Source organism: Emydura macquarii, unplaced genomic scaffold, assembly GCF_026122565.2.
Source record: "Emydura macquarii macquarii isolate MOO-44397 ecotype Brisbane River unplaced genomic scaffold, CSIRO-AGI_Emac_v2 contig_2184, whole genome shotgun sequence".
Lineage (NCBI taxonomy): Eukaryota > Metazoa > Chordata > Testudines > Chelidae > Emydura > Emydura macquarii.
The window spans coordinates 1,546,377-1,668,272 of record NW_027132321.1 but is presented as its reverse complement, the minus strand read 5'-3'; the positions used below and the strand labels follow the sequence as shown (position 1 = coordinate 1,668,272).

At 50.7% G+C, this 121,896-nt stretch overlaps 1 protein-coding gene across 3 annotated transcripts; it reads left to right on the top strand.

The window, feature by feature from the left end:
* Positions 1 to 840: 840 nt before the first annotated feature.
* Positions 841 to 63,857, top strand: TAFA3 (TAFA chemokine like family member 3). Of its 3 annotated transcripts, XR_010921819.1 has the most exons (7): positions 841 to 1,201; positions 26,750 to 26,838; positions 27,863 to 27,978; positions 51,260 to 51,409; positions 57,463 to 57,587; positions 62,764 to 62,846; positions 62,995 to 63,009. XR_010921819.1 is itself a non-coding variant. In XM_067558707.1 (6 exons), the coding sequence occupies exons 3-6, from the start codon at positions 27,864 to 27,866 to the stop codon at positions 63,001 to 63,003; spliced, it is 399 nt and encodes a 132-aa protein (XP_067414808.1). In that variant the 5' UTR covers positions 841 to 1,201; positions 26,750 to 26,838; position 27,863; the 3' UTR covers positions 63,004 to 63,857. The 3 variants fall into 3 exon arrangements, 2 of the variants coding, with proteins under 2 accessions (XP_067414808.1, XP_067414806.1); XM_067558707.1 differs by lacking the exon at positions 62,764 to 62,846 and having other exon boundaries at positions 62,995 to 63,857; XM_067558705.1 differs by having other exon boundaries at positions 62,764 to 63,857.
* The last annotated feature ends 58,039 nt before the right edge of the window (positions 63,858 to 121,896 follow it).

Below are 121,896 nucleotides of genomic sequence, written 5' to 3'. Positions count from 1 at the left end.
CCTTCTCAGGAACACGCCATGGGGGTGAAGAACCTTCCCTCCATTTCTGTTCCTCTCCGGGCAGCCCTGCCCTACCCCTCATCCCCAGGGCTGCAGCACCTCCTGGCCTGCTGGAGAAAGGTGGGGAGCGATCAGCTCCCAGCTCTGGGGCCCTCTCCTTTGCATTACTTAGGCCCCCGTTCAGGAAAACACTTGAGCACAGGCTCATTTGTAAGGCTGGGCTTAAGTCCCGCTGAAGCCAAGTGCTGGAAGTGGAGTATGTGTCCTCTTGAGAGGGGGCGCCCGGCTGCACCCTCCGTGGGGCAGGGCTGGCTCTTCCTCAGAGGGGTGGGCACGGGCCGGCACAGTGGGGTCCCCATTAGACTGGGGCCTCTGCCTGCTCCTGCAGCGTGCCCTGGCAGAGCAGGGCGGCAGGCCTGGAGCCCCTGTGCCTGGCGCTGAAGCCCCCCAGGTGGACAGCCCTTGGGGGAAGTCGCAGGGGGCTAGCTCCGGCCTCCAGCAGGCCCTGCCGGCTCGGCTCGGCTCAGCTCAGCTCGGCTCGCCACACGCCCAGGGCAGCCGCTCTGGCCCGGAGTGCCTAGGGGCTGTGCCTAAGGGCTGTGCCGCAGGCTGCGAGCCAGGGGCGGGCTCAGCGCTTGGCAGCACCGAGCTGCGGGGGGGCTCCGCACGGCTCAGCCTGGGCTCCCCAGCGCGCGGTGGGGATCCCCCAGCTGGCGGGAGGGGAGGGGAGGCGAGGCGAGGGGAGGGGAGGCTCCCTGGGCAGGGGGACGCTGGGGCTGCCCTGTGCCCCGGCCAAGGCGGAGCCGCCCCCGGGAGGCAGGGAGCGGCTGCCGCCGGGGGGGCGCCGAGCGCGGCGGTCCCTGCGAGCACTAGGGGTCGCTGCGCCCCTTCGCAGGCGCCGGCCCCGGCTCCGGCTCCGGCTCTGCCCGGCGGCCCCCGAGGAGGGTGCGGCGCAGGGGCGAGAGGCAGCCTGGTGCCGTGCGAGCGGAGCCGCCAGACGCTGCGCGGCCGAGCCCAGCCCAGCCCAGCGCGAGCAGGCAGCGCCGGCCAGCCCTGCCCGGGGAGCCGCGCCCGGCCCCGCCAGCCGGCCCCTGCCGCAGAGCCGCGCCGCGCCGAGCCGAGCCGGGGCGCAGCCGGGGCGCAGCCGGGGCGCAGGGCGCAGCCGGGCAGCGGCGGGGACAGCGGTGACGGGGACGCACAGGTAGGTGCGCGGGGACCCCCGGCCGCCCTTCGCCGGGCGCTGCGGGGCGCGGGGCCAGAGGCGGAGCCGGCGCAGCCAGGGGCGGCCGCTTGGGGAAGTTCGCAGCCGCTCGCCCCTGCGGGACGCGGCCCGGCCGGAGCGGGACCCGGGGCGGCAGGGGGGCGCCGGCTCCCCGCTGCGGCCCCGGGTGCTGCGGCCCCGGGGGTTCGCTCCCTGCTGGGCCGGGCCGGCTCTAGCAGCGCGGCCCGGGGATCTCCCCGCCAGCCCCGGGATCTCCCCGCGCATCCTGCGCGCATCTGCCTTCCCGGCACTGAACTTCCCCGTGGCGGCGTTTGCCAGCCCTGCGCGCAAACTTCGCAGGAGCCGGGGGCGCGGAGAGACTCCTTGGGCCCGTCCGTCCGTCCGTCCGCCCGCCCGGAGCCCGGCTTTCCTGCGGCAGTGCTCGGACAAGTTCCCAGCGCTGCGCGCAGTGGCCCGGCCCGGCGGGGCTAGGCTGGGTCTGTCCCCGGACCGGCCGGGCTCGGGAGCTGCTGCGCGCCGCTGAGCGCTGGTTTCAGCACCGCCGCGCTGGGCAGAGGAGTGGGACCGGGACCGGGATCGGGACCGGGTCAGGGCCGGGCAGTAGCTCCGGCACTCGCGTCCCCTCCTCCCCGGCATGTGGAATCGCGGCTTCCCCAGAGCTGCTTTGCTCTCTGCAGCGATTTCAGCCCCTGGGAAGGGGGTCCGGGGGGGAAGAAAATGCGGAACATCAGAGAGCCGACCCCTCTGCCCCACGCCGGGGGAACTGACTGCAGCCAGCTCTGTGCCAACCCGCACCTGACTCCAGAATAGCTTTGGAAGCGGGTTCAGCTCAAGTGAGAAGAGGCACTTTTATTCTGCATTAAGAGCGTTCACACAGGACGATGGTCCCAAAGAGCTATTGTGCTTTTAAATTCACCATCTGCCTTAATCTGGAGTCATTTCCCCGCGGGGCAGACGTATCCTTAGGCAGGGCTCTTGGAACCTCTCCACAGCTGGGCCAGGAGTCTGTGGAGACAGGGTCTGGCAGGGAGGGGCAGCAGGAGACACATACTCCTCTGGCTGTTTGCGAGGGGGGGGTCCGGCACTAATGGGCTACTGGCTCAGGGCAGACTAGAGGGTGGCGGGGGAATGTTTATACAGACACAGATGCCTCCAGGCAGCCTTTTCCTGGCTCCCCCTTTGCTGTTTGGGTTTGAATAAGGGCATCTCCCCTCCCTTCCCGTGGGCTTCTCTTCCTGCCGTGAAGTCATAGCTCAGTGACATCACACTGATGGGCTGTGATGTCAGATTCAGCAGGAGAGCTTCCCAGCCGCCTGGGGGATAGCGGCTGGGGGCAGTGTGGGGAGTTGGAGGGCAGGAAACCTTCCTGAAGCACAAGTGTCCTGGGTGACCACCCAGCTGTGTGCATGTGTATACTGGAGCCTGGTCTCTCTTCCTTTCCCCAGGCAGGCAGGCAGGCAGGCAGGCAGGCTCTGTGGAGGCACCACCACCAGCGAGACACTTTCCTGCATAGGGTGCATAGCCGGTTAAATCAGGGAGACCTGGGTTCCGTGAGCTGCATTGACAGTGGGCGGGACGAAGGCTGAGGTGGCTCCTGCAGCTGCCTCACTTGGCAGGCTGGGCTATGTTGGGCCTGATTACGCCCTCTCCTGTAGCATCAGCTCTGTGTGTGCGCACGGCAGAGTCTAGGTGTTAGAGCACAGATGGGGCGGGGAGTGGTGGCTTGGATGTAAGGAGGGAGGTCTGTGGCTCCATGCCAGCCGGACTGGCTCTAAAGAAACCTTGAGCTCCTGCTGGGCTCAGGGGCTGAACCAACAATGAAAGGAACTAAATGATCTGCTTGCAGCATGCCTCTTAAAAACCAGCCCCAAACCTTGCCTTGCCTCCTCTGTAGGCAGAGAGAAGCTGAGTTAGGAGAGTGACTCATGGCAGAGGCGGGCCCTCCAGCTCTCCGTGGAAGTCACCTGGGACAGTGCAAGGCAGCAGCTAGCTGGCACTGTGCGGTTCGCAGAGTGACTTCCAGTTTGGCTGCTTTGGCCAGGGGATGCAGCTCCCAGCTTGCACCAACTCAGGCCAGCGCTGGCTGGCTCAGCGAGGCAAGGGCACCCCTGGCACTACTGCTGTCTACACACCCTGGGAAGTGCCAAGTCCTGCCCCTGCTGCAGGATGAACACACGGTAATGTCCAGCCCGCCAACGGGGATCTAAGGCAGCCCTGCCAGCATGTGAGAGATGTAACGTTTTCCTGCACTGTACCTGGGGCTGTTGTAAAATCTCCAGAAGTAGCACAAGAGCTCCTACTTCCTCTGTCCCCTCAATAGCTGAGCCTTCTGTTTTCATCAGCCTCAGAGGAACCGTGCAGCCTGGTGGGGAACATCTGGGCTGTTTCACTGCGCCAACACTTGCAAAATGATCGGCTAAAGCGATTGGCTCGGGACCAGAAAAGAAGCAAAGGTTTCCTGCTGCTATTGGTCCATCGCCCAAAAGTGGGAGGGAGGGCAGCCCAGTGGATAGGGAGCGGAGTTCAGGAGACCTATGCTCTGTTCCTGGCTTTGCCCCTGGCCTGCTGGTTGATGTTGGACATGCTTCTTCCCCTCTTGTGCCTCAATTTCCCCTCTGTAAAATGGTGTTAATTATACTGACCTCCTTTGGAAAGCAGCCTGTGAATGCAATGTGCTGTACCAAAACTGTTATTATCACGACTCTTGGTTTTCTTCCTTGGAAGGAAAATCCAGAAGCCACCAATGGCCCCGCTTGGCACAAATTGTCCCCTGTGGCGGAGGGTGCAGACAGCACTCTTAGTTTGAAGCACTAGACGGGTCTGATTCTGATGTCCCTCATTTCCCCTTCTGTAATTCCACTGGATTCGTGGAGCCACTCGTGATTTATGCCTGCTCAGAATCGGGCCCAAAGACTCTCCTTCCTGTCACACTGACTCGTAGAAGGAGGGAAGGGGCAGCCGGGGATGGAGCTGTCCTTCTGCATTGCACAAGCGCTGTCCTCTTCTCATTGGCCCATTAGCGGTCAGGGAAAGATTCCACACAGGGGCCTGTCATCTAGGAAGGAGGAAAAAGATGGAAAGGGAGGGGGATCCCGTGCCCTGGCACTGGCCTGGCAGAGGGAAGAGGAGGGATTAGTCTCTTCAATAATCCCTCGTACATGATTCGAGCTGACTGGCCATCACTGGTGACATGGTGCGAAGATATCCAAGAGACTCTCTTCTCCAGCGCTGCATGCGTGCTGCAGGAGAACTAACCTGTCCCAGGGACACTTGACAGACACTGGGACAACAACTTTAGCTGTCAAGTGTCCTACCTTCCTCGAATGACAAGCCTGATTTAGCTGCTGTTAACCTTGGGTTTCCAACCCCGTGCTGAGCCCCTTCTCTTCATCTGAGAGCAGCTCCTGGCACTGGATGGATCTGAGGATATTGCTGTCAATAGAGCTGACCTTCAAAATGCCAGCCGCACCAAAGAGACAGGATTCGCTGAGTGCGAGGGCAGGACTCAGTCCCAGCACTTGGGCTGAATTAAAATGAAAAACTCTCTTGCTCTCCCTTGGCTGCGAAGAAAATGCTGCAAACGCTGAAGGAACGGACAAGGAAGTGAAAGGAAATCAGAGGGGCAGAGAGAAGGAAAGAGACCATTTCATGGGCAGATGTGATCTTTGCAGGGCTCCCTGCTGCTGCTGTGTGATCCTGGACCGCGTGTTTCTCTCTGCTTCATTCAGGCTGGCCCTGCAGAATCCCAGCAGCTTCCACTGTTTCACACAGTGCGTAATTAGACTGTGGAACTCATTGCCACGGGATGTCATGGAGGCCACGAACTTGGCCAGATTCAAAGAGGGATTGGATACTTGCATAGGTAATAGGAATATCCAGAGCTATAACAGCGAATTCTAAAATGAAAAGGGGCATAAAACCTACTGCCTCAGGGCTTGTGCCAGAGCCTGACTACGGGGGTCAGGATGAGTGTCGTGTCAGGAACTGTACAGCCTTCATTTGCTTTCATCTGTGCGGTTGGTTTACACTTTGTATTTCACTCCTTTTGGAAAATTGACATGGACTCATCAGTTCCAGCACAGATTACAAAGTCAGGTCCAAATCCTGGTTCTCATGTATTCGCTCAGTGCTGTTATGGTTGAGCTGCAAACGTTGCAGGGTAATGTTTAAATTCAGCAAACAAACAAACAATACCTTGTATTGGCAGTTAGTCCCACAAGCATGAGACTGTGTTTCTCTCCAGATTAAGTTTCTCTCCCCCTCTCATCTATCCCACCCACCAAACGCACACATTTGGGTGACAAACTACCTGATGTTGTCCCTAGAGGGTGGTGGGCACTATTAGTCCTTTCTGATCAGCCAGAAACGCTGCAGACCCATTGACATGCTGAGATAGCTCAAGGATTAAAATAGGTTTCAGAACGCTGGCAAAGCCACCGGGCTGGATGTGCGCCGAGGGGTGTGAGGTGGCAGCACTTCAGAGAGTGCTGTATCATTCTGCACTGGAAGCCTTGTGTCTAATTCCTATTTCCACTCTCCGTCTCTCTTTCTTTGCCCAGGGAATATTGCTGAGTATAATTACCCTGCTCTCACAAACCTGTGCAAATAATGTGCCAGACTTCCAAAACTCTGAGCATAATTGATTGTGACAGGAAGTCTCTCATCAACACTGCTGGGCTTGGGACTGCATCCCAAGCGGTGTTACAGCGGGAGCAGCACCAACTGGAGGTTCCACATTTGAGATGCTGCTTTAACAACACCCCACCCCCCAAAGAGGGCTTTAGATTTCAGAGCATATCATTTTGTAAAAATGAAATCAGCCCCTCAGTGCTGAGATCATCATTTCCAGAGCTGCTGGTGATTAACCTCTGCTACCTCTCCTCAGCACTTCATCACTCACAGCTCTGTGCTGGACTTAATGAATGCATTCAACAATTAAACACAAGGGCTGGAATGACTAGCACCATAGGGGCTGACTAGGACGGGCTCAGAAATGGCCCGTATTAACAATGCTTTGTCCCATTTGGTTCGCCTGGCCGTGATTAGCTAGAGCTGCATGGGAGCCACTGGACACAGCATTGCCTTCAGCTTGGTCCCGTCCTCTCAGCAGTTCTAGATGGCCCATGTGGCAGCTCTTCTGGGGCATCCCTTTGTTGGCGGGATGAACCTGTGAAGTAGTGAAAGGGGGGACTGGGCCCCGGAGACGTGGCTCGCTTGTTCGTATTCCTGTCCGCCCGCCTTTTGGCAACGTGCTGAGAGGCACACGTTGCACCTTTTGTAGCCAGGGCTCCACCTCTGGCCACCTCGTTTGCAGATCATAAGGGAGTGTTTCTTCTGTGTAGGGCGGGGGAGGCTGGCCAGCCAGTTTCCATGCTGTTCGTTGTCCTTCCGCGGGGAGTGGGGGATAGGCGGGATGTGTCCTTGCCCCTGGGCACAGGAATCAAAGATGCCAAAAAACCCAAATCCAGATAGGGTAGTGAGCAGGTGACCCTGGCTCAGCCTCTCCCTGCTCTGAAAGTGCGCTTAGCTCTGGTGAAAGGGGTCAGCCTGTGCTGCGCGGGAGGAAGGCTGGTCTTGTGGTTAGGGAGTTGAGTGAGACTCGGGTGATCCTGGTTCAATTCCCAGCTCTGTCACAGACTCCCTGTGTGACCTTGGGTGGGTCACTTAGCCTCTCTGTGCCTGTCAGGGAGATTAGTTCCTTGCTGACACCTTTCTCTGTCTGCTCTGTTCCTGCTCTTTGGGGTGAGCCTGGGCTCCCTGTGGATCCCTAGTGCTCTCCAGTACAGCCTCTTGGTGCTATTGGAATGCAAGCAGCAGTGGAAGCTCGCCCTGGTGATATAGCTGCAGGGGCTGGCGCTTAGTTCCCGTGAGATTTGCATGCTCGAGCCCCTTGGAATAAAGCTCAGGGCTCCTGACTCCCAGCTTAGTGCCTTTGGCTCTGGAGCACATGGTTCTGTCTCCACTGAGATGCGCTGAAGTAGGGGAACTTTCTGGAGGACAGGAAAAAGAAAGGTATCTAGTCCTGGAGTGGGCACCTGTAACTGTATGTTGTTTGCAGAAGAAATCTCTGCTCCCTCCTATCTCCTCTCTGGCACAGTTGTGTCTTTGCTTTCCTGTCTGAGGCATTTGGTGAGTGCATTCCCACAGCCATCAGGGTGTCCTCAGATTTAGAGTGGGACGGGAAATGGCATTTTCACACCCTGGGAGATCCAGACATTTCCACATGACTTCCTGTTCTGAATCAGAACGAAAAGTCAAAATATCAAAAACAAAGCAACCAAAACCAAACCAAGAAAATCCAACCTTCCGATGAAAAGTTTCCAACTGGGAAGGCCAGAAGGGAAATATATTGATAGTTTCAAGCACAGAAAATGATTTGACATGTCAGAACAATGTTCTTTGTATCAGAACGACATTTCGGAATGAGAAATGTCGTTTTGTTTCAAAACGTTCAACTCAAACTGCTTAGGTTTGATTCTCCCCTTTGGGACAATCAGAATCTTGTGCTGAATTCAGTGTTTGCCCCTGGAAGATAGTCAATTCTGCAAAATCACGTTTTCCAGCAGGGTCGGCAAGGGTGGTCAGAGCAGGAGTGTGTGCTCAGGGGGTGTGTTCAACAGGGCTGGGTTGTACCACTGCTTTGCCTTTTGTAGCACACACATAGCACACCTCTGCATTTCTCTTAGCACCAGGGAGAGCGCTCGTCAGAGCTGTACGGTCCCCAGCACTGCTCTTCCAATACCACACAATAGCTTTCCCGCTCCCTATAGTATGACCAGCTGAGGATGCATTATTGATGATGCTGTAATTTATTTATACTTCCATAGCTATAACAAACAGCTCCGCCTTTCTTAACTAAATATAGATTGCACTGACAGTGGCTGCCGGCCAGCGGCACAGCTTTCAGAAGGTGGCCAGTCAGGGGACGTCTGGGGCAAAGGACCTTCTCAGGTGCAGACTCGATGTGCTGCAGCCGTGTGAGCCCGTCCCAGGCACCGATTTCCCCAGTAACCCCGGGTTATCTCATCTTGCTTGGTCAGTGCTGTGTGTATCAGAGCAGCACCCGGAGCTGTGCTGATGCTGCACAGGCAAGGAGTAAAAGACCACCCCTGCCCCGAAGAGCTCTCAGACTATGCAGACAAGACACGCAGAGAGCGGGTGGTTGAGGTGGTATTGCGCACAAGGGATGTCAACGACACCACTTAATACCCTGCTGGGCGGTGCTCCTCTGCTGCAATGGTGAGGGTAGAGGAAGAACCTGTGTGGAGTAGACTCATCCCCATTGCACTGATGTGAACTGGGGTCCAGGAGATTAAGTGACTTGGCAGGTGTCACTCAGGGAGTCTGTGGCAGAGCAGGGGATTGGAATCCCAGGCCAGCGCTGTGACCACAAAGCCGTACTTCCTCCGTTTGCCTAGGTAGCATCTGGAACCGACTGTGCAGTGCATCCGGGGACAATGCACCCCGTCTCTGACCCCAGCACCCCCTCTGCCTTGTGGCGGAGGGCTCACCCCCATCAGATCCAGCTTTCGTCCGGTCCCAAGGCATTTTCTGCCCACTCCGGGTAACTGGGCTCAGCTGGAGCGTGTCAGATGGTGCTCACCCCCTACCAGCCCCTTCGCACCAATGCTGCCTGCTGTGCTTCTGTGTCCGTGGAATGAGGTGGGATAGAGACCGAATGCTGGTTTTGGAGCTGTGACCGAGCGTTCCCAGCCCGTGTTGAGTCCTGGAAGCATTATATCCTTGATTTCCAAACAACTGAGATCTGTAGGGATGCCCTGGTTTCCCACCCAGTTGTACCCACAGCTCCCCAGCAGCCATGAGGAGGGCTTCGTGCGGCTCCCCATGAAAGCTCAAACACTCCTCTAAGTGCTGCTCCGAGAAGGTCACAGCTTCTCCACAGGAGCTGAGTCCCAGCCCTGCTGGCCCTAGAGAGCGTGGGTCACTGTGGGGTGTGATGCAGGAGCCTGACATCTGGAGAATCACCAGGCCTGACACTGCTGCATGGAGCAAAGACCAGACGACGCCCCGATATCTGCCTTATGTCTGTGAAGGTGCCTGTGCGCACTGGACAAACCAATGGGACAGATCAGCAGTGAGGCACTGGGGAGATCGATGCTGAGCAAAGCTCTCTTCCTCTCTCCCTCCCCATACACACACGCCTGTCTCTGTCTGTATGTCTGTCAGTCCTCTGTCACCAGGCACCGCTGTCTCAGCATTGCTGCATTATCTTCCTGCAGCTAATGTTGCTACGGGCCTGGATTTGATGGTCTGATGGTCCCTGCAGCGCCTTCTGCAAACTCCCCTCCATGCTGTAGCCTAGACCCTTGGAGCTTAGCAAAGCAATGTCTGAGCTCCGCTTGTAGTGGGGACGCGGATCTCCTGGGCGTCAGGTGCCTGGATCGGGGAAGCAGCGTGCTGGGTTTGGTTTCAGGACACATCCTATCACATGGAGATCCGTCAGCGGAGCTGGGGGACATGTCAGGACCCAGTTTCCACCTGCACAAAGATCCGGAGTCATTGAAGATTGAAGAGGAGGCTCGAGTGACATCAGTTAATGATGGAAAGTGCGTGTTCGCCAGGCCTCTTCGGGTCACGTGGAGGGCAGGACGCTGGCATCAGAGCTGCCAGGCAGGATGCTCGCTGCAGCCGGGCTCTTCCCCCATCCCAGCACTCGTCAGGGAGGCCAGCGACGCTGCTCTGTATGCAGACAATGGTGCTCCAGTAATTCATTCATTTTCAGCATTTCTCTGACTTCCACAAGGGGAGAGGCTGGCATTTCAATTGCCTTGGAGGATCTGAAAACATCTGGCTGTTATTGAGGGACCTTCAGCAGATGGATGGGGGACATGGATCAGAGGAGGTTCACAGGCTCCATGCAATGGGCTTGGCCCAGCTTCCTCTTCGGAGCAGTGCCTGCCAGCTTTGCCCAGCTCTGATGAGAGAGCGTTCCACGTGTCAACGTGCCGTGTTGCTACAGCTGCACGCGCGTCCCCCGGTGAGCATTTCGGGCAGTCCACCCTCCGTCACGGAGCAGGCAGCCAGGCCCAGGGCATTTGCAGGTTGGGTGCGTCCCCAGGAATCTGCTTCACCTCTCTCTTCCACGTGTGCAGTGACAGGCCTGGTCTCCTCATGACCATGGATGTCCTCTAGACAGCTTTTGGCAGGTCCCCTCCACCACGAGTCAGTGCACTGAGCACCTGTTCTCCCGTGGGAGTCTGTGGCTCGTGCAGCTGCAGATCCGGGCCTGAATCTTTCTGTGCCTCGGTTTATCCCACAAACCAAGGATAACAGCAGCTGCCTGGGAGGGGCAAAGTGTTCTGGCTACTGGGTCCAATCCTGCTCCTGGCCTGAATGGGGCTCAGCCGCTCGCAAGGACTGGCTCAATAAGAAGCTAATACTTACTGCTTGTAGGTTCCCGCCTGCACATCTCTGAGATGTGTTCCTTCATGGGCCCCCTTCCCGTGTGCCCCTCACCATCACTGGTAGCAAATCGCAGCTGCCCACAGCCCTCCGGACAGCAGAGCTCTGGCTTCCTTCGCATGTCCTTGCTACGGGAAAGATGCCTTAGTATGGTATGGGAAAGGCTTCTGCCTCCCACGCCCCGTAGCAGCAGGCGCCGGGAGATTGGGCTTCTCCAGCACCCGGTGATCAGAGGAAGGCCTGTGGAAGGAATGCCTTTCCCTGCTCTGTGCAGCTAGTGTGGCTGAGTCGGGAGCAGCCTGGCCCTGAGGGAAGGCTGATCAACACACTGTAACCTCCCTCGCTAACCCTGGACTCTCCCTGACCCTGCTGGGACCAGCCTGCTCCGGCAGCTGATGGCAGGTTGGTAAGCACCACTGACAAGGCGTTTAGCCCTACAGACGTGACAGGAGGGAGGTGACGCAGCATTGTCCTTCCTGCTCGGCAAAGGAGAGTTCCATGTTTTAAATTGTCCAGTGCTGCATCGCAATAAGATCAGAGCATGAGCCCCGGGAGCGACCCTCCTGCACCCTGATCTCCTTCCCCCTCCTCACCCCCTGGGGAGCAGGGTCTGCAGTATGACTTCACCAGGATGTTGCTGTTTGCCTCTGCTGTCAGGCTAATACAAAATAATTCCAGACCTCTTGGAGTGCTAGCAAACTGACAGGCACGCACGCCCAGTGGCGTTACTCTGCCTATTATGGAGAGGGGGAAACTGAGGCACAGAGAGTAGACGTGACTTGCCCAAGGACATAAGGTAAGTCAGTGGCAGAGCCAGGCATCTTGGCTCCCATGCCTGCATTCTCACCATGTGGTCACAGTAAGTGGTCTGACCTTATGTGGAACGGCTAAATCCTTCCATCCAAGGGGAAAGCCCCAGTGCCCGTCGGTGGGCAGGGGTCCCGCTGTGACCCTTGTCCATTCCCCTGCAGCAGGTCACTTTGCTCGAAGGGGCCCTGGCACTGCAAACAGCCCCCCTTGAGCCAGCCCCACTGACTGCCAGCCTTGGGGAGGGGCAGCCTGGGCTCCTGGCCTCCGGCTGCTTTTATAAAAAGTCATTTGGAATGGGGAGCAGAGAGTTGTTATCCGGCCCGGCTGGCTGTGTGCAGCGTGTTGGGATGTGGGCAGGCTGGGGGCGGTGGGTGGGGAGATGGGTGTTAGCGAGATGGAGACTCTTCCCTGTGAGAAATGTAGGGGGTGATGGAAGCCTCTTGTGTTGCTTTCATTCATCCGGTGGGTGTCCTACAACGGGCAGGCCAGGTGTGTGCTGCTGGGTGCGTGCCATTCCCAGTCCGGCATAGCTCACTCTGCAGCTCGGTCAGTTCAGGGCGGTGGGGTGGTGAGCTCCCGGAGCAGGGGGGCAGTACACTGCATCTTCTCCTCCCCTTCCTGTCATCCCTTCTCTTTCCTCTGCTCCTGGCTGTCACCCCTGTGCGGCCGTGGTGCTGCCTGAGCCTCTCTCGATGGGTCTGCACAAGGGCCAGAACGGCTCCGAGAGGATGGGTTCCTGTTCTTATTTAGGAAATAGTTCACGTTTTAAAAACAGCGTCAATATTTCTCTGTCTCCGGAGGGGCCGTGACAACGCAGGCCGTGGTGCCAAAATGCACTCCCAGAGAAAGCCTCCCGGGGTGCAGATTTAGCTGACAGCCCCTCACAGCCCCGCTGGAGCTTGTGAAATTGCCTAGTTGCGTCTTTGAAGGAGGGAGTCAGCCCAGGCGTGTCACATCAGCGCCTGCCCACTTCCAGCAGAGAGTGGTTGCTTGCATATGAATTCATTTAATCCAGCCAGCGGCCGAAGGGGGCAATCCCCTCTGAGTGATGGGGTCTACCCTGCCTCCGCGCTGGGTGTCGGCAGCGCTAGCTGTGGCGGTGGGGCACTGTCGGTCCTGACTGGGGTCCGTCCGCACAGCTCTGGAGGATGCTCTGCCCAGGACACAGTGGCATTTGCCAAGCTGCGTGGGGAGCACAGAATTGGCAGAATGTGGGGGGTGCTGCAGGTTGGGATTGAGGGGCACTGGCAGAACTCTGTGTGTGTGTGGGGGGGGAGATATCCCAGGGCGGTGGGCCGGGTTTGAGGGGCACCGGCAGAGCGGCAGGGCAGGGCTGGGAGAGAAGAAGGCGCTGTAAGTCCGGTTGAAAGGGCACTGGCAAAGCTGGGAGGGGAAGATATCCAGCACCGGCCACGTTGTGACTGACTCTCAGACCCTGGTGCATTCTGCAGATGCGCCCTAAGCCATGCACCCTGCTGCGATTGTTACGGGCGATCCTGTCCAGCCCCACATCGTGACGCTCCATCTCCTCGGTGCTTTTCCCGATCGTCTCTGTGCTGACACGCTTCCCCGTGAGCTACGTCTCCCTCCACCCCCTCTGCTTCTGTACTTTCCGCTGGTTGCTGCCACACGATGCCAGCTCTGTAATCCTCTTTGTACTGGTATTTTTGTAGCACGCAAATAGTCAGGTTAGGCCTGAGGGAAGGAGACAGAAGGGGCGGGGGGAAAAGCCACACAAGAATCCAGCCGAAGGGAGACAGGATCCCTGCAGAATCACCGACCTCTCCCAGCAGATGTCGGAGACACAGACCAGGCACCCCGTGGGGATGCACAGGCCCTGTGCCAAGCCAGAGCAAGGCTTTCCTGCGGGCTGGCACCACACACTGAGCCTGGCTCAGCCAAGTGGCAGTGACTGGGCTGGAGAGCTGGGGTGTGGGGCAGCTGCAGGCTGCGGGCGTGAACAGCCGCTGGGAGGAGGATGAAGTGCGCTGGTGTTGCTGACACGCAGCGATCACCAGCCAGGCAAAGGAGACGTGAAGGAAGATCAAATGGGTGGGAGGCCAGCACCGATGCGGGAGGGACAGGAGAGCTCTGGCCAGCGGGTGAGGGGGGCGACTCAGAGCCAGGCTCCTTATCTAATTGTGCAGCATTGGGTGGGATCTAATGCAGCTGCCAGCCACTGCGGTGGGAGAAATAGCAGGGGAAATGCAAATCATCCCGTGGAGAATGGGGACCAGCACCTAGCTACGGCGCTGTTTGCTTGTAGAGCAGCCAGGCCAGCGGGCCCGATCCCTGGCCGGGTCCTTAGGAACCGCTGCCATACAGCTACTAAATAATAGGAAGGGCCGGATGGGATCAGACCCAGGGCCTGTCTAACCCAGTCTCCTGCCTCTGATGTCAGCTGCAGCGGGCGGTGCAGGAACCCTCAGAATGCAGACAGTGCCGCCCCTGCCTGGGGGAGCGGGGTGTGTGTGTGTGTGTGTGTGTGTGTGTGGGAGGGGGCATTTCCCCTGGCCCTTGGCGACCAGAAGTTGACCTGTGCCGTGAAGCAGGGAGTCCTGGCCCACGCCAGCTCTGGTGGGGAGAGGAGCTGTGGCAGCGGGGCGGGGCCCTCGAGCGCCGAGGCAGCGGTGTCCAGGCTGCAGGCTGGGTGTGAAGCCAGCACACCGCACGGCTGGGATCCTCCCACGCTGCGCTGGGCAGGTGCCACCTGCAGCGAGAGTGTGGCTCAGGATGTCCCTGAGAGCCCGAGCGGGGTGGAGCTAGCCCAGCACGCGGCAAGTTTCCAGGGTGGAACCAGAGTTGCTTGACTTCCCGTGACCTGTGCATCCCTCCCTCCCCCCGGGCTGTCACTTCACTCCCTTTACAGAGGAAGCGGTTCTGCATCACCCTGAAGGGCAGGCGCTACGTCGTTTCCCCGTGGGTAGGGGCAGGCTGAGGACTGGCCCAGGCTGGCAGGGTCTGGCTCAGCGGTTCCCCTGTTTCGAGTCAGGCGGTGTCTCGCTCCCCTCTCACAGACGGCGCCTGTAGCTGTCCTCAGGCCTGTTAACACCCAGCAGGCTCCGCACCGGCGCAGTCAGTTAACAGTCAGTGCCCATCCAGGAGTACATGGGAAGGGTGAGGGGCGGGCTGTGACTGACGAGTTCCCAGAGAGCTGGCGGGGAGTGTGTGTGTGTGTGTGCTGGATCCGGGAAAGCAGAGGAATGCTGCTCGCCGGGCATGTCAGCACACTGGCGTCCCAGCAGCAGCGCTGTCACCTGTGCGGAGAGAGGCAGAGACTCGATGTGCGTGCCCAGCAGAGGCAAAGGAAAGAAGCCAGCCCCTTCCCCTGGGCCCCCACAGCCTGCTCGAACGGCTCCAAGTGCTCACCACTCCTGGATATCCATCTGTGCGCCGAGTCCTGCTCGTTAGCCAGCGTGGGAAGTGCCTGCCAGGCAGCCTGGAGGGAATCCCCGCAAGCTGGCGCAGACACAGGCAGCCGGGCAATCCCGTTTTGTGGGCGCGCTCTTCAAAGGAAGGTTCAAAAGGGCTGAGTCTGTTATGGCAACGCAAGGGACGGTGGTAACTGGAAGAGAATCGCCCCCTGGCCGCCTTGGCCCTCCCCCTCCCCGCTGTGCTGTGCTCTCCCAGGCCGTTCCGTTCCGTTCTGTGCTTTCCTATGCTGCGCAGTCCTGGGCCAGGTCATGCCGTCCCGTGCTGGGCCGTCCCGTGCAGTGCCGGTCACGCTCTCTTGCCCCATGTTACCCTGGGCTAGTCCAGGCTGGCCTCATCCTGTGGACGTGAGGCCAGAGGAGAGTATCTGAGCTGACCTCCTGCATAACCCAGGTCAGACTGTTCCACCCAATAACCCCTTCGTAGCGTCCAGTAGCTTCTGACCAAGCTGGAGCATGTCTGAGCTAGACCGAGAAATCTGGCCTCGATTTAAAAACTCCGAGCGGTGGAGAACCTACAGCATCCCTTGGGAAATTGCTCCCATGGTTATTAACCCTCCCTGCTCACAGTCCCACGTCCTGAGTTCTGCCCCGGGCCAGGCCTTGCAATCCCAGGCTGTCCCACGCTACACCAGACCCTCCTTGCTGGCTCGTCTTTTCTACTGGGGAACCCGGAGGTGCCAAGAGACGAGAGGCAGGAGGACAGACTAGTTGATCATAATTGTCCCACATGGCCTCCAAATCTCTATCTGTGCTCAGCCTGAGTTCATAAACCACACAGCTTGCTGGATCCCTGACCCCTGCTGCCCAGTCCCACTGCAGCCTCTCTGTGTGCAAATGCCTGTGAAAGTCTCATTTAACCCCATTCTTTTTCCAGTTTCTCGAGGTCGCTTTCCACCCCATGAATTATTCCCTGTGCATGATGTCCAGGCGTCTTTCATTTCCCCCGTTCCTGTGGCAGCTTTGGCCTCACTCATCAATATTTACTCTGGCTACGCGCACAGTGCTGTAATGCAATCATCGTAGGCAATGGCTGGCTTGCCGGTGCCGGGGGGGAGTGGTTTGAGGTGTACTTTACAGTCGCTACCTCACATTCCTGAGATAAACATTTAGCTCCAGCTGCATCATTTATTAAACAGTGGGCGCTTTGTACGAGTCGCAGTGCACAGCGGGAAGTGTCATAACCCGGGGCACTCTGCAGGGGAAGCAAAGACTGCAGATGGGCGCTGAAGTTTCTCTGCTTTTGGACAGGCAGGGGGTCAGTCCTGGCCTGTCTTGCAGTGCTAATCTGCTGATTAATTATTGGTATTATGGCCACTCCTGCAGGCCCCCCCCACGATTGAGCCGCCTTGTGCTAGGTCCCACACGTGCACCTGGTAGGAGGCAGCCCCTGGCCCAGAGAACTTACAGTCAGAAGGTGAGAGGGGAATAGATTTGCCCATGGTCACCCACGGCAGTGGCACAGCTGGAAGTAAACTGAGGTCTCCTGACTCCCAGTCCAGTGCACTATCCACTGGGCCACACTTTATCATCATGGGGTGTACTTGGTGTAAATGGCAGGGTTATCCTTAGGGCTGATTGGAATATTTTGCATTTCTCCTCTGAAAATGTGGTGCTTGTCGAAATCCAAATTGTCTGTGGGAAAACACTGGCTTTGATAAAGTGTTTCCGTTTTCTGAAGTGTTTCAGGAGAATCCAAACGAAAAATGTCATTTCGAGTCGACATTTTTAAATGAGGCATTTTAAGTTCTGCAAGGCTGATTTGGCACAAAACAATTCACGCTGGAAACAAGAAACGCCCTTTCGCCACATCAAATCATTCAGCGTTGATCCAGAATGGTGACATTTTCCGTGTTGACATTCCCATTTGAAACTTTTCAGAATTTTTGCTTGTGAAAATTCTCCGTACTTTAATCTTTCCTTCTGGTTTGCAACGGACGCTGACTTTGAAATTCCCCTCGAGGTAAAGACCTGTTTTTCGAACAGCTCTAGATCCCCTTCTGTTGGCTGGTGCTTCCCTGTGTGCGAGGCATTCCTGAATTCACTGGCCTGTTGAAAGGCACCTGGGCAGAACAAAACGCATTGACTGAAGGTATGTCTACACTGCAGATGAAGGTGGTTGGTAGCGTAGTCAGGCAGACCCATGCTAGCTTTCATCAGGCTAGCGTGGGGAGCAGTCACAGTAAAGCTGTGGCTGCATGGGCTAGCTACATGAGTACACGCCCGCTAGGGACCCTGGCTACGTGCTCCAGGAACTAGCCAGTGTGGAAACCTGTGCTGCCAGTCTACGCTGCTGTCGTTACCCGTGCTGGCTCGATGAACCCTAGCACCAGGATGCCTACCTGTGCTGCACTTCCACTTTCCCGTGTGGTGCAGATCGGCTCCAAGCGGAGACACGCAGAGTGCTCTCCTGCAAGAGAGCAGTGGTCCATCTAGCCCATTATCCTGTCTCCGACAGTGGCTGGTACCAGCTGCTTCTGAAGTTGGTTGAACCCTCGAATGGGTAACGATGCAGTACCAGGTCTAGTCCAGCTACGATTGTGTCCTATTTAGCATAACAGTGGATATTCCTATTAGCAAAAGAAAGGGCAAATCCTTTTAGAAACCTGCGTACATTCAGGAGCTCCGCAGGCGTCCTCCCCTTGGGTGCACAAGGCGGAGGAGGGAGACAATGGTCCAGCAACTGGAAGACTCAGTAATCAGCAGCAGGGCAGCTGTCATGTGTGTGTGTGTGTGCGTGCGGGGGATGTTCCGTGCTCAGGACAGTCGGCACGTTTCCACGTGGGAGGGGTTTGGCGACTGACACCTTCACATCCTGGCTGGAAGAGCAGCTCCTGCAGAAGGTCCTTGGCGGAGAGATTAAAATGCCAGGGCTGGGAGTAGGTGGTCTAATGAGGCCCTTCAGGCTCTGTTCTGAGGCGCACAAGGTGACAGGAGACCTGGCCAAGACAATGGTGTATTTCACCCAAAGAGAATGGTGGGTAGCAGTGCGGAATGGGGCGGGGCAGGCAGATACTCAGTGCCCAGAGGCTGTGTCGTGCTCTGAGGGGAGCCAAGGGAGGAGGCTGCAGAAGCCTGCAGCCCTGTGATCAGGATCACAAAGATGCGCTGCTCTGCTTCATCTCCACCCATGGCCCTAACCCCCCAGGAAATGCATTACCTGAATTCCAGACCTGCGCTGCCTGCATCTTACTCTGGCCGTGCTGGGGTCTAGGTGTCGATGGATTTTTCACAGGACAGAGAAAGCCTTTTGCAGCAGAGACAGTTTTTTCACTGCATTACTTATGTGGGGCCAGCTTCAGGTCTGGCCCCCAGCTGTCGGTTTCCTCCGAACCAGGATTCCAGAGAGGGAGGATGGTTTTGCACTTAGGGCACTCGGTGGGGATTCAGGAGATCTGTGTTCAGTTCCCTGCGTGACCCTGGGCAAGTCGCAGGAGGCCAGGTTGTCAGAAGAGCTCCCATTGCGACACGTACAGCCAGGTTTTCAAAGATGGCACCCACAGACCTGAGCTCCTTTGAAAATCTGCCCCCTTCTTTGGATGCCTACATCAGAGCGGAGCTCTTAGGAGGACATGGGCCTCAGTTTCCCACTTGTAAAATGGGGCTAATAGTTCTGCCTTTCCTCCCGCTCTGTGCATATCTTGTCCAATTAGACTGTAAACTCGCCAGGGCAGGGGCTGGCTGCAGCTCCGGGCAGCGTCCAGCCCGATGGGTCCCCAGTCTCCGCTGGGGCCTCGAAGAGCTACGGTAACACACATCATAATAACGCCTGAGATCTGCACATCGCAGTGATCGGAACAACCCAGAGCTGCAATGCGTGTCTCTCCAGACAGCGTTTTGCTCCCGGAGCGGGAGCCCATTCTGCACGGCTAGATTTAACTACGCCCTGGGTACGAAGCTGCTCTCCCTGTCCCAGTAGGAAGGGTCCTCTCAAGAACCCACAGTGTGAGCCCCATCAGGATGGAAACGGTTTGTGATAGGTGGAATGGGAGACCATTTTTTTCCCTTTCACCATGAAATTGAAAAGAGCAAGAGAGAGGAGTTGAGGGAATGTTTTTGTCAGGCCTGAGACGTTCCCCAGGATTTTCCATAACGTGATTAGAGAGCGCGGGGGGGGCAGCCCCCCTCCCTGCTGCGTGCGCGCCATAAATCTTTGAAGGGCTCTGTCTTGCAGTTAGACCATTTTTCCCCAGTGAGAAGTAAACAAGTCATCCTCTCTTTGCTGGGCAGAGAAGTTAGCTGTGGTGCTGAGTGCAAGCCGCGGCGGTCAGTGCCTGATGCCCGGCCCTTCCAAGGGGTTCAATGGCATGAGCTGTGCACAACCATGAGGTCCGACGAGAGCATGTTGGTGTCGTCGGCGCCAGCCAGCGTGTGACGTGCAAACAGTCACTGCTCCCCGGAAATCGGTGGCTCTGCTGCTGGAAGCAGTCCGTAAGGGTAACAGGCACACAGGCCTTGGTGGGGGTGGCATTGTCTCTTTCCCAGCTGTGTGTGACGTGCCGCTTCCTTCGATGCTGGTTACAGTGGGCGGGTGGGAGTGAGGACTCCCAGCTGCTAGTGTTGGCTCGATCGGTGACCTTGGGCACGTCCCTTAAACTTCCTGCCTCGTTTCCCCATCCTCAGTTTAATAATGCATTTCATTTGTTATCTCGGTAAGTGCCATTGCTGTGCGTGGTGCGGTACAGGCGCCGAGGAAGGCAAGGCCCGTTCCCTACAGGGCTTACAATCTAGGGCCGGATGCTGTCCTCCTACGCGCGCTGTAAGGTCCCGTGGAAGTCAGTGGGAAGGTTCAGCCAGAGCAAGGGCTGTGAACGGGGCTCATGGGGGAGGGATGACGCCATACCAAGAGGAGGGGACAGGAGTGGAGACTGCAGAAAGTGAGGGAGCTCTGAGCTGCCCACCATCTGCACCCTGAAAGGCCGGGGAGCGCGCGCTGCTCCTGTGCCGGATCGACGTGGGCCCATCTGCGAGTGTGAGCTCCCGCTGCTCGGCTCTGCCGGGGGGCTGCCCGTGCTGAGCGTCGCCCACCGTCTCACCTGCGAGAGGGGGCACCTCTGAGCTCTCTCCCTGCCCCAGCCCGGCTGCGCCTGTCTGGCCTGGCGCCAGACTCACGCCCAGCCACTGCGCTCTCCTTTCAGTGTGCTTCCTTTCTGCTCTTCGCTGAGGGCTCCCCTGGGAGATACTAGTTGCTGCGTGCAGTAACAGGTCGTAACAAAGCAAGGCATGCTGGAGGCGCTCACTGCCTGAGCCTCACCAGCCCCTCACAGGGAAACTGAGGCACGGAGCGCTTAAGGGACTCAGTGGCAGGGCTAGGAAGAGAACCCAGGCATGCTGACTCCCAGCCCCTACTCCAGCCCTTCCAAGGGCACGCCCATAAAAAGCAGCCAGGCAGGTGTTGGCCATGACAGTGGAGTGAACAGTTGCTCCAAAATGCTGCCCCCATAACCTGCACCAGCTGACACCTTCCCTCTGCCCCCTTTCTCGGGAAGGGTCATTGCTGTTCAGGGTGAGCTGTGGGGATGTTCGCCATGTGGGACGCGTCTCAACTGCAAACCAGCTGTGTCCCAGTTTCTGGAAAAGCTGGCTACCCAGCCACTGCCAGCTGGCCTGGTGGGATGAGCACGTGGCCTCAGAGAAACAGCTGCCGCGAGGCATCACATCTGCAGCCAGAGACGGAGGGAATAAAACGGGGGAGAATGGAGCAGCCGGGCCAGGCGCGGCGCTGTCTGAACGAGGACAGCTGTCTACTGCCGTGCCTGCTCGGATCCATCTCCAGCAAATTCCCTGCGTGGCGCTGGCGGGGCCGCCTGCCATTCTGGGCCCTGCAGTCTCCCCGGGCACAGCACGCCCAGCTGTTTGGGGCTGGGAGCAGGGCCCTGGCTGGGCAGTGCCGGTGTGTGAGACAGCTCGTACGGGGTCAGCGCATGCTTGATCTCCTGGCCTGGTTCTCCGAGGGGGGAAGGAGAATACATGACGGAGGGGAAGAAATATCCTGGGGCTTGGGATCTTGGGGGTGGGGTGGGTGGAAAAGGGACAGAAAGAAAGGTTGCTCTTTAGATCAACTTCCCAAAGCAATGGGGCGCTGTCACGGGGCCATGTCAGCTGGGGATGGTGCCATGCTGCTGCATGTTCCTGGGACGTCGCACCAGCACGTGGCATTCCAGTTGGGAAAACTCTCTGTAGGGACGGGCAGCTGAGCCTCACAAACCCCCACCTCCTCTGACAGCTGGGGAAACCGAGGCACGGCGCGCGTATGTGACTTGCCCAGCTCAGTGGCAGAGCCAGAGAATCCTGACTCCGAGCCCCGGCTCCAGTCACTAGCCAGCACTGCTCCCCCCCCTGCATTCACAGAAGTGTGTGCCGAGTGCCACTACAAATGTGTGAGTTACTAAAATGGTGGCAAAGGAGCAACACAGGCACCGTCCGGCAGGATTCCTCATGGGCGGGCAGGCGGTGAGCAGCCCAGAGCGCCCTGCCAGGGGCTGGTCCGCCAAGCGTGTCTCGTCAATTCCTTCCTCTCTAGTCTGGCTGTTTCCTTGGGCCCGCAGCAGCCCGGAGCAGCAGCTGCAGCAGATTTCCTTGTCTGTCCGCTGGCTCATCGTTGCCGTGTGCAGTGGTGCTTCATGCATCTCTGCGGGATTACAGCCACTGGATCTTGTGCCCATGCTTCTCTTTAAGACGGGGAAGTAATGGACATACCTTAGCAACCAGTAGTAATTTCAAGCTTATTAGGATGGCGTGGGATGGACCAGCGGTGTTTGCTCCCTTCCTACAGCCTGCAGACAGCAGCGCTAAAGTCAGGACGTGTATGTTCTTTTCTGGAGAGAGGCTCAGCTCCCCACACTCTCCTGGCAGCGGCAGAGTGCTGTATTTTCGGTGCAGAGCACTGCCAATATTTTCCCGAGGGGCTTCCTGAAGGATTTCCCCTCCTTAGGCTGTGCTATCCCTGCGACCCAGGGGCGCATGTGTTGGCAGACAGGCGGACAAGTGGTGGTGAAATCCTGCCAGCTGGCAAACAAACCTGCATTCGATGGTCCTGCTGGAAATGTTTAGACTTTGCTCCTGAAAAATACCTGGATGTGTGAACTGGCTTTGTGTGCAATCTAAAATAGGGGCTGGGGCAGCGGGGATGTAGCGGAGTGTTCCTAGGATAGTCTCTTCCTCTCCATCAGTGCTTCCCCCTGTACATTTTCTGCAGATACTTGACATTGGGGGCAATCCAGTCTGTTCCAGAGACCTCTGATTTCCCCTTCGGGGTATTGTACTGGGACACAGGGATTAGCCATCTCTGGCGGGGGTTGATGGAGTGAGAGCGACTCCCATCACGGGCAGGGATTACTCCAGTTTCCCTGCAGTGGGGTGGTGGGATTTTAACAAATCCCCACTGTCCTGTCACGGGGTCTTGCCTGAGCACATGTGGCTGGAATGCAGGGTGGGGTGTAGACGGGGCAGGGTCCTGCCTGGATAAGGAGAGGCTGGGCACAGCTTAGGGCCTGTCAGTTGTAGACGAATGAGAAAGTCTTTTAGGGCCGTTTAATTCATCTCCTGGTAACCAAGGCAAGCATCGTCCTTACAGCGTAGTGCCCCTTTCCAGGGCATTATTCAATCAGGATGTAAAAGCATCCAGCCTTGGGTGGTGCTGTGTCTGGGTGCCCCTACAGCTGGCACTGCTCTCCTTAGAGGCAGACGTCTCCTGGCAGGAGAGAGGCAGTAGCTGGTCTTGCGTTTAGGACACAGGACTGGGGCTTAGGAGACCTGGAGTCTCTTCCCAGCTGTGTTGGTGTCTTTGGGCAAGTCTCTTCCCGTCTGTGTCTGTCTGGTCTGTTTAGATTGTAAGCTCCTAGAGGCAGGGACTCTCTGGGTACAGCTCCCTGCGCAATGGGCCCTGATGTCACTAGGTGCTACTGACATTCAAGGAAGGGTGCAGCCTGAAGCTGCAGCTCCAGCGTCCCGCCATGCAGGAGAGGAAGGGGTGCTGCGGAGTGCGGGCTGGGCTGAGTGCACCCTGGGAAGTCCGGCCTCTCCCTTCGCTTTCTCCCCCATCTCAACCACTTCTGCCAAAGATGAAGGAATACAACAGTTGAAGGCAAATGACTGAACGCCACATGCCTCTTCTGACAGGGGCGGTTTGCCAGCTGGCCCTGCGACATGTCAGCCTGTTCTGAGGGGGAAGGGGGGGCAGGTTGTCGTGTGTCAGGTCAGCCGGGGCTGCTCACAAGCGTCTGCGTCAGCACAGGTTGTATTTACTGATTCTCCAGCTTGTCTTTAATAAATCACGGTTTGGCACTGAGGTTTTACAGGGGACATGGTTATTTGCCCTGGTCCCTGGTAGGTCCCAGCAGGCAATAAACAAGGCTGTGAAGTTGTCATTTTACCTTTGATGTGCAGAATGGTGTTTTTGCTACTGAGGCTCTTATCTTGATTGCTGCTTTCTCCTCGCTCTGGCAGAGTCCCTGAGCCGCCCCACCCGCTGGGCCCAGGGCCATAAATATCAAGAGGGATCTGTTTAAAAGCTGCGGAAAAGAAAATCTTGGCAAGGAGGTGAGGTGACCGCTCTGCTCCTGCCAGCCTGTCCGGCCCTGCTTGGGGTGCCAAGCCTGCGGCATGGAGAAGGAGCGCCACGCGCCAGCTCCATGCCAGTGGGGTGCAGTGAAGTTTGCACACCCCCCTGCATCTGCTGCACATTGGGTGGGGCTGGGCACCATCACAGTGGGGTTGGGGACTGGAAGGCAGTATGGCCCCCTAACTAGGGCTCTGGGCTGGGCGCCAGCAGGCGTGCATTCGGTTCCCAGCTCTGTGTGTGAGCTGCTGTAAGTGACCCGGGGGACGGCTGCCAGAAGTGGTGCAGCCCAGCGCTTTCCAGCGAGGCTTAGCGCTTGTCATGGCAGGCTCCCAGCTCGGTGCGTGAATGCTAGCGTGTGAGGGCCGGATCAGCCCCTGGGTGCATAGATAGCCGTGTGAGAGGGGTTACTTTTCCTCCACAAACCCCAGAACATCCCCCCAAAAGACCCTCCCCCCCCAGTTCAGATTCCACAAACATGAGATTGCTTGAAAACTCAGCACAGGCGTAGATGCGTGATGGGGGCTCTGGACCAGGGCCCAAGCATCATTTTTTCGGGCCCAGTACAGACTTGTAACACAGGCCCCCTCCCACACACACACCCATGGGGGTTGCAGCCTGGTAAAGTGTACCCTTCTCCCACCCCATCTGGGGGCCCTGCTCTGGACTGACACGCAGGAATCACAGGCTCCACGCGTGACCCTGGGCCAGTCCCTTTATCTCGGTGTCCCGGTTCCTTGTCTGTCTTGGCAAGATCTTTGGGGCTAGATGTCTGCACAGAGCCTGGCCCAACAGGCCAGTGACCTCAGTGGCGCTTCTGCCACAGAACAAATAATCACAGTAGTCTCTAGGGACCGGTGTCCCCGCAGGCACGCTGTTTGTCCCTGTGAGAGGCTGCCGCGGAGCTGCTGGGCCAGGCTGACCTCTCCTCGGCAGAGCTGGGCTCTGGTGGGCAGGGGGTGGTGGGGGTGGGAAGGCGGCCCAGCTGCTGCCTGGGAGGCAGCTGTTCTTGAGCCAGCTAGAGGAGGGGCTCTCCAGAGATGTCCACCCGGCACCAGCACCAGATTCGCTGGCAGAGGCACGATTTCAAGGGGACCCTGTGGGGAGGAGCAGCTCCAGGGCAGGTAGCTGACTGATGGAGGAGCCGAGTCACACTCAGGGAAACCCCCACCTGCCTGGCAGGTGGCCAAGGGGGGCCCCCCCATGAGCTGTGGCCTTTGCTTGGTCCCTCTGTTTTTGACACATGCTAAGGAGCAAAACAGCTGCATTTCCTTCCGCCCAGGCTGCTGCCCACAGGCAGACACAGCTTGCCTGGGCTGGGTACCGGAGGAGTACAACAGGGTGTCACCAGCAGGCTGAGGAGAGGAAAGGCCTTTGATGAGCGTGCCTGAGCCGGAGCGCACAGCTGCTGAGCGGAGAGGAGGCTCAGGGGGTCTCTTCCAAACCAGCATGCTCCTACAACAGGCCCAGTTCTGCTGTGGTCGGGCAGCTGGTGGCTCTGGGTGGCCAGGTCCTCAGTCGCGATGCAGCTGGACCTGGGGTTTGGGGATGGGAAACGGGACGTTGTCTGTCTTTGGGGTGGGGCAGGAATTTCATCCCTGGCCCAGCTCCTGAACCGATTGCTCTCCGCTGACTGCTGTGTGTATTGTTATGGGCATTTCTAGCAGGGTAGTGCTGTGATTCAGCCCCCATGCCGTAAGAAGCATGCACAATGCGCTGAATGGGTGCATTATTTTACATACTATAATGCGCCTGCCAGTATGTCATTTGACAGCAGTGTGTAAATTCAAGGGTTGAGCTGCTACTTGAGTCTGCCTGGGGGCTGCCAGCTGCCAGACAGACTGGGGCAGGTTGTGCACAGATATGAACAGAACTTGTGTGCCAACATCCAGGTGTGGTGTCTGTGCTTTGCAGGCTTGTCCTGGCTCTCGCGTTGCCAGGACGCTGCTTCGGTCACACTGCTGAGGCTCCCACGGGACCTGCCCATAATAGTTTCATCTCTGCCAGCAGCGTGTTTCTCCCGTTTCACGGTGTAATCCAGGCAATAAACAGGTGGTAACGAAGTGTTCCGTCTTACCATTGTGGGAAGCAGTGTAATTCTGTATGTGCTGTTTGTATTCTTTATTATTTGGGGTGGTCTTCTCAACTGAGTGCTGCAGCTGTCCCTAAGGAAGGTCCTGGGGCTGAGATGCTGGACTGGGACTTGGCAGATCTGAGTTCAGTTCCCAGCTCTTCCACATCTGCGGCTGTGACTTTGGACAAGACACCTCATTGCACTGTGCCTCAGTTTCCCCATCCGTAAAACAGGGAGAATGACAGACCCTTTTGCAAGCCTGTGTCTCTCTTTTCTATCTAGAATGCAAACTCTTTAGAGCAGCAACCGTCTACTGTATGTACAGCATCTGACACAGCAAGTCCCTGATTTACAGTGCAACCATAATGATAATTTGTGTTCAATCCCTGGCTGAAGAAGGCAGGTGTTCTGAAAATATCTCACTGCTAGTTTACTCACTCTTTACTTGTACTCTCAGTCTGTACTTAGTGTGTCTGCTCTCCATGCATAGTGTAGGTGTATAGTGTGTCTCTTCTGATATCATTTACACCAGTGAAAATCAAGAATAACCACTGAAATCAATGGAGTCACACTAGTTTAAAACTGGGACAAGTCAGTTCCGAATTAGGACCACTGGATTACTTAAGGGATTTTTAAGGCTCCCTTTGAATTAGTTAAAGGATTGTTTTCTCGACTGGGTGGCTGGTTTGGTTTTGGGCTGAAATTTGTTCAGCTTATGATGTCATGAGTACAGCTGGTCAGGAATTTTTCAGTGAAATTCTTTTTGCTGGAAAAAATGCCAATTTATCGAAAGCAAAACGTTTTGTATAAACATGAGTTTCAGCCGAACTTTCACTGGGAAAGCATCAGGTGCAGGGCAGAATTTCTGGTCAGTACCAGAGGGAGGGGGGGATGCGTGTGGCTGTGTGTGTGAATGGGTATGTGCACGGCCTCCTACGTGTCTGCTCTGCTCACGCACATCCCTGCTCCTCCCGCTGCGTGACCGAGTGGCCCTGCTGCATTCCCATGCTGACCAGGAAACCTGTGCTTGTTGAGCCAGAGGGCAGGAGAGCTGTGCTCTTGTGGTTGCACACAGGAGATGAGCTGATTGCAGTGCCTGGATAATTGCGGCTGTGGGTCATTCCAAGTCAGCTTACTCCCAGGGAGCTGTGAACCGTTCTGATTCTCTCAGGTGGAGGTCTCATAGGCGGTGTCATTATTCAAGGGGCTGTTTCTCTCTCTGCTTTCAGATGCACTGATGTTTGCCCATCTCTGTAAAGACCAGACCTGTCTGAGATTGGCGGAGGCACAAGAAGTGGCTGCGAAACCCCAGTAAGAGGTAAATGTCTCTGCCACTGCTACTTCTTGCTTTAACAGGCAGTATTGCTTTCAGAGGTCAGAATACATCTCTGCCAGAAGGGAGAATTCTTCAAGGTGCATGCTGCTGTGTGTACCGCTGTGGGTGTGTGTTCACTGCAGGGGTGCTAGCCTGAAATGACAAGATGCCTTTTTACCCTCCTTTTCCTACACATAAAAATAGTTGGGGCCAAATGGCAGTCCCAGTTCCCTGGTGTAAACCCAGAGTAGCTCCACTGGAATCACTGGGGGTTAAGCCTGTGTAATGACAAGCAGAATCTGTGCTGTTAAACACCAGCAAAGAAGTGGGATGAGTCTGTTTCACAAAATCAGTCAAAACTGTAGTTCAGAGATGGACCAAGCCCCGAGCTACTGAGGCCGTGACCCCCTCTCCATAGAGTAGAGCTGGGGCCTGGAGCACGGGGTGCTGGGCAGCTTTCGAGTTCAGGAGCCACTTGAGGTGGGCCACGCGTGGAAGGTAGGTTCCCTCTCTCCTCCGTTGCACTGCTGCTGCCTTAACACAGGGAGAGGGCCCACAGTCATGCAGGAGCTGGGAAAGCCAGAGAAGAGGCATCCACTTGGCCAGGAGACTGAGCCCCTTGTCTCACTGGGTAGGAGTGAAAAAGGAGCATGTGGGATTCACAGAAGAGATTCAGGCATCTCTCCCAAGTGACAAATTCCAGTCCCTAGCAAGGGGAGCTCCCAGAGAGGACGTGCCGAGGCCACGTTGCCGGCGGAGGGCACTCAAGTGGGTGAGACAGTTTAGTGACACATTCCAAGCGTTGGGTGTGGGCACGCGGGCGTGTGCATGCTGTGCACAGAGCGTGGGCAGGGCAGCCATTCCATCGTTCATCCTGTGTCCTGGGGCACCGCTCTGCAAAGGTGTCAGTGTATCCATGCGCTGCTGCCTCCAGCCCTCTTCTCCCTGCAGGCCCGTCCCCTGGCCTGCCGCACAGTCCCACAGTTCTCTCTTCTAGCATCTCTCTCTCTCTCTCTCTCTTTGGTAGAATGAGTGAAAGAGACACACAAAGTTGGAGCACATGGGTACTGGTGCTCACTCTCTGCCTTATCACGCTATGGGGAAGATTGTCACTGGCCTCATCACATCACAGAAGCCATTCAGGTAGGGCGAGCTGTTTTCTATTTCATTCACAACACTCCTGCACGCCAGCCCACGCCCATGGCATCTGAGTGTCTTGAAATGGGGAGAGTGGGGGGCGAGTGTTTCAAATGGACGGTTTGGGGATGGGACGAGGTGGTGACTTAAGGTCTTACTGGCTTCATTCTTGGCTATGAAGTTCCAAGCCACGTGTCTGTTGCACGGCCGCATCTTCTTAGCAGTGAGGGTGCTCCGCCACGCCACAGGAGAGAATCTGGTGCTCACGCAGGGACCGGCTGAAACCATGCTAGAGAGAATAACGTCTTGTCCAACACAGGGGTTGGATTCAGTGACTCAAGAGCTTCATGGACTCGCTGCGGAGATTTATTGGGCTTTCTCATAGCACCAAACGGAAGTCAATAAAAAGGGGGCAGTGGGGGTCAGTGTGTTCTCTCCAGGATAAGAGGCACCCTCATTAAGGCTGTGTTGAGGTTTTCCCGTAAAGCAGTGACTGCAGCTCTTTGTGTGAATGGTATTGTGTATCCTCAGAACACTTACAGCACTTAGCCTTGGGAAACAGGATGATTTTTCTGAGCAGTTTGCCAGTAAATCTGTTAACTGGGTTATGAGTTATAATGATTTTAAAATGGGCCCTTTAAGAATTATTTCTTGGTGAATCTAACCATTTTTTGGCTCTGATTTTTTGGATTTGAAAACTGATTCACTTCTTGACTGTAGCAAAATCTAAGGCATCTATGCTTCAAGTCTATTAATGTGTTAATTTTTGATTGCTGAATACTGTTAGTCATAACCATTTCTATCCAGGACATTATGATTGTCACGAAGCACATTTGTCATCAGATAGATGCTCTAGTCTGTAAGCTTTCATTAAAAAAATAAAATGTTATCCCTCCGGTTGTGAAGGGAATCTTGAAACATGAGCTGAGTGCAAACTGACGTAGAACCCAAATCACAGAGCCATACACCTTGCTCTGACATGTTAATTTGTGATGTCCTTATACAACCTATCCCGAATATACACACAAAACAGTCCCTCTCTGCGAACTTCAGTAACAGCTCTGGGTGTGTTTTATTTTCAGAGGACGTATTGTGTGTAGCTGATCAGGTTTTGTTGAGAGTGGCGATGTACGTACTCAGTAGATGTTTGTGTTTTGATAAGGTAAGAAGTTGTGAGAATGATCAATCTTCCATTCTTTTGCTGTCTGCTGTGTAGTATGTGAAGAAGTTAACAGTGTACTTTACAGATGAGGATAGTTATTCAGGTATTCACTAATGTCGGGTTGCAAGGCAGGGTTTCAAGTTGGTGTGTGATCTCAGGGAGATCATATTGTTGAACAGAAAGGTCCAGATCCTCAAAGGTATTCAGGCACCTGACACCCATTGAAATCACTGGGCATTAGATCCACATGGACCTTTTGGCGTCTGGCCAAAGTGACTTCACGGGAGAGTCAGTAAAGTGTTGGCAGGGTTCCGTAGCATGGCGGCAAAGGACTAATGATTGGAGACTGGTCCTGGGTTAGGTGCAAATGCTGCCTTAATTTATGACTTCCTTTCTTTCTAGTGTGTGTCTTGCTGGAAGGAAACGCACTGCAGCAGCCATGCATCTAAATTCTCACAGATTTCTGGGTGGGTGTGCATATGTATCTGTCTCTATAATTACACACACGCGCACACACATCAGAATCCTGAAGACACACTGCACCAGTCTGCCGGCAGAAAACTTAAGACCACTTTTGAGCTGCACGATATGCCATGCACGTGCACAGCAGCCTCAGGAAGAGCCAAGAAGGGAGTGATTGTTGCAAACGAAAGCGTCCCAGCATAGAGGTTCACAACAGAAATATAGACAGAACATTAACTCTGGCTAGAGGCAGTGCTGTTGCTGGAGCCCCGACACTCTCATGTGGTCTATGTTTGGGAGAGAAGACATTTAAGGGTTACACTGAATATGCTCTTGCGCTCATTTTTGCATGATCCTAACCCTAGCCCTTGTCCGATTTCCCTGATTTCCCCCGACAGTTAAACCAGTTCTAATCCCATAATCTTCACCCTTGTTGCTTAAAACCAACACATATCTCCCAATGTGACTATCTCCAGCTAGTCAGCACTTACCTGCTTTCCCCGCTTTGTAACCTCCATGATCATCTCTGGAATTATCTTGGGCAAGATCTCAGGGCTTCCCAGGACATTTGTGGTCTATTTGAGTGATGTCCCAGATGGGATCCTTGATTGCTCAGTGTGAAGTCTGAAATTGAAAATGCAGCCCTGGCTGGGGAAGCATTCCTATCAGACATACTGTGTGACGCTTGCTGAGAGATAAGTGCGGGATTTGCAGCGTTTGCAGATGTGTTTATTCAGCTAGAGAAATCCATAGAGGTTTTTATTTTAGCATAATGCTCTGTCTGTTATCACTGCCCATCCCCAGTGATAATCTGGTTGGAGACTGACAGATAGACTGCTGGTATCAAGCCTTCACGTTTGTCCAAGTCACATACCACAGAATTGAAAATCCTGACTGTCTTGAGAACCAGAGGTTAGCAGCTGGAGTGGTCAGGAACATTGCAGCAATCTAGGGGAGGACTGCATGTACTCGGGTGCCTATAATTAGTTGCTCATATTCTTTTGTAGGCATGGAAATAAGTGGTCCCATTTTCAAAGATTTGGTGAGCACCAACTGTTCCCATGAAAATCAGCTGGAACTGCGGATGCTTGGCGCCTCTGAAAAACAGGCCTGACATTAATAAGCCACAGATTCATCGTGATTGTAACAGAGCTAATCCTTAGCTATATTTGTGGGGTGTGGGTTCAGTCCAAATTTTACACTGCTTTATACATATTTATGTGAAGAAACCTGCTATGTGTTCACGTCTGTGGTGTGTACGTGTACACGTACGTGTGTGTTTTTGTGCCTGGGTATGTCACACCCAGATAAAGAGCTATGCGTAATGGGCTAAATCTCTTACTCAGGCAGAACTGCAGGTGCTGACAGTGGGAGTGCAGTCTGGCTGACAACTGAGCTAGAACTATTGGGCGTGGCCCAATCTGTGTCTCTGGATAAATGGTGTTTCTTTCCGTTCTCCCCGATTGTCATGATATTGAAAGAAGTTCTCACTTCTGGTGCTGTGTTGGTCTCATTTCTGTCAGACATGGCTTGAGCCTCGTTCAGCTTGTCTAATGAGTTTCAATCTGCTGAGGAGGCTGATGGGTGTTCTTCCCCAGCTGCCTCCCACATGATTCATTTGGGCAGGTTGTTAACAGAGGTTATCATTTCAAAAAGCAGAGCTCCCATTTCTTGGTGCAATTTGACCCTGAAAAATCTGCCCTCACATTTCTGCACCTGGAATTGAACTGGGCGCTTGCATCTCTAATCCTTGTTTGTGGGAGCGGATCAGAGAGTGAGAGGTGCAAGTGATCTGCCCACATGATTCATTTTGTAGTTGCAAATTTCACCTGAGACTCACTCCTTCTAAAAATGTTCCCCATTGCATTTATTCCTAGCTGGAACCAGGCCTGGTACCAGGGAACTGAGCATGGCAGAGCCCTGGGGAAGAGGTGGATTCATCAATGTAACAGTATGGCCAACCCCAGAGTTCAAAAATCATGAGTCAGACCCCACTCCCTGCCCCCGTCAGAAGATTGGCTTAAAAACCCTGTGACAGTTTTTAAAAGTAAGACATGCGCTCTGTTTATTTGCCTTCTGCTTTTTGAAATGTTTGGACTCATGTTTTCCAGCTTTCTCTCTGCAGCCAGGAGAGCTAGAAACTCTCTGTTTTTAAATGAAAGCTGAAATTCTTGTGTAATCATTTGACTCTTGGAGCTGAGGCTTTGCAAAAAGCGTCAATTGCCATGAGACTCGTGATAGCTGGCAACACGGTAACTCAGCCTCTCCTAGGGACCTCAGCCGAGATCAGGGGCTCATTGTACTGGGCGCTGTACAGACACCGACTGAGGGACAGTCCTTGGGCCACACAGCCTGCAGTCTAAGCCCATGTCTACACTGCAGCCTATGTCAGCATAATTGATGTCGCTCGGGTGTGAATAAACAGTCACTTGGACAGCCACACAGTAGGTGAGTGGCAGATCTGGGATGGAAATCCCACTAGACCACACTGCTTCTGAACAAGAGGAAGACAGGAATAAAACCCCTCAGTAACATCCCCCCCGACACACACACACACACACACACTCTCTCTCTCTCTCTCTAAATCATCACTAAATGTAGGATTGTGTGTGGGTTGCCATGATTTACCAGGAAATAATTCCTCTGTGGGTTGTGGAGGTGTCCTGAACCATAGTAGTGGTGGATTATGATGTCAAATGCCCAGGGGTGGAATTAATACATAGTTCTCACTCCAGCCTCTTGGGTTTGCAGATTCAAGAAAACAATTTTAAACACCTGGCCTTGGAAATAAGATCTAATCACTAATGTGCTAACGCGTCAGGATCTAGCACTGCTTCCTTGATTACGAGGTTGGATTTAAATAGCCACATAAATCAAGTGCTAAGATTAAGACATTTCTAAATGGAATAGGGAAGCACTTTGGTGAAGAATGGCTCACCGGGAAATTAATCCCCTGCATAGGTTGGTGCCTTCTAATTGGCAAACTGGGTTTGCTGGTCCATATAATGCTCTTAGTAAGACGTTATCAGCATTGTCAGTTCGAATTTGTTAGCGCTGATCATCAGAGTGCTGTCCTCATGTGGGTACAAATTCATCATGAAACTCCCAGTGTGGGCAAATGTATTTGGTCACCTGAGGTTCTGAGATCTTTGTGTGTGGGTATTCCCAGATTTGTGGTTCACTTGCTGAAAGAATTATTAGCAGGTGTATCATCGTGTGGAGTGACAGCAGCAGCTCAATATTTTCTGTTTTTATGTTGTTTATCAGTTGCTTCTTGCCTGGGGAGATGGTGCATTCTCCAGCACTTGAACTCTTTAAATCAAGATTGAATGTCTTTCTAAAAGATCTGCGCTAACTCATCAAAGTAATAGACATGATGCAGGAATCACTGGGTGAGGGTCTCTAGCCTGTGCTATGCAGGGGGTCAGACTAGGTGATCAGAGTGGTCTTTTCTGGCCTTCAGCTTTGTGACTTTCTTTATCCTGGTACCCAGTATGTCGGTGATTGCTCGTTTAAGAAGCCTGATGGTGGATAGCTGTTGCTGGATGGAAGTGGTAGGGCATCCACAGGATTAAGAATCCTGAACTCTAGCCTGCTTATTTTGCTAATTGCGCCACTATGCTACCATTAAACATCAAACAGTCCTCTGTAATTCAGGAGCTGCAGTTTAGCAAGAAACATCAAAGTTTGCATTCAAACAGGACAGAAGCAAAAGGCCTGAATGTCATTTGGAAAGGCTGGAACGCAGAGCCTGTGACTGCCCGGCCTGATGGGACAAGTACACCCTGCTAGTGAACTCAGAGAAGAGGAATAGAAACAATTCTCTTTGCTGATGAACTTGTGCACCTCTTCCAAGTCCTTCCACGCCATATACTGGTGAAATCCCTGCCTACGTGTGTTTGCACAGTTATATGTGGAGGAACTACCAAGCCAGATTCTCCAGTACCCTGCACCTTGGGCAGTCATTGGCACCAGGAGCAAAACAGATATGACGTGCTTCCATTCTGATTTAGTAGCATTTCACACCCAGTTAGACTGGTTCAAATGACAACCCCAGGGGCAGGACAGTGGAGAGTCACGCGCACGGCACCTAGCCAAGGGAAGGAGCTAGATGGTCATTGTATCCATCTCCCTGCCAGTGCAGGATCATTCCGCACTGTACATTTAGGAGGCAATTTGCAGATCTGCCTATGGGATTTTGATTCCTATTTAAATTAATGGGAATTGTCTGTCCTAATAATTAACTATAATAATACGAACACCTAGCCCGGATGTCACTGCTTTCAACAGTGGACCTCAAAGTGCTTTACAAAGAAAGGTGGGTATCATTATCCCCATTTTACACATGGGGAAACTGAGCACCGGGCAGGAAGTGACTTGGCCAAGTTAACCCTACAGGCTAATGGCAGAGGCGGGACTAGAATGCAAGTCTCCTGAAGCCCCCATTCAGTGCTCTGTCCCCTAGGCCACACTGTCTCCCCTTAAGTGGCTTTGAGAATCTCAGCTTTAATAGCATGTGTGTATGAGGCACTCAGTATTTCCGTGCAGATTTATCTCTGTACAAATGCAGACTAAGTAACCCTTCCACCGCTGTGTGTGTGTCTGTGCTTTTGTTTTCCTGTGTTGTGAGAGAGTGTCTGTATGTGCGCATTTGTGGGTGTGAACATGTTTGACTTGTGTGTGTGACTTTTAGCAAAGGATACACAGTTGTCTTGCTACGACAATGCAGTAAAAAACCCAACAGAGGTGCAGTGATAATGAGCAATAAAAGCAGGACTGGTTCTCTCCAAAGCCTTTTAATAATGTATGTGTAAAAGGCAGTAGTGAATTTAAAACTTTAATTATTTAGTGACTATCAGTAGTCGTGGTGTACCGGGCAGGGCACAGCATACAGGCTGCTTACATCACTGGCAGCGTCCGATAAATGGACCAGTCTTCAAATCTGTGCAAGTCAGAATTTCCTCTCTGGTTTGAGGCTAGCCAGGGCAGATTACAGCACACAGATGGTGCACATCCTGCGTCAAGCTACTGCTGGTGATGTTGTCAGGTGTCGGCCGCGTGTATGTTCTCACAGTGTGTGCGCTGTCCCGTCTTTGCGCAGATAGCCGATACAGCAAACCACGATTGGATTACCCAATAAGACCAGAGATCCGTTTCAGTAATGAAGGCACCAGGCCAGGTTTATTGTCAACGAGGCACGGTAAAAAGTGCCCTTATAAGTGCTACAAGTACACTTAATACATGTCTGCCCATGACAATGGACCAGTTCAGTAAAGGGCGGGACTTTCCGTTCCTTACTCGGCCAGACAACGACACTCCCTTTGAGACCCTCTTTATACACTGATATAAATAAGTTGTGTATTGCCTTTCTGATCTGTGTGGTTGCCACCCTCTGACGTGACAAGACACCACCCTTTTACCTTGTACCGGATGGTTCAATCAAAACATCTCTATCCCTCATATTATCACGACATCTCTAACCATCACCATGTTGCCATCCTGAGGGGTCAGTGTGGCCTCGTTATCTTTGCGGAACGATCTTGTACCATTCCTGGGTACATTCGGGATGTTCTGGTACCATCTTTCTGGAATGGGCGTGTGTTCAGTGCCTATCACTTCTCTGGAGATGTGTGTTTTTGCAGGGCCAGCTCTATTCTTGTCAGTTTAGCCTGACTTCTGCTAACTTCATTTAAAACAGCAGGGCTTGACTGCTACTTTAGCTCAGGCTCAGGTCTCCTACCTGGCCTGTTACACGAGGCCTCATGTCTCAGGTTCTCACTTTCTGCTACGGTAATAGCGATATACTTAAAGTTAGTACCCTTCGCGTTGTGGTAACGCCTCGAAACACCAACAGAGACCAGCTCCTCCTCATACCGGGTGCTGTAGAAACGCAGATGGAGAGAGAAGCCCTTCTCAGAAGAGTTTACAATCTAACTGGACAGGCCAGACAAAAGGGAGGAGGAGGGCACAAAGAGGAGAAGGGGCTTGCCCAAGGTCACTGAGCCTTGAGCTGGGAACAGACGTTTACTCCACTGCCATAGCCATTAAACCACACTGCCTCCCAAATGAGTGTCTGGGCAATTAAAGGCTTATCTGAACAGCTTCATGTGGGCTTTGGATTCTGAGCGAGGCCCTCTGTGTGGAGACTGGACCCACGTGCTCTGGGGTGGGGAGCTGTGTGTGCGCCCCATGATGGCACAGAGCAGCTCTTCAGGCTCAGCTGCATTTCAGCCACACGGGAGGAGGGAGCCTGAGAATAGTCGGGGTTTGCATCGCGGTCATAATGTTCTCAGCTTCTCTTCGTTTTGCAGCACTCCTCACCTGGAAATGGAGTGATCGTTACATCAGATAAGCTGGCAGGGGCCGAGTCTCTCTGGGGGTAGGCAGCTCCCGTCGTGTCAGGTGCTGCCATAAAAAGCACGTTTGGCTGCTGACTGAAAGGTCAGCCGGAATAGGACACCGCTTTTGTTTTATTTTTACATGCCGGATTCAAAAGCCGCTTGCATTTACAATGCCTTTCTGCTTCTAGGAGATAGGACTTTTCTGAAAGGGCTCCAGGGGGGAAATAACAGTTAAGTTGGAATGAAAAGCATGCAAGCAGCCAGGAAATTGTCCTGGGCTCTCGGAGGGTTTCCCACCGTCGGTGTTAAACACACCATCTGATTTGCATTTTCAGATGGAACCGAAAGGAGGTTTCCTGCAGCTCAGCAAAAAAAGGAAGCACCTGCAGGCAAGCTCAGAAAAATCCTATCGCTTTCACTGCACTTGTTCCCAAGCTGAGGTCTCTTTCTGCACAGATGAATGACATAAAAGGGAGACATAGCATGGAACAGATCAATGGAGCACTGTGTAAGCAGCAGCTGCCACTACCTGGCTAGCCCCATAACTCACTTTCATTTCTCCAAAGCTGTCACTCACAGCCGTCACATCACTGCCCTGATGAGCTGCTGTTCATTAAGCTGAAATTCTGGAATGAGGGAACAGCAAAGTTACTTGTTAAAATTCTGTGAATCAAAACATTGGATGCCAAATGATTCATTTGCATCAAGAAAAAAAACCCCAAATATCTTCTTAATCAGCTGGGAACTTGCCGGTTCAGAGCTCTGTCCTCCTACAGCCCATGTTTTCCATGGTTGGGAGAAAGCAAACCTGGTCCAGATGAAATAAGAATTGCCCCAAATCCGTGCTCCTCTTCTTGCTCAAAGGGAACTTGAGTCACTTATGCTTATGGAGGTTTGAAAAAGTTCTGTTACCTTTTCCAGTCCCCATATTTTCTCATCTCTTTCTAGCTCTTAGGCCTAAGGGAAGGCTGTTTGCTGGTGGTATTTCCAGCCAGGCTGAAACCACGCAGGAATGAAAATCCGGCTGATGGGGCAGAAAGGCGAGGCCCTGCCGATGTGTGGTCATTGGAGAGGCTGCGGCATAGTTCACAAGAGCAGAGGCTGACGATTGGCAAAATTCGAGCTTGGAAATTAATTCTGTTCCCTTTCTTAGCACGGCAGTGCCCAGAGGCACCAGCGGAGATCCGGGCTCTCTTGTGCTAGGCCCTGGACAAACACGTAGTGAGAGACAGCCCCAGCCCCTTGCAGTGTGCAGTTTGAACAAAGGCTGGATCAGTATCCCTGTTGTACAGTTGGGGAGCTGCAGGACGAAGAGAGGAAGGGCCAGATCCTCGGCTGGCGTAAATAGCGGGACATGTTTGGGGTTGCACAGGGAGTCTGTGGCCGAGCCAGAAACTGAACACAGATGGTCTGAGTGCCCGTCCAGTGCTTTAACCGCAAGCTCTTCTTTTCCCTCCAACTGAGCTGAGCCCTGCCTCTCCACTCCCGTGGGTGTAGTGCTCCTCTCTGCCACGGCCTGCCCTGAGTGCCGGTATTCAGTGCCGGGTGCTGTTCACGCGCTGTCTGTGGTGCCCACACAGGCACCTGCTGTCCCCCCAGGCGCGCCCAGCTCTGGTGGGAGAACGCCTCTCACCCACACCCTGCATGCAGCGCTTCCCTGTGGCCCCGGCTGGAGCTGCCGCCGTACAAAGCCTGGCGTTAGAGAGCTGCGTGGGGAGGTGTCCGGGGGGAAATGGTCTCACAGCCCCGGGAGCTGGAGGAGAATGAGTTCTCCTGTCGCATGGCAGCTGCTCTGCACACTGACGGCTGAGGCAACCTGGGCTTCTTCCCACCTTGGAGGGGTGTGAGTGTTTTGTTTGCCGGGCCCGGGACACGAATGGATCTTCCTTTTCCATTGCACCGACTTTGTGCTGCGAGTGTGTGTGTTGTGAGAGCAGAGGGACAAGAAATCGAAGACTCGAAGCTGCAAAGAAAGTCAGAATGAAGAGCAAACGGGAGACGGAAAACGTGGGGAGGTCCCCTGCAGGATGGTCACACTGCGGGGCAGGACAGGGACAGCTGTTCTTTTGGGCACAGGAGTGTCTGAAACTTCCGAATGGAAGAGACACCCCCGCTAGGGCCTGTCCGGCAAAGCACTTCGGCACTGATTCACTTCAGCACATGTGGGGCAGACTAGGACCCTGCTGTCTCTCCAAGCACTGCTGTCTAAAGCAATCACTGGCTTGGCTAAGCTTCCTGTGCTGAAGTCAGTGGGGGAACTAATCACTGGCAAGTGCTGAAGAATGGGATTTGTGAAGGAGCCTAAGGGGGTTAGAAGCACTACTCCCTTTGAATTTTATTGAGATTTGGGCACCTAACTCCCTTAGGCGCCATTGAAAATCCCAGCCTAAGAGCTTTGCTGGAGTGGGGCTTAGGTCAGGTCTCTGTCCCATTCGATTCAGTTCTGCTCTGCTCTGTGCGTGTCAGACACAGGAGGTAAATGTCCCGCTCTGCTCGGCCTCGCTGGAGCACTGGGCCCAGCTCTGGACGTCACACTGTGGGAAAAACGTGGGTGACCTGGAGAGAGTCCGGGGGAGACAAAGGTTTAGAAAATCTGACCTAGGAGGAGAGGTTAAAAAGCGGAGCCTGTTTAGTCGTGAGAAAAGCAGACCCTGGTGCGTCTGTGCGGCGTTCTGGGACGGGTGGGAGTGAGACCGCCAGCCTGGGTGGACAGGGCAGAGGAGCAGGCTCCCTCTAGCGCGCTCGCATAGCCTCATGGACAGCACTCGGAAGTGGCAGCTCAGCCTGTGGCCCAGGCTCTGAAGCCATTCCCAGAGCATTAGTGTAAGCCTGGCCACCCATCTGTTGATGCAGGGTGGGAGGCACGCTGCTGCTTGCTCCAGAGTCTGTGCCCACACACCCTGAGGGGGCCCGAAAACACTCTTCAGATAGGGGCCGGGCTGTTAGACAGAGGAAGAGGCTAAATTATTCTCCATGGCCACTGGAGAGAGGGCAAGAGGTCATGGGATAACGTGCAGCGAGGTTAGATAGTAGGGAAAGCGTTCTCACTGTAAGGTCAGGGAAACTCCGGACCAGGCGCCCAAGGGAGGCGGTGGAATCCCTGTCACTGGAGGGTCTTGAGAGCAGGCTGGACAAACACCGTCAGGGCTTGCCTAGGTTCCTTGGTCCTGCCGCAGCGCAGGGGGCTGGCGAGGTCCCTTCCAGCCCAGCCTTCCAAGCAGCCTGTGATTTTGTGCCATTCTTTGCAGGTTTGTTCACTGCGTGTCTGAGCCGCTCTGACGTACACGAGTCACCTGTCGTTCATTCTCCCGCTCCTCCTGCCCCCATGGGGAGAGCGGTGTGTGGCTGGGAGAAACCCGGACAGTAACGCTGAGAACCAGGTTTCTCTTTATCTCCCTGCTGCACCTTGGTGAGGAAATTAAAAAGGCTTTGGCGCATCAGTGCGCTTGGTGGAGCCCGCTTGCTGAATGGCCATAGTGAGCTGTTTCCTCCACTCTGGCCTCCTTTGCTCTCTCTGCTGCACTTTCCAACACACTGAAAAGGAGCAGACACAGAGCACGGAAGTAAAAGGGACCGGAGGGGAGCCTGGGATCTGTGTCCTTCCATGCCCACGGGAACCCTTACAGGAATACCTCTGCTAATGAAGCTTTATAGGTCAGCTGTGTAAAAATTACCCCGAAGTGTGTGCATGCATGTGAGCACATAGGAGTGTGTGTGTGTGAAAGAGAGAGCATGTGTGTACACATGTATGGGCATGTGTGTGAGCATGCAGGTGTGTGTTTGTGTGTGTGGTGCAGAGGGAAAGGGACAAATAATGACTTGTCATTGTCCTAGGATCCTGCAGGAAGCATTTTGCTGTATAAAGTATCACAGCGTTGTAGAGGTGCTACATGGGGCTTGGTGGGGAAGTTGGATGTAGGATTAGGAGGAAAGCTTGTGGGTGGGAGTGTTGTCTCATGAGCAGAGAACAGCATTAAGCCGTCAGGACTCCTGGGTTCCTGGCTCTGCCCCCACCACTGGCAAGTCACTTAGGGCAGCATTTTCCAAGTGGGGTGATAAAACCAAATCCGTATTGTGGCAAATAGGTGCATCGCCTGTATTTCTGACGAGATGAGCACTCACAGCCCTCGCTGAAATCTATGGGAGCAGGGGGGGCTCAGCACGTCTGAAAATCAGGCCGCTTCTTTAGGTGCCCACATACAGACTTGTCCGTCTGCCCACTGCCCCGCACCCAGGTTTATATCTCTTGCCTTTAACCTTTCTGAGCCTCAGGGGGCCGTGAGGCATAACTAATGAAGGTGGGTAAAGCTGCACCCTGGGGCCCATGGGAAAGGAGCCCACCACAGAAGGCCAGAAGATGCTAATTTTGGCTTTCTAGCACCATGAGCCAGCAGGCTGAGCTAGTGCTGTGCATCCCACCTTCCTGGGCCTCTCTCGGGCGATGTCTAGGCTGCAGGCTATGGCTGTGACTCCCAGCTGTGACCAGCTCTCACGGCGCTAGCATGCTAAAAACAGCAATGTAGCTGGAGCCATCGCTGCCCCGAGCACAGCCCTGCCCAGACACTGGGTACCTCTCGGGGCGGCTGCTTGCCGCTGTCCCTGGTACTGCAGCCGCACCCCTCTACTTCGTGCACTAATTTGAGCGGCGACATTTGTGCGAGCTGGGAATCTCACCCCAGCTCCAAGTGCAGAAATAGACGTAGTCTCAGCTTCTCTGCTTCCATCCGCACTGAAGCCCCCAGCAATTCTCTAGGCACACTCAGCCCACTTGGCTAGCGAAACGCTAAGGGCTCAGCTCTGTCCTCAGCCTCTTCCTGGCGGTGTTCCCGTTACTTTATTGCAGTGCTGTGGCAGGCGTGGAGCTGGGATGGTGGAAGCTGCCTATGGTTCATCGAACACCTAAGTCTCCTGAGCGCTTTGCATGCCTCTGAGCACCGAGTATTAGCTTGTGCGCTTTGTTTGCCTGCCTGCTTGCCAAATCTTCTGAACAAATGGGCTAAGCAAGCCAGAGGCGCCCGCTAAGGACTGTAAAGGGTTGGCTGAGTGCAAAAGGAGAACGTGAAGGAGATGAGCAGCACTTAACAGGCCTATTTGTGAGGGGAGGGGAGAGAGCTAAAGTGCTGCAGTGGGTTTTGTGTGATCGCCCTGAACTCGCCCCTGCCCGCACATCCTCTCCAACTTCTGCACAGGGCAGCACATCTGCTGCCTGCTGTGTTCTGGGGCTCCTGGACTTCAGCCCCTGCCAGCTCATTTGCATGAAGCCACTCGGCTGCAGAGGGAAGCTTTTGCTCTGCTCTGTGCAGGATTTCCCAGCAATCTTGCTAATGGCCATCAGACATCCAGCCTGCTCCAGAGAGCTGAGAGTCAGGGTCACATTGAAGCCTGTGCTTAACCGTAAGCCTGTGCTTAAGTCCCATTGACTTCAACAGGGCTGCTTTCCTGACTCGGGACCTAGGTACACGTTCTCTGGGACAGCACTGGGCTGCAAGCTGGGGTGCCGGGTTTTGGGTTTGTTTGCCTCTCCTCTTTCTTTTAAAATACTCTGGCTGGTGAAATTATTTAGTGATAGACAAGAGCTCCACTCCGAAACAGCCAGGCAGGATACACAACATGTGCATTCCTCCTAAGCGTGTTTGCTTCCTACCGGGAAGGAAGAAGAGTGTGGAGACGTGGGAGTGAACACTGAGGAATCCAATATGGGTCTGGCTCTTCCAGTCAGTTCTTGTCTCTTCCATCTGGCTTGGTTTTAGTGGCAGACAGGCAGCTGACGAACGGACAGATGGACGCGGATGTAAAACAAGGACTTTGGAGAGAGTATGACAAATACCCGCTCTTTCATGAATTCCTGAAGGATTGAAAGCCGTTTGAGGTCTTCACGTGGAAGATCATTAGGCAGGTACCAAGGGCTGTTATTAGGAAGGGAAGAAGCTGCAATGTCCTGTGCCCCTGAAATACATGCACAGTGGACTTCATTGTAAACCATCTAAGTAAATTTTTAACAGCTCCGCATAACGATACCTGTAATGCCCAGGAGGGGCCCGCATAGTTCTGCATTAATGTTTACAATAAATCAAGCCCAGGGATCGCTGCTTATTCCTCAGATAATGTGGTTGATCCCATTTTAAACTATTAAAAATGTGGCGGAATACGGAGACATTTGTTCCATAGCAAGTTACTTTTCTTTTCCCTTTCACCAAAGTCTATCGTTTCCACATTCAGAAAAGATTCAAACCTTCATTAAAACTGAATTATGATGGAGTTTGAAAGGGAGAATAAAATTTACGGCCAGAGATGTTGTTATAAAATACCTCCAGGATAGGTAATTGAGTAATTATTATGGACAGGAATGAAAGTGATGGTTCATTAGCAGAAAATGACCATGAAATAACAATAAATAAAGTCAGATAGAACTGATGGAAACTGCAAAACCTATATTGAGTGCAAGCCAGACAGTGGGGGGTATAGTGGCATATAGACGTTAACCCTTGAATGGCTGGTGTCTTGGGTTCATTCATTTGTCAGTCCCTTGCAATATTACCATTTTCAGAGGTTTGCATGATTGTCTCATGCTTCCTAAGATGACACAGAGCATGGCCTTGCCCATTGTTATTACCACTGCCGCATGTGGGAGCATGGACAGGTATGTCCACACATACACTGCTGCAGCGGCACAGCGGCCCTGCTTTGGTGTGACTATTACCCACGCCGGCAGGAGGGGTTCTCCCGTCAGCACAGTTAATCCATCTCCCCGAGAGGCGGGATAGCGAGGTGGACAGGAGAATTCTCCCGCCAACCTAGCGCTGTCTCTAGCCTGGGGCTTAGGTTGGTTTCACTGCGTTGCTCAGGGATGTAGATTTTTCACACCCCTGAGTGACGCAGTTATACCTAGTGTAGACCAGGCCTGAGCTACGTCCCAGACTTTGTCCTGGCCCTCTGCACAGAGGTGCATGCCACCCTGTGCTCCTCATTCTAATCCCATTGACGTCATGGGCAAGTGGGTTTGGTTTAGCCCCCAGACGCCTATCGCATCTTTTTAAATGTTGGGCAGGCGTCCAGATACTACAGTGGTGGAAGACGCAAAACTCACTGGTTAGCTAGACTGGGCCCAGCGCCTCTCAGCTCCTTTGCCTCCAGCTGCCAGACGGGGGTTAGCATAAAAGGTGCATCAAATACCAGCAGCTCTGAGCTTTCAGCGCTTAGGAGTAATTGATTAATATAGACAGCTGCAGCATCTTGTATGGGAAGAAATTACACAGTGACGTGGCGATGCCTCTGTGAGCCCCCCAGCTCTAATGCGCTCTTTGTTCAGATCAGCGGCAGCTCAGTATAGACAAATTCCTGGGTTAAGGGGATATAAATATTTGATGCCTTCCCGTCGTGGTAATTACTTGCCGATATACAAGCTGGTGAAGAAGGAAGAGTGCGGTGTCAGGGCTGGTAAATTGGCTATTAAACGTGATGGCTGCTCCCCTGGAGCACCAATGCTGCAACGCTGAGCGGGGACAAGGAGAGCATTCAGCTAAAGACACCGCTTGCAGGGTCTGCCGGAAATCCCTGGGCTGGGGAGCGACAGCAGCCCTGTAGCAAAGGCGTTTCTGTACAACTCTAGGGATAAGTCTCTGCCCCTACTTCACTTAGCGAACCCAATTGCTAGCGGGTGGAATTCACCCCTGTGCAGAACAAGCCCTACATGTCACTGACAGCCTCAGAACGGGACTCGGGTGGGACTGCAGTGTGCACAGGCAGCGTTCTGGCCTGCTGCCCAGGGATGAATTTCACCTGAGCTGAACTGTGCCGGAGGATTATCCTCTCTGCGGGGTATGGGAGAGGGGTAGCCTAAGTGAGCTCACACTGCGCTGTGTGTGTACTGCAAGCACCACCGGAGTGACCTGTGGGAATGTCACACCTGCTGCCAGATCCCTTTGGGGGCCTGTCCAGTGTGCGTTGAGAATGAATGCTCGGTCCCTGCAATAACCCCTGGAGGACTGGGAGAAACAGGGTGCTCAGAAGCAGCTTCTCTCCACGCTGCAGCCCTCCCACAACTGACCTTACACTTCCCAGAACACCGAGGGCCATGGCAAAACTGGGCCCCATGTGGCACGAGCCTGGTGAATTGCACAAGCCACCAAAGCTGCTGCTTTCGGAACACAGTGAGGGGCCGCCAGCGGCTGTGACTTCTCTGAGTGCATCATAGCGGTGTGCTCCAAATACACTAACGCGTCAGAACACAGTGCGCTTTATTGAATGGGGTGCAGCGTCGCCTGTCTCACTGGGCCCAGGTATTCTGCCTGTCTTCCCTAGCTGTGGCATGCTCCTTTGCACCACATAAGTAGTAAGACTGCATTTCACCCTGCACCAGTGGAGCACAGAGTACTTCACTGGCATGTCGTCTGGTTTCCCCTTTTCGTAGGGAGCTCATGCTGAAGTTCTAGCTGTCTGCTCTCCTGGCCTGGTTTTGCTCAGGGCACTCACTGCCTTTCTGTGACAATGGACACGCTTGTGTTTGCTCTGTGATGGTGTTCATTTTGAGACAATGCAAATGCAACGTGAACAAATTCTGGCCCCAACGACTTGACCCACCATTCAAGCTTGTAATTAACAGGTTTGGATTCCAGGGAGTAAATTAATGATTCAGAACAAGGCCAACTGTGAGTTTAAAACCAGGGACATAGATGTAGCAACAACATAACCAGAGACGTTTCACCCTTGTAGCCCAGTAGTTTCTGTTTTGTTATTGTTTCCCAGCAGGGAGTTGAAAACATGCTGTTGTAAAGCAGAGTAAATTCCCCAGAATCACAGAAGTGTCACCATGGGGAAGACAGGGTGTTACTGCTTCTCAGTCAACTTCGTGAGTGTGCCTGAAAAGCAGGACTCTTCACGTTTGATAACACAGTTCAGAGGCCTGGGGGGGGGCCTTTGCCATGACGAAAAATCGTAGTTTGAATGAAGTCGAAGGCCAGGAAATGCCCGGAGCTCATAGTGTGCGAAACTTGTGTTCAGGAACTTGAACTTGAGCTGAACTTCTACCTTTATCTAACTTGTGTCTGCGGCAAAAAACATGTTGCTGGGAAAGAAGCCAAATTCTCACACTGGCCGTAAGGTGTGCTGCAGATCTTAGCTGCACTCACCCCTGGAAATGGATGGTCACTTGGCTGCAGCTAAGGGATGAAAGCTATCACCACCTTGGGGTGGCCTGAGTTTGGGGAGAAACAGACACGTATTCACTCACCCACTCCCAGAGCACCCGTAGGAATGAGACAGGAGGGCAAAGCTTCACCTTGCTAGTGGGTATTTATCAGATTGGAAATGGAAGGCAGCCAGTTTCTCCTGTCAGCTAAAGTTTGCAGCGGCAGCCTGTGGCAGCAGAAATCGCCCTGAGGGTGTGTCTGAGGGATCTGTAGGGTCTATATTCAGAAGCAGGAAAACCCAAGCATTTCTTTCTTTTTTTTTTCTCTACTGTTGATTTAAAAAAAAGTGTTGGGTGTCTACCTTTCTAATCCCATTGCATTCGAATTTCCAACCAGACGCAGTTTGACAATGACCTGGGAGAGACCAGTTGGCCCACAGCTAAACCCTACTTACGCCAAAATTCCCCCCCCATTGGCAGCCACAGTTCATCTCCCCGAGCGTGAGCGCTGCTGGGAGCTCTGGTTAGACGGTGCTCTACGCACTGTGTCATCTAACTTTGCTCCAAGTAGCTCTAGCGGGCGTGATGCATAAAATGCCCGCAGCAGCCAGCGGTCTGTCCACTCCAGGGCATTGTTAACAAGAGCAGGACAGTCTTGCAAACCTTCCCTATGTAGACAAGACTCTGGAGACAATAGGTCAGATGCTGATTTCTTCTCTCACTCTCTGTTCAAACAAACCCCACTGACCTGCTGAGCAAGGCTTGGAGATGGCAGGTGCCCAGCCATTCCCAGGTTGCTACGCTGTAAATGGCAGTGGCACCGTTCAGCGTTGTTAGCAGCGTTGGGTTGGTTGCCCCATGACTGCAGCTTAGAGAAACCCCAAGGCAGAGCAGAAGCTGCTGGGGGAGTCTGAGGAGCAGCTGTGAGAGAAGGCAAAGAGAAACTCTTTGGCGTTTATTTCCCGTTTGTATTTGAATTTCTCTTAACGGCTTACGTGCCATTTGGCTTGGGGCCAGGGGCACGGAGCACTAGAGACTCGCCAGGGAAGGGGTGGAGGGCAGCTCGGCGCACTGCACAGTGCTCCATGGTGTCCGAGACAGGCTGGTTTGCACTGGACAGCCGGCCCGCTCATGAAAGGAGGAAAGTTCAGGCTAGTGTAGCTTTGAACCCGATGGGAGCAGAGGCCATGTGCTGTGCTGCAGCTCTTTGATGTCTCTGCTGCTGGTGCTGCTGCTCTCCTGGACAGGGGGCAGAGGGGAGATGTGTGCACAGAGAGCAGGGAGGGCCGGATCAGGACAGCCCACACTAGGGGCATGTCCACAATAAGACAGCACCTGGCAGAGAGGGAAGAGAAAATGATGACTAGGGAGATACTAGCAAGTGTGGGGGCTGACAGGCCGGGTGCTGGAGGGGTGAATTCCTGCTGGATGCCCTTGGTTTTAAAAGTGTGGCATCCGCAGGAGAGCACAGCCTCTCTCAGCTGGTCTGACTGTCAGGTAGGAGCAGGGAGGCAGAGTGAACAGCTGCTGCTGTCCTTAGCAGTCCAGCTGGATAGCTCAGTGCAAGCCAGTCGGACAGCTGAACTGGTAAATCCATGGCACGGCTGCAAATCCAGCTCAGGGCAGCCGTGAGCACAGGCTGTGACGGTGGGGTTGCTTCTCAGTGGTCGCTGGGGCAGGGGTTTGGTGTTGGTCCACTTGCGCACCGTGAAATTGATGTTCCCCTTGGCAGAGACCCAGGACAGGCTGGGCCCCTAGACTCAGACTGGGTGCCCCTCGCACCCCTAAGAGGGATCTTTCCATGTTAGGACAGGACTGAGTGAGGGTGGCCAGAGGCTCTCTCTTTGTGAGAAACATTAGCCTGGGGAGATAGGTTAACAGGCACCGTCAGTCTGGCACAGCTCACCCGGGCCAAGTTCACTGTCATGATCTGGATGCAAAGAAGTCTGCACTTTGTCTTAGTGCTAATGACACATGGGTCACACTTTGTATTGAGTTTCCATGTCCAGATAGTTTATAAAGGGCTAAAACATGAGTCAGAGATGGGTTAATAAATAGTTATCAGTGGTTATAGAGTGAGTGCTATGTCTCTAGGTCGCTTACAGTCTGGGTCTCCTTCTCTGATGTCCGTATTGCCATCTAGAACACCTGCTGCTCATGTCTGTAACGTACTGATCACTTGTACCACTCACTTCGAAACCCCTGAGAACCTGTCTGTAAATGGAACTTTAACCCAGAGCGTGACCAAAATCGGTGTGAAAAAGAGAGCGAAATGCAAAGGCGGCCCAGAGAGGAGCCCCGGACTGCCTCCTCTGGCACTACATTCTTCAGAGAAGAGCAGGGGAGGAAAAAGGTGGAATCGGGGATTTCACTGTAACCCCCCAACCCACCCAGCCAGAGCGTGTTCGGTAAGAACTCAATTCCATCTGCCTGCTGTTGCTACAATGGACCAGACAGACACTCGAGGGGGTTCCCTTTAGACATGCACCCCAAGTTTGTGTGCTTATCTGCGCTTAGCCCAACCCTCAGTGCTTTCTTGGGGAATCTCGAGATCTCCTGGAAATGGATGTTCCACATAAAACTACCATCTTTGCCAGACCTTAAAAAGAATTTCTGACTTGGATTCAAATTGGAGCAAAGTTTCAGGCCAGTTCCTCAGCCCTTGTCCATCTTTATCCTTATGGAAAACACTTACAGAATTGAATAGGAATAAACCCACTAGAATTCCTCAGTACTTACTCACACAATCTGTGGGGTTTAATGGTGAGGGGAAGCCATGCTGTGTGTGTCTGTAGACCGATTAACTTCAGCAAGGTTGGTTTTCTCTCTGCTCCACTCAGCAATCAATGTCCTGTAAGAGCCAGGAAGGGAAGTAGAACTGAGCATCCTTGTCAGCTATTGCACAGCATTGAACAGCCCATAGATCCTGGCTTGGGAAACCCAGAGTATTTTTGCACTTAACTTGCCATTACTGTGTTTACAGGCTTCAAACAGCAATACGTTTGGGGGCTGTAAATTACCGCTCTGTACGTCCTAGATCGCTTTTGAAGCTTGATATCTTGCAGGTGATTTAGTGGTGAGCACAGGGGTCAGTCTTCACAGTCCTCTTCGTTTCTGTGTCTCCCTTGACATCAAATGACTCTCACTCATATATCTTCCCGGTGAACTGTCCAGCACAAACACTGCCTGGCAGCCTGCGGTGCTGAGCCTGGAGTGTTGTGATGGCTAAGACACACGCATCTGTCTCTGGGTGCGTTGGTTTATTTCTTTTACACAGGTGTTCATTAGATTCTCCTACCAGGAGATGACAGGGATGAAAGAAATGCACTGGCAGATAGTAGATATAAGAGATACATTTATGACCATCAGCCAGTCTTAGACTTGGGGAAGAGGAGCATGTGGCCGTGTCTCATCTAGGACCAATTCACTGGGGGCACGACAGAGGAGAAGAGAGTGAATGTGGACTAAGCAAGGGGCCTCTGCCCTCTGGAGCAAAGCACAGTGCTGATAGGAGCAGGCTCCTTGGGCATTTAATGCGTGGCCACTTGCCAGAGAGGACCCAGCTAAGATGGCTTTCCCATGCTGTGCGGTTTACATCACACTCTGTTTGCAGCTGGTGGGGCGGGGGCTGCCGGGGGGCTGTGAGGGTGGCTCTTTGGCTGGTACGTGTGTTGCTTACTTGCTTGCAGTGTCATTGCTGGCCTCCACTGGGCTTCATTTACCAAGCTTCTCCTCATTCCCTAGTGGAAGGATCTCAATGCCTCTGCATAGGCGATTGCTTCTGCTGCTGCTGCTGCTGTAGAGAGAGCAGAGGGAGCGGGATGTGCCAGGCCGTAGTGTTGCCGGAGCCCCTGTTTCAGAGATCTGTTTCTCTGTCTGTCGGCTCAACCATTTTTCTGGAAGTCTGAGCATTCGCAAGGTGAAAATCCAGGTTAATTTAAATGGGTTTTATCAGGTTTTTTTTATTATTATTATTAATGGCAGTAGGAAATGGGACTCTGGGTACAATGTTCAAAAGCACCTTAGTGATTTAGGAGTCTGAGTCCCATTTTCAGATGTGTCTGAGGCACTTAGGAGCCCATGTATCATTGACAGGCCATGGAATGCAGGCTCCTGCATGGTTAAATCACTTCTGAAAATGGGACGTAGGCGCCTAAGACACAGAACTGCTTTTGAAGATGCTGCCCTCTGAGAGCGCAGGGGCCCTGTGGCAGAGACAGCAGAAAATGTTTTATCCATTAAATGTCTTTCATGTTTCAAAATTAATAATTTGCCTTAAAAACAAGAGTGTTTTGTCATCCAGTTACTAAATCTGTATTAAAGCCCGGTACAGAGGACATCACAGAGCGCTGGTCCTGCTCTTGGGGTTACTGGACTATCATTAGATGGAAAGGTGGTTGGTCTCCCACCAGAATTTAGTCTGTCAGTGTAAGGTTTTCTCCCTAACTGTGTCTGTTTGCCCCATGCAGGGTCAAGCAGTCATTTGTTCATTCAGAACATGAACAGGAACTGCATGCACATTGTGTGAACAATGTTTGGGGTCCAGCTAGGCAGCTGGGTTTGAAAATGTGCTGTATACATTTCTGCATAAATTTCAGGCTGGTGCACAGTAAAAGCCTAACAGCCTTAACCCCATTACAGCTTGACTCCTGATCACTGCATAAATCAAAGACAGTATATTCCTGGTAACACGCTGGGATGTCTTAGTGTGGCTCTGCAGTCTCTTCTTTCAGTCCTCATTAAACAAGACCTGCAGGGATCACTCACTCAGGTCATGGGATCAAAGTCTATCCCATCCTGTTTGGCTAATTTGTATTGTGGTTGCGTGGGCCATTACCCAGTGAAATTCATTGATTTGTGATGCTAACTAGATTCTAAGCCAGGATCCCAGTGGTGATAAGCCAGTGCATTAGTTTTCCTTCTTCCTTAATATTTTAATGGGGGGCAAAGAGCAGCAGAGCAGCAGCCTCACTTTCCATTGAACACTATGGAATTGCAGCGTTGGTGCAAAGTTAAGCCACTCGCTGGGCCGGAGTAAATGTCAGATTTCAGACTGATACGGTGCCAGGAACGAACAGCCCTTTGGTTGTAACATTTGGGGCTGGAGTTGGAGATGATGAAGCCACAGGCATTGTGAAGCATCCTCTCTCTCTTGTATCGCATCAAGTCTGCATCTCATTTTCAGTTCCAATTAACTAACCAGCTAGCTAAAGCCCTTCCCTCCGCCATGGTGAGAGGCTGTTAATTCTGCTCAGCAGGATGGGTGGTCAGGAGTAAGTAGAACTCAAACAGAATAATGAGATCGAGCCAGGGCCAGCGCTCTTCCTACTTAGAGATGGGCCAGGGAGCCAGTGCATGTAGCCACGCGTGTGTGCTTAGCAGCCTAGGGCCTTGGTTAGACGCCTTCAGCAGCAGCACCGGGCCAGATGTCTAATCTTCTAGCAGGCACCCCACGTTGGACACGTTGCTTTGATGACTCGCCATCACAGCCGTGGAACCACGCTCTCGTGTGGATATGTTGGCCTGTGGGCTGCTGGCTCTTACTGGGCTGCGGCTGGAGTGGGCTAGCAGAGGGACAACAGGCTGCCCTAAACTATTTCTTTCCCCGAGCTACCCACTGCACCTGCTGACCGCTGGCGGAACAGTGTTGTGGGCTTAATGCAGTGGTGCAGTCTGACAGCCAGCACCTGGATGTGCTGTGCGCGCGCCTGCGTCCAGCCAAAACGCAAACCCAGCTGCGTGCCAGAATGTTATGGCGTAACCGACGGGGCCCTGCTGTTTTGACTGGCCGTCATCACTCAGACACCTCCCTGATAGAGGGGGCATAAGAACCTGATTAGAGCAGAGTGCCTGGCTATCCAGCTGAGCGAAGGGGGCCCCCTCTCTGACTGAGACGCCTGGAGCTACGGCTCCGCCATGCGCTCCTTGGTGAGCAGTGGATTGAGGACAAGATGGCAGAGGAGCTGTGACGATGCCCATTAGGAAGGACCCCCAAAGCCTGGCTCCTGTCTGTCTGCTCCCAGGCCTGCCATCAGACACAGGGTTCGGCCGAGCAGGTCAAACGCCACAGTCTCTGCTGGTTCAAGCAGAGAGGCCTTTCTCATTGCTCCCCTGGCGTGAGTGATTGGCTGGAGTCTGGGATTGGGCCCTGGCTATGCAGCTCCTGGTCAGATGTGGTTGTTTGCCTCCCCGCAGTGCACATAGAGCCCGGCACGTGCGAAGTCATCGCTGCCCACCGATGCTGCAATAAGAACAAGATTGAAGAGCGCTCCCAGACGGTGAAATGTTCCTGCTTCCCAGGGCAGGTGGCGGGGACGACTCGCGCGGCTCCCTCCTGCGTGGATGGTGAGTACACAGCATTGGGCAAGCCGGGTGCGTGAAGCCTGTGTGCATGCCTAGCAGAGAGCCCCGGCCACCCTCTGGAGTCTGTAACCTGGCCCCAGGGTCCAACCAGGACAGATTTCCCCACTAGATCCCAGGCACTTCCACTCCAGCGAGAGCAGTTTCTATTTCTGCACCGAAGCACCTCCACTCCTGGCCCTGCACCAGGAAGGGGAAAAGCATGTTTTCAAATGCACCGTGCTGGCTGGATGTGTCTGGTGCTCGCTCCCTCTTGTCACTGCTCCGCGTACAGATGCCCAGACAGCGTGGTGATGGGCACCAGCACTAGCCGGAGGCCAGGAGCCTACTACCAGAGCCTACTGCCCGGTTCTATCCTGGCCAATGCCCCATGGTGGGCTCATTACCCCAATGTTGCAGAGCCTCAGAAGGCCGTAATAAAGGCCTGTGTTCTGTTGGGGGCAGGGAAGGTGCTGGTGTGCAGCCAGGGAAGTGAGTTTTGTCCCAGCCCTTGGTCCATGCCGGTTTTGCTTTGTGTGTGATGCAGATGATAGCAGAGCTCTGTGCTTGCTGCCCTCCGCAGAGCGTCCTCTTCTGTATCACACAGCAGGAGGGTGTCCCCCGGGGGAGTCCTCCTTTGCGTTAACTCTGCAGAGTCAACCCAGGCAGACGTACCACGCAGAGGTAGGGCACCCAGCAGAGGAGATGGACTCCGAAGGCGGTTACACACGGGGTGGCTGGCATGGCCCGAGTCGGCACCATTCTCCTATCCCGTGTTCCCGGTCTTCGAGGCGCTTTCCCCTCTGATCAGTGGTCAGTGGGTCCCCTGCAGCATGGTACTACGGGCGGAGCTGAATGCCAGGAGATGGTTTGAAGTGTCCTGGGGCCAGATGTTTAAATGAGCTCAGCACACTGGGTCCACGCTGGGTGCTGATCGCTTCTGGAAATCTGGCTGCAACTGTGGGCGCGGAGCACTCAGAAATCGGGCTAGGGGAGAAGACGGCCTCCACGTTATAACGGGGACAAGGCTGATGCATCCGGCCCAGGCCGTTAGATGAGAGTCACTGCCACCCTTCGCCTTTGGGCTGGGACATTATAAATCCCTGAAAGATAATGGAGTCCAAGATTAAGAATGAGAATGCTTGGTCAATCTCCTTCTTTGGGGCTGAGCTGAGCCAACCCTGCTGCATTACAGCGTAGCAAAGGAACTGCATGTGCTTTTAACCCTGCCGCTGAGGATCTTTGATGGGCCCTTCCCTACACGCACTTCAAGTGGTGAGGGAGCCCCCACACCTGACGTGGAGCCGGCTCTGATTCTGCAGATCTGGTGCAGGCTGCGCTGCCCCGTAAGGAGCCAGACTCCGTAACAACACCCTCCTGCAGCGTCTGACATGTTACAGTGACTTAGGTGCTGTCGACTGTGAGACATGTGACTGGCGTCATGCCACATAATCGCCTATGAGAAGCTCTAAGAGAAAACCCAGCCCATGTATATTTCATTGACTGGTGTCACATGGTGTCACACTGGATCCATCAGAAGTGGCAGCGTACCTCTCCCAGTGCATTATTAATTTGCTTGGCAGCATACGTGGTGCAAATGTGTCTGTGCAGGACACCAGGAGGTTACTGTAAAGACACGAGCCTCCTGTCTCAGGGCAGGTTCTCTTTGTCCTGAGTGGCTTTTCCGTGCTGCCTTTTCCACGAACAGAGCGGTTCCCTGTAATCACGCACGAAGCAGGCGTCAGTTACTCAGGAGTAAGAAAGGTGAATAGTAATAGTCACTGTGACAGTAAACCCTGAGGTAGGTGAGAGACCAGAATGGTTTCTCTGCTGTTGTTATGAAGGAGAGGCTCAAGGGATGAATTGCTTTTACCCAGATTTAGAGGGAAAAACTAGGGATTCTGTCGAAGCATACAGAGCCAATGAGTCCAAGTGGGTGGTTTGAAGCATGTCCACATTGCAGCTGGGGTAAATGGACTCCTGCTACCTCAGCTCAAGCCAGCGTGCTAGAAATAGCAGTGTGGACGCTGGCACCGGGGGAGGTTTGGGGTAGCCAGCAGAGCTCGGACACACGGCTTTGGGTGGGCCTGAGCTCAGGTAGCTAGCACGAGCCAAGGTAACTTGTCTACTCCCAGCTGCAGTGCGGACATACCTGTGAGCTCAGCCGACAGCCGGCCTGCATGGTGCAAAGCACAGCCGAGGAGAAGAGGAAGCAGAGAGTGTGCAGAGCTGGGCAGCCATCTCCTTCTGGCAACATCAGCAAAAATCCCTGCGCTGCACAGATGTCTGGAAAGCCTGGTGTTTCCAGCCCAGCGTTCTGCTGTGGTGAAAGGTGGGATTTTTCCTGCCTGCACGGCACTCACCTCCCGTCTGAGGCAAAATTGTGCATGCCGTGCCTCTGCTGACGAGGAAATGTTAGGGTTTCACAGAAAAGGAAGCTCTTTGCAATGAAATTACACCTCCCCCCCACCAGCAGTGATCGCCTTCTGATTTTGTTGGGAAAGACGAGGCAGAAGAGGAAACCGTTTTTTAATTTTTCCCCTCCAATCTATGAGGACGGTGTTATTCCCCCCCATTTTGCCAGCAGTGGGGATTTTTTCATACACCCGTAACACTGAGCGTTTTGGAAATAACATTCCCAATCCAAATGTGCTGAATCGGTGGGTTCTCCCACTGTGATCAGTCTCTGCCACGTCTCCGATAAGCAGAAGTGTCAGGTATGGCTTTCATGCCCATGTGTGTGCCAGTCGGCTGCCACATTAGTGGGAAAATGTATTTATCACTGACGTATTTAATTAGAACTTGTACGAGCACTGGACCGGGCACCTCTCCATACATACACTCCAGGCATTCTTGACAGTGACTAAAAATACAAGTAACCCTCACCGAAGTGCAGCGTGTAGACAGAACGACTTGGCACTTGTATAGTGCCTTCTGTCACAGGAGCTCTGGCTTTCCTCACTGATCCCTCCAGCTGGGAGGAGGTGAGTGTCATTATCTCCCTCTTACAGAATGGGGAACTGAGGGACAGAGGCGTCCCAGTGGCAGGGCTGGAAATAGAAGCTCGCCTTGCATCCCACTCCCTGCTTTAGAAGTGTTTCCTGTGCACCCAGCCTGAGAAGAGCACCAGGGACCTGTCCATGCCTGTTTTACACTGGCGGCTAAGGCCCTGCCTGCACGACAGAGATGGACGTGTTTGACAGCTATTTCCAAACACTGTGCAGTGTTCACAACTGTTTTCTAAAGCCATGAGAGGCCCTCAGGAGGGCCCCTGCTGGAACTGTGTGTGGAAGCCGTTTTCAGCCAGACAAGGGCCAGACAGCAACAGTTCCTGTATCGAAACACTTAGCTAGCTGGGCAAAGCAGAGCTCTGAGCGAAGCCTTTTTAGAACTAGCCTAGGAAAGTGGGGCCAAGATTCTCCAAAGTGACAAGAAATTTTAGGAGCCTCCATTTTGGGACCCCTAACCGAGACACCGTGATTTCAGAGGTCAGGCACCCAAAGCCACTAACCACCATTGATAATCCTGGCCAGGGGACTGGCTCCGTTTGCACTCTGAGCCAGCCCGTGTGCCTGCACATAGCTGAGATGGGCTCCAGTCCCAGCTTGACTCACCTGTAGGATGGGCTCAGATGCATAAGCCCTCACAGCCTTCTGAGTGTTATTCATCCAGTGCACCTCCCGCCCCGTCATCCCTTCTGCCAGCAGCTGAAATCACAGCAGAGAATGTCACTTTACTCACTTTCTTGGTGCCAGCCTCTAGGCCTGCCAAGTGCTTTTCTCTCCAAGCTCTCACTTTGGTGCAGATTACCCAGGAGGGAGAGAATGTGTGTTTCCCCCCCCCCCCCCGCCTCCCCCCGGCGCAGGGAGCCCCCCACCACACCAAAAGAAAGACAAGCGGATGAAAAAGGAAGTGAGTCATCTTCTGCTCATCATTAAAATGTGGCCCAGGTGCAGTGGACATAGTTCTTGCTCTGAGGCCAGGAACAGCCAGGCTGCTGGGGACCAAAGGCACATACAAGGGGCGCACCGCGGTGATGAAAGACGCTGAGGGGTCTTGGTGGAAGAGCAGCGAGGCAGAGCATCCTCCCCGTTGCAGTTGGATTTGCAAGGAGGGCTAAGATTGCTCCTTGTTTGCCATCATTAACAAGCCTTTCATCTTCTGTAGCAAACTGGGAAAGACCTAACAGTGTCTCAAGGCGGTTACACACCGCTCTGCATGCCTCCCGCCAGCACGGTGTTTATTACCGAATCCCTGATTCCAGACGACGTCCCTGTGAACGTGCTTCGTTTCATCGGACGCCCCTTCTCTGGCCTCCGAGGGGTTCAAATTATGATTATTCCTCAACTCAGATCACACTGTTGCTAAACTTTGGGTTGCTATGGTGATGGGCTTTTTCCTGCCTTCTGGCCTCAGGTGATGCCAGCCTGCTGTGGCTGGGACAGTTGGCGATGCCTGCTCTGTGCCTAACGCTTCCTGCATGTGTCAGATGCACTTGGGGGCACAGTCTCTGCTCAATTGCTTGTCCCTGCTCTCCCGGTGGCCTCAGGAGGGGCCCTATAGCACATCCCTGAACTGCCACCGCAGGAGAGCAATGCCCTGGCGCTTTATCGGGGAGCCCGTGGGCTGAGAGCGGGGCAGAGGCGGATGGTCTGTTTCCCCAGACAATTCGAGATTTCAAAGTCGGGCTTCGTTCCGGTGGGAGCAAAACCCCCGAAAACTTCCAAACCCTCCACAAAGGAAAATGCCAAACTTGGTGTCCATTCTGCAGCGTTCTAAAGGTTTCTTCTCGGTTCAGAGTGTTACAGTGGCTTGCGTGACATTATAATGGATTTGTCGCAGGGTGCCTGGTTTCTTCAAGGCAAGCTGGGGTCAGCCACACCTGCGCCTGTGTCCCAGCTGAGGGTGTGAGCCTAGCTTAATGGACATGTGGGCCTCATCAAAGGACTGAGAGAGCTCAGTCTGGAGTGGAACCACAGGGGGTGGGTACTCCCGGGGAACCAGCCAGGGGCCGGTGTGCTATTCTGGAGCTGGGAACAGAGCCCAGCCAGGGCTCAAAACAGGAGTCCAACCAGTGGTCCCAACCGGGGGTCTGAGTGCTCTGTCCCAGATCCAGAAAGACTTAAAGGTAGTCCAGAAAGGAGCTGGGAATAGGGCCCAGAGAGTGGGCTGAAGGGAAGCCCCGAAGAGGAGAAGAATCTTTTTGTTTGTTGGGATTTTTTAGTTTGGACATTTGCTACCCTAGAAAGGGTTAAGCTTGTTTGTGACTTGGCAGGCGACTAAGTACATACTGGTGTATGGAAAGGCAAAGAGACCCACCGCGGGGAAGGAAACTGAGGCAGCGAGCACTGGCAGCGCCGCACTTAGCCAGTAGGGTGTTCTGTGAGATAGCCATGCCCCGTGGCAGGATTTATATCATACAAAATTGAAAAAATTGAAAACAAAAAGTCATTTCAAAATGAAAAAGGAAATGCTTTGTTCAGAAAATGTCGAAACAAGGCACTCAGACATTGTTGGAACTTTTTCCCGTTTTCTGAACAAAATTCTGGTGAAATCGAGCCAGTTTCACAAAGTGATTGGACTTAGCTGGAGTACAAAAATAACGGGGATGCCAGAAAATGATGCAAAAAATTCCAAAAAAACCCCTTCTTTTGAACATTTTCACAGACATTTTTGATTTTTCATCAAAGTAAAATGAAAACATTGCTTTGGTTTGACTTGACTTGAAACAAAAAGTGTTCCGCTTTCATTTTTTGTCTGACTTTTCCCCCTTCTCTCCCCCTTTTTCCCCCCACTGGAGAAGGGTTGGGGGATTAAAACAACTGCCAAAATTTTTGTTCAGTGTTGATGAAAAATCAAATTTTGAACAATTTGAAGACCGTCCGTCTTGTGCAAAAAGCCATTATCTGCTCCAGAAATGCGCTTCTTGGTGCTCAAACGTTGACCGTCTCTAACAGTAAATGCTAACTCCCCGCCTTGCCTCCCGGTCTCCCAGCCAGCCCAGCCGTAGGCACACGGCCCGTATCCGCTCTGTTCCTCACTGCCCTCTCTCCTTTCAGCCTCCATAGTCCTTCAGAAGTGGTGGTGTCAAATGGAGCCGTGTCTAGACGGGGAGGAGTGTAAGGTGCTGCCAGACTTGTCTGGGTGGAGCTGCAGTACTGGCAACAAAGTCAAGACGACCAAGGTATTTGTGCACTGCTGTTCTGAGCCATATGTTCTCCAGAGAACACAGAGTGAGCCATCAGGGCGGGGAGGGCTCAGCACTGGAGGAGCTGGGAGCATTTACAGATCAGAACTGAAGTGCCTCGGGGTGAGAAGCTTCCACTGTTCCCTCATATCAATGTACTTAGTCTCTTATTTGCACTGCCCGTGAATGCCCCTCCATAGTGGTCAGGTGGAGGAAGAGAAGAGAAGAGAAGAGAAGAGAAGCCCATTGCCCGGAGTAAATAAAAGCCACCAGCGTTTTTAAATCTTCTCCATCTTTCATGTTGCTTCTGCTAATGCCTGAGCACCAACCCAGAACAGGGCCCCATCATGCCCCACGCAGACCCACCGTAGCAGACGGTGCCTGGCATGAAGCGCTTCCCAACGAAATAGAGCAGAAAGACGCGGGGTGGGGTCAGGGCTGTGACACGCAAGCAGAGGGTGATGAGCTGAGATGTGATGGTGACAGGTTAGTGCCCTGGTTTTTAACTCCTTTGGTGGGCTTTGTTAGGAAGTCACGTGATGCAACCAGCCCAAAGTTGTGGAGGGATTTTCCTAGCAGAGATGTCAGGGTAGCTCCTAGCGTTTGGTTAGCAAAGGACTAGTTTGCAGTCTGTCCTGGCATTGCAGTGGGGGTGCTGGGCTCCTTGCTCCCCCTCTGGAGCAGCAGATTCCTCATCTCCTCCCTTCTGCCATAGCAGTGTGAGTCAGTCAAGGGCTTTCTGGGATGTCAGTGCTCCCCCGGCTGGAGCAATCATCTGTGACAGAGAGCTACATGATTATTATTTTCATGGCTTGCTGAATGCCCCGAAGAACAAGGTATAATTAAAATTTTATCAAACTCATTAGTAATTACAGATATGTCATGGTTAATCAGTTGCATAATTTTGTAATCATTGTTCATACAGTTGAGTATAATTATTCCTTATGCTTTAGCTTTGCTCACCCCACACCCTCTGCTGTAAAATTATCCTTCAAAAAAGTGATGCAGAGATTTATTTATTTTTATTATTTTCCTCCACAAATTGCACGTTCATGCTAAACTGTGTTTATGAATGTCTGAGCAGCTTCCACCGGCACGGGCAGCAAATACTGATGAGTAATTGCAGCCATATTTCCAGACCAGTCTCATTTTTTCCCCTTTGAAAGTGCTTATTTAATTCCCCCTCCCCCCCAATCGCTGTCTTAATTGGATGTTAACATGATGACTCCACGTTCTGGAAAGGGAGAACAGTTCAGTTGTGAAGGGTGCTAGAGCTGCTACAGTTCAGGGTCTCCCCCGCCAGCAGTCTTCATGCTCTGCCAGGAGACAAAGCCATTTATTATGGGACTCCTCCAAAGATGCACTTCTGGTTTCATCTGCACTTCCCTATGGACTAGCTGCAGCCTGGAGACAGGGTGATGATGCTGGGACCGTCCCTTGATCAGCTGACAAGAGCCAACGGGACAAATGCCCACTTTTGCCAAAAAAGTGGGGTGCAGAGGAATGTGTGGGCGGGCCGAGCAGCAATGCCAGGCCCTTGCTGGTGGGAGGCAGGGCTTGAGCGAGCAGTGGTGCCAGCCCTGCGCAGGGATGGCAGGGGGGGCAGGGATTGGGTAAGCAGCTCGGGGCAGCCCCACGCGGGGAGCGGAGCTCGGGCTAGGGGTTTGGGGCAGCCCCATGTGGTGTCCTGTTTTCCCTTTGGGAAATATGGTCGCCCTACCTGGAGAGGGAGTCCGACATTTTCGTGATTTTTGGTGCCCAACTTGAGACTGCTTAAGGGGCCTAGTTTTCAGAAAGTTCTGGGCACACCCCCACCACGCCGCATGAATAGCAAATTACAGCTAGTCGAGACTGGAAGCAGCAGCCAACGCAAAGTGTGCATAAACAATCCGCAGGGTGAAATTTGCATCAAACATCCTATTAAATAATTGCACATACAGAATACGTTTGCATCTATTCAAGTCTGTTCACTTACCATTCACAAGCAGGGAAATCGGCTGGATGCGTGGGATAGCTGGCTCCCTGCAAACAGTTTGACCATTTCCCTTAGCAAACAATCTACAGACCAAGGATTCTTCAGGGAACTCATTTGGTAAATAATTTCAAACTACAGATAAACAAGAGGAGAGCATGATGTGTTCACAGTTCATCCCCGAGTGCGAGAAGGGAGAATTCGTTCCTCTGAAGAATTTTGTCACTAATTATTTGCTCACTGGGGAAGGGATTTGCCTGTTAAAATTAACACCTTCAAAACACTGAGTGTTCGAAAGCCATGAGACAGACTCCCAAACATCATGGGATTGATTTAAAAATCATGAGATTAAAAAATAATAAATTTGGGGTTATTTTTTATCTGCCATCTGGTTTCTAACTATTTAAAGGAATGTGTTTTCAAGCTTTTCTCTGCAACCAGGAAGGCTAGAAACATATTGTTCCTTTTTAAATAAATGAAAGCTAAGACTTTTACATAATCACATGACTCCAAGAGCTGGGGCTTTAAGGAAAACATTAAGTATCACCAGATTCATGAAAAAAATTGTAGGCATTGGCAGCACTAAAAATATGTTGCAATCTCTGTGGGGAATAAGGCTCAAAGATGCAAGAAGCAAAGAAGAGGAGAGCCACCGCAAAGAGGGGTGGGAGAAAACGGAAGGGGACAAGTGGAGAATAGGGCTGGTCAACATGGAGAAAGGAATTCCTGCTCCAAGCTGAAGAAGAGCTCTGTGTAGCTCGAAAGCTGGTCTCTCTCACCAGCAGAAACTGGTCTAATAAATGTCTTGTGTCTCTCATTTGTTTGGCTGTTCACACACCTTCAGTACTTTACTGAGTCAGCTGGTAAACCGAGTAGGGTGGGAACTCGATTTTCCATTTTGCAGGAAATTCCACTACAAAAATGTTTTCATTCCAAAACAGAGAAAAACAAATATTTTAAAAATATTTATTATGAAATGAAATTTAAAAAAATCTTTTCAGGTTGATCAAAATATTTCATTTAGGGGAAATCAAAACTTATTTTTGGATTTGAACCTTTAAAAACTTTTAAAATGTTTATCCTATGACAACAATTAACTTCGTTTTGAACGGCATTTAAAAACAAAAAAACATCAGACCTTTTCATTTTGACAATGCCTAAACGGGATGTTTGGACATTATGAAAATGAAGCATTTTGGATTTTTTCTAAATAACATTTTGTCAAAATCAGAACCGTTTTGGAAACATTTTGATTTAGACAGAAAAATTGTTTTGATGAAAAATTTCTGAAGAGTTCTGCTCGTAAACTCATTCTTCCCTTCTCGCTCGGCATCATTTAAACTAGTCCCCTCCTCCTCTCTGTCCTCTCCATTCCTCTTTGAATGCTTGGGTGTAACCGCTGCAGTATTAGCAGCTGGGTAGTTGAGTAATAAGCACGTTTCTTTGCCTTAACTGTGGCTGTGTGCTGTGTACAAATTATCCTATTTTGTTTTGGGTTTTTTTAATGCTTCCAGTTTGATCTTCCTGCCATTGTGCAATGGATTTGCTGAATTGTTCCTGCTGAATGTGCCTGGCACTTGGCATGCATAAGAGGGCAGGGATGGAATTTAAATAGCAATATTTCAAATGCATCTACAACTCTGATGGGTGCCTTGAGTGAAATCGCTAGTCCTACTATGAAATCAGTAAGAAAGGACATCGTAATGGGTAAATAGGGTATGAACAGCTGAAGGCTGTAAAACTATCCATGGTAATCAGTATAACCCAGCATTTAAAAGACTGGGAGACAATTTTCAGCCTGTTTTTCATAGAGAATTTACAGTACACAATACATGCAACAGGAAGAAGAGCATGTATTGGGATCTAAGTATATCATTACTTGCATTGTTTATAGATCCTTCCCCCAGGTTTCTTTAAATAATTGTTTTCTCTCTGAGATATTTGTACATGCTGCCATACACTCACGTGCATGCTAAGTCTTCTCTGCCAGATTGCATGATACAAGAGTTGTGTTTAGACTTTTATCCAGTTGCTACCAACAGGATCTGAATCTGCCTCATCCCATTCCTGTGCAGTGGGAGTGGTTATACCTTGATTGCAGCTGGGAAACTGAGGCACGCAGAGGGGAAGTGACTTACCAGAGGCATTGCAGCAAGTTACAGCTGGCAACAGAGCTCAGGAATCTTGCTGTGACCACTAGACAGCGCTCCTGCTACAGAGTGATCTTTAGGGTCTGCCATTTCCGTACAGTGCAACGGACCTGATTCTGCCCTTAAACTGGTTTTACACCAGTGTACCTCTGTCATCTTCAGGGGAGGTACTCCTGTGCACACCAATGTACATGAGGAGCGACTCCACTGCAGTCACTGGGCCCGATTCCCTGTTGCTCTGCACCTTGTCTTGCCAATGAAATCTTCACAAAGGCAGTGCAGAATGGGAATGGAGCGCTGAACTCTGGCAGACTCAGATAAGACACCCGGGGTCTAATTGTTTCCTGAGTTACACCCACATAGTCTTACCAGCTCCAGCAAGGCTGCGGGGGTGAGGGCAGATCACATTATAGACACCCTGGGCCTGGCCCAACACCGTGGGCAGTCACTGGTGCTACTAAAGCAGAATGATAGCGTTTGACACCCCTCTGCCCTGGGTCAGTGGCTACACTAGGCAATGGAGAACCAGGCCCTATGGAAAGTATAGGGAACTCCCCCCCCCCTTGGGAAAGCCTCTGCTGCCGTTTTTACCACCATTTTATGTTATTTTACCATATTTTACCACACTTTATGACCCTAGCCCTTCGCAGGTTAGGTTTTAAGGTTTGTCTCCTTATAACACCATGGCTGCATATCACAAGTGGCCTCGAGACTATTATTATTGCTAGTGCGGTAGAATCAAGGGCCAGGACCACATTGTGCTAGGTGCTGTACAAACACAGAACACTGAGCTGCAAAGAGCTTACATCTAAGCATAAGAGAAGTCAGGCGGATACAGACAGGCAGGGGAGAACAAGGAAACAAAATCCTGCCTTCTTCCAAATATCCTTCTCAGTGTTTTACACTGGGGAATGCAGGAAGCAATTAAAAGTTAGTAGGTCTGGAAAACAACATGAGTTCCCTTCAGAGAAATAACCCAAATCTAGCCCTGCTTCTCCTGTCAAGAGGTTGCCAGGCTTTTGTCTGACATGCTCTTCTCCTCTGTTCACAGGTCACACGATAGTTTCTGTGGAACCCTTTCCGGAGAGCTTATCTGACAGGTGTCTGCATTGCTGCAGCCAGCACTGTGAAATGGTACAATATCATTTTCATTCAGCTGCGAGAAGTTCCTGCCGTGTTCTGCAGAGCCGTGAGCAGAGGCACTTTCCTGGTAGCAGCAGGAATGCAGCAGTGTTGGGATAGGATGGCTGGTCCTCTGAGCACTTTATTGTTCTTTCTGCAGTGCAACTGACAGGGGACTCGTGCTCACTCTTTATTGGACCAGCACTGAGGATTACAGAGAATGTGATCGATGCGCCCATCTGGTCTGGAATACTGGGAAACCTCCCTTCTTGAAGTGAAAAACCATACCCAACTACTGGTTTAATGCAACCTCTGAGGTATTGACACAGCGATTGCTATTGACTCTATGGTAATGGGTTCTGAATGCCGTTGCAAGACTCCCTTTCACTCTGTATTTTCCCTCTGCATTGGGGATGCACATGCCAAGAAATTCTTGACAATTACAAAGAGAAAAAATGGCTTCCTTCTTCTCCTGCTGCATATTCAAATTGGATAAAATAATTGCCGTGAGAACCATATTTTCCCCCAAGGTCTTGAATAGGTGTCATTGTCAGGGTTTTAGAAATCTGTGTCGCTACAAAATCTTCCCTATCTTTGTTTCATTGTTTTTTAATGAAGACAGGTTTCCAGGAAGAATTTCTGCAGACAGGGGCCAGATTCCGACCTATCTTCCATCGGCATAAAACTGGAGTAACTCCACTGAAGTCAATGGAGTTGCTCTGTCTTTGTCTCAGGGTGATTGAGATCAGAATCTGGCCTAATGTACAGCAAAAATGACAGTGCAGACTGAAACTTCTGATGTTTTGCTGAAGACACTTGACATGAGACAATACATTGGCTGAGTCTAGTGCTGTTTCACAAGCAAAGCGAGGCTGTTTTTTCCTTGCTCGTTAATTGCACTGATCAGGCTGTTAGTTCCAAATCTGATCTCTGTAATCCAAGTCATAGGAGCCAAATTACTACTCATGTTTGCAATAGTATTTCAGAGTAATGCACGGGGGCAAATTTCTTTCTGTTTGGTCTGTTGTGCCTGGTGCAGTTTATATTGTTATCCATAGAACGATTGAGATGGCTTAGTTCCATTAATTAAAAAGAAAGAAAAACCTACCAGGTTCCTGTAATGAGTTCAAATCCCTTTCCAGGACAAACTAGTGTTCCAAATTTGCTGCAAAATATAAAGGGGGAGGGGGAGCCCCATCTAGCCCATTCCTCTCAGCTGCAAACATCAAAGGAAAAAGATCAAACTCTTTGGTCTGGGGGTCTAGTCTTGCCCCACCTGGAAGTCAGTGGAGTAGGGCTGGGCTTTGGGTTCCCAGAGGAGAAGTTCAGTAGGTGTTAGCTACCTAATCCCCTTTTGCTTCTTTGGAAGTCCCAGCTCCGATAGTCACAGAAGCCTGTTGCACAAGTTGGTTTGCTGGGAAGGGAATAGTTAACCTACTTAATTCATACTGAATTCATAGGACAGTAATAGTGAAAGTAACAGATGCCACCTTAATGGAAACCTGCTACTCTTCCCTAAAAGTCTTTCAGATCCAGCCCTAGCTGTGATACACCCAAGGATGTTGGTATCATTATGGTTCTCTCGACTCAGGAAGGTCCGTGGATGTAAGCCTTGGGAGTGAACATACCTGTGTGATCATTGATTGCCTACAATGCAAAGTGTAACCCAAAGTGAACGTCTGACTGACGCTGAAGAGTGGTATGGAGACGCCATGTATTCCAGGAATCACAGGAGGGAGTGGTGTGGTAAGATCCAGGCCCAGAGCAAACAGCAGCACATTTCAAACACAGCCTGAGTCTGTTCAGTTGTGCAGCAGCCGGGTGTCTATGCTACATCTATACAACCTGCTGGATTTGTTATTTAAAGGTTTTTGTAGCGGGGTATGTAATACCTGCCTCGGGTGCGATGTAAATACCAGACTGTGAAATATTAAATTCATTTTAATCTCTGCAAAGCATCTTTTCATTTTTGGGGGAAAAAAATGGTGAGGAGCTGAAAAGTATTTTTCAAACCAAGCAACTAAAGGGCAGAGGGTCTGGTTTATGAGGCCTTTATTCTGGGCCAGTTCCTACTTCTGTTGAAGTGCATGGGTGAGGGACTGGGCCATTTATAATGAACGTGGCTTCCTGTCATTAGGATAAGAAGCAGATAAGTCACTGAAGCTTGCCCAGGGCTAGTTCAAAACTCTTTCTTCATGGAGTAGGTAGTGCAGATGCACAGGCTTTCGGTATCAGCTCACAGGAATTTTCACTGCTGGCATATTCAAATGACATACAGCAGTTTCCCCTTAGAAATCAATCAATGAAACCCCTGGGAACTTGCTGAAGTATACAGAGAGGAAAAATGCATGCGCCATGCAGTGAGTGAAACGCAGGACAGGAGAGCGTCACGAGACACACGTCACTCTGCAGGGGGAGAGTGAAGATACTTGGTCGAGGTTAGTTGGGAGGCATACCCCAGCACAGGGGCTGGACTGATGTCAGGAGGCCACAGTGGTCATTTGAGAAGCTTGTTGGAGTTTAGGGAGCAGGTGGAGAAATACGCAAATGCCCTTACTTTGAAGCACACAACTTCCCCATCTCTGTTAATTCTCTAAGCTAAAAACACGCACTGGACTCTTTCCTCTCCCTTCTTCCCCCAAGTTCTCCAGCCAAGTCAGGCTGAGCTTCAGTGGGGAGAGAATCATTCTGAATCACTGTAATGCTCTGAAAACACTCTGGAGGGTTTCTATTGTGAATACAGACAAGGCCCTGAACTCTCTCCCTGGTCGTACCTGCTATAGATACTTGCACCGAACTCCTGCTATCAGGACTGGGTGTCGCACCAAGACTGTGGGTGCTAGAACAGACCTTTCTGTGGACAGGGACAATTTTCTGTTTGCTAAGGGAAGGACTGGCTGGATGCTCCCTAATACTTTTGCAGTATATGTAGGTATGTATTTGTTCCAAGCAGCAGCAGCGGAGAAGGGAACTGTCACAGAAAGAAGGTTTAGCTGCAGGGACATTTTATCCCTTCCTGGAAGCATGAAAACTTTTGTTAGTCATACTTGGACTACATAGCTATATAAATGGGAAACTACGAGGCAAAAGCATTCAGTGTGGATTTAAATATTGTGATATTAATGCATCAGAAGTGCTTGATTGCAACTGCAATGGGTAAAGCTATACGTGGCACTTTCAGGAAGGGTTACTTGCCAAGGCTGTGGATGCAATGGGGAGCAGAAATATTATGCAATACGGCAGCAGCAATTCTATCAATAGCAAACCATGGTGCAGAATGAAAATGAGTAGATCGCCAGAATGGAACAGCTCCTGCCCTGCCAGAACTCTCAGGAGCCTTCTCACACAGTTACAAGTGTTCTAATGAACACACATATTTTGCATGCGATTCTGAGGATTCTTCTGTGCAGCTGGTTAATGACTTCTGGCCGTTTTTGGAAGGTGCTGTCTGATTTTGCACAGGATAACAAGATGATTGTTGAATGATCTCTGAAAGGTCCGAAGAAATCAAGCTTTGCACGTGAGTGTCTTCTGCACTTCCATTAGGTTCGGTGCTGTCCGTTGACAAGTCAGTGTCACGCTTCTGAGATACTAGAGTTTCCCCCGATACCAAGAATAGGAAATAACTGTGAGAACAAGGATGGTTCCAGTGTGACAAATCCTGCCTCCCCCTGCTTACTCCATTGCACTTATTTGGACTGTGTCCTGGGATTGCATGGTGTAAGTGAGGGAAGCAAAAGGCCTGCATTCAGAATGGGATTCCAGCGTCTTGCTCAAACACTTTGCAAACACTTTATTGCCTGAGGGAGATGCAGTGAAAACGCTGGTTGTGTATTAATTTCATTAATATTTAAAGATGCTTCTTAAGTGAGTTAGTGGCCCAGTGAACAGTATGAGGTTTTGCAAATTGCTGGTGTGTGAAGATGCACGTAGAGGGTTGCCTTGGTCTGATATCTATATCAGGGCATAGAGAGGTTTTTGCATAGGTCTGGTATGTGAAGGGAGGCAGTGGATTAGTCACAATACTGCAAACAAAGAGTCCTTGCTGATGTTCCCAGTTCTACCACTGAATTACTGTGTGATCTTGACTCAGGCCTTTCATAGTCTCATGCCTCAGTTTCCCAATCTGTAAATAATGGGCCTGATTGTGACCCCAGTGCTGCCGCCGTTAACACCTGTGAGAATTGCATGGCACAGCTTACAGGGATTTAATGTTTAAACAAATCCCCCTTTAATCTTGTCTGAGGGAGCAGGGGCTGCTCAGAAAGGCCCAGGCATCCAAGTGCATGAGTCTATGAGGCTCGCGGATGGCAGTGCCTCTGGCAGGACTGAATGCTGACATCCATCCGTCTTTCGTTGGGGGGGGGGAGACATCTTTTATTGCCCTGCAAACGCATCCCTAACCTGGGCTGCCTCACCTCTTGCAGACGGGCCTCAACAGTCACCGTGCTGTGCAAACCAGACCAAGGGCTGCAAGGGGGAGCAGCGGAGCCGGGAAGGACGCCCCTCTGTCATGCACCCAGACAAGGAAATGAGGGAGCTCCCGGGGGCTGGCAGTCTGCAACAAAGGGCTGTGTGAGCAATCCAGTCTGGCTTGCCTATTGATTGCTTGTTTGCAAGTATAAATAATTTATCAGGATGCTTTTCAGACAGACTTTAACAGGGGAAAAGAGAGGTGCTTGATGGGGAGGGCAGGCAGGGAGTTGAGTGCCTCCCTGGTCAGCTCAGCTGAAATAAACAAACAGGGTGAAGTCCTGGCCCCACTGAAGTCAGTGGCAAAATTTCCAGCAGAACCAGAATTTCTCCGGCTATGTGTTTGATGTGAAAAGCTTCAGGGCTCGGCAGCAACTCCAGAGTACTCGCCATGAAAGAGGGGCCCCAGGGGAGTTCCCAGATCTGAATGACACCCCCAGTTCTGGGTAGTTTCTGGCAGCTGAGATCAGGAAGGCTGGAGGGTCAGCACCTCTCCTGGTGCGCAGCCACCCGCGGGACTGGGAACACGTGCCGCACTGGCCTAGCAGGCGTGGACAAGCCCTGCACGACCTGTAAAAGGAGCAGTCAGGGCAGGGTGGCAGCTGTGCCAGAGTGTAATCACCAGCTGCTCCTCTGTTGAGGGAGCACAGCATCAGGCAAGAAAGGGTTAAAGGGTGTGGCACATGCAGCAGGTCTCAATCTGTCTGTCTGAGCTCTGCATAAAAGCAGAGGCTGGGTGAGTCCCCCCCTTGCTGTCTGGGAGGAAAGAGGGTAGGGGGGACTGGCCAGCTATCCAGCCAGCCACAGAGTGCCCTAATGTCTCTTTTAAAGGGGCCTGGCTAAATTCTCGAGGGAGGGCTGGGTGTTTCTCTGGCTGTTATTGCATGGGGGAAGCGAAGGAGAGTTTTGCTGGCTGGGCTGTTGATTGTTGTGCTCCAGGGGAGGTTGAGTGGGTCTGTCCTGCTTGGGTGTGTGCTCACAGTTCTGGGGAAGCAGCAGTAGGTGAGCAGTTTGGTGGGCTGGGCAGAAATGCAGCAGGAGGGGGAGATATATTAGCCCGTCAGTGGCCACAAATCTTTCTTACGAAGGTGCTTTCCCGTCTCTCTGCTGGCTGGGTGTTCTAGTTTAGAGCGTTTTCTCAGTAGATTTCCACAGCCCCTTCCTGGGGGCTCCCAGGAATCTAAGGAGCTGGTTTTGCCTTGCACTTCTTACAGCTCTTCCTGTCCGTGTTCTGCTGTCTGTTCATACACACATGCATGCTACACCAAACCCAAAGCCAGTTTGGCTCTTCCAGACTGACATGGAAGCAGGAGGGAATGAGCACATGCTTGGATGAGCCGTCGTGGGGTGGGGAACGCAGAGGGTTTTGAAGGATGGCTCCTGTTTCGGCACAGAGCTGAAGTGGCCAGCCTTTGCAGAGCTCAGTGGCTCCCCCGAGAACAGATGCTCCAGCCCCTTAGTGGGTGCCTGGTGGGAGCAGCTGTGGGCTGTTCTTTAGTGATGAGTCCAGTTCTTGTGCCCTGGTAACAGAAATCAGGGCAGCGGGGTGCAGCCTTCTCAACTCTTGTCACATTCTCTGTTTGATGGAACCCCCCGAAAGCTTGAATAAAACTCGATTTTCAGGGCAACCGAATTCTCCATGTGCAGGGTTTTCTGAGGAGCTGCTTGTCTCCTTTTGGGGGTGAAACACCTCCTGTGTGTGGTGGGAGCTACAGCTCTGCTGCCTTGTCAGGAAGCTGGGGGTACTTCCCCTGCAGAGGATGGGCTCAGCCCAATAATGCAGGACACAATGCACCTGCAGAGCAGCTAGCTGCCTAGGTGGGGTAATTAGAAAAGGATCTCCACAGAAGACTATTTCTGCTCCTTCCTTCAGGGTTTGCCCAGTGCATGGGAAAGCAGACTGTCAGGAAGCGGGGAGCAGCTGTAGTAATGATGAATTTGGGGGCATGCCTCGCTGCGTTCAGGAGGGGTTACCTGCTATGGATAGTTTGAGAACCCAGCAGCCAAGGTCAAACAAGAGCAGAGAGAAGGTCAGTCAGGTGATAGCCATGAAGAGGAGATTCTTTGGCCCTGATCTTGGTGACGTAGTTATCTGGCCAAAGCCCAGGAGAGAGCAATCCAAGGGAACGCTCGACCAGGAGAGGGCTCATAGACCTGAGTCAGGGGCCAGTGGCTGTCCAGGAGTGCCAGCCAAAGCGAACAGACTGGCCAGGGAATATGCAGAGCCTGCGGTGAGCAGGGCCGTGCTCTCCCAGCCTGAGAGAGGGTTAGCTGGGCTGAGGGGAACTGACAAGAGCCGGCAAGATGCAAGACAGACCAAAGCAAAGAGGCCTGTGCCTGGTTTCACCCTTTGCTCTCTGCAGTTTGTACCTTTTGGGGGAATGAATAAATAATGCTTTATTGTGAAGTCACTATTTTTGGGTCATTTTAATCAGCTTGCTTGGCATACTTCCCCGCAGTGAAAGGGCTGACAGGTGCCTGATGCAATCCATCCTATGCAATCCATAGGGGATGCCCGGGGGATGAATCCGCCACATCTGAGGGAGATATTTGCATGCTCTGTAACATCCACACAGCAGAGAGGGTAGCCGGCTCTGAAGGCATTGTCTGTGCTGCTGCCACCTTTCGCACAACCTTCTGTCTGAGAGAGCTGGCTGTCACCTCACTGGCTGGCTGTCAGGCACCGGCATCCTGTTGTGGAAACCTGCCAAGGCCCCAATATGAGCCCTGTGATGGTGACTGGTCTTGTCACACCCTCCTGCAGAGGCACTGCTGAATCCTGTTTTCTAAATCACGTTGATCTCCTGGGAGGGCTGCCTGTGAACCTGGAAACCAGGATTTTAATCAGTTGGTATCTGGAGGAAATTCCCACCGTGGGGGTGAGGGAGGGAATTAAGGCAGGCACAATTGCTTATCTCAGGATTCCAACTTCAGGCCAGGAGCCTGTGGTGCTGAGCCTGTGCTGTAAATAACAGGAAATGTGTGTTAACTACTTATGCTAATGACCTGCTCCGCCTTGTATTTAGCTATGACACTTGGCAGACCTTTCCCAGCCCTGAAGAAGAGCTCTGTGTGGCTCGTCTTTCTCACCAACAGACATTGAGCCAATAAAAACAGTTATCACCTCGCTCATGTATAATATCTATTCCTTACGTGGTGCTTTTCACCCAGAGATCTTGAATGAGTTTATAAACTGATCAGTATCATCATCATCCCCATTTTACAGATGGGAAAACTGAGGTCCAGAGAGGGGAAGTGACTTGCCTGAGGTCACCCAGCAGGCCAGTGGAAGAGCCAGGCCTAGACCCCCAGGTCTCTGGCGCGGTGCTCTATCCACTAGGCAATGTTGCCTCTGCACTGCAGAAGGGTGTTGGCTTCCATAGGAGAGGGGGGATCTCTTGATGGGAGCGGGCGCTTTGATGTCAAACACAAGAAACTGCTCTTCCAATTCTTAGTTACAAAAAAAAAAAATGTCTCTGACAAACACTCGATTCAGCAGAGACTGGGCTGCCCATGCAGCTGCTTCCAGCTTTGCTTTTCATCTAGGGAAGCAGGTGAGCCTGCGCAGGTCTCCTGCAGCGAGCGGGTTGACAAGATGCGGGAGGCTTTTTGTTTAATGAATTTTTAATACACTAAAATGTAGCATTGTTTGCAGATTAGGCACCGAGCAAGCTCAGGAATCAAAGATTTCTGCTGCTGCCACCTGCTAGTTCTGCTTTTGGTCAGCTATCCTCGTGTGCAAGCAAACAGCTTTTCTTCACGTGGGGGAAAGAATTTCTATAACTGAGCCAATGTTGTCAGCGTCTCCGATGTGCCAACAGCAAAAATGCAGGGAAACTCTGCCTCTGACTGCAGCAGCTCTGCCAGAGGTGTTGGCTGCTGACGTGTGTGGAAATTCTAGGACTCCAGATCAAATGCGTGTGTCCTTGCCTGGGCCTTTCCCCTCAATGGGCGGGTGCACAAGAAAACAAGCTGCACCCCTGTCTCCTGCACCTCGCTCCCAGAGCACTCCTGAGCCACTCAGGGTCATGCCTGGCCGTGGTGCTGGAGCCCACTGCAGGCGTAGCATGGGGGTAGTGGTCAGAGGGCCAGAGGAGCCTTGGACCCTTTCCGTGTTGCTTCAGATGCGGCTCCAGGACCCCCAGCACATCATGTCAGGTCAGCCAGTGCGTGTCTCCATCCCCGCAGGAGGAAGGCCCTGGCCCCACCCAGCACCTATGCTGCGTCCAGCTCTGTGCAATGCCCCTTTCACGGGTGAGGGCAGACATGGCACGCCCCTGGCATACATAGTTCTTCTGCTTTAGAGAAGTCAGACGGCAGAAGCAGCTCGTTGCTTCCCACAGTGCTTTGGCTTTTTCCGTTTCAGCCCTTGCTGCATTCAGATACAGTGGGCTGAAAAATGAAACTGCAGCACACTTCATACGTTGTCCTGGACTTCTACTCGGGGCAGGGGACGGAAAACCATTTCCATTTGCTGTCCACTCTGCCCTTTGAAATGGCTAATCAAATTGGGAGCTTTAATTGCTTCTCCTCACGGAGCAGGCACTGACTTTCTCATCTGCACAAGTATGGACAGTGCCCCCAGATCTGCTTCCCTGGCATTATTATTCTTGGATACAGTCACCAGTGACAAGGCATTTTGGATCGGTGTGTGCCAATGAGCTCTGCACAAGGGAGTCTGCTTAGAGGGGTGCTAGAAATGGATGGATGCTGGGAAAATGTGGAATGCAGCAGCGGGAAGTGACATGGAAAAAACATGTCAAGGCTGCATTGCCCCCAGTCATATCCTATGGTAAACCCAGGTGCTGCCCTGGGCTAGCTGTGTGTGTGTGTGTGTGTGTGTGTGTGTATATAAAGGGTGAAAGACTTAAATCTTTCCTTGATACAGGGAGGGGCCTAAACAACTGATTGCTTCCCTTGTCTGTCTGTCTGTCAGTACCTTCATCAGAATTAACCTGTATTTTAACCAGGGAGAGTGTATAGTGCATGTGCTCCTCTAGCCAGGATTGCAACCATTTTGCTGTACCATTAAAATGCAACAGACTATTTTTTTAATATTGATTTCCCTCAATATTAAAAAAATTAAAATGAGAATTAAAAGGCATTTGGGGGCAACTTTCAAAAACCCCTCTTTATGCACAAATGAAAGAGTCGTGCCTGCCTGGTGATGCTTTTCTTTGGGCTTTGTTCAGCCAGCAAGGCTAATGTGATTTGGTCTTTCCAGAACACTGAGCTGTTGCTTTTTGTGTATTCCTATCTCCAGGATACATTTTCCTGAAAAACGATCAATTCACATGCCTGTTGACTTTTGTTTTGGGTGATAAAATATCTATATATACAAACTATAGATTGGATTGTCTCTATCTCCCTTCATCCTTTGCACCATCCCTGTCAGGTTCGAGTGTGAGCTGTTCAGAGCAGTGACTGTGTTTGTGCAGCCCCTAGCACAGTGGGACTCTGCTCCTGATTATGGCTACTCCAGTATAAGTTCATTAATTATGATTGTTGATAAACAACACGCACATCCTTATCCTCCTCTAGCTGCAGGTATCCCAACTTGGCTAAGCACTCTGGCTAATCGGCTCAGAATTCCAGGGAACCGCTCTACAGAAGTGTTGAGCTCCACATGCACAATGATATGAAAACATTGTGTTGTCTACAGAATATCTGCCCTTAATGCTTATTTTTCACTTACTGCAATATGGTGTTTAGTAAAGAAATAGCCCCTCCGTGTCTCTGCTGAGTGCTGACCTGACCTGTTCTATAATCTGTACAGCCATCAAAGTAATACATATAAATATAGAAAATCACTGACTCTCCTGTTGGAGTGTAACCGATTTCAAAGGAAACAGCTACAATAGCTGCTTCTCTCTTACAAGTGGAAACCACCAGGGTTTTGTGCCTCCTTTCCCCGCTACTCTTTTCAGTGTTTTCTGGGGAGAGGCATTAAAATGTCAGCTCTTTTCCTTTGGCAAAACACAGAGAATAGACTTATTTTTAACAGCAAAATTAAACCAAGGAAGAACAGCAGACTGAAGTCTGCATTGCTCAGTGTGCAATTCTCCACTGGCAAGTAATTAGCCTGCACGTCCTATGGGAACCAGTCTTTTCCACCTCTGATTCTTGTGCTTGACTCTGATTTTTCACCACTTCCTAGGAAACTTTTGAAGCCATTCCTGGAAGGATTTTTCCCTGGAGTTCTGCATCATCCCATCTCATCTGTAATCCTCTCCCTGAATACCCCATGCATTCTCCTCTCCTATTGACTCCTATCAGCATCGCAGCTGATCTTGCAGGGAACAATCAGGTGATAATGTGTTAATAGAAGAACAGCAGGGTGGCATTCAGTTGAGCAAAGCTGCACACTGTTCCTGCCTCATTGGTCATCTTAATGGCTGATCTACTGTTCAGTTCTGCTGCAGAGCAATGGAAGTCCTGGCATGTTTCAAAGTGCACACAAGTCTGGGCCCCAGCTGGGCAGAACGCACCCATGGGATGAAGGTTACCCTAAGTGTCTGCCCAACATGTGCACTTTGCTCTTTGACCCTTTGCCAAAAAAATGCAGCAAACCCACCCCCCCCCCAAAAAAAAACGGGGGAGGGGGGGGAATTCTCTTTTCCTTTCCTGTACGCCACATAGAGAACACCATTCACCAGTCTCTCCTGCTGGGCAAAACGTCCGCTCTCGCTGATGCTTACAGCAGCATTTTAAAGACTTGAGATCACAGCCATTAAGTAACAATGTGACCAAAGCACTTCTAAGCCTTGGTTTTAACACATTTGTGCATTAACTGATGCGGGAACTTGCCCTGCCGAGATTTGTGTGTCACTGGAGGAGCTTTTAGTCACAGGAAACTGTCACAGTTAAGGTACTTTCAATATCATCTCCTGGGGTGTTATAATTATACCCCATTCAATTAGTCTTGGGAAAAAGCCTTTTGTATTAAGGCTTGGCAGGGAATTATTAGAGAATGAATGAAAAGACAAGGATTCCATTTTACTTCACAATAATAAAGGCATAATGTATAAAATATCCAAAAATTACAAGCTGACTAAATTTAGAGCTCTGCTAGGAGGTGAAATGAAAGGTAAAATGAAAACTCTTTGAGCAGACGCGACACCCAGAACAAGAGGGGTATTAGCCAAGAAATAAGATGGAAACATAATTAACCACCCCGCATTATGCTGAAAGATGTAAAATTTGCAATGGACGACAAAATGAGGTGAAATTGTACAACCGGCTCCAGTTTATTTCTGCTTTATAAATCGCTGCTACCTGTCAGGAATCAGAGAGAGCCCTTTCGAGCTCACCTAGCGAGGATGCCGCCGCCTCATTTCACTGCTGGTTCAGAGCAGACCTGGGAAGACTGTTCAAGATGTTGGCCAAAGCCCCGAAGTGCTTTGCACTTGCCCACAATGTGTAGTGTACATCAGAGTGAGGGTCAGATCTCGGAGGGAAGCCGATGGTCAAAGCATCAATTGACTAGATCATGGTTTCCCCTCCGTGGCCTCTCATGCTGGGACTTTTGGGGCGGGAATGTTGATGGACTTTGGGACATGACCAGAGTCCATCTCGCTCAGTATCCTGTCTCTGACCGTGGCCAATTCCAGCTGTTCAGAGGAAGGTGCAAGAAATCTCTGCGTGAGCGATTAGGAACTAATCTGTCTTTGGAGAAAGTTTCCTCCTAATTCCCATCAATGACAGGTTGTGGCAGGAGGGCTGCTAGCCCCTTTGCAAACATGTTTGGTTTTTTATTTACTCACTGTCCTAATTCTGGATGTTCTTGTTCTGCATATAAATGTCGGATCTCTCTCATGCTAAGCTCTTGGCCTCAGTGGCATCCTGTGTCAGTGAGTTCCAAAGGCTAACTGTGTGTAGCGTGCGGGGAAATATTTATCTGCTTTGAATTTTCCACCTTTAAACTCCATTGACTCTTCCCCCACCCATAGCAGGAAAGGGCAAAAACTCCAGCTGTGTAGCTTCTTTTATCTCAACCCATTGCTGTGTAATATCTTTTGCTCTTGCTTGTGGTTCTCTGGCCAGTCGTCTTAGTTCCAGTTTCACAGTGCACTCAAGGACAAAATGCGTTTTGCTTTTCCATGAGGCTGCAAGGTTTTGCCAATTTCACACAGTTACAGCGATTCAGAACATTTTTCTGTGCAGCTCTAATGCCACATTTACCAATGTAAGAAGACGAAATACCCAGATCGGATCAGGGCTGCAGTGCATCTCGTCCTGTAACCTGTCTTAGATAGCAGCCCCGGACCAGGTGGAAGGTACCTGCAGCAATTCTAGTGCTGGAAGAGCAAATGGATTTGCGAATTTATATGGGCTATAATATTTTCTACTTCTCTAGGCCCCTTTCAGATGAGGAGCTCAAAGCATGTTGCATATCACAACTCCCTCCCCCCACCCGTCAGTGAATCCAATGATCCCAGTCTCAGAGGTGGCTGCTCAAAGACACACACACACACAGGCAGGGCAAGAGCTGGGACCCGTACCCACTTTGGCTGACTGCTCAGTCATTCTCTCGTCACCGGACTGCACTCTTTCTGAGGGGACCATGCTGCCAGCTGTCTGTATGAGTGCACCGGGGCAGCTGGAGCACATCTGCCACTGCACTACATCGGGCAGGTAGGAGTCTTTGAGCATGACGCTGTTAAAAACATAAGCACCTAGCATTTTCGCTGCCTGATAAAACTGCAGTGGGGCCTGTTTGAAGCGCTCACGGGGCTGCCCCAAACCTGGCCCTGTGTTTTATTAAAAGGCAGGCTTGGGAAGATGTCGCAGGGAAGGGAGTGAATGCACTGTTCAGAGCATTCCTGTGCAGGAAGGGCGGTACCTGCTGCCCCTGCCATTCTCCTGCACAGCCTCCTCTGTGCCCTCCCCCCCCGAGAGCCAGCCCTGCCTTGGCCTCTGCCTTTCACGGAGCAGGTGCCCTGGCCATGCTGCGCTGCTCGCGTGGAGGAGCTGGAGTCTTGGAAGTGTCAGTCGTGCTTTGCTGGGACTCCCGCTCCAGCGAGGGTGCTTCCCTCTGCCCTCCTTCGGTGCCGCCTGCCCCCTGCGCATCGGTCCCTCTGTGAGGTTATGGGCCGTGCCGCTGGAGCGGCTGCCCTGCAGCCAAGGATGAGTCAGCCGCCGAGAGCCTGGCCCTAGAGCCGTTTCCTTCCCCCAGGGTCTGTTTCTGCCTTTCCCTCCCATGTTCTTTGCTGGGGGGCTTCTCTGGCTTGGCCTCCCTTTCACACCAGAGGCAGGACCCTGCAGGAAGTGGTGGCAGGCACGGAGAGACCGTGTCTCTGCCCTGGACAACCTTTCTCGCACTGAGAGGGCTGCACGGGGCTGGCCCAGCGCTGTGGTGAGGGTTTCTCTCAAGCAGCAGGAGCTGTTTCTGTGCCATTTCCACCATCTTGGCTCTAAACTGGACCCAGAGACGAGGGCCCCAAGCTGTGGGGCAGCGTCCCAGCCAAGGATTAGACTGTGACCCCTCTGGTCTGGCTTGCTCCACTACTGCTGCGTTGTCTGTGTGCTCCCCCTGCTCTCCTTTCTGTCCTGTGCTGGGGAGAAGCAGAGGCCCCTAGTGTCCAGGGCTCCCACTCCACCCCTTCCACTAAATCCACCTGTGACCTCAGCTCTCGTGTGGGAGCCGCTGACTGGCTCCCCCTGGTGCTGGGGGCAAGTCCTGGACAGGCCCATGTCTTCCAGGTGCCTTTTCTGGGCATCACACGCGCTGCACCCTGAGAGATGTAGGCGCTAAGCACAGCAGCTGGCGTGTAAGTTTCCTGTTTAAGACAGAGGAGGCAGGACTCCTGGACTCTCTTCCTAGTTCTTGTCTTTGACTGAGAAAAACTGCCCCACCCTTCCCCGTGCCTCCCTTCCCCTCTCTGACATGGAGACAGTGCTGGCCCCCCGGGGGCTGGGCTTCATTCATTAGTGTGTGCAATGTGCTTTGAGATCCTTGGAGGGAAGGCAGCCGGGAAGGACAACAGTGATCATTAACAATGAGATCCGTATCTTCAGGGGCAGGGGGGCGGCGCAGCACCGAGAGTGGCAGATGAAAGCAAGGTGCATGGGTTTGTGCTGGACACAAGCCACGTGGCTCCCCACAGTTGCTGGCGGTTTTTGCCGTGTGTGATCTCGTGTCAAGTGACGGGTTCCAGCGGTCGGTGCTTTTCATGTCGTGCGTAAACGAAATCCAGGTAGGCTCAGATGATTGCAGCACCCTGTGAAATACCCGGAGCTGAGCCCAGCGTGCCAGGGCGACAGTTCTCTGCAAATGGGCAGTGTGTAAAATACTCCAGCACGGGGACACGTCGTCACCTCTGCTGCTAGGGAATGCTGACAATAGTTGGTATGACATATTGCCTTCCCTCCCCACTCGTCCCCCACATCTCCCGCGGCTGCTTCAGCACCGCCTGCCTCCCTGCCCAGAGATTCCTCCTGCCAGCCGGGAGGAGAACATGCGTGCGAAGCTGTCCCTTGCTGGGCGGATCAATACCTGGCTAAGTGATGCAAGAGGGTTTCGCGACAGAAGATTACTGCTGGCCCAGCGCCTTCTGCTGCGCTGTGCAGGCACCCGGGGGTGGGCAGCGAGTGTGCAGCAGGTGCCGGCTGGCAGAGTCAATTAGCTGGCTATGTCGATAACGGAAACCAAACCAGAGACAAACTATTCCAGGTCTTTGCGAAGCACAATGGCTCATAGGGAGGGGCTGAGCAGAGTGACAGCACATTTACACTGCATAGTGCCAAAGGGAACTGGGTTCTGTATTCTTCTTCTTTCTATTACATAGCACCCAATAAAGAGCAGGGCCCCACTGGGCCAGGCACTGTATGTTCACCTAGGAAGAAACCGTTCCTGCCCTGAAGAGCTTACAGTCTGCCTAGACCAGACGGACAGCGGGTGAGAGGGGCGGCAGAGACGTCCCCATCAGCTCCGTGGCGGAGGCAGGAAGAGAAGCCCAGTCCCAGCCCAGCTCCCTGCGGACCACACTGCCTTTCCTAGTTGGAGTCCGATTTGCTCAAAGACCATTTGGTTTTTCTGGCTCGTTTTCCTTTGTCTGGACACATTCCCTTTCTTCCTCCTCCCCTGAGCCCCCCCGTTAGAAGTCACTGCCCTGAAAGCCATGGCTCTGTCGCCGCCCCGCCCCACCGGGCTGGTAGCTCGTGCCTGAGCTCAGGGGAAATAGGTCTGCTTATGCTCACAGTGAAGACTGCGGTGCCGCAAGAACATGGGCAAGTCCCAGGGACGTGGCAGCAGCTCCACGTCCTTCCCTCCAGGAGCAGAGGCCATTCAAGTCCCGGTGCTCAGGCCGGAAGGTAAAATCAGAAGCGTGGCCACATGCAGGTGCTGAGCCAGGCTGCAGGATGCCGCCTCAGCCCTCGGCGTGGAAGACGCCACGTTAACGCTTCACACCCCCAGAGGGAAGTCGGTTGCAAACATTCTCACATCTTCCCTGCGAATGAGGGAGTGAGACCTCGGGACCCCACTGACGGGCGGGCTAGAACGAGTAGGTGACCCTTGGTATTTCAGGGGTGCCCCATTGTGCAGGCACTGTTCAAACCTGAGCCTGCAGCTCTGGAAGGAAGCCTGCTGCTCTCAGGCAGAATGGAGCTATCCACCACCAGGATAACGCTGGTCTGTGCACGGGACAGAGCTGCCTCAGGGACCGGCCCAAGTCTGTGCAATAAAATCCCCCAGGAACTAAGGACCATCCACCCCAAACCTCAAGTGCTGGTCGTGCTGCTCTGACTGTCCGTCTTTGATAGCAACCCAGTGCAGCGTCGACACATAATATAGTTTTTTCAACTAAACCCCAAATAAGCACTGTGCGGTGCACACAATTCTCCCCCGGGGGAGAGGGAAGGAACCCGTGTAATACGTCAGTCGTGTCACTCAAAGCACAGCCAGAAGGCACTCCGAGACCATGGTGTGGAAGGTGATGGATGACTCCACATGGAACAGCCGTTTGGATTAACTCCCTTTCCCAGCTAGAGAAGCTGAGGTGAGGACTGCATTTCCCAAACTCAGAAAAGTGGGGCACCGAAATCTATGTTTAGGGACGGAAATAAAACTGGCCTCTTTTCCAGCGCCCACAACTCCCTCTGGAGTCAGCTGGGATTCCAACGAACTGTGTGTCTGAACAAGCAGACTGCGTGCTTCTGCTTCTGAGGTCAATAGCAGCTGAGGGTCCAAGCATCTCGGAAAAATCAAGCCGACTTTATCTGTGCCCGAATGTGCATTTGGCTGCCTAACCATAATTACCCAAGTTTTGGCCTAACTGACTTGCCCATCATCCCACCATAGTAGAAGTGGACTAGAGCCCGGGGCTCCTCATTCTCAGCTCCCCTTGCTGTAACCTACTAGACCTCACACCCCGCCCAGCGCTGGAACAGAACCTAGAAATTCTCACCCATCACCCCCCGGCTTCTGCTTCAGAACTCCCAACTCATTAATTTTCTAGAAGGAATAGGGAAACTATTACATTATTCTGCTATGATTCATACGTACAGCACCAGCCTATTTGCTTAGGGGCTTATGTTATTTATTTAGGTTTTCTTTTATTTCTCCCCTACATCTGGATTTATTTTTTCCCTACACTCACAAACTAAAATGCATGTCATTTTTCAAAAGGACTCAGGATCTTGTCATAGTCTTACGCTGCGGGGGACTAATATTTCTCTGTCAGCCCTGAGCCGGCTATACAAACACAATTGGCTTTATCAGCGGCCTGTCCAGAACAGCAGCCATTCCCTTTAGTACAGAGGGGCAGAGAGCCTTCTCAAACTCACTCATTGCAAGGGGTCTTACGATACAGCTAGGAGAGCTTCCACCTCCATCACTCCCCAAAGTCACAGGAAACCGGGAGGGTTTGGAAATGCCTTTTCAGAGTGGCTGCAGCATCCATCTCCCGAAAGACAGGTTCCAGTTCTGAGATGAACAAGGGCTTGGTCTCTCTCTCTTCATGGGCATTTTAGACCAGAAAGTTTTCTCACAAATTTAGGGAGGGGAGAATGTTCAGTGTTTGGCTCTGGGGTTTGGAATCGCAGCCCCCATCCTGTCTGAAACTATTGGAACTGTTGGAGTCTCATGCCAAAAATGTAATGGGACCAGGGTTTTCCCACTTTGACCAGAAACTGGAAGTGCAACTGTAGCACATTGGCAAAGCACACGTTGCAGATTCAAATGATGGTTGTTTCACAGAGGGTTAACAGCCTGCTCCTGCTGCCAGGAATGGCGTTACTTTGTTAGCTGAAGTGGTAGCGCTCTGTGGTATAGCATGGAAGCTCTCTGGTTTAAACCCTAGTGGGGTGGGGAATGTTAAAACCTACGTACACTGAAATCCAGCCACGGATGCAGTGTTTTTATTTCAGGACCTACAGTACACCTCCATTTCAGCTTGGCTCTAAGGACGGGTGAACATTTAGGGGAACCGTATTTCTCCAACTGATTTCGCCGGCTTCTGTCTCCACCAGTCTTTGTTCTATAAAGGGTGCATCCTATGTCCTCACTAGTGAGAGGGCTCGTTTATTGTCCCTGTCCATAGCTCCAGGCCATGCCACAGAGCAGGTCTCCCCCACCACTTGCCTTCTTCACTGGGCTGTTTGCACTTTTGGATTCCAGTGCATGTTCTGAAAATTGAGTGTGTGGCTAATTTCAATGGCTAAACCCACCTGGGGAAGGCAGAACACATAGCTGTGTTCTGGGCAGATTCTATTTACTGATTGGATCAAGGATTAAAAGTAGATTTTCATTTTTACAAAGTGATTTCTAACCTTGTTTTCCTGCCCGGAAAGGCGGCTTTGGATGGAGCTGGGAATGATGCCATTGGCTTGTGCAATGCTACAATTTAATTTGTACATTTCCCAGCCTGCTGTTAATCTCCTGACTTATTGTGGGCATTTGATTTCTGCAGCTTTACTTTGTAATAAGGGGATTAGCCAGAGCCATAGGTCTCTTGTCCCACGCTCATCCGCTGGGGATTACACCTAAACATTGTAGTTAATTAATGGGTCAAAGAGGTCGTGAAAATCTGCGTGGTGCTGTGCCCCACATCTGGGAGAGCACACGTCTTTGAACTCCAGGAACACTTGCTCATCTGCCTGGTCAGCAAAACGCCCATCTGAGTCCTTTAGCCTTCTGTTTGCTCAGGGCCCTTGGAATGCTCCTATCACCAGGGGTCAAAGGCCCAGGGACCATACAGGATACGTCTACACAGCGAGCAGGGCTAGCGCTAGTGCTCTAAAAACAGCTGTAACAGCAGGGCTGGGAAGTTGTGACTCGGGCTGGCGCTTAGGCTCTGAAGCCTAGGGAGGCGGCTGGGTTGCGGAGCCTGGGCCACGACTTCCCCGCGCTGCCTAGACAGCTGTTTTGAGAGCTCTAGCGTGAGCCTGTCGCCCTGGGCCGGGACTGTGAGGCTGAGTTTAAAATGGCGTGTAGACACAGCCAGTGAAGCCGGAGGAGTGGGTCTGTGCTGGCAGTTTCCTACGCAGGACTCGACTCCTGCTAGGACAGCCTGTTTCGGTGTCTGGGCCTAAAGTTAATGAAAGGTGCTCTTGAAAAAGAAAGTGCTGCAGCGCGGAATGGGTGTCAGCCCTCTGTGCTATCGAAGGCTATGGGCAGGGGCTGACCATTTACACCGGTGTCACGCCGCTGACCAGACTGGAGTGACTCTGGAGTGACACTGGTGGGACTGAGCCCGGTGTCTGGCTCCTCCCTGTGTTGTGGCATGCTTTGCTCAGCAGACCCGAGGATGCCCTCTCTGCGCTGCGTTCGCGGGGAGCTGCTGTGCGGATGCCACGGCTGAATCTGGGCCTGTGTTCAGTGGTCCCCCAAGGAGCAGCCAGTGCCGAAGGCTATCCACAGCCGGAAGGGCACCCTCGGCTACGCCACGGCACAGATGGAGGCGGTCTCTTTTGCCAGTCTGGAACGTGAGCCTGGCTCTGCTGCCGCTGCTGCTGGTGTGTGTAGCTCACTCAGCCCATAGAGAGGCTCGTGCTTTCAGGCAGAAAGTGACTTTTTCCACAGTAATCCAGGTCAGTGAGAGAACTCCCGTTGGTCCAGTTTCTACTTCATTTCCCTTCCTCTCGGCAGCAGGCTGGGAAGGCCTGGCTGGCGTGTTTGCTAACGGGTGCCCTTCAGGCAGTAGCCACTGAGCCATGATAGCGCCTTGCCTAGGTGATTTCTCTCCTCCTCTTCCCCCAGGAGTTAAAGAATGGCTCCGTCTTTCCTCCGATCTCTCTCCATGTGTTGTGGCTGCTCTAACGCGGGGGGGAGTTTTGCATGAGGTGCAGGGCTGGGTGGGAGGAACTGGCTAACAGTCACTTAGCTTCCCTGCCCGCACAGTGGGGATGCTAGCACTGCTGGGGGTGCGTGTGTGAGGATAAATACATTCATGCTGAGGGGGGCCAGTAGATTGCAAAAGGGGCTTAGCAGGAAATGTTGCTTTCTATCCCCACAGTGTCAGGGTGCCGTTTAAGCCCTACAGACGCTTTATAAAGCGCTGAAAGCTGTTTAAAAAGAGGCAACGGAATTTAGCTCCCTAATGATAACCTGTCAGGCTAACACTCGGTTTTCTCTAAGAAACCAAGATCTGCTATTGACCGTCTTCCCATAAATACTGTTTTCCTTCTGTCTGCCTCATTGCCTTCGTCTGTCTAGACGTGGTAATAAAGGTGGGCAAGGCGTGTGCACTGCACAGCAGCACCTTGCATGTTAACGGCAGTCGCGGCATTGTTTAAGCCCTGACCTGGGGGCTTGCACAGGTGCGTGCAGACCTACGCCATCCATGGCAGATTCAGTGTGCAGAGCGTGTCGGCAGATACAACCTTCTCCTGGAAAATCCCTGTAACAATGGTTAGACGTTGATTGTTTGCACCAGTAGAATCAGAGGTTAATATAATATAATAGCACTAGGTTGTCCTGACTAGGAATGAAGTCAGACATCTTTATAAGTGTGTGCTAACTGCAAACACGGACAAATTAGCACATGCTCCATTGCCTTTTAAGAACGTCCAGCGTCCTGGCTCAGCTGCCTGCACGTGGGGGAAGAGCTCATCCTCTCTGGGGCAGGCTGAGATGCTAACTCTTCTTCCCTAGAAATGGGTTTTTCCTCCACCCCAGTCACCTTTGTGTGTGCATTGCCTTGCAATGCTGCAATGTTCTGCCTTGTCACTGCACTCCTTGCCCCCCTCCCGTATTCCCTCAGCGCCTCCATGCCAGTGTGCTGCTCTGGCTGGGATTCCCTGGGCTCTGCCTCTCCCTGCCGGTTGGCACAGTTCTGGGGGAAACTGCACCTCTGCCCCCTCCAAGGCCTCAAGGTCTCAGGCCTCCAGACATCACTTTGCTTGGGGTGGGAACCCACGTTCCTCTCCCTCCAGACCAGAGTATTTAGGGGTCCAGGGCTCTCCTGGCAATTCACTGTGCTAATTTCAGCAGGTCTGACCTTAGTTCAGCATCTGCAGGTCTGTTCTCTCCCAGGGATAATGCCAGAGTTAAGCAGTGACAGCCAACTTTCACGGTGCATGGGATGTTTATTGAGGACAAAGCCTTTGCAGAGAAAAACTTACAGGAAACAATAGACAGTCTGCTCACATGCTCAGCTGATCAGGTGTCACCCACCATCTGCACGGGCTCCTGGGAGCTCCAGACACAAGTTTGTCCGTTCTCTGTTCCAGAATGAGTCTCTCCTGTGCCAGCTCAGGCTGGATTGTTTTATACAGCAGTTGGAGGGAGGGAGAGGGGGGCTTTGTCTGCCAGGCCTCCTGAACCAGATAAAACTAGCTCGTCCTAATTCCCCCACAGGAGCGAAGCTTCAAAGGGCCGAGTATCTGCATAACCAGCCGTGGGAATTTGCATTAATTACTCTCCTCCTGTGATTCCAGATTCCACAGGAAACCCACCCACTGAGCCAGGAACACAAAGATACTGACACTGCTTATTGATACAACGGGCTAGGAACATCCCAGGTGCCCATAGCCGCTGGCATGTCTCCATATAGCACCCTGGGAAGTTTCCATGCTTCCAAAGGCTCACATCTGTCACACCAGTGCTTCCAAACACCTCTGGTTCCTCGGGGAGACATTGCTGGTATGCCGAGGTGGCTGCGATGGCTTTGTGTGGAGACCCTGGCGCTCCAGGAACAAGTCAGCCCAGCTAGTCACCTACTGCCAAGGAGCAGGGAGGAAGCAGAGCTGCAGAAGATGGCCGTTTTTCGAATGGGGTGGGTCTGTATAGGAAACCCTTTGTCTCTAGCACATCCGTGCAAATGCATCCCCATGTGGCAGTGACCTAGCGGCACCGTTGTTGGGCTCTAGAAGCGCAGGAGAAACGCACCTAGCAGCTCTCCACTGGAGTTCAGTGGACAGGTATCCCCCCTGCTGCCTCGCCACCCCCAGCACAGCTTGTCCCTGCTGGCCCGTTTGCTGAGGGCTCCAAGGAACGGCCAGGCCAGAGACCGGGCTCCCTTGTCCCTGACCGTCTGGGGAGCAAGGTGGAAACATTTGCAAGGTGGGGAGAAGCTGGCGTGGCTTCGTCCTACGGGTGAATGGACGACTTCCATCCCCAGTGCTGCCACTTTTGCTCAGCGAAAACGGGTTTCAAAGGTGAGGAGGTTTGTTCCTTCGGCTTCACTGAACCCCCGAAGGCCCAATCTGCCTTCTTGCCATGGATCCTCTTGGACAAAGTTGCAGGGCCCCGCTCTGCTGCCAGGGAACAGGAAAATACACGTGGCTGTACATTCTCATTTATAAATAATTGCATAATAATCCCACTACAAGCTCCCGATGAAACTGCTGACAACTTTGTCTCCATGCGGCGGATGGGAGACATAAATAATAGCTCAAATTAGGAACGCAGCTGGTGGGCAGCAAGACACGTAGCAGTGCTGAGTGCTGCACACACATACCCTTTGGTTACTGAGTTTTTCTTAAATACTTACTCTAAACTTGAGCAAATAAAACACCAGCCTTTTAGAATGGAGCCCATTTCTACCTGGAGAACACCTTGGCCGGGGGTAGTCAAGTGAAATCACAGATGAGATTTGGCTCTTCTGGTGATGGGGAGAATAGCACTCTCCTGTTCCCAGGGCCTGGGCCCAGCCAGCCTCTCTACACAGCTCTGTATCACGTGGTAAGGTGTTGGGACCTTGAAGCGCTGTGGGGACATAGAGGGTAAAGGCTAGAAAAACTGAGGTCCAGTGGGAAGAGTCTTCATGGCAGCATGGCCCAGTGGCCAGGAAAGTGGGGTTGTACTACCAGCTCTGCTACAGACCTGCCGTGCAGCCATGGCTAAGTCATGTCACCTGTTTCCCTCTCCATCTGTGCCTGCCCTTGTCCGTTTAGCGTTTATGCTCTGTGGAGCAGGGGCTGTTTTTCACTGTGTGTTCAGTGCCCGGCACAATGCACAAAGGGAAGCAGGTGCAAACGGTGACTGACAGAACTAGGATGCACAAAAGCCGATGCTTTGGAAAACCCAGAGGAACAGCAGAGTGTAAAACAGAGCATTGGACGGGGCCAAGCCGTTAGGGCAGCCCTTGAAATCCAACAGCTGCCACTCTCCGAACCATCCTAAAGAGCGGGGCAGAGCACAGCTGTGTCAGGCTGAGCATGTTTCACACTTGCCAAGCCCTGAGTTCAGAACTCTGCATTTCCCTGCAGACCCGACAAGCCCGTCTGGCGCAGCAGTTCCTGATCAGGTATTAATGCAGCGGTCACTGACTCTGGCAGAGGGAGAACAGAATCCTCAACTGGCAGCTGGGCAGGTGCGTGGACAGGGAATAATTCATGTTTTCCGATGTTCCTATTTGTTCACTAAACAGCTTCTGCTAGGGCCAATTCTCCATCTCACAGAAGAATGAGAAAAGTTCCCTAGCTTTCATAGGACTAAGATTTCATTCTTAATCTGGGATTTTAAATGGGGGGAAGATTTTAGCACATTTGTTTGTTGAAATACTTTTCAGTCCACTTGCAAAGTAGCCCTAATTGCCAGGGCGCTGAGGGTAAGCCCGTATAGCAGTGCTGATCTCACAGGGAAAGGGAACAGGCTGAGCAGTGAAAGGTCAGTTTTGGTGATCCGTCTTCCTGCTGAGCCACTGGCAGATGCTTCACTGAAAAGAGAGAGAAAGATGTAAAATTGATTTACAGGTAACATGAGACATGGCATGGTGCTGGGATCAAGTAGCGATCCAATTAAATACTTGTTGATGCATTTGTATTAGTCTGCAACAGCTAAGTCAGTCAATTATTTCAATACGCCGGGAATTGTCCTCTGGTTACGAAAGGGGCTGGACTCATGTTGCATTAATAACAATCATAAATATTGTGGATGCTCAGTTCTAAAAATGATTCTATGAGTGCAGAAATCTTAGCAGGAGTCGGGAGCCTGAGAGGATGAATATGGCTCAGTCAGACTATTCCGTCACAGTGGGACAAAATCCGAGTGCTTAACCATCTCTGCAAAGACCAAAGGAAGAATACGAAGGCTTTGCCAATCCATTTCTAATAATGAAATCTCCATTAAGGCGCTCTGGCAAGTCTGGATCATGCATAAATGATTGCACACCTTCTTCAGGGCCCAACAACAAGCTGGAGGACGTGGGAGCCGAGGCATCAAGTGGGAGCAGAGACACATGCTGGTGCAGGTTCCAGGGGGCATAAGAGCTGGCTGTGAAGTGGAAGGCAGCAGCAGAGCAAGCGACTGTGGCTGTTCCGGCATTCAGGGGAGATGCAGAATGCATGTAACCGGCACAGTGAGGAGCAGAATGCTAGGAGGAGAGGGTCACGTGAAGCAGCTGGTCCTGATTTACCCTGCACCTTTGCTGTCCCCAGCATTGGGCCTCATGCTTGGCTTCTGCTGAAGCCACTGGGGTTACCCTAGAGATGTCTTCACACTACCCCAGAGCTGACCTGGGCTCACACGTTCCCTGTTTGTCCCCATGGGCTTCGGCCTTGCCAGCCCGAGTGGCACTTGTGCTTTCCAATAGCAGCGGGTCCAGGGAGCTCAAGGCAGCGGGGCCAGCTATCCCAGTTCCCCTGGCCCCTGTGTTCGTTGTCCAGGTGCCAGCCACGCTGCGTCGTGCCGCAGGTCAGTTTAAAAGCACGAAATGGAAGGGCTCCCTGCGCCTGGCCTGCTTCGAGTAGCTTCCCAGCTGGAGAACGAAGAGCAGCAACTTCTGCCCAATTCCGCATTGCTGCCGTCTGGTCTGCAGTTCCTAACACGCACTCCTCCAACTCCGCGCCAGGAGCCTCTTCGTGTCCCCTACGCTCCCTCGCTGCCCTCAGACGAGCCTCTACACACCCGGCTGCCATCCTGCATGCGACGGGGAGAATCCTTCCCATTATCTTCTACGTCCCGATCAGACACCGAGGAACCTGCCGTGCCTCTCTCCTCTCCCTCCCTCCGTGCCAGCTGCACCGGTCCTCCCAGGGCGTGCAGAAGCTCGTTTCCATGGGAGCACATTGTTGCTCGTGACTTAGTTTTAAATCCCCTCTGGACGGGACCCTGCTCAAGGGGGCAAGTTGGGTTTGCGAGAGGCTTAGTCCTGAGCAGCCTGCAGGCAAAGCTGTGACGATTTAAGACAAGAGCAAGCTTCTCTTTTGCTTTACGCGCTGCTCCTCAAGACCTAGTGGAGGGTTTATTCATGGGAATCTGAGAAATAGCCATACATCAATAGTTTTAATGCCTGGACCTGTTTTTTTGGCATGGACCCATTAAAGACGCCCTGCACTCAAAAAGTAGCCTCTGCGTGCTACAGCAATACAAACAGACAATCATAACCCTAATGCCCAGGCGGAAAGGTAACTAATGAATCCTTGGAATGCGATCATGCTAACCATTATGAAGAGTACACGTTACCTCGCCTGGAGTGAATACCCCAGGAAAATTCTGCCTGGAAATCTTAACACACCAGCCATTTTACAAAACAAACCGCTGTAAAATTCCCAGCCATTTCAGTCTCTATCCTGGTCTCAGCGGCAATCTGGTAACTGAAGTCCTCTGCTAGCACTATTAGAAACTAGCTGCACATATCAGAAAGTGCTGCGCTAGCCAGTGAATGACAAGGAAACGAACAATATTTTCTAAAAACCCAGAGTGAAAATATGAGGTGACTCCCTCGTGCAAGCATGGGATGAACAGGGAACCCCACGGCTGGGAAGACACTGTGCATTAGAGCTCCGTGAGGAGGAGAAGCAGACAAAGAGGCCGATTTCAGGAGTAGACAAGAAATGAAGTGCAACCCAGAGCAGAAAGCTGAGCCAGGCTGTGTGAGGTGAAAGTTGCTAGCACTGTAGAGGTTACTGCAGCTTTAAACCTTTCCGTCTTTCCTTTGAAGCTGAAAGTCAAAGGAGTCGTGTTTTGCTCTCCAGTGAGTATAAATATTGTTCTAAGGGGCTGCATGCCAGCAATAACTCCTGAACCAAAGGGCTGATTTATGTCTGAGAGCAGCGAGGGACTGACTCTCTTCCCTCAGCCCTCCTCACTCTGCCTCAGCATCTCTCTCCTCCAGACGCTTCCAGAACACAGGATGTTTGCCTTGACTTTTTTTTTTTTTTTTTTTTGGTTCATATGCAGCTGAAGGCGGACGACTCGGAACCACAAGTTACCACCATTCTTCGTCCCCGTTATTATTCCCATTGCGCACACCTAGGGGCTCAGCTTACTCTGTACAGACAATCCCTGCCCCAGAGATTTGACAATCCAGGCTTAAGAGATAGGCAACCGGTAGATAAGCCACCACAGGAGAGTGGGGAAGACAAGGTGACTGTAAAGACTGGAATGTGTGCGTAAGTGAGCACTCAGATAGTCCCAGGGCCACGGTCGGCTTGCACGCAGGTTCATTCTCCCTTCCAGTTTTGGAGGCTTGTTGTAGTCTCTCCTCCTTCACGGTACGACATATGCTCATTACAAATAGTGTTTCCTATAAAGTTGGGATGTCTTCATCCCTTCTACAGGATGACCTAGCCACCCAGGCAGGGCTGAGTTCTAACGAATGAACAAATCAATGCAGGGAAGCCTTCCCATAGGAGACCCATCACCTGCGCCTTGCAAAGAGCACAGAGAATAATCCTTCATTCCCTGCGGGAGGACAGATTCTGTGGCTTAGCTGAGCTTTCTCACCTTGAACTTCCACGATCCCTATTGCCCATGGCAAGGGGCATCTCATCCTCAGCTGTGGGGTGCTGAGCAGAGAACCGTATGGGTGTACAGTAACAATGCCTGATCAGTATTGTTCAAGAACAGGTGCAGAGCTTTACCTCCAGCCATCGGCAAGCTGTAAACCCAGCTCCCGAGAAAGCAAGCAGTTACGGAGCCTCATTAACATGAACCCACGAGAGCCTAGGCTTGCCTTACCTGGATTGTGTGCTGTTTACATGGGAGAGAGTGGGGTGGGCTGTTGCTGCTTTTTTCACTCAGTGTTCCTTTGCCACGGGGCAGCCCTGCTTACCCCACACTGTGCCCTCTGCACTCTCATCCCAGGAGAGGATAGGCATACACGATTGCTCAGTTCTTGAAGAGGCAGAAGGAGCCAGAACAGACAGTATCTGAGGGGCCTTGTATGAGGCATGAATCTTCATCAAACCAACCCAGAGCACATTACGAGGCTGAGCCTGGGATGCTGCTCTGAGTGACTGAGGGCAGAATGCACGGATGAGCTCCTTGGGGGACAGTATCCTGATGAAGTGCTTCCCTCCACCTGGCCCAGACGGCTGGATGTTCTTGCATAAATCTGTCGTTTCACCTTCATGAACCACTGGTGGAATTTGCTCTCTGACTTATGTACATAGTTGAAAAATAACAGCAGCCGTGACTAGTGTTTGCTTATTTCTTCATTCGCACAGTATAATCAGTGCTTCAGAAAATTTGAGTTCAGGAGCAAATACACGACCACCATTTCTTTATGCTGGTATTGTGTTTTCCAGTACCTCCTACCGGCCACTCCACAGGGCAATGCTGAAGGCATGCTCTCCAGGTGATGACTGCCACAGGGGCTAGAGATTAATAAAGGGAGTGTCTGGGCAGAGGAAAGTGACACTAGGATGAAAAGGTGGCTATTATAGCTTACCCTTCTCCCTGACTAAAAACGCAAACCCCGAAAGTTTCTGATCCCTGTATTAACTTTCCAAAATCTCTAATCCATTTTGTCTGGTGGGGCAGCTCCTAGAGTGTCATTGGTTTCCCTAAAACTTCCCCATTTTTGAGTCTTTCTGAATTTTGTTCAGAAAGGCTTTCATATTTTAGAAGAGGTCCTTGTACCACTCTGGTATCTGCAGTATCTCCTTCCTCATCCCCCCTCCAATTACTTTAGAACAATTAGAGACTGAACAGAAAAGTGATTGGTGCAAACGAGAGACAAAAAATTGATAGTACCATGAGGTTGCATAGAGATTGGAGGAGGGAAGAGAACTAGCTGGAACATTATCATTTATTTTGCTTTGTATGGCCTACGTTTGTCCCAGATGATCCCAGAATCATTAAAGAGAAAAGGCAGCATACACAGAAATTCTAGTGTAGCATTTCAAATTGATCTATCCTAGATACCGCCAGGGCCCCATCACTCTAGTATCTGACCAGTTTGTTTATTCACATAACACTCCTGTGAGGTGGCGAAGTATCATTACCCCTAATTTTCTGATGGAGAAACTGAGGCACAGAGAAATTAAGTGACTAGTTTAAGGTCACACAGAAAAGGTCCCTCCCTTTGGAGTCCCTCCCCAGGGGCTTCCCCACAAGACCATCCTTGCTCCCTCTTATAAACAGGGGGAGAGATCCTGTGTTGCATGTTTCCTGTTCATAGCGCGTGGGGAAAATGGTGCTCAAATTATTTAAGCAGGCAGAAGATAATTAAGTCTAATCAATCTGGATTCTGCCAGATTATAGCTCTGGAACAGCATTAATCTTACTAATTACTTAATTTTACTAACACCGTTTTCAATGCGCTCAACAATGCGTTCAATGAATCCAGCACTGAGTAATAGACGTAGTGTGATTGATTTTGAGTTGAAAAACCCTTCAGTACTGCACATTTTACCATTTTATTAATCAAATTATCACTTTTAGGGCATTTGAGATTAAACTGCTCCAGCCTCAAAGGAAAATCATTTTATTACACTAGTGGGTTATGCTGAGGCTGAATTACAGAGTGTGTGACTTAGAGGACATCAAAAACTGGAGAGTTTAGACTAAATGAAGAGTTTCCCTTATAAACATGGCTTTACGTTCCTGGCTGAGCACTGGAGATCAAAGCATTGTTTGACCAATGGATGTGAGCCTTTGTCTGGTTTGTTAGTGGCCCTCTTCGTGGGGAGTAGTCTGCCATGATTTAGCGAGATACTTGCTGCAGAGGAGAACGTGAGAGCAACCAACGACATTTTCTGTCCCACCCACTGCACTGGAGGCATAGCTGCCTGGTGCAATTCCTCTGCTGTTCCCATCTGGCCTGAGCCAGACTTCTAAATACTCACATGTGGTTACCAGTTGTACTGGCATAGCATCTAATGGTCCCAACCGAGATGGGGACTCTGTTGTGCAACGCACAGTGAAGGACAGTCTCTGCAGCGCTTGCGCTCTGAATAGGGAAGGGCTGCGAGGAGAAAAGGAGCAGCGAGACTTGCCCAAGGTCACACTGCTGGTCAGGACTGAATGCAGACCTTGAGCCTCAGCCCAGTGCTCTGTTCACTGGCCAACGGTGCTTCTCTTGTGGTATTCCTGCCAGTGCTCCCAGGCTGCTTGTACCAGTAAACACTCAACCTGCATTTTGCCGAGTGGGAGTCAAAGAACTGGGCTGAAAAAATTCTTGCCACTGATAAAAGTATCATATTCCTACAGGCTTATGAGCATGGCAGTGACATGTCAGATTCTCACCATGGGCATACTCACGGCCACCATCCTGGCTCCAGAAATCTCAGCTCCAGCCACCTTCAAGACAGAAGACAGTTGAAGGATGGGACCACGCTCCTGTGCATGGTATTGCGTACTCGCTAAGAGTGAGACCGGCCGCTGAAGCCGTCGTTTGAGGGTGTAATAGGACAGAGCTGTGTAACGCCCTCATGCTGGGCCCGCTGCACAAGGCTAAGCCTCACCCTCGCTGACAAAAGGAACCTGTTAAATATGTCAATGGGTTTGTAATTTGAGGGTGGACCGGACTGACTCAAAAGCAAAGGCTGCTTCCACTTCATCAGTATCCGAAGACCAGGGTGATGGGCACTTTAGAAATGTCCTAGATAGGCAGAAGGAGTCCCCTGAAATCTTCAGCTGTGGGTGAGGGGCACGATGTCTGAATGGAGAAGAAATTGCTGAGCACATGTTCCTCCCAACAGGAGCATTTCAACCCTGTGTGCAAAGCAGGCTGTATAAATTCCCTCTGTAGGCGTCAGCTGCCATCTCTCCAGACGTCAAACATATCATTCTGTTATTTTAAGGCATCCCAGTGTGTGAGTTGCTGGGATCTGGGGAAATGAAAAGGTGAGAATGCATTATTGATTAATTACTTAGTCATCTCCAAATGGTTATTGAGCACAGCTGTGACTTTGACAAATTACTCCTCAATTTTTGTGACTGATATGCAATTTGAATAATGCAATTTTACTATGCTCCTGTCAGAGTGTGACATGGAATATGAGCCCAGTGTCTTGCAAAAGACAGCGGTGTCATGTTTAGGTAATTGATGATATTTGCAAATGGTTCGCTCAAAAATAATTAAACACTGTGATATTTTCTTTTAAAGGAACATTGGGTTAATTAGTTGAGCCGAAAGTGAAACATCAACTCTCTGTTATAGCCCCATTTAACAAGTAAGTCTTAGGCCATCGCTCCACAAGGACTAGCGCTAGCCTGAACCTACCAACATCAGTTTATCTCCTGCTCCACTCAGACATCCATATACACTCTGTCGCATGGATGCCCTCATTCACACACACCACATCTCCATGCAGACGTGCATCCACATGTGCACGCTCATACCCACAGCGAAGCACACGCGCATGACGTTTTGGGAGCCATGCAGACCTGTCCAGGGTTCTGTCACCGCCTGCCCTGTAATGTCAGGAGGGTCTTGGTGCTGGGCGGCTGTGGGTTCAGATCCCGGACACCAGTACCCTGCCCGCAGGCCTAAAGTCTCACCCCAGCTGGCAGCAGCCTTGTTATCTTGGCAGAGTGACAGCAACAGCCCTTCCAGTCCCAGCTCTCCCCAGGTCCGCCATCCCCTCATTCTGCAGTACCAGACCCCCGGACCGTTCTCCTCTGGTTCATCATCCTCAAAGACATGGCATCAGCTCCCCCATGGTCAGCTCACGCTGGCACCCACCCGCCCCACAGTCTGCACGCCAGACACCTGCTTGGGATACAAATAAAAGTTGATTTAATAGAAAAACCACAGATTCCAAGCTGGAGTAGCAAGGGAAAGCAAACAGACAAGTTACACAGAAAATAAACATAAAAGACGCACCCTCAGACTCTATGCTTCCATGTTGGATTACAATTTCCATTCTAACACCAGTGACCTATTGCCTTTGAAAAGTGTACCCCTTAGCTATGGGGGATCCAGACTTCTCGGAGAGATTCCCGCCTAGAGGCTGCCTGTCTCTGTTTCTGGATGGATTTCATTTCACTTCGAACCTCTTCCGTTTTAAAAGGGTGGCAGGTTTTTTCTTCAGACATTACAGATCTTCAAAGTGGGGAAATCCCCAGTTGTCTCAGTGGCTTTCCATTAACTTTAATGGTTCACCATTGTCTTTTCCTGGGTTGGACAATGGAGGGGGACTTGAAGCTGGTTTTGTGTAAACCTGTTGTGAGGTGGTGTTGAAGTTGCAGTGCAGATTATAAACACAGTTTTCTATATACACAAATACACAGATTCCTAACCACGGTCTGTATACATCTCTCATGATGACCATCACATTCAGAACATTACAAGCTTTCATCAGAGACCTCACTCGATACATTCCACAGTACAACCGTACAGTATGCAATCAGTTGGTTCCACTGCTCATTTCGGAGGTTTAAACCTTCTGTGCTCCCCTGGGGATGTCTGGATCTTCATGGCATAACATGGAAGTTGCTGAATTGCTTGGTGTGATCAGAAATAAGTTGTCAACCCCTGAATTCTCCTGCGGATCAGCTAACATTGAGGGTCAGTGTAGTGGCATCTGCTGTGAGTCTCAGAAAGTCTAAGCTGCTAGAAGGAGCTGGAATAGAAATTGCAGCCAAGAACCTCAAGACCTTTCATCAAAGTAAATGTCTCAGTAAATAAACATTTTTATTCCCAGCCTTCTCAGGACATGCACAGCTGATCTTACTCACAGCAAACAACATAGGCCCAAGCACATGCAAAGGGGAACTCAGGCAGTCTGTGACTCCTGAGTGCATGGGTTGCTGAGTGAGCTTTATTTCTGCCAGAACCTCCCCATGGTGTACTGTTCCCTTTAACATACAGTGCTGCTCTGAAAAGTGACCGTGTGAAAAATGGCCCCTTCTCCCCTCTCCAGGCCTGCTCTGTGTGCCTGTGAGTGAGTGAGTGTGTGTGTGTGTGTGTGTGTGTGTGCAGAGTCTATCTTGCTTCTGCTAGGGAGAAAAGAGCTTTATTACCATTATTTACTCCTGCTCACCCTACAGGGCCAACAGAGCTATAGGAGAGAGAGCTGGACTCTCTTCTGTTCTGCTTTGTAATCCTGGAAACAAATGTATAATCAAAACTCAGATTCAGTATTCGGGCTCATGACATCCTTGTGCAGGACAGGCTGTGTCTGTAGCAGAGAGCTCTCTGTGAAGCCATTTGAAGACTGATGGTCACGTGGCTGTCTCTTTAAATTATTCTGGAGAAGAGGAAGGTCATAAGCAATAAAAATTCCTTAGCATGTTTTCAGTAGACCTCGGTAGCCCTCCTGCCCAGTGGTCTCTTTGGCAGAGGTGTCCTGGGAGAGTTTCCTCTGACAGATTTCAACCGCCTTAATGCCCCAGCACTAAATGTTTAGGAAAATAAACTAGGAAAAAATCTCCCAGCCAGAAATAACTTTGCGTGTTCTTAAAAATAAGTCAATCCCGTGCAAGCCTGACGTGATGCAAGCTTTGCCCGGCTGTCTTCGATTTGTCATCCCATGCCAGATGCCACTGGCTGGTTCACTAATCAAACTAATGAGCTTCCATTGGGGAGGAATGTGAGATGCCACAGTAATAAGAGTGGCTAATCATTGTGTTGTGTATTAAGGCATCATCTTGATGGGCAGGCTCAGCTGTTGTTCTTATTAAGGCGGGGAGAGTCTGTATTTTAATGCTTACATTATTTTGATTTCCTCTTTACACAGCTCTCACACAAAGCCGCCAGGACTGGTGGTGACTACAGCCCGTTGGATCCTGGAAGTGCAGAATGCCACCTGCCCAAATGGAAGGGACTCTGGGTCTCATGTCCATTGTTTGTTTCAGTGGGGGCCAGCTTCTTCAATGCTTTTGAGGATTTGGGCCTACATCTCTCTAAAGCCAAGCCGCCAGCCTCGAGCTGCTGGGGAAGTTATCAGGGGCTGCAAAGGGATCGCAGACTCCTGAACTCAGCACTTGAGAAGTAAGTAAAGGGGAAGACAAGTGAGGCTAACGATGTGGGGCAGCTCATCGTGCACCCACTTGTTCCTACTGCGTCTTTGAGCACTTGACTTCAAATGACGGTGCTACCTGCTCTGCTGCTTTGGGTACGAGAGACAAACACCTACATCCTCATCGTAGTTAACCTGTCCTGAATCTCCGGCTCATTGTTATTTTTAACCTTTCAGCTCACACTGACAGTTCAGTATGATGTCTTTCAGACTCAGATTGCGCTGGAAAGCAGTGCGTGTGTGTGCTGCTGCTGCTCCGTTAGGGATGTATGAAACATGGCGCCAGCCGTGTGTGTGTTTTAGGGAGAGAGAGAGGGAGATTCCTGAGCCAACTCTGCCTGGCTCTCTGAGGGTTTTCTTTTCCTCAGGACAATTTCATCAGAAAGGAATGAAATGAGGGGGCTGGGAGGGCAGCTAAGTGATTTAAAGAGCGCAGAAGAGTGCCAAACTTGCCAGGTCTCCAGACAAAATAAAGCATCAGAGTGAAAACTGCAGTCTGTTTGGCAAAGATAGAATCGAACTGCAGTCTCATTATATCCTTGAGCACAGGGTAGGGAAACGAAGGAGACTGGGCTGCAGCCAGGATGGATAAAGCAGGCTTTCCCCCCTAGTCCGGGTGTACAAACATTGTATTCACTCAAACGTTTAATCTGCCTGTCACTCACTCTTCTGGGTTTAAATTCCAGACCTGGCCACCAGCTGAGCCGCTTGGCCTAAAAGAACAGGAAGGCTGAAGGAAACCAAAGTTCCCATAGAACCATGACTGGTAGTGATGAGAAGAGCCCATAGGGCTTATGCCCTGGTCTGCGTGGTGCTGGGTGCCCTCAGCTCCCATTGGCTTTGCCGAGGCAGGCTGACAGTCCATTAGCTATCAAACTAGTACTGCGCTCGATCTCAGCCCCTCGCCAAACTGCCAGTCAGGGTCTCCCCCCAGCCCTGGGAAGTGTCCTGGCAGGGGAAGGGCAATAGGGAAATGGAAGCATTATGTACCAGCTTCTGCAGCCATAAAAGCCAGTGGCAGACTCCACATGCCCTGTGACCCCTCTGGGTGACAGCATGGACCCACTGAAATCAGCGGGAGCTATGCCAGTGAGTTCAATGGAGCCAGGATGTCCGTCTCTGTGCGTCTGCCCTCTCCAGAGCAGTTCTCCGAATCTCTGCCTGTTGAGGCTTCCGGCACCACGCATTTATGGTGAAGCCTTGTTCTTCAGCTCACCCTTCCCTGCTCACCCTTCCCGGCCACTAGAAACTGAAGTTTCTGTGCCCACCAAACACAGGAAGCAAATGGCAGTTTTGTAAAGGAAAGGTTTTGCAGGAAATTGCAATTGAAACCAGCTGTATCTGCTAGGCCTTCACCCTCAGTCCTGGCCATCTTTTCTCTAAATCCATAACATTTAACAATCTGAGTGCAGGACGACGGGCTCCCCATTCGACTGACTGAGTCTAACAAATAACATCTGGGATATCAGAGAACGTTAGACACTGTAAAAGGCCATTGCTGTAGCGCAGAAGGTGAGTGGCCTCATAAAGAACAATTTCACACTCTTTAAACAAGTCCCGGCTGCCTGACCCACGTGCCTCCTTGTTCTGGTAATAGCTACAGGGATGTTGTTGCTTTTCTACCTCTATGAAAAAAAAAACCTTTAGAATGAAAACTGATTGAAAATGGTGAATGTCTGAGATGCCCTGTCTCAGTCCAAGCTTATAGGAGAGGGAAGAGCCATGCGAAGTAGCGGTTAGGAAATAGCTCGCCTTGTGTTCAGCACCTCTCTACTTAAATGTGCTCTCGAACCCAGCTGGGCCCAGGAAGTGGACCACAGTAACAAAACTCCTTTTTGCAGGTATCCTCTAGCCCACTCTGAATGCCTGGAGCCATCCAGGCGCAGCATCTTTTTCAGTGAGCCATCCGATGGCCCGCTGTAATGCAGAGCGTCAGTAGTAAAAGCGGAGCAGTGTGGAGATGGGAGATCCCCTGCTGGCACGTTGTGGTTGTGTTAATCGGGTAGCTGGGAAGTGTAAATCGGGGGCTGGAGGTGCAGAGGAAGGAGAGGGACTGTGCTGAGTGAGGATTTGGGTAATGCAGAGTAAAGCAATGGATGGAGCCATTCCACACTCCTACTCTCCACTGGGAAATCCAGAACTGATTTCTTGACACCGCTTCTTTTCTTCTTGCCTGATTCAGATCATGCTTACATCCGTGTCACATGTGTGTCACGCCACTGACATCCTCACTGACTGACACAGTCATAAGGTAAAACCAGAATCACGCCTTTCTGCCACACCTTGCCATGGGCAGATGGACATCTGCTGGCCTGAAATTCACTCAGGTTCTGTGCCCTGTGTCTTCAGCACTGAGCCTTAAGTGTCCTTTCCTTCACAAAGGCCTCAGATGACCTGCACCCCAAGAGAGGAAAGAGAGCCTGGTAGTTACGGCACAGGATAGGGACTCAGGAGATCTAAATTCAGGTCCTCTCTCTGCCACAGACTCTGTGTGACTTTGGGCTAATCACTTAATCACTCTGTGCCTAAGTTCACCAACTGGGAATAATAATTCTTCCTTTCTGCTACCCTTTTCTGACTCACCTATTTAGACTGTTGTTAGCTCTTCAGGACAGGAACTGTCTCTTCCTATGGTTATGTACAGCACCAAGCACAACAGGGTCCTGATCTTGCTCCAGGACTCTAGCTGCTACTGTGGACTATTACTAATAATTACTTCATCCACCCTTTATAACTCTTCCACTAGGAGCTCCGCTGGGTCACACAGATTAGTGCAAAATACAGGAGAAACACAAGAACACATTTATTAGCTCATTTTGGTTACTCTGCTAAAGGTTAAACAGGCATGCCCTCTTCCTGGGCCTTATAGCCAACCGTCCCCGCTCATTGCCTTCACTCAGCTTATTTACTAGTCATTTGCTACTCTGCGACTTTGCATCTTATTAAATTGTCAGAAGTTAGGCTGGCATGCAATTCCCTCCGTCTTCAGCGTTATCAGGTGGTTGGAGCAGGCAGATAAGGAGACCTAGCAGATGGATACATATTTTTCAGGAGAGATCTGATGGTAGATGCCATAATTATTATTTTTCCAGTTTTGTCACCTAGATTTCCAATCATGTCAACTATATAAATCCTGTTCAATGGTTTTCAGGGTTTTTCTTCCCACCCCTCCATTGGCTTAATCATTTATTTTTAAAACAATTTGGCCCTACTTTCCATTTGGAATCATCTCTCTCTCTTGTGGCTCAGTGTTGCATTTAGAATTTCATGTGTTTAGCAAACGACATAATTTTAATGGTCACATTTATTCTGTGTGTGGAGTTCTATTTAATGTTCTTGCTCCAACTGCAGGCTTTAATAATTTGACTGCTAAAAATGCAGTTGTGTGGAAATTCATTCCAATGTGAGCTATTTCTGCAAGTTTGATTGACTTTTGTTAGCACCTTTTTCACTTGAGACTTTGACTGGAGTATTGACATTCTGAAGTTCTCTGCCTGGAGTGAACAATTATTGACAATACACAAGGAAAGGAGAATTTTAAAGGTGACAAGACTAGTAATGAATATTTTAACTGCTTTGCTGGAATAAATTCAGTTTTAATGAAACAAACCTAAAACAATGGCCTTGTGCCAAATGAAAACAAGTGACAGAGCCCAGCATGAGACCATCAATGGGGGAATGCAAAGTTTCAACAGTGAATTTTTAAAGAACCAACATATTTCAGGCAGCAATACTTTATGGCCTTCAGGTTGCTCACCCTAACAGCTTCTCAAATGTAAAGCTGACACCATTTGTTGCTTTATTTGCTCTGCAAATATTAATTTTTGGGGGACAAAACATCCTTTGCAGAATCTGCTTTTCTGTACACATTTGGCCAAAACTTTAAAACAGAAAAGGGGTGTGTGCGTGCATGCGTGTGTGCATGCACATTCGTGACCCAACCATTGAGATCAACTGAGACACATTTCCTAGCCGTCCCTAGAGCAGACTATCTGAGAGCAGGGGAGAAGACATTTTTGGTGGAGGTCGTGGACTCTTCTATTCCCTCCAGTCCCCAAGGGGGAAGGTGCCTTTGCAAAGTTGCTCATGACACTCAGGAGAACTTTGCTGCAGAGGTCAGCAGAATGGGGGCAGGTTCCCTTTCACACTGATATGCCGCTTGGCATGACAGCTCCTGCCTGTGTTGCCTCTTCAGTATTTCGGATTCACAAGCCACTTCCCCAAATGTCAGGAATTAAAAGGGAAGAAGAAAATCAGCTCCTTAAAAAAAGAGCCATTGTTATTTAGGGAGGGACCAGGGAACTGGGAATCAGGTTCCCTCCTCTATTAATCAGTATTTGTGCTGGTTTTAATTAGTTTTGATTGCAGTTTACAAATGTAAATGCATCTCCCATGACATCCTCCTCACCTCCTGGGAATCTGAAATGAGTGTTTAGAGCAACAGCATCTGTGAATCATGCACACTAAGAAAAACAAACAGAGAGGCTCCATCCTAGTGCATCCAAACCACCATCACACCTGCCAGCAATCACCCCCTTCATGGGAGCCTCAGCAGAGGGGCTAAAGACTGAATGGGTCACGCAGGCTAAGTGACCCTGAGCCGCCCGCTCCTAGAAGGGGTCCGTGTTGAGGCACATAGATATATATGGGGCAATGCATGCAGGAGTTTGCATACCTGTTACTATGATTCTCTCTAGCCACAGAAGCTAGAGATGAACAAGACCGATGAGATTATCCGGCTGTGTCCCTGCAAACATGGGAGTGTCCGTAGAAAGGACTGCAGTCCCTCGAGGCCAGCATCTTTGGCCCGGACTGCATTTACCATCAAACAAACGAAGGAAATAGAGTTTGCTAAATGGTGTGAAATTGTTTTCAATTTCCCCTTCCCCTCCTTGTGCCAGGGTGGCTTGTCATGAAATGCAAGGAAAGTGGGTTTTGAGGATGGTGAAATTAATGAGGCTTCACTTAAAAATAAAATAGCAAAGGGCCGATATGCAAAAGTTGCAATTTTCACTGCATAGCTGAATGATTTAATGTAGCTGCATGTCCAATTTCCTCCCCTCTCAGAGTCTCCGACTAACCCGTGCAAAGTCCATCTTCTTCTTCTTTCGTATGGCTTGGGTAGGTAGCAACAATTACAAATTGATATCTAGATTTGATAGCCGGCACATTGCTGCAGCAGTGATCTGGTGAATATCCTTCAGGCCCCCAGCGAAAGAACGAAGGGGCCTGAAGTCAGTCCATAAGAAGTGAGCGGAGTTTGCACCAGAGGTGAATCTGGCACAAGAGTCTTAGTTAAAATACAAAAAGAAATACAAATATGAAACATGACTGTGTTTGTCTGAAAGAGTCTCTGATGGGCTCCAAATAAATGAAAAAGGGAGGGCAGCCTTGAAAAGAGAAGAGAAATCAATCTCCATGTTCCTTCAAGTGGCTGATGCTCTGGGAATGGGTCCAAGGATCAACTCTTCAGCCGCTATGAGGTGTGCAGAGTTATTGGCTGTCCCTTACGCTTGGCAGGAAGAATCACGGCATGCTGAGCATTCTGTCTCTTGGTGATGCTGACATCCTGCCTCCCGTCCCCAGCCCGTACACATCTCCAGAAAGAAAAGTCTCAATAAAGGAAGATTTGCTGATATTGGTTCTTCCATTCATGTCCTGGAGCACTTGGGATACCTTGATCAAACTGCGAACATGGTTAATCACGCTGAGAGCTTCCCCAAGCTACTGATTCCGTCTCTGCTAGAACGGCATATGTGCAATGGCAGAAAACGGAGCGTTTCTCTGTGGTTGTTATTACGGGAGTGCCTGGGGCCCTGACTGAGAATAGGGGACAATTGTGCCAGGCACTACTCAAACACGGCCCCTGCCCAAGAAGCTTGTCATTGAAACAGACAAGACAGAGGAATGGTGGGAGGGGAAATGACTCAGCCAAGGTCAGTGTTAAAGTCAGGAATAGGTCCCAGGTTTCCCAGAGCAGAGCAGAGCAGAGCCCTAGCACCAGACCACACTGCCTGTCAGCAGAGCTCCCAAATTTGGGCTGGAGAGAGAGCCTGCCATTTAGCTGTTAATAAGCACTTTGCAAAGACCCTCCCCCCAATACAGCTTACCCTGGCGTCCAGTGATCGGACTGATTCTTACCAAGCCCTTGGTTCCATGCACTTGAGTCTAGCAGGTTCCTTACAGCCCTAGCAAGTGAAGTTTTCCCACAGAGGGCACAGCAAGGGCTATGGTGATGCAAGTATCTCCGTCCCTACCATCTGCCAGGACACAGCCCCTGGTGGGGGCACGGAGAGGGCAGTTCTCTGCAGACCTATTCAGATCTTTGCCTTCTCCTCTGACGCTACCAACAAAGGTTGCCAGTTAATGCCCATTGTGAGAGACACACCTGTCCACCAGGAACTGGACTGGGACCGCCGAGCTGCTGCTTTTAGGGCTGCAAACAGCTGCCCGCTAGTAAAATTGGTCACCCCTGAGGGGGCCAGAACTGAAGCAGTGGCTTGACAGTTAAAGGGCATATTCCAGTCCCAATCTCTCAAACTGTATCTGTCCCCAGGCTGGTGAGCCTCTTTTCCTAGCTGTGCTTCAGTCCTGCTCTGGGCTGGGTGGGCCAGGGAGGTGTCCCAGCAGGGCATTGTCACCTTGGATTTCTTTTCCTGAGTTCTGTGGGCACTGGCTGGCAGTTTGGTGAGACAATCATTTGGCTGCCAGAGCTGGGCATATTCACCAGATGCCCCATATTTCAGTTAGAAATAACTCTGAGTAAAACTCTCAGCGCCCAGTTAGGAGACCAGGCAATCCTAACTCTGCCCTGCAGTGACAAAATCAGGGGAGGGAAATGAAAAAAAATCTAATGTCGTTACAATTTAGTTTAATCTCATCTGGGATCATAAATTTACTGGAATTCATTAATCTTACTCATGTGGTATTACATGCATGGTATCACTACAGGGTAGAGTTAAGGTTGCCTGGGGCCCCTAACTGTGCATTTCCAGACCTCAGCATATTGGATGTCTTTTAAGTGTAACCTTAGAGCTGAATTCCCGGGGTTTATAACGCTTGGTTTAGGGATAATTGCAAACATCCCGGAAATGTAATGTACACTCACTCATTGATATGTACTGTCACCCTTAACCACATTGTAACACAGCTTTTGTCCGGGAATACCAACATGCCACCCTTCCAGAAAAAAGCCATTTGTTCCCTTCCCCACGGGGAGGGGATTCCTCAGTAGATGGGACCTTTGCTTTGCTTTGGGTGTTTCTCAGCTCCTCCATCAAAGGAAGGAAAGGTTCCTTACTGAGAGGGTAATACATTTGATTCACCACCTACAGGGATATCATCTTTCTTATTAGTGTTTGCCATCATACCGTTTAATTAAGGTCACCCAGTGGGCCTGTAAATGACATCTTAATTAATAGCCTGGGATATCTGCCTCTGCCAGCCTGTCTGCTACAGAGGCAATGCCCAAAGAGGAGGGAGAGAGATAATAGGGAGGATACACCCCCTGCAGTGATTAGTCAGTGGAGGAAAGACTACCTAGGTGTGTTCTAAACAAAGGTGTGTATATAGACTGCCGGTTTCTAGAAGCATCGTGATCCGAGAAGTATCCATACATACAGCCACTTAGGGGAGGCTTTATACAAGCAGGCTCATGCCCCACAGGTCTAATGAGCCACACCAATCATGGGACCATATTCCTACAGTCACCATGGAGAAGATCAGACCAGCAAATGAGAGGAGTGTGGAAAAATCAATGTGAGAAGATTAGCACATGTGAAGTGTTATCTGGAGCTGAGTGCTGCCCATCTGTTTTCTTCCTGTTGCTATAACCATGGGCCAGTGAGATAAAGTGTCCATCAGAGCCCGGCGTGGGTGAACTGAATGCGTCAGGTAACGAGAGACCTGACAACCTGCCCCCAAAACTCAGCCCCAGACTCTTCTGAGGTCCAAGAAATGGGCGGCTAATGCTAGCGTTCTTAAAATTAAGGTCACAGGCACATCATTTTCAGTTCTATACCACATATCTGATTACATTACAGTTATGCTGAAGTCACAAACATTTTGTCAGCAGAATGGTAAACACCCTCAACTGGTGCACATTGAAAACTATTCAGGATCGGGACCAGTAACTTTAATAAAGAGAAGAGTTTGTTAATGAAGACAGCCTCTTATTCCATGTGCTTTTTCTCAGTTACAGCTGGTCAAAACATTTTGAGTTTAGAATTTTAAAAGGCGTTTTTCATCAATATGTTTAATTTTGAAACCCAAAATATTTTTTTTTACAAAGTTACCATTACTTTTTTGACCAGCTCTATTTACAGCCTATGAAAAGGAGCCAGATGTCCAAACTTTTATTGTGTGTCCTTTTTTAGACCAGTCATTTTTTACTGAGCAGCACCCTCCATTTTTTGACTTGCCATCAGTCCGGTATGGCACATTGATTGTCACTAAGGTGTCTGCATTATTCCCACACGTAGCCAGGCAGCTGTTAGAAGAGGTGGCACTGAAGTGCAGAGGTGTGTAGTGTGTGTGTCAACTGCAGCGTGCAGGATGGTGCTGCCTGGAATGCAGCTAGCAAAGCATTCTAGTGCTGTTTGCTATAAACACTGTGCGAGTCCAAATTTACACACTCCATCAGTGTAGTTACAAAGCATGGGATATACGGATGCCATCTCACTGGCTCATAAATCCCTGGATGTTGTCCTGCCTGCCAAAGGGCCCAGAGAAGAACAAATTCTTCTCTATGGCCAGCCTCAGTGGGGCTCACCATACAACTGGGGCCTGTGCACTAAAGTGAGGCTTTAGTAATCATGCCGATGTGATAAATGCAGAGTTTCAATCAGAATGGGTCACAAAGCAGCGCCATGATTTGTGTGTCAGTCAGTTAAATCAAGCCACCATTTCCCAAAGAAATGCAGGGAACGGATGTTCTAGCATCCGACCAACCAGTTCAGTGTATGTGATACAGTTACAAGACTTGCAATCCAGTGGTGTAACCAAATGCATCTGTCTCATGATTTATTACTCAGCTTCATGGCATATAGTTTAGAGACAACCTATAACTCAGTCCCATCACTTATTCATCAGTGACACTGAACTTGGATAACTCAGGAATAACTTCAAAATTAATTGTGTTACTTATAAAGTTGCTGACATGACTTATAAATTGCCACATGGTCAATAAATCAGGGAGACACCTGAGAAATCCATCAGATTTTTTTTCCAGTCAGAAACTTGATGTGCCTTATAAATCAAGCATTTAAATAGTACCTATTTGTATGTCTAACTTGCGCTTGGAAAACAACTGTTTTGGGGGCAATGTATATTCGCCATGTATCCACCCCAAAATATTCAACAGGGTTAAATAACACATAAGAGCAGATGGAGAGAAACATGCTGAAGAAAATATACACGATTCCAGCTAAGATCTGAGAGGCGTGGATGAGGTGAATTTGTAACGTATATGATTGGGGAAGGCGCTTATATTGTCTGAGTTCAAGAGCACCTGGTTTTTATTCTCAGCTCAAACACTGACACCACTTTAGCCTTGGACAGACCAGTTGGTCCCTAAACTTTTCAGCCTCAGGTGCAGTGGGCTGGATTCTCTACTGATGTAACGAGACACATATCGTCTTCCACAGAGTTTTGCCCATTTACACCTGCAGAGGATTTGGCCCACTATAAAGTGAGGCTAATAGGATTATTCACTTAGCTCACATGAGGACTGTGAGGATGAATTCGTTAGCTAGTGTTCTCCTCAAAAGGCTTCCCAAACAAAGTGCTGTAGTATCTATAGAAAGGACCAGTTCTTCGTCTACTCGATGTAGCGCGATTGACAGCCACGAAGAGACATTGATTTACTCTGGCTGATGAGCACCCGTTAAACCTACAAATACCAGACATACGCTGGCACTACCCATGCCACAAACAGCAATGCCATTTATCATGCACCTTTTTGCTGTGGCGCCTGAACTCTGCCTACCAAATTAATCTGCACTAAACCTGTTCAGCTTGAAACAGCTGCTGGCTATTGATTTTAAAAACACCCCCTTCAAGTAATGTTTCCTTCTTTCCTCCCAAACGTGAATTTTCCCCAAAACTATACTGGAGGGACAATATTGAATCCTGGACCAGTGACAGCTTCATGTCTGAATATCTCATGACCTATCCAGGTGAGAAATGTACCACTGGGAAGGGGATATTTCCTCCTTTCCAGTGGTATTCACAGCAGATTCTTCTAGCACCGGAATGTCCTGACAAGAGCTAGATGGAGTATTAGGAAGAAACAAATTATTCAATGAACTGTGTTCTCCTTTTCTGATTCCTAAATTGTTTAAGAATTGGTTATTATAAACATGTTCGTTATTCATAAACATTCAATGCACACTTGATGCCAACAAATGTCAGTCTACGGGTGCAAACTGACTATTCATTATACTTTATCCAGGATGTGTAATTGGTCAGTCAAGTCGTGATATTGTTGCTGTTCCTTGAGTGTGGGGAAGTGTTTCCAGTTTGAATATTATACTGGCATGCAAGTGCTCACATTGGCATAGAGATAATTCCAATATTCAAGCAAACAGAAGCCTGTTGGCACAGAAGTTTTTGTGCCAGAAGGGGTGAGAACAATGGTGGAATTGAAAAGTGAGTCAGAATTTTCAACAATTGTAATGAACAGTTTTCCCCACAATTTGCCAGTTTTAGTCCTTGGGGACTTAATTCCCCAGTCATAATCTATTGTGCATTAATAATTTATCTTAGTTCACATTTAGCGGTTTCTGCAATACACTGGTTACAATTTGTTCCCTCCTCGTGAAGCCCGTGCAGAATGACTCATGCTCTAAGTGCCAACCACACATTCAAAACCAGCTCTTTAACATGCCACGGTTGTTCAATAAGTGGAACACGGGGGGGATGTAAGGTGTAAAGATTTCAGTTAGGAAGGAAGTGAATAACTCATTGATGACTTTGCCACTTGAGTTGTATGGCCAGTGCAAACTCAGGAGGACAATGCCTTTGTGTTCCTCACTGCATTATTAGGTATTCCTTCTCTCTCACGTGTGTGTGTACATATAACATGGGCATTTGCATGTGTTGTGCATGCAAGATTATCCATAATACAGTGTTCCAATTTCTGGAGCTTAAACGCTCCCTGCAATGCTTCTGCCTTGACTTCATAAATGGGAGTCTGAGCACCAAGAAGACATGCTCCCACGCACCAATATTAGATAGTCAGATTTCAAGGAACATGTTCACTCTGTTTCGCCATCTGTTCACGCTAGAACTTCAGTAACACTGATGTGGCTGTGGCCTCCTGCTGGGCTATGACACTGGTATGTGTCGTTTTGTGAGCCTGAAGCAGCATTATATTCCAATCAGGGCTAGTGTGCGACACACAAGATGAAACCTCCTCAACCTGAACTATTCCGTTCCACGTTGCTGAGAGCGAAGTGCATTCCCCAGCAAAGAAGTTGATTAAGGAACATTGAATAAGATCCACCATGGAAACACAAGTGCAATCTTCAAGCTATGGAACTTCTATTATAGTTGTCTCAGTGCAGCCATGAGCTGTAATACACATCATGAAAACTGTAAGCAATGCAGGATCAGAGATTATGCTCAGGTGAGAGCATCGAGCACTTTGGTTCAATAAGCCTTTTTTATTTGCTGGAGCAGCATTTTCTTAGATCTCAGTGAAGTACCTGGACCTGCAATTTCCTTTTCTTCAGGACAAGCCCCAGCAAGTGGGTTGTGATAGCCAGCGACAAACACATTTCAACAGGCTCAGAGTTCCGCTTCGGTGCAGTTAGTAAGCACCCTTGAGTTTCTGTGATCAGGCTTGGGGGTTTTGGAAATGTTTTCCTGCATTTCTGCTTCTGGTCGCAGGTGAAAGTACTGAGAGCGATGTTTTTCCTTCTCTGGATCGGCACAGCAAATCCTGCCCCGCAAAGGGCAAATGCTGACCACAGAAGGGAAAAGGCACAACGTTTTAGAATCTCAGAGCAGTTTTGGTTTGACTTGGGTTCTAGGTCCCAGCAAAGGGTTACAGGGGAGACACTTCAGTGCTTGAAATCAGCAGTAGCTCCTCCGAAGCCAGTGGGTCTACACTGGTGTAAGTCATGGCCATGGTCTCCCATGGGGGTAAAAGCCAGCTGGCTTTCTTCTCCTGGTTTTCATTTCTCTTTTTGGTCATTCTCTCATCTCAATCGAATAATGTTTTCACTTCTCTTTCCATGAGGCCCATTCTCGGGCCCAACCACCTTACTGCTGTCAGCTCATCTGTCTGCATCTTCCAATTCTATGGCTTTCTTTTCCCTGTCATAGCCCATCTGCCTTCTAAGTTGTCTTCACTTCCTCCTCACCCATCCAGCTGCCTAATCTCTCAAAACCTCATCAGTGCTTTCTCTGCATTTTTGGGACCTGATCCAAAACCCATTGGAGCCAATGGAAGTCTTGCTATTCACCTCAGTGAACTTTGGATCAGGTCCTTTGTTTGTTATCCTCCTCCAGAATGGGCAAGATGCATGTATATATCAATGTTTGTTTTATAGTATGTCAATATTATACGTGACCCGTAACCTGATGAGACTTGATGAGGGCCGGAAGGCCGTGTATTATTGAAGGGAGTTATGTCTGATAGTCAGACCTCAGCACAAATACAACTGCAAAGGAACCCCCAGCCCACCTACACCCTGAATTTCCCAAACATAAATACGCCAGTTGATTGTTCCAAAGACCAGACCAAACTGGGACAATTCGCAATCCAGAAGGTGATCTCCATTATTGGCATAAGCCGAGTATCCAGAGCTGATTTTTTTGTCTCCACTCCAGTAACAGAAGCAGCACCCTCTTTTATCAATCTTTTGAGCCTCTCTGGCCCCCGAATGGAATATCTTAGGGAGGAACTAGGGAGCTGCACCCTGCCTTCCTCCCTGGAGAAGGTGGTGTCATGGGCAAGCCTTTGTAAGGGGCTGGCCACAGGCAGGCCTTACAAGGGAGCGTGGGGGAGCAGTGCGGGTTCAGAGCAGAGAAGCTGAGTGCCCTGGGGGTTTTATAACATCACACAACAAACAGCAGAGCTGGAGCTATGACAACATTATCCTAACAAAGCTCTCTGCGCTGCACAAACTGTTTCCTTGGAGGAGACGGTGAGTAGGGAAGTAGTATCCATTCCCCCTTCGGAAGGAAAAAATAGAATAAACAAAGCTACTGACACTTTATTTCCACCGCACGTTGTAGGCTGTGTTCTATTTAAAGGAATACGATTGAGAACAGGAGGGAAATGCTACTTCGCTGTGTTGAAAGAGGGCCCTTTACAGAGCCATCGTGGGGAAAAGGAGAAGGTGCTTGTCAGTTACTGGGCAGAACTGAGCTAATAGGAGATGGAATGGAATGGGAAGTCTGTAGACTGAGGGTTACACATTGCAGGATTGGGGCCTTAATGATCTCCACAAAGGCAAATTCCTGAGCTGACTTCAGTGGGGCTTGACACAGGTCCCTATGGAGATCTTCAGCGATTCAGAGCCTCCCAGGGCCGTATGTAGCCATCCAATCCCTGCTATAAAAGGATAACAAGTATGAACTTAATGAGGATAATCAATAAATTCAATGATCAGTTGGATTTTACTTAATGTGCAATTCAGTTACAGTCTGATGCATCTGTTTGGATTTATTAAAGCAATTCTTGTACATTGATTCTGTACTGATTGATTCCTTGAAATACACTGTAGTAAGGTTTTATAATCACATGCAAGATAGGCATCTTTCATATGCTGTATTAAACCACTACAAGTACAACGTGTTCTTATCAATAGGTTTTCATTTATCATATTGAGTCACCCTGTTTTCATTCTACATGGAATGAACAGAAGAGTGTATTTAGCACACATTTTAGAAGAGTTTTTCATGGTTTTTATGAATCTGAGGCCAATTTACCATAAATTACACATGGAAATGTAAAAACTAATCAAGTAGGAACACAAGCAAAGCCATATGTGCAGGAGTGGAAATAAACAAATTAAATGAATACATTGGAGATTATTTGAATACATCAAGCAGATTTTTGAAGCGCTTCCCTAAGAAACACTGGCTGCACAAAGCGGTGTCACTAATAGAATGGGAATCCTTGCAGTAAATATTTACATTAATAGCATTAGATGGAAAAACACAACTCCAGGCTAAACATCTTAGATTTCTCATCAGTCTCATCTCTGAGATTTTCTTTCTTCTCTCACTGCTCTTCCTGGGGGGAGAAAGATCTTAGAGATAACACTCTACCTGACAGAGAGAACTTTTGCCTGAAAGGATATCTCTGGCTTCAACTTTGCTGACAACTACTGTGATTTTACAACAAAGTTTCGCATTGTGATGAGATGTTGGCGGTTCTCATTTTGGCCCCGGTCCAAAATCTTTCTGTTACCGTCAATGGATTTGGATCAGGGATTAGTTATAGAGCCCTTCTTTGTGAGCTGGTAATCTGATATAGATCTGTGGTGACCTTTTCACTCTCCTCACAGGCAGCGGGGGATGCTATGCTGACATGGCTTAAAATACTAAAACATATTGGGCTGAGTTCTCAGGTATACAAAGCCCCTTTCACCACTCTTCAGTTACGCTCACTTCAATAGCACAAGTCATTTAAGTGGCGTAAATAGGCCTTACTGGATATGCAAATCAGGCCTATAGTATTATTACAGTTCTCTCCCTTTGTACTTGCTCTTCCTCCTATTGAAGTCAATGGCAACATTCCCAGTTGCTTTGTTGAGAACAAATCTGAGCTTCTTCACCACGACACATCCGTGCTGTGTGTTGGGTTTCCCATTGCTATGGACTGGGTGACCTATTAAGGTGCGTCAGGTGTACTATTATAATATGCAGCCCAATCCTATTCCTGCCGCAAACAAGACTGATGTGTAACAGTTACGGCTGAGTTTTCAGCTCACATGGCCAGTCACTTGATCACACAGTGGTGGTGGTGGGGCTGTATGTATTCTGTCTCTTAGATGCATAGATTGTATTCCTGAAAGAGAAGAGAACTCCCAGCTAACATCACGTGTAGCACAGCAGTGCTGGGTGGTAAATGAGTAACCCAAGTGTCCTGTTCGAAGCATGGCACAGCGGCCATGTTAGGACAGTGCAAACCAGAATTCCTGAGTTCTGTCTGACGCTCTGATGCTAGTCTGTTCTGTAACACCGCAGTCCTTTAGACCAGAAATTCTCAAGAGTGTCCAATTATTTGGGGTGCTTCAAGTTGCCAGCCACCAACCTGCAGCAACTTTGGCCTGATTCGTGCTGAGCACTCACAGCTTCCGCTGGCGTCAGTGGGACTGTGGGGGTGCACAGCATCAACCCCTGGGCCTACGTTTTCAAAAGTGACCAGTGCTCTGGGAGCCTCCCTTTTTGGTGCCCAGCGTGAGACACCTCCAAGAGGCCAGATTTTGCTGAAATGGAAGAGCACCCAAATTCTGAAATCCAAGCCTCTTTTTAAGGTGTCTAATGCCTAGCACCCAAAAACAGAGGCACCCAAAATTAGAGGCCACTTGAGAACGTGGGCCTTGCTGCCTCTCCGCCTGCCGGACCTCCACCTGTACAATGGGCACAATAACCACAATCTTCTTCACCAGGAAGTTACAAGGGATAAATTATCTAAAGCACGTTGAAGTCCTTGGGAGAAAGACATTGTAGCACGGCAAAGTCTTCCACCGCTGGCATCAAAAGACACATCCTCAGAATGCTGTTGAGCAGCGATGTGTTTGTCAGCTAAGGGGCTCTGTTACACCCAAATAGTCAGCAGTGAAGGTAAATTATTTAATAATCTGTCTTGTGGTAAGGAAATACTCTTTCAACTAGAACTTTGTTTACATGTCTCTTGACTGACTCTGCTGTCAGTAAACTGTTGCCTTTCCCCATTGTGTTCACTCAACCACAAAGAACTTTTCTCTCAGTATTGCAGGAAAGTATTACATTATCGCAGCCAGAGGAGTAGATTACTCAGTACACGTCTGTAGTTCACCACAGCATGAGTGGTCCCAATCAACAGGGTAGACACACAACAGAGTAGGTCACCATTGTTATTCAACTGTGAGAGAGAGTGCAGCTAAAATTAGACAGGTAATTGCTCCATAAAACATGTTTCTCTGCCTTTCTCCTCTGGCATCAACTCTGGATTTCCATCTGTCTAGGTACTTATATGGCTCTCCTCATCACAGTATCTGAGTACCTCACAATCCTCCTGTGAAGTAGGGAAATATCACCATTTTTACAGATGGGGAACTGAAACTTAGTGTAGATTAAATGATTTACCCATGGGCACACAGAGAGTCCGTGGCAGAGCCAGGAATTGGACCCAAGTTACATGAGCCTTAGCGATGAGCTCCTCCTTCCTCATTAATTAATCTTTTTTCTTTTGCAAATTAAAAAAATAAACACGGTACTCTTTTGCAAAAAGTGTGAGTTGTGTTGCTTATTGTGACTGCGAGTGGTTGGGCAAGTCACCTGATGTTGTTTCTGCTCCCTGATTCGATGAGCGTCACTCTTGGAATTGATTTTATGATGCAAATAAAATGTGCTCTATACAAGTAAGCAGGAGCCGGTAACGGGTGTTTGTGTGGACCAGCGTCAAGGAGAGCAGAAGTGCAGCTGGAGCAAGCCTGTTAAACATTTCACACTAGTATTCCCAGCAGCCCTTCTGCACCAGTCACCCAGGCTTGTTCCAGGAAGGGGCTCATGCCTGAACCTGGTTTTCAGGTAGTGGGTGGGACAGCATGACCATTCATGCCAGCATCAGGCAACGGTCAGCTTGGCTTTCCTAGGGCTCTAGAATAAAGGTCTGATCATAGTTTTTAGTCAAACGGAAGCCATGACACTACAGTGATATGCAATTGGTTTCTATGGGAACAGGTTGAGCTGGCTGATTAGAAACTAAGTGGAGGCGAGGGAGGGAAAGCACTGAATGGTGCTGCTAAAGTAGAGATTAATAAGTATGAATCAGGCTAGGTTTCTATATAATTTGCAGCCAGCCCTAATGCTGTCTCTATGCCTGAAATGGGGTGGAATGGGCAAGAGATGCTCATGGGAGAATACTCCACTCACTTGTTGCAATGATCGTGGCTTTCTTGGGGGGGGAAAGAGTCTTGGAGGCTTTGTTTCTCCATTACAACTCCTTTGCAATTTAAAACAAAGGATGAAAACCTGGACTTTAGGAATGCTCCCAATACTGTTTATTGGGTGGTTTTATTTTAATGGAGATAGAACGGCCTAAATCTTTGCCTTCTTCTGCAAAGTGGGTGCAGTGAGTGGAGAACTCTGATTTGGAAGCATCTTCCCCATGAACTTTGCACAGGCATAAATGATTTCACAGTGTGCAGGCAGGGGAGGGACATGCCCAAAATATTTTAAATATTAGGGTTAAAAAATGAAATTCTACTTATTAGATAGCAGGGTGACGGGTTTTTTTGTTTTGTTTTGTTTTTGGCTGGGTTACAAAGTGTAGGTCTAATGATTGGTCTGGACACCTGTCTGTCGAAACATATCACTTCATTCAAAGCCAGAGCTGTCATCATGCTCTGGAAATACTCATTTTTCAAACCTTTGCATTGAAATACTGTGCAATTAAAAGATGTTCTTCATTTACGTCAATGCCATTTTTTGGGTAGGCGATGGATTTGAGAGCCATCAGCCAGGCCGATGAACATAAAAGCTACCCATTTAAAATAGCCATTGAAATTCCAGCCATCTTCCCTGTTGTAAAGGTCAGGTTCTGCACCTGCTGGATATCAAAGTTTGGCCCTGGTCCATGGTTCAACAGTCATTGCCCAGGACTGTTCCATTTTTCTCTCCTTTCCATTCGCTCTGGCGTTTCCCGTCCCCATGGACTGAGGCAAGGGACACCCCTTCAGCACAGGGGCAGAAGGCATGGACATGCTGCCCATTCTCCCTGGCAGGGACCAGCAAAGAGACATGCAAAATGTGCACCCTACACACGCATCACCCTGCAGTCACTGGTCTGGTGGCACTAAGGTTGGTCCCTTGCTCCCTGGACTCAAAGCTCAGCCCTATGGGCCTGATCCAACTCCAGTGGCCATTGGGCCAGCCCCTCTTGTGTTTCACGGCCCCCCAGCTGGTGCTTGGAACGGTCTGACAAACCATACACTGTGCAACCCTCCTCACAACAGGACCGCACTTTTAGCTAGCCTCTGACATTGCACCTGCATATTGTGTAGGCTTTGTGTAGGCACTGTTGTTTGCACACACAACCCCGGGATGCATTCCAGCACCAGAGAGGTCTAGCACACATGTAAAGCACTTAGTGACCTTTAGAATGGCATTGATGCTGACACAAAGCCAGAAGGAACCACTATGATCACCTAGTCTGATCTCCTGTATAGCCCAGGCCATAGAATTTAACCCATTGATATCTTCAATAGAGGAAATTGTACTTCCCTATTCCCTAGGGGAACCCTATTATCAGTCGAGACTGGCTGGGTATTCGATTAATCATTTATTCAACAAACTTCATAACTGTTTCAAATAAACAAAACGTTTTCACCGATGCACCCAATCCTATGAAAAATAAAGAGGCAGTTGAGCTTTGTCGTTGTTCCTCTGGGCTCCAAGAAATGGCACCCTTTCATTTTCTGAAACAATGTAAAATTCAACAGATTCATGGAGTGTTTAGTAGAGCAGAGGGGGCACGGTTTTCCTATCCTGTGAAAAATTGTCAAGCTTTTCAAAAATGTTCCCATCATGATTTGGGACTAGAAGTTGGGACTTGAACATGCTTAGTTTGGATCAATCAAAATGTTTTATTTCAATTTAAGCCATTTCTTATTTTATTTTTTTTATTCTAATTAGCTTAAATTTCTAAATGAAAAGTAAGCTTGAACTGGAAAACTGGAATTTTTGGTTATCAAAAATGTTGAGTTGAGACATTCACCAAAACTGACCTTTTCCTGTGAAAACGTTCAGTTTGGACTAACTAGCACATGTCACAATTCCTGCCCAGTGCTGGTGCTGGGGTGGGGAGGGCTGCCTGCTCTACCGGGTGGAATCCTTGCCCATGTACCTTTCTCATTCTTGCTAGAAAATCCCCTGTGTAGTGCTGTGAATTGACATGGTGCTTTACCAGGAGTTGCGCACATTTCCTGCGCCCGACAGGGTACAGCTGATTAAGACGGCACATGCCCAACGTACGTGCTCAGGACCTATATTGAATAGGAACGGACTTAAGCACATTCTTAAGGTTACGCCTGTGCTAAGTGCTTTGTTGAAGTGGGATCTCAGTCTGATCGATCTGTCTGCCGTTGTATCTGAGCCACTCCCATACAGCAGTGCATTTTATGCCCCCCTCAACTCAGTTTCTGTGGCGGGATGCTGCTTTTTCTTTACCGTGTATTTCTACTAGATTGTCACATTGAATCCCAGTTCCACAGCTGTGGTTTCTTTAGATGGTGCTGGCTCCGGGGCCAATCCTGAAGGCTTAGCCCTGTCTTGGGCTGAGCTGCTCTGCCATTTCCACAGCACTGAGCCCGCTTGTCAGTGTGGGCTGCTTTTCTCATCCATGTGCATGGAGCAGCTGTCAGGCCCATCTTGGTGTTCGGCTGTGTCATGTTCCTAATTCAGGAGCTGTAGATCAAGGCTGCACAATTTACCTGTCACAAACTTTCTCTTTGCCCCTTTCTTCCTATGTTCTCATTAGCCACTACTTCACATCCTAAACACCTGGGATTATCATATCAGGGAGCAGGTCCTTGTCATCAGCCCAGGACTTTCACAGAGAGGTCTGCTCTCTCAACTGTGAAATCACGGAATCAATTCATTTCCCAGCCTCTCCCTTGGATAGCGTGTGAGATCATAGCGTTGCTGGTGTCGGAAGGATTGTTTTTTCAGTTCAGGGAAGGATGTGCAGGGCTGGCCCTGTGCCTTCCCAGGACAGCTGTCATGTGGCGACATTTCCAGGACACTGCTTCAGTCAGTGTGCAGTTAGCCATTGCCAGCTACAGCCTCTGTCTGAAGGGGGGTGACAATATGCCACATGGATTAGGTCATACCAAATGTGAAAAGCAGACATGAATCACAGGGACAGAAATCATGTGTTTTTCTATCTTTCAGCAACAGAACAAGCAAAATAAGCAGACATTCCAGCAAGGTGCTGCCAGCTCTGTGTGTCAGCATTCGTAAACCTCCTTTTCTTGCTCACTGTTCATAATAGCCCCTGGGACCTGCCGCGGCACACTGGGGCGGAGACTTCCAGGAGTGAGTGACTAGTGATTTTGGAGACACCTTAACGTACATCCCTAACCCCGGAGTGTCAGGTTCTTTTAGATCATCTCCAGGGCCCAGGCCAAAATGGCTGCTTGCGGGGGTCCCCGAGTGTTCCAGGACAAGAGAGCAGTGGGGCTCCAGCATGGGGATAACTGAGGGAAAGGGGTCATGCCTGGAGCGTTTCTATGCTCTGGCTATTCTAGGGGCTGCGAGCAGGCTGGCACGGGTGAGGGCAGCCTGCGTTTGCCTTATTTTACACCGAATGCCAAACCAGCTCCTTGCTGACCCAGACTCGGGGAGCCACAAATGATGGATAAAGCCACCTGGGTCACCTCTCGGGCTCTGCACTCACTGAGCACAGCTCAGCCAGACCCAGCATCATGGCCGGAAAGTGTTGTGCCAAGAATCATCCAGCTTATTTCTGTTCCCTGAATGGCTGGGCGGCACAGCTTCTGGTGCTAGGTGTCGGACACCAGTGCAGAATTTGCTCTCTGTGACTATTCCCCGGTAGTTGTTTACAATTCTCCATCTCACCCAACATGCCTGCCAGCAAGTTCTTCTGCGGGAGTCTTCCTGGGACACAAAGGCAGCCGGTTCTTCTACAGCCTCTGGAGAACGTTCACAGATGTATCCGTACAGTGGGACGCTCTGTACGTGAACATCACGGCTTCATGGAGCAGACTTCCTTTTTTTTATCAGCAGCTAGTCAAGTACAGCCCTGAGACTTGGCTGCATTCTGTGCTCCTCCCGCACTGCCCTGCAGAGTGCATACACTGCAGCACAGCATTCATGGCTCATAAAACAGGCTGACTCAGCGGGGCGCTAAGGGCTTGATCGGATGGGCTGGCGAGCACTCCCAACTCCCAGAAGAAATCTCTGAGAACTGCGGCTGTCCAACATTGCTCAGGAAGCGCACTGCTCCTTTGCAGAAGCGGCTCGTAAATGCGTGGGGCCAGGTTAACATTTGGTGTAACCGTAAGGACGTCGGGACTTACCCCAGGGCTGAACGTGGCCCTTTGTGTGGTTTTGTTTGATTGGAATGAATGAGCTAGAGGAGGTTTGGACACCGCCTTCATCCACCAGTTGTTTCTCAGGAGAGCGGGGCTCACAGTGTGAGCTGGAGCCAGCTCCGGGCTTTGCTGTGGCCAGTCAGCACCCTAACAACCTGCCTGTGTTGTTTCTGGAAAACAGATCTTGAGATCAACACAGACGACAAATGGCCCTTCCAGGCTATTTGGAAGGGGCTGTTCTCAGCCGGCCACGCTTGGCTAGTATTGACTGGAATGTCAGAGGAATTTAGCACATTCTGCTGTCTAACAGCAGGCAATTGGCCTATAAATAACCCACCAAACAAACCAACAAAGCAAAACATCCCACCCTCCGACACTGTCAGCAAATGTATACGGAAAACTCAGAACATTCTTGGGCCGTGAATGCTTCTCAACACCATGAGGGTGAACTTAGAGAGGTATGAATATGCACACAGTCACTTTGATTTTCTCCATTTCCGGTACTAGGATGTTGGACTGTTTTGTTCTGTCTTTACCTTGTGACTTCTAACACAGGGCTGTGTGGACCTTTAACTGCTTCATTCTTTTTGGAAACATAGGTAGCTTTCGTAAAGGATATTTTTCCTGATGTTCTGCTGCCTCTCCTGAAATCCTCTTTGGCTTATGGATACCAAATTACTTTGGCTCAGATTCAGCTATATTACATATCCATATCATCCTCAGCTTGGCGTTTGTTTTGCATGTGTGGGACAATTGAATGGCCCTTTCATAAGAGTCCTAAGAACGCTGGGGAATGTAACGTTTTAACCAAAATTGTTTTAGACGTAGTAGCAGAGATCCAGAATTCTGTAAAGTTTTTAAAAGAAGCAATGCATGCAGCAGCTGAAAAAAACAGAACCAAAATCAATAACCCGACTGATTAGCATCACAGCAATTTGTTTTCAAACGTCTAACATGTCCTGAGCCCTGAATCTGTAATAGAACCCCCAACAACTGTCCGGGAGCACCTGGAATCAGCTGACACTAGGCGCAGGAAAGAATTACAGCAATCCATTCAGGAAAATACCAATGCTGCATGTAACTCAAAGCCTCTGCAGCAGAACCGAGCACACCTTCAGCCTCCAGCTTGAACAAAAAGGGGCTGGGAGATGTGGTTATTAAATGTAACATTAGAAGCGAGTGGAGTGAATCACATGAGGAAGATTGTTGGTAAAATGATTCAAGCAGAATGGTGCCCAGACTGACGCAAAAGCCATTTGGTGTCTTTGTCGCAAGCAGAATGGTGCCCAGTTCGCCAGCTGGCCAGCCGAAGGAGTAGCATGCACTACTGTGTGCACTGAAGTGACAACTCACCCTGTAAGGCGCAGAGGAGACCTGCAGGGCAGACACAAAATCACTCTGTCCACAGAGCCAGCACAAGGGCTGTGCTCCCCCGCGGCGTGGGCCGGACTTACTGCAGGTGGCATGTGAGCCGGCTGCTGGCCCTCTGCAGGTGAGTGGATTTCACTACTCCAGGGCGTCGGCCTGGGCAGAGGCAGACAGAGCCGTGCGTTCAGAGCTGAAGGACCCACTGCCTCCATGGGCCAAACGATCGCTTTTGTACAAGAAGCGAATGCATGTGTTAAGAACCAAAACCACGGACACCAAATGGGCTCATAAAGGTAAGAAAAAGTGAAGTGTTTCCCGGAAAAAACAGCCGCCTTGTGGAGCAGATTCATTGCTGCGCGGGAGAGACATCCTGTAACAGCTTGAAGAGAGAGCCCCAGGGTGAAATAGCCTGCGAATCTTCTCATTAACTTCCGCAGGGCCAGAATTTCCCCCATGAGTTGGGAAAGCACGACGCTCCCCAAATCCCCTGCCTGCTTCATTTGCCAGAATGTCAAGTGTACCGATGGTGGGTACTTACCCACACGCCATCGCCAGAGAACCTGAGCGCCTCCCTATAGTTAAAGTATTTATCCTACTAGCACCCGGTCAGGGAGGGAAGTGCTACTATCCTGAAGAGGGAGAGCTGTGCCTCAGAGACTAAACCACTTGCTCAAGGACCCCCAGGGAGCTAAACTTGGTTCTCCTCAGTCACAGGCAACCACCCTAACCACTGGGCCATCCTTCCTCTCTCAGCTACAAATGAGTCTATGTCTGGGCCTCTGTACAGTGTGACACAGTCAGCTCACGGAGTCCGGAGCCCAGAAGTGCACACTTACAAGCAGGCCTTGTGAGTGCCCTCAGCAAGCATTTCTCTTGGCTGCGTGTGAATGGCGAGCAAGCACACTCACTAATGGAACTGGCAGAGAAACCCACCTTGTGGTAATTAATTTGACTGGTGACTCATCTTCAAGCCAGGGGGTTCTGGGGTCGGATCCAATCCAGCCAAACTGAGCCAAGCAATGAAGAGAGAACTTTTCATGTCCCTTGCATGGTTTTGTTTGTTATGCATTGGACATTGGACCTGGGTTCGCTTCAGCTGCCCCGAACATGTGCTTAGCTCCGGTTCTGACTGTAAATCTCCACCTAGGTGAGGATGCAGCTGTTCCAGAGACACTGCGCTTCACAATCAGCTACTTAAGAACAACGTTGCTGAAAAATTCATAAAAAAATCAGACTGTGGCAAAGGATAAAGGGCCTCTTCTCTATCTTAGAAATAGTAACTGATCCAAATGTCACTGCCATTTCAATGTAATGGGGAGCGCAGCAGTGAATGCGGGTGTGCTTTGACCGTAGGGTGCTGTCTGCTAATTTTCTGACAAGCAATCAATTATTAAATATTCATTGATTCTTACACAGGTTTGGTAATGGATGTCTGAGTATGGTGTGTGCGGCTGCAGAAATGGTGCAGGGAACTGGGCTGCATGCAATGAGTCTGGAGCAGTGTGGGCTATTATCCCAATGGTAACTACAGGGTAACTCCAGTGGAAAAAACAACGAGCATCAAACTGCAACGTTCCTGTAGCACAGGATACTAGAGTGCTTCTGCAGATTGTGCATATAGAGATGACTTCCTCCATTGCTAGGATCCAGTCTAATACCTCCATCACCATAGTATAGGCTGCAAGAGGACCTACTGAGCCAGCCCCCTCTAGAATGAAATCCAGCAGCTGCTGTGTGCCACAGCTACTGCCCCATAGTGAAGAAACGTGAGAAGTAACTTCTTCCAGTGATAACTTGGTGTAGGGTCGGCACCACCCTGAGTCCTAAAGCAGACGCCAATTAGCTCTTTACCATGCAACGTTTTCAGCAAAGACTGGAATTCCTCTCCCCATAAGGAATTGATGCATAGTTTGGGCTGTGTGGAATCCCCTGTGGTTATATTTTTAAGCAAAAGAAATTCTCTTTTCCAACACCCATGTTCCATCAGGCAGTTAGTTATTACCCACTGTGGAACAGGTCATTTTTATTAGGCTTAAGACCAGATTCTATTTTACACTGCCATCCCTTTTCACCGCTCCAGTGGAGAAGTGGGCCTGAAAGCCTGCAGATCTCCCCAGCTAGAGCAGAGCTGGTGTAACTACCTCCTATGCCTCTCCCTTGCATCTCTGGCATAAGGGTGCTTTGGGGTGCCCAAAATCCTCCTGTCCTGTGGCTGCTCTCGGCCTGTGTAATGGCCAAAAGGGCCGAGTCAAGAGCCGGGAGCACACACGTGCACACAACACATGCTCCAGGAACAGCTTGCACTCTCCTCTCAGCGGTCCATAAAGGAAGTCACGCACTCTTATTTCTATTTGCAAGAGCTGCTCATTGAAATGCTAAAAACACCTTTAGAATGAATTCAATTGATTTTGTGCAGGCAAGAGCTCATGGTTAAAATAGTAGACCAGCATCCTTTGGTGTAGGTTACATGTATTCCACGGAGAGAACCTGCCATTTTAAAGTCACAATGCCCACATTGCCTCAGTTGCCAGAGCTGTGAGTTCTGATATTCAAAGGCAGAACCCACAGCACTAAAAAGGAGACACAGAAGTTCTGAAAGCAATTAAAAAAAAAAATGTCAGGATCACCAGAGCAAGACAGAGGTGAAAGTGGCCTAAATTGTTAATGCATTTGCTCCTGCTATTCCAATGCCATTTTCTATCTTATTTTTAGGTTTTCACATGCATATTTAAGAAACAAGCCCTGTGCTGGGCCTTCGCATTATCGTGTCATGGTGGTGTCTGCTTGGGAAGCTGCACACACTGGTGGTGTGGGAGTGAGAAGTCTGTGCAGAGGACAGAGCCTAGAAGAAACCCTAAGAAGTGTTGCTTTATAGCAGAGAGGGAAGTTCCAGTCTAGGGTTCTTTGAAATCCTCCCTTGATGTGGGACGTAAGACTTTCCCAGTGCACCTGATGGGGGTGGAAGTGTAGCCAGATAGCTGCAGGTGTTATGTCTCTTCAGACTTGAAAGCACATGGGGGAGAGATGTGTGCCCAAAATAAAGTGAATGCAAAGAAAAGGCCATGACTGAATGACATGACTGAACGTGCCTGCTCATATAGATTTTCATGTTTAATATTTTACTGCCCTCACTCAGAGATTAATGTAGGAGCTGTAGAACCCACAAGCCTTCACGAATAAAATAAGCTCATTATATTTTTGGAAGAGACTTTTTTCGATGGCCTTCTGAAATGCAATGCACCGCAGGCCATTTGCCTGGTACAATTGTCAGTTCCTACAGCACATCTCTTTTCGTTTTTTAAATACCTAGCTATAAAGATGAAGCTGAGATGTCATATCATGAACACACATGGCTAAACTCATCCCTGGCA

What these genes read in the sequence shown, in the direction of transcription:
- TAFA3 (XM_067558705.1), top strand. Translation starts at nt 27,864, where the DNA reads ATGAGTGAAAGAGACACACAAAGTTGGAGCACATGGGTACTGGTGCTC. An exon ending in ACATCACAGAAGCCATTCAG is followed by an intron (nt 27,979 to 51,259) that starts GTAGGGCGAGCT and finishes GCCTCCCCGCAG; the next exon opens with TGCACATAGAGCCCGGCACG. An exon ending in GGCTCCCTCCTGCGTGGATG is followed by an intron (nt 51,410 to 57,462) that starts GTGAGTACACAG and finishes CTCTCCTTTCAG; the next exon opens with CCTCCATAGTCCTTCAGAAG.